Here is a 138043-nt window from a genome sequence, read left to right on the forward strand (position 1 = left end):
CCCGCAAGCCAGGCGAGGGGGACGCGGCGGAAGGGCCTGGAGCGGGGGCGACGCTCGTCCCGAAGCGCAGGAAAGAGGCACGGCCGCCGGCGGTGGTAATTAGTTGAACGTCGTTTATTGTCAGTGAATCTATGGTAGCATAAATGAAGGATGCCGTGAACAGCCCGATTACAACGCGCCATCTAGTGCTCAGTACAGCAGTGCTCGAACAAAAGAGTAAAAATCGCCAACCCAATATCTCTTAATTTAAAAAAAAAAAAAAAAAAAAAAGTCTTTTGTGAATAAACGGTTGCAGAATTAATTCAGGTCACCTCTTGTGCGATCGGTGAAGACCGGAGCATCCCACCCCCCCTCCCCGGAGGGGCTGGGGACACCGGGGACGTTACGAAGCTTGTTTGGGGAGCCCGGGCAAGACAGCCGAGACGGGGCCAAAACCCAGGCTGCGGGATGGGACCCGGGGCTAAGACAAACTGAAAACGTTCCAGACGGGTCGCGGACCTTTCCTGCAGGAGGGCCAGGCTGCGCAGAAACCCCCAGGTCCCGATGGCTGCAAAGTTTCTTCCCGTTACACCGCTAAGTGCACTTGTTTCGAGACCTCGGGATCAAGCCGCGGCCTCCCCTTCCCCGTCTCCTTCGCATGGCGGCGGGGCAGACGCGGGAGAAAAACCCTGGGGTGGTTCGGTGCCTCCATGCGAGGTGCTGCGGAGCACGAGCTGCTCTCGCTCTCCCCCCCCCCACTTAAAAAAAAAAAAGGTACCAAAAATATATCGAGCCCCTAAAATATATCAAAACCCTAAAATACGGCGTGGGCAGGGGCTTTAGCGTGGTTATGGAAAGGAACCGGTGGTTGGTAAATGTCTTCCAATAAATATAAGTTGTATTTAATAGTCCCGTAGAAAAAAAATTAGTTTCACCATAAAGGAAACAAAAATGACCTGAAAAAATCCTTAGCAGTACTGAAGAAACGCGGCCGATTCCCTCGATTCGGTGTGTAAGGCAGGAAGGTTTGGGCTCAGGGATGCTCAGGGAACAGCTGAGACTCTGCACTTCGTAGAAAAAATACTCTTCGCTATTTTACTCTTTTCATTGGAAACCTAATTTTGCCTGAAGTTGTGTTTTTTTTCCCCCCATTTTGAGTTTAAAAAAAAGCTACGAATTCCAGTAACGGCGGTAAAAACGGCAGACCAAGCACGGGCCACGGGGCTGGGCTTCAAAACCGACCCCGAAACGGGGAATTGGGGAATTAATTTTTGGGGGGTACTTCGCCCCTCACCTCCACCGCCCCGCTCTCCTCCAGGCTCCCGGGGCTGCGGCCGTCGGGGATCGCGCGGTGCCCGGGGAGGACGGCGCCGCGGCCAAACCTCACCGGCAGGGCCACGGCACCAGCAGCGGGCACAAAGCACTCGGCCAAACTCCCTTTTCTCCCCCAAAAACCCTCGGGAGGAGGAACGGCGGCAGCGGCGCCGACGCCAGCTGCGCCGCACGGCCCCCTCGGGCGGGTTGGCGCAGCGGCTGGATGGGGTTGGCCGAAGCGGGGATGAATCCCCCCGAAAAAAAGCAGGAAAGGGGCATTGAGCTGGTGGAGCATCAATTTGTGCCTTCTGTCCTCCCCTGCCTGCGGTCTTCGGCGGGGGGCAAGGAGCGTCCCCGCTCCCCGTGCTTTGGCGGGGGGGCGCGGAGCATCCCCGCTCCTCGCGCCCTCAGCAGCAGCCGAAGGATTCTACAATAAAGCCGCTGCTCCGGGGCACAGGAAAAAGAAGAGGCAGAAGCCCCTGCACAAACTGATCCCCGCACAGCGAGCTGGGTTTTGTTTTAAATAAACCCACTCGGGTTTGATATTTGGGTTCCGCCAAGGAGTTGCTGCGGGGTGACCGGGGGGGAGAGCCGCCGGCACGGACCCGACCGCGTGCGCTCTCACCCCTGCACTAAATCCAACGCACTTTAACCCAGCCCCAGGGAGAAATTCGCTGCCTTGCATCACTCCAGGATCACAGCACACCCACAGCAGTCACCCCGCACGCCTCCCTGACCGCGTGCCAGCCCCGGGGCTCCCCACTGCCGGGCAAAGGGACCCTAAGGAAAACCCCGCTTGCAGCAGCGACCTTATTTCCGTGCCCCTTTCGCAGCCGGGCAAGGCTTATCTACGCTCCGAGCAGCAGCGATTTAACAAAACCCCAAAAGAACAGCTTTAGTTAGAGGGGTGGAGGAGCTCGGATATTTACAGGCCGTCGGCTTCGAGCGCGACAGCCCAAACGCAGCCCGAGCGGGGCCGAGCCACCCAGGTGGGAGCACCTGCAGCAAGGCCCTTCCTGCACAGGGACGGCCCCGGCCTTTACCAAAGCCAAAAGCAGCCACCTGCGACAGAAAAGGCCTTAATTTGGGGCTGGGTTGGTTTTTCAGACGTACATTAAACCGGCAAAAGTTGTACGTTAGAAGAAAGCCTTAGTGTATTTGTGAGAATAAGGCTTCAGGTGAGTCCCCAGTGTTAAGTACACTTTCACCCTCTCTGCCCCGTTCTCTCTTCCCTTCTCCCCGTGGCGGGCGGGGGGATCAGCGTGGGAAGGGATTGCATAGTTTGATGCCTTTTGAAAAAAAAAAACCAAAAAAAAAACAAAAAAAAAAAAAAAAAAAAAAACGAGGGAATGTTGTAAAGCTTTGACTCATCAGCGTAATTCACGTTTTATTTCCACGCGGTAAAATGCTGAACCTTTGCTCTATACAGGACTGGAACGAGGATCGAGTCCAGTTTGGGATCTACAGTTACAAAAAAAGATCTGTGCAAACATTGCAGTGCTAAAGTTACACCCGCCCTGAAAAACGGGGAGCTCAGGGCAGCGCTCGTGCCGCGCCGCGGGGCTCGGCCGGGGAGAAGGGGACGTAGTGGATGGACCACAGCGAGTGTGGGAGTAACACAGGTACGGGTTCGTTTTTCTTACATTTCACTCTTTAGCCCTATTATCAAAAAATATCTTTAATATTACTCAGCCTAAGGTCAGTTACGTGGCTCAGCAAAATGGAGCCGAGTTAATTCTATTCAGCAGAACAGAGGTAGTACGGAAGTAGCTTGCTCAAGTAGAAAGAGTTATCGTGTGTGTGTCCACGCACAGCTGTAAGCTAAGGGCAGCCCGGTGCAGATTTACCTCCCGGTGCCGCGGGGCGCTCTTTGTCCTCCCTGCTTCTCCACGCCGTTGGTTATTGCTGGGTGGAGACACTGACCTCGTTTCTCCGTCGATTCTAAGTCGGTTCGACTGTACCGGTAACGGTTCCGCACGGAACTTCTGCGGGAAAACTCAAAGCCACTCAGCACTGTGACCACCCCGTCCCCCTCCCACCCCAAGAAGAATTTTAAAGGAACGTTTAAAAACAAGAGCCGAGCCCCTCGGAAGGGCAGCGCCCCGAGCCCGCTGCTGCGAGGCGCTGGGAGACGTCCGCTGGGCTCAGACGAGTTCAAACCGAAAACAGAAAAATAAAAATAAAATAACGTCCGCTTCCGACTAAGCTCCTCTCAGTACCAGAAAACATCAAATAAAATAAAAACAGTGTTAAAAAAAAAAAGAAAAGAAAAAAACCTCTCAATTAAAAGGTCTGTGACTTTCTAACTGAAATTGCTGGGGCATTTTCGCTCGATTCGGGAGAAGCGCTACGAGAAGTGAGGGTCGAGCCCGGCCGGAGGACCCGCGGGGCGCTCGCTGCTCCCGAAGCTTTGGTCTGGTTCGGCGGTGGCGGCGAGGAGCCCCCGCGCCTCGCGCTCCGACCTGAGCTCGCCCTCCACGGCGGCTGCCTACCGAGCCCCCCCCTGGCTAACCCGAGCCCCCCCCGGCTAACCAGAGCCCGTCCGAGGCGCCCGTGCTCGTGGCGATGCCGCGGGGAGGAGGGCTGGCCGCGGGTCACCTCCGCGGCGCGGCGGCCGCGTCGCGCTCCTCAGCCCGTCCGGCCAAGCGCCCGCCGCCTCCCTCCTTCCACGGACAGGGAGAGGAGCGTGGGGGGGGGGGGGGTGGAAATACGGGCATTATTGCATCCCCCAGGTGCCACGGGTCCGAAGAGCAGCGCGGGCGGAGCGCTCAGAACCTGTGCACCAGAGCCTCCCGCTCCTTGCGCTTCAGCTCCTCCCTGTAGCAGCAGGAGCAGAAGTTCCCGGTTTCCGGGTGCCCGTAGAAGCTGCAGTTGGGCTGCTTGCATTTGGTCTGCTGGACGTTATAAAGAGCCCGGCCCCTCGCTTTGTCCGCCCCTTTCTGCGAGCCGTCCTGCTCCGCGTGCTCCCGGCAGCCGTTGCTGTGCGGGGCCGAACCGCCCAGGCCGTCGCGCTCCGCCGGGAAGCCGGGGTGAGAATCCGTGTCCGTGGGGGAAAATCGCCCGGCGTGGGAAGGGCCGGAGGCGTGGGGGCTCGGCCGGGCCTGGCCGCAGTGCCTGGGGAGGGTGGCGTAAGGGGGGAGGCTGCTGCAGGGCCCCCCCGCGACCTGGCGCCGGCCGTCGGGGAAGCCGGGGGGATGAGATCCTTCCGCGCTGCTGGCCACGGAGGGCCGGGGGAAGGTGAAGACGCCCGAGTAGCTGGAGGGAAAAGCTGCCATCTTCGCGCCGAGGGCCAGATCCGGGGTCTGGATGGCATAAGCAGGAGGAGGCTGGGGGTAAGCGGGGCTGAGCATCGCCTCCTCGCCCTTGTGGGCATTGAGCTCCGGCTCCAGCCTCTTGGCGGGGGCAGCGCTCGCCAGCGCCTTCTTCTCTGCCTCCTTTTGCTTCTGCTCGGCCAAGAAGCGCTCCTCGGCGTCCAGCAGGTACTGCTGGATCATCTCCTCCTGGTACTGGAGCCTGTTGCTGGTCTTGAGGTGGCCGGCGAAGATGAACTTGCGCTCTCCCTGCATGGCAGCCCGGAGGATGCTGAGGCTCAGCCTCACGTCGTTGCTGTACTTGTAGGGGTCCGACGGCTTCTCGGGGGCTGCTTTCCCCGGGCAGGTTTTCTCCACAGGAGCCGACAAGTCTCCTTGGGAAGATTCCTCTTTGCTTCCTTTCCTTGACTTCAAGGATCCCTTCTTTTTCTTCTCCAAGGTATCTCCCTGCCCGTTGCTCACACCTCCCTTCATAGTTTTGCTGTGCATCAACCCTCCCATGTTCTTTTTTAGCTTACTTCCCAAAGTCTTGCCAAAGCTGCCCAGCTTGTTAGCGACCGAGTCTGCCCGTTTTTTATCCTTTTCCTTGTCCTTTTCTCGGTCTTTCTTTGGTTTCTCTTTGTCCTTGCAACCCCTGCTGCCACCGTTGCTTGCCGAACTGCTGCAGACCGACTCCTTGTCAGACTCCCCTGACTCCGCAGCTGAACGAGCGTCGTCTCCTGCAGAGGCTGTAGGGGATTCCGGCTGGGCCAGAGGCGCCTGGGGAGAAAGAAAACACATATCAAAGTCAAATAAGTTCCTCAGATAAGACTTTTCAGGCTGAAGGTGAAATAAACGGAGAAGCAAGCACTCGCTAGGAGAACAGAGGGGACAAGTGGCGGCTCTCAGATCCGGAGTTATTTCACGTCAACGCTGCAGCCAAAGGGCGACCCGCAGAACTCAGCACACGCCCTGGCCATGTGCTGGTTTCAGACAGATCAGAATAGCTCACGTGCAAGTTTGGGGAGTTTTCTCCAAAAGAGAGGAGAAAAAAAAAAGCAACACAAACAATAAAAAGCTAACAAAGAAATCCTTCACGCCTGGCAGCCTGGTGACACCCGCACTGCTAAGGCAGCTGCCACAGGGATGTTGGAAGCAGGCAGAAGTTCCCAGAGCTCCACGAGTCAGTCCCGACAACGAAAGGTCCCAGGAAAATTACAGTCAAGCCGCAAGTCAGCTTCTGGAGGCCACAAACCAACAGTTTGTGTTTGTCTTGGAATAGGCAGCAGTCGTCCTCGCTGCCAGACACCTACACAGCAGGCTGCGCCGCTCAGCAGGACGTGCGAGGGCTGCGCTTCAGCTTTGCAGGAAGGATAAAAACAGGCAGGAAAAGCTCGAGAGAAACGCGCACGCACAACAACACGAGTTGTTCATCCGCTCGGAGCCGCGCCAGCTGCCTTTTCCAATGGAAGCACAGACAGCCTCACGTGAAGGAGGGCTGGGCAGACGACGACTTCGCTTCCGCCGCCCTGCAGAAGGGAGGCTGAAATAACTAGAGAAAACACCCCTCGTCTCTTTACCTGCGTGTCACAAGGCAGCGTGATCCACTTAACATTCATGTAGCTGTGCAGCAAGTGCAGCTTGGCTTCCAACGATAGCGTCACGCTAAAATTTGAAACAAGCACAAGAAGTCAGAGTCAAGTCCCGCTTTAAGAGCCAAGGTTTTTTTCTCCATCGTTACCAAGGCATTTGCCTGTTGTCTTTACATTAAAACGCATGTTTTAACGGGTAAAAACCATCAAGGCAGCAGCAATACAAAAGATAATGTTTTTGTAGCCTCCCAAGCCTTTTAATTAAAAAGGAAATGAATAAGCAAGAAGATTCCTGTATGTCAGAATCGAGTTTGCTACAAATTAATACCAACCTGGCAAATAATCTTACTGGTACACGAGGCAAGTAACAAAAAAGCAGATGTCACAGATCTAAACAGAGCTAGTTTCAAAATGATTTTCCTCTCCACAAAAACAACTTCAGAAAAAAAAGCGAAGATGTTTTCTCAACAATTTCCATTTGTCATTTTTTTTTTCCATTAAAAACACACAGTATTTCCTATCGGTTAAAAAAAAAAAAACCAACTCAGAATGAAATATCTGTACCGCGCAATACTGCGTCGCTAAAACCTGCCCTGAGCTTTAATAAACGCGCTGATCTTGGAGGTTTCTACGTTTCCTAACCCGAAGTCATGTGATGGACAAGTCACGCTTCCAGCTCTCCGACCACGACGCCCACTATTGGTGACTCCTGGCTCAATAACAGGAAACTCGCTGCTACCAAACCGTGCCGCGGCTTGCCCGTGGTCTGAGCCCAAACCAGGACGGGTGTCTGCCTGCGAGCATCCCTCCGGCTCCTGGGGCTCCTGGGCAAAGGTGTTTGTTATCTCTGGGGACGCAGGAAGGGAAAAACGCACCTTTTTGTGCCTGAGAACCCAGGCTACAATACCTGATCCTCCTTATCGAAGCCGGTAAGATGTCACTACCCTTCCCAAAATATACCAAAATACTCAGGACATCAGAAAAAAAAAAGGAAAAAAAAAAAAAAGAAAAAGCTGCTCTGTCTGCACTGACTAGGTTCGTACCCCAGCACAAATTCCACCCAGACCCAAGAAAACCCCCAGTGCTCGTGAGCGGCTGGGGATAAAGACCAAACCGCACGGCTGCGACCGCTCCGGCATCCAGACAACCGACCTGGCCAGCTTGACGTTGTCACTGTCGTCTTTTCCCCACTGCCAATCCTTCCCGGGATCCACGGCGAAGTGCACAGGGAGCAGCTTATGCTCGGAGTCTGTCAGGGGGATCACAGCTGCACGAGGAGGAGAACGGAAAGCCCACTTACTGCCCGAAAGGACGAGATTTGGCAAGCTGCGCCGAGGCGACGGCGCCTGCCGCTTCTGCGCCGCATCCCTCATCAGTCGCCCCAACTGCAGTCGACGCAGAAGCCCGACGTCTATCTCCTGCGTGCTCCCCACATGAATTAAGCTTTCCTCACGTCACCCGGCTCCTCCAGCCTGTCTAACCCCCGTGACAAGGCAACCTTTCACGGTGTCAGCAGCGGCAGCCAAGCTCGGGGCGCTCACCAAGAACGGCGTCGGTTCTGCCGGCCACTGGTGGTGTGCCAAACGGCGCACACTGCGACTGCCAGGGCTCGGGCCGTAAATCACCGGGCTCGTTCATCACCTACCTTGATCTTTTGTGGGTTCCTTCTGCTCCATGGATACCAGGGCAGAGAAATGGGCTTGGTCGTACGCCAGAACCAAAGGGGAACGATGACATTTGTTGGCTGGAACTTCCAGGGGAAGATAGATGCCTCCAAAGGGAATAGGGGCAAAGGCTGGAAAGAAATGGGGCTGATTAGTTTTCATAATAGGATGAAGAGTTAAGACTTGTTTATCCTGAAACTGCTCCAGAACAAGCTGTTTCACTTCACGGTTTTACCTGCAATTAGCTATCAACTTGGGGGGCAAAAGAAGAAAAACAAAACAAAAACAAACCCCAGACAGACAGCCATTTTATACCAGGAGGAACGCAGTTGCAGAATGAATCTGTCGTTTCTACAAAAGCCCTCCTCCACACACACACACACAAAAAAAACAAATTTGCACACAGAGTGATGGTAATTGATGAATCTTTTCTGACAGGAAATTAAGTCTGCTAGTGGAAAATACTACACGCAGAGAACGGAATTTCCCATCTGTACACACACGTAGGGGCAAAAGAAGTAGAAAAGTCATCGTGAAAAGGCAGCAGATCAGCCGCTGATGCCCAGCTGTATGGCTCATAGCCTCCAGCGGAGTCACGCCCAGCAGCCTGCCCCACGCTCATCGACAGGGCTGAAAATCAGGCTCCACGGAGCAGAAAGAGCCCGTGACAGCAGTGCACAGGCAATACGCAGCCTGAGCACGCACAATTAATAAAGACAAGCGAGCGCGACTCTTACCTTCTCCCCCCGAGTCCCGCAGCATCGTGTCTGCCACCACTACTATGGGTCTCTTCAGCACGTGGGCCAGGACAAAGACATGAAACTCCTCCAGGCTCTCGTACACGGGTTCCTCAGAGCTTTCAACGCTGGGAAACAAGAACTAAATCAATTTTCGTCCTCTGTGCACTTAATCATCGCTTTTAAAGGCAGGAAGAGTTCTTTACAGGCAACAGCAAGGACATAGATCATATTAATGGCATTAAGTTTCATCTTTTCTCTAATTTCGTATGTTAGACACAGAGACAGATCCAAAAAAAAATCCTATTCTAAGGCAAGGGTTTGTTTCCAGGAAATACCACATTGCTGCTTGGCACTTCTTGGAGTCTCTTATCTAAAGAGCCTCAGAAGTTGTGTTTGTTTGGGACGGCTGCAGCGATAGAGTGCCCTTGAAACGCAGAGGGAGAGAGAACACTGCAGAAATTCTCAGCTTTTGTTTATCACTCTCATTTCGGAGCCAACAACATGATGAAACGTGAGAAAAGATTAGGTTTTTGTTCAATTCTGGAAAAGAGCCGTTACGCCACAAAAGGGGTCAGGCAGCATTTAGAGAGACGGTTTTCCATAACATTTTAATGGATGTTTTCATTGTTTTTCACAATCCTTCAACCCTCCCCTTAAAACCCTCCCACACGAGCGGTACCAAAGCAGCAAACCCCTCCGCTGTTCCCAGCCGGGTCCCTGGACCTGCCCTCGGGCAAGTTATTCCAAGCTGTACATTTAAGGAAGATATTCTCTTTTATTTTTCCCCCCTATCCCACGTTAATCATGGCCACTTAAGCCCTGGACATCCCAGCCAGAAGGCTGGAAAGCCTCCCAGCCACTTCGCACGCCCCGTCCGTGCGCTCGCGTGCTCCACGTACCCGCCGCAGTTGCCTCCGTTGGTGCCGTAGTGCACGCGAGGCTCGCTGGAGGCCAGCTTGATCAGCTCGTTCCACTCCTTCTGCCACTCCTCTTCGGTGTAAACGAGACCAGACTGGGAAAGGGACGACAGAACAGAGTCCTCAATGTGAATTATTTTTTCCAATTTCTGTAGCACGGTTTTGTACACGCAGCCACATCATCTCTCTACGGATTTATGCAAAAATAATCAATATTTTATGCAAAAAAAAAATGCTAAACTGAGGGAGCGTGGTCTGGACAATTGGGGGGGAGGTGGGCTGTGAACTGGCTGAAGGGAAGAAGCCAGAGGGTTGTGGTCAATGGGATGGACTCGAGCCGGAGGCCTCTATCTAGTGGAGCCCCTCAGGGGTTGGTACCGGGACGAGCGTTGTTCAATATATTCATCGATGCCTTGGATGAGGGAATGGGGTGGGGGATTGGGCTGGGGGATCTTCCAGGGTCCCTCCCAATCCCTAATATTCTGTGAAAAAAAGCACACACTTCCAAGCCAGCGCTCTCAAGCCAGCAGGGGGATAATCTGCCTAAAGCGAAGAGTTTTCATCCTTGCGGGGTGGAAGTAAACGTTTCAACCCACAGAAGGAGAGGAAAGCTTGACTCTAACTCTAACCCCTCCCGTATTACAGCTGACATAACCTACAGGCAAGGGACCGGGGGACGGGTGAGGACTGGACCAGCTAAAGTTTGCCTTTAGAACTTATTCTCCTCCCTTACTGAACTACGAAAACAAAAGAAAGACACCCACAAAGCCCACAGAGATCCAGGACAAGGCTTGCTGAGGTATTTTAACACACTTGATACTTTTTTAGCTCTCCAAAGAGGCACAAGGCGCATAGCACAGGCAGGCCCCGATGGCTAATTATAAGAGTGGGATGGATTTTTTCCGTCGCTGCAGATTCTTTTACGAACCGCAGTCAGGCTGAACTGTTTATCCTTTCAGTCCTTTCTCGTTTGTCCGTGCACTCAGACCGGCTTTTTACTCACATTCCCTGAGCACGCACGTTACGACTACCAAGCATCGACTCCGCACTCGCACCACGTGAGCCACGAGGCACCCAGCCCAAAAACAAGCGCAAGGAAAGCCCCCGCGAAGCACGGCCCTTTCCTCGAAAAGCTGCGGTGCTCTGAGGACGTCGTTGTACCCAGCCCACAAACACAGCACCCTGCCTCCGGTACAACCGCTCCGCTCCAAAAAGTCCGCAGCAAGCATTCGCTTCAGGAATTACCCCACGTCTCCTCGATGGAGAAGCCTTCCAACACGGTCCCAAGGAGTTAAAAGGCTCGTTAAGCCTTATTAATCCCAAGTGAGGGGAGAAATACCTTAAAACACAAAGCCACGCTCGAGCCTGCCGTGTTAAGGCCACGAGGAAGAGCAGGCAGCCCTGCCCTCCTCCTCTGTTCCTGGGCCCAGCGATCGGAGCTCCAGCATCCAAACACAACATCCTCAGCCCTCGAAGCTGCCAAGAAAGCCTTCAAGCCACGAACCAGAAGCAGCTGACGGCCCGGCCGGCTCCCCGCTCGCTCAGTAAGGCATTAATTAAGTTTCCCCGCTCCTGGTTAAGCCTCCAACGGGACTTCTTTCATCATTGATCCGAGCGTAAAGCAGAGCGAGGGAGGAGAGCGCTGTACCCAGAGTGGGTTAGGCAAGTCGGAGCAACTTCCATCACCCTGGGCTGCCTCTTTCCGAGCTTACTTGGAAAGGAAGAGCTCCTAATCCCCGACTTCCAGCCAACCCCTTACACAGCACCTGCCGCACCGGCTGAGGCTGGGCTGTTGCACCTGACCGCAGGCACCACCTACACCCGCCTGCCTCCGAGAAGCTTCTGCTGAGGGTTATTACAAGGGAACGACACAACTGAGTCCGCACGCCGAGTATTTTCGAGCCCTTTAAGGCCTACAAGTCACAGTGCTTTGCCGATGGCTAGTTCCGGAGACAGCCCTGAGCACGCAGTTTAAAGAGATGCACAAAAGCATGCTTTTAGTAGCGGTCAAACCTCCAATTATTTATCAACTACTTTGTTACAAACAGGGAAATAGATCTTTTTTTTCAGCCCGACAAGATGCTAATCTCCGTGCCCTTCCAAAAATAAAAAGGAAGCTGGGAAGTAAACAACATCCTTCAGTGTCAGGTGGAAACAAAAGTTTACTCTGCTCACAACACCGCGGCGCGATTCGAGGACATCTGGTAACTTTCCGCCTTGACAAAGCCACGTCCCTGCTTTCGGGGGGGGCGAGCACGTCGCAGCTTTAGGAGCCTTTCATGTGGCGAGCTCGCCGTTTCCTTTTTTAGTGGGGGAGGCTGCTCCACGCCTCGACCGAGGCACATCTTCCTGATCTTATCGCGGGAGAGACCTACACGACAGCTCGTTTCCATCAGCAGCGGACGTAACACGGCGCCAATAAAGGAATTTTCCTCCCTTGTAATAAAGGGCATTTCACCAAAGCTTCACGGCCATAATTTAGAGGGGAGGACAGTTCTCATCATGGCATAGCCGAGTACTGCAAGCCACGGACTTGGGCAAAATTCAAGACCTTGTTTTTGTTTTTCCTCCCAGACCTACGGGATGTTTTTTTTCCTCCCAGACCTACGGGATGTTTTAACAGGATTTTCCCCTCTGCTCGGAGGACCGCGTTCAGTCTGGTTCCTACCTCCTTGTTCTGCTGCGTTTGCTGCCAGCGCCACCTCCGCTTCAGGGCTTCCCTTTCCACACCTTTATCCATTAAGGTATAAAGGGATTTGCGAAGCATGAGATCTCTATCGTGGAAACCCCACATACCTGCACAGAGGGGGGGGGGAAAAAAAAGCACCAGAGGATTAGCGAGAGCTGGCGTTTCTCCATCTTCTGCTGTCTAATGGCTGAACTCCTACAACCCGCCACAAAACCGGGGGAAGCGGGTAAATTGGGAAAAAAAGGGCTGAGAAACGCAAGGCGAGCAGGGCCAAACTGAGCAAAAAATCCAGCAGCCCCCAACCCCCCTGTCCGAAGCCTGCCTTTCCCACCCGCGGCGAGCTTCTGCACAGCTAAAAGCAGCCGCTGCTGCCTTCGGCTGTAAGGAATCTCCCAGACGAAGCAAAATATTTGCTCGCGAAAATCACACGGTGCTTTCCGCCGGGCTGATCTGTCGAGGGAAAATTTAGACCAGGTGAAACAAGGCTGTGGTTTTGCTGTGTCTGAACAGAGCCCGCCACGCGAAGGAAATGCCCGACCCAGCTGATTTAGAAGTCTAGAAACCTCCAAAACCGTTGTCACGTTTGACGAGGTGAAGTCACAGGAGACAAACCCGGGCCCTGGAAGCTGCCCCGCTCTGCGAACGGGCCCTCTGGTATCTCACATTTCCTTCAGAACCACGGGGAAACTTGCCAAAGGGAAGGCTGAACCCCAGAAGAATAATTTGGGGAGTACAGAGGCAGTTGGCAGCCCGGCGCCTTCAGCTCAGCCTCTCCCGCCGAGCCCCAGCAGTTGGGCACCTCCCGAGGCTCACCCGGGACGAGCAGCGGGCCCACGGCTCCCCACGGGGCAGACGAGAAATGCTCGGTCCCACCACGGGCAGAGCCCGTCCCCGAGGCACGTTGGGGTCCTGGGCTCTCCCCACGCCTCCTCCAGCAGCGTCAGCTTCCCCGGTGCGATGGCACAAAGCGGCCGGTGAGGGGAAGGGAGGCTGCGGCCACCCATCTCCCCGCACGGCGCTCTTTACCGGGGGCCAAAGGGAACCACTCGGCTATTTCTCCATCCTGCGCTCAGCGAGGCTCTTACCCAGGGAGGCGGCGTGCAGCAGGCAGTTCCCGTCCCCCGTGGTGGCCAGGGGGAGCAGCCGCTGGCAGCTGGGGTCCACGTTCGCCCACCAGTTCAGGCGACCTGGGGAAATAACGGAGAGCATGAAAACGGGGCCCGTTGCGCGCCGCGGGACCGTTGGGTTCGTCCGCTCAAAAAAAAAAGAAAGAGAAAAAAAAAAAAAAAAGAAAGACGAGGAGTGCAGCCTGCTTGGTTTGCGATGGGAACAGCCCCGGACGCGAGCTGCGTGCCCGGTCTGCGGCTGGAAGAAAGGAGCCAAGGCGATGCAACGAAAAGGGCAGAGTGTGGGGACCTGGGGAGCTGGCCAGGCTGCAAGGACAGGCAGGGAACGTGAAATCCTTACTTAAGGTCAACACAAATTGGAGATAAAGCTGAAAACAGGAGCAAATTCTGACCCAGAGCAGCATTCTCTTTCTATCCAGTTCCCCCCCACAAAAAAAAACCCCCATCCTGCTGAGAACACACCCAGGGCGCCGGTCCCAAATGGTGCCCAACACCTTTTCCAGTTTCTCCAGCTAATAACGAGACTGCTTGGAGTTGCTTTTAGCAACCGGATCCCTCCCGTTTAAAGCATCTCGCATCGGTGATTTTTTCCCTGCTCACTGGTTTCGGTACGATCGTCAGGAACTTTTGCTGAGCCAAGCAGCTCAGCGGCTTTACCAACGAAAATGCAAACTGACGGCGCTTCACCGGGTTTAAAAATAGCAGCTTTGGGGTAATATCAGGCACTGGAATTACTACGAGTCAAGAGAGAAGGTTTTCCGACCGTCTAAAAATAGAAGCTGGGAAAAATTAACAAACCCGCTGCAGTTAAACTCGACGCTAGAAGTTAAACATTTATCCAGGAAACAAAACTGTACGGAATTACCACCTCAGGCTTACAGCTCCAGCTAGGCTGCGCCTCGCCCGGCCGTGTATTTCTAACAAATATCCCCGTTCCCGAGCACGGCTCCTGGCAGCCACCCCGGTCTCACGGGAGCAGAGGATTTCTTGAAATTGTGCAGCAGAAGCAGGGGTGCTGCCTTCAGAAAGCTGCTTCCCAACACCGCCGGGAGATAAAACGCGGGAAAACACAGCACGCGGGGCTAACTGCGGCGTGACGCTGCTGCTTTCTCGTCTCAGCGTCAGGAAAGGAACCCGCTGGAGCTGAAACGGGTTCGGCGCGCAGCCTCGAGACAAGAGCCCCGCTGGGAGAAGCGGGCCGGTCTCGCTCGGCACAGCTCCCGGCCCGGCGAAGGCGCAAACCTGCGCCAAGTGGCACGGCGCCAGGAGAGCAGAGCGAGAAGCAAAACCAGCATCTCCCAACAGCTAAACAAAACGCGGGGCGCTACCGCACTCAGCGCTGAGCTTTTTTTTTTTTTTATCCCCTGCACGTTTTTTCCTGGAGGATTTTTGCTGCTCTTTTTCCGGCCGCGACCGCGGAGCTCGGGGGCGTTCGCCGCTCCTCCGCTCGGCACCTCGCAGCCCCACGCGCGGCCAGGTCCGGGCCCGAGGCCGCTCCTTCGGGAGGCATTTCTATCTGCAGCACGCGGTCACGACGCGCTGCGCGCGCAGAGTCACTCGTTCAGCCTTCCGCATGCTCCGGGTTACGCGAGAGAGGCCGTCGCAGCTTCGCTCCCTCAAAAGCAGCCACATTCCCCAACCCCTTCGCGGCGTTTCACTCGCGTCGAGGCCGTAAAAGGGCCGAGAGGCCCCCCGCGAGCATTTAAAACATCGCATCTCTCTGCACGCAGCTATTAGCAGCGGCTCTGGGAAGCTCTGCGTGCAGGCAGAAGGGAAAACAATTGCGTTCAGGAGCACAATGGATCTTCCTGCCATCAGCGCTTCCGCGGCAGCACAAGAAATGCTGCTGCAAGGGGCAGGACAAACCGACACGAGCGCCAAGTTTGCTGTTGCTGGCTTACAGCTCGCTCGCAGCAGCGTCCCGAGCTCCCGGCTGCCTCTCGCTTGCCCTTTTGCTTTTCAGCTCCAGGCTGTCAGCCCGCTGTCCCCGCTGGCTGGCAGAAAAGCCCTGCCGAGAGCTGACACAGCTCCAGAATTCAAGCCCGGGAGGTCAGCGACAGCTCTTCTGCGCATCTGAAGCCAGCACCAGGGGCTCCCTTTTGCAGGGGACACCAGCACCACCGCTGCCACGGGATCCAGCCCCACCACGCAGCTGGTTTTGGGATATTTTGGGGTGTTTCGTGGCACGGTGAGAACATTTCTTTGTTCCAGCAGGGAGCGGGAACGCTGTTTTGTGGAACGCCGCACGTGCTTCTAACAGGAACCGTGGAAATGGGTCACGCCGAGAGGAAGGAGCAGACACGACGCTCCTCCTAGCCCAGCGCCGAGCCCTGACTCACAGAGAAACCAAATGGCTCCCCTGGGGCTACCAAGGGACTCCGGAGCCGTGCGGACGAGGCCGCGCTCCCTGCGTGACGGAGGCAGCGTTCCCAGGGATGAGCTGTCCTCGGGCTCCCCAGGCTGACGCGACGGGTCCAGCGCCACCGCCCGCCACCGCGCTTGGGTGGCTGCTGCAGAACATTTTTCTTCCCGTGCCGAAGCTGGAGATGAAGGAGCAGGGGCCACGACCTGGGACTAGGTTATTGATAAAATAAAAAAAAAAAAAAGGAGAAGAGCAGCTGGAAGTGGCAAGCTGGTTTACCGCATCTGACGTTCGATAATACACCCGTAGCCTCCCTCTTCCAATTGATCCAAATTTTCCTTTAAACGATACCTGCAGGAAAAAAACCCTTTGTTTCGGGATCTGGCAGCAACAAGAGCTGGTTCTAATGCATTGACACATCCGTAGCTGCTTTCTCCCCCAACGCCGAGCCTCTTCCACGGGTTGGGAGGGACGAGAAGCGAAGGCTCGCCGCGGGTTACAGCCGGCTGTGCTGCTGCTCCGCCAAAGGAAGAGAACTTCAGCTGCCTCTCGGAGCGAGGCGGCCCCAGCCGTGAGCTCGCCTCTCCTGTCGGGAAGGCCAGGGCTGGCCAGTGACCGACGGGCTAAAATATTTGCAGGAGCTTTGCAAGTCGGACGCTAGCGCGTCAGACGGAGGGGGGGACGTGCGCACACGTGCCTCTGACCACGCACGGGCTAAACCCGGCTGAAAAGCTGCTCGGGAGCCGGGTGATGCATTCCCGAGGGACGGACGTGCGCCGGTGGCTTTGATGGCCCGCTCCGAGACGCAGGAGATTTGCATTCCAGGAACGAGGAACCTGCTCTCGCCGGTCCTCTGCCACCGCTCCGGCAGTGAAGCAAGCAGGCGGGGAGGAGAGGTGCCGAACCCTTCACTCAGCAGTTTTTAACAGTCCACCTACAGATGTTTCCTGCAGCGCCGGCCTGGAGAGCGAAGCAGAAGTCTTCTTGCCAATGCGCTGGGGGATTTTTGGAGAAGCGCTTGGCGTTGCTTCCCTGACCCCAGGGAGAAAGCCCGACCTTGGAGCGAAGGCACAGCGACCAAGCCCGGGGCTTCTTCCAACTCTTCCCGACTGTTAGAGCAGCCCGGGGCAAGGCGCTGCCTGCTGCTTCCCCGGGCGCGCGGCGAGAAAAACACCAAGGGCCAAATTTTCAGCTCCACCAAGGCCTTTTCGTAGAATGCTGAGCACGTTAACAGCTTCCCCAGAGGACGTCGTTACGATTTACAGCCACTTGAAAGCGTGCTTGCTCTGCCACACTGGCGTAAGGGGAGCTCTGGATAGAACCCGAAGAGCTATCTTCACGTTTATTGGTCTATAAAATATTTGCTTAATCCCCTAAGGACAGCACGTACTAAATTAATAACGGGTATCGGTGTAGATCACAGCACCGTGCTCAAAACCCTACTTCAACTTGAGCTTGGAAGATTTCACGTACGGCCCTTTATTAAAGATAAACATTCATTTATAACGAACCCACATACATAATGCAGGCACACTTTGCTTTCAGATGGTGCTTTCTAAAAAATCAATTACTAAACACTAACACTGGGAAGTGTCACCAGCACTCGTAGGAAAAAGCACAGCCAAGAGGCCCGATCCAGCTCCCTCTGAGGCCACAGGAATCTCCTGCCTGCCCTGCTGACAGCTCGTGCCTCCTCCTGCAGGGTCACTGACATGCCTCCGACGTGTTTTGTGTTCACGAAAAGGATTCGTGTGAATTACAGCTTGAGAGATCTATGCTGAAAACTAGATCCTAACCACCTGAAAGCACCGGAGTGCTCTGAGCCAGAGTTTGTGCTGAAACGCGGCAATCCAACGCCCAGCCTGGCCTCTGCTTCGATGCAGAGAAGTGCATTTTAATTTGCATTAGACACGACAGCTTGACAGTCGACGAAGAGCAACGCCGCTGTAACGAGATCGCTTGGATCAAGTGCTCATTTCCAAAACATGAGAATATTTATTACAGGAACACTTGAGCGGGATGGGTCTAAAATTTGACGTGAAGAACACACGTTCTCTCCGAAGGAACAGTTTTCTAGGTACGCGGACTGCTGACAGAAATAAAGGAGAGGTGCAAGGGCTCCCCACATCTCGCCTGGTTCGCCTCTTTCCCCACCCTGTGCCGACTGCACGCTGTCCTGGTAACACGGATTAGGTTGTTCCCCGCCAGCGCGGAGGTCCCATTCATCCCCCAGCTCAATCTTATTTACAGATCACCTAGCAACTATTCAGGAGGAAACCAGCGTGTTGGAAAACAAACCCGTCTGCGCTCCCGAGGTGGTTCCTCTCCGGGCACGCACAAAGCCAGCCGACGAGTTTCCCTGCATTGAAGCAGCAAGCGTATGAAATGCATCATCGATCTAAAACGCCTGTAATCACCGCCGATATTTGTCCGTGATGATTAGCTGCTGGTGGCGTTACGCAATGATTTCTCCCCCCCCCCCCTTTCTCACAGCAAGGCTGCTGGGATAGCGCGGGGCACGGGGAAGCTTAGGTGGTGAGATAATGCAGCTTGGTTTTTTTTTCCCGGGCATTACCATTCAGCTGCATGAGCGATGACGACACGCGCGCACAATTTACATTTGGTGTCTGCGGGCGAAGCGAAGCAGACTCTTGCTCAACTCTTGCACCACGCTATAAAAAGGGATGAAATAATATCTATCACAGATACGCGCCCTTGCTCGGTTCTCCACTGCCTAAGGCTTGTGTGCCAGCACGCTCCAGTTGGTACTGCTGCAAACTGCCGCCACTGGCTGCGTTAGCATAAAAAAAAATAATAATAATTTGGGGTGTAAACGCTCACCGGCCTGCTCCAGCGCCACCAGCATCGACTGCTCGATGAGGTCGCGCTCGATGAAGCTGCGGAACTCCTCGGTGTACACCGTGAGGTCAGGCAACTGGAAGGTGGAAATGGGCATCTCCAGCAGGTGCTCGCTGCTGCCGTTGCTGGAGACGTGGGAACGGGCCAGAGAGACGATGGTAGAGCTGGCGTGGGAAATGCCTCGCGACAGACGTTTCTCTGAGAGGAGAAGGAAGATGAAAAACCCACCTGAACAGCGCAGAAGCAGCAAACTTCACAGAAGCTAGGATTAAAATCGCTGCCTTCAGTTACTAGTTTTCAGCCTCCAGAAGCTGAACTGCTCTGACAAATATTTCAGCCACCAGGAGAAGATCGAACCCGCTCCCTACCAGCTTTGGGACTCGGCTACGGGGCAGCGAGACACGCTTACCTTGCACGATGTCATCCTGCCGCTGCAGCGGCGGTCGCCCCGCGCGGGCTGCCTCCTTCTCTGGGGGTTTGTAGCTGCGTCCTTCGTTGAAGGAGGGCGGCAAGTTCCCCGCGTGCACCTGCCGAAGCTGCTCGAAGTCGCTCAGGGCTGCGCTCAGGTCCCAGTTTTTACCTGGATTGGGAGGCATCGACAGCGGTCACCATCACGACAGAGAAATCAAGTCAGCTCCTAACCACCCACACCAAAAGCCAATAATAGTTCTTTATCTACCCGTTGGATTTGAAGCTATATTCCTGCCCAGGACCTGGGTTTCTGAAAGAAATATAACTCAACGTCAAGTGCCCAGCAGACGTTGGGTGTGCTGCCCCCACGGGGGGTGGCTTATGCATACCTCGAGCGCGCTGAGCTCGGAGGGAGCTGCTGCTCCCGGGGCTGGATGTCCACAAAACCTCCAGAAACCTCCCAAGGCCCCTGGGTTTTGCCAGAATTAGCCTTCTGGCTGGGAAACGAAGGGCAGGGCCACCATAACACGGAAGGTCGGGCTGCGCTATGTCCACCGGTGCCAGCCGAGCAGCCCCCTGCCCCGGGTCACGCCGAGCGCTGTTTCATAAGCTGCAGTGAAGATAATCCGCCGTGATGCCGACACCGCTCCTTTGCTGACGAAGTAGAGCAGCCGACAGCTCTCTGCTCCCCCACGTTACTGCAGGATAACGCTCGAGCGAGCTCGACCTCAGCAGCTGAGGGCTCCCAACTTCTCCAGCGCCTGTCTGGGGTGTTTAGGAGGCAGCCACCCACCTCTCTTCCAGCTGACACCCAAAATATAAGAGCAAGCAAGGTGCCAGCCAGGCTGGGCAGTAGCTGCAGCACTTTTCAGCAGGCTCAAGCCATCACTAGCCAGATGAATTATTCAGTAAAACTTACTCAGCTTGAACTTAGTGGAGTCGGGTGAGTCCCGAAAGCAGTTCCACTTCCTGCTAACACTACCCAGCGGGCTGAAAGAATATATGTTACTACACTCGAGCCTCTCAGTACGTAATAAATTGACCTTTTAGAAGCCACTGTCTTCCGAAAGCAAGAATATATAGCAAAAAAGAGTCTACCATATGGCTTACGTTTGCAAAAATTGTGATTTTTATGAACGCTGTTAATCTAAGCTCTTAAATTTGCAAGTTAGCAGACAGCGGAGAAAGCAAGCCAGCTTTATATATAGTACCTCCACTACAGAAGAGAGATATAAACTGTCAGTTGGTTTATATGATAGCTCACAGACAATAAAAGAAATCGTTATGCCTAATTCCCAAAAGGAAATACATTTTTCAAGTATTTAAATCCTTTTGAGAGATGTAATTCGCGACATTTAGCGACTGCCTCCAAACAGAAAGTTATTTTAAGGTTCACCTTTTGAGCCTTTTTATTTTTCAAATGAACCAAAGAACCAGCACCAAGGAACGAGAACGAGCCATCGGATTAAAACTGAAGGCGCCGTCACATCGCCACCTGCTTCAGGACACAGGCAGCGGGAGGAGGCAGGCCCAGGAGCAGCTCTTGCACCAAGCAAAAGCAGGCAGGGGGAAATCCTCCGGGGACACGTGGGGCCAGGGCTCAACCAGAGAGAGACCCAGAGCCCGTTTTCCTCGCGACGTGGCAGGGCGTGTGACAAATTTCGGAGCGGAATCCAAACAGCGCTGTCCGATAACGTGCCCCTTTTCCCCCAGCTCTTCAGCTCTGTCTGCACATGGACGCCGGAGCGCATCGCCGTCGAGGCGTCGGGATCCAGCAGCGCCCGAGATCCGAACGACGGAGCAGACGCCGAGACCTGGCGCTGAGCAAGGAGCACGGCACGAGCCCCACGGTGGCTTTGCTTGAAACGTGCACGAAACCCCGAGCACGGGCAGAAAACCACAGCTCACCAATTCCTCAATTCGCCCTCAAACTTCATGTCTGACTTGCTCACCTCGTGCAGCTCTTTTGCTGCACTGCACACTGCAACCTTACGAAGACACACCAAAGAAAAAGAAAAGACAAATCTGTCTCGCCTCATCTCCACACGTGGAGTTGTCAATCCCACAGAGAATACAGCAAAAAGAGCAGCGCTCAGCAGCGCGTCGTGAAAACGAGGTAAAACAACTGCTGTCAAAATAAATCAGCCGGTGTGCCAGGGCGGGAGAGAGAGAAAATTTGGAGGAATATCTGCTTTTAGCTTTTTCTCTCGCAAGCGTAAATGTTAATTCTGAAAGATACCATTAGAAATCCTGACGTGAAACAAAGAAACCTAAAAACCAGAAACCAGAGCATCAACACGCCACAAAAGCCACAACTTGCCAGACTTCCGCTGCGACGACGCGGCCGCACGGCTGAGCGGGTGAAATCCTGCAGCCGGCACACGGCTGACGGGAGCCGGGCGAGGAGCGGCACCCTCCGCCTGCTGGCCCGTGCCAGGAGCAGCGCTACGGCCAGGGAGCTGGAGCAAACTGCCCGAAGACAAGGATTAGGGCAACCATTTCAGGGCTTTGCGTGCCTCGCCGTCACGGCACCGAGCGGCAGCAAGCGGAGGAGATGGTGCGGGTGCTTCAGGAGCGAGCCCCGGGCTCGAGCTACGCAGGAGAAGGGACGGGAGGCAGAAACGTCCCCAAAACGAGGTCAAAAAACGGGCGGGGGTTTGTTCCCCATCAGCAACCTGCAGCAGCTCAGACTCGCACACTCACCTTTGTTCCGAAGACGAGAGGGTGATTCTGCAGCTGAGGTATCACAGCAAGCATGGTCTTGTGTTGTGTAATTGCGTGTTGGTTAACTGACTGCCAGGCAGGGCCCTCTCTGCTTCCCATGCAACGTTTCTGTCCTCCAGCATTACGGCACAGGCCGATATTTACTCACCGGCCTTTTGTCAACACCAACCCAAAGGCAACGCTTGCAAGAAAGCTTCCAGTCCCAAAATTCGGACCTGGCAGCCTCCCTCCTCTCCCCCTTCCCGCAGCTGCCGGCGACCAAACAGATCACCCCCGGCCTCCACGCTCAACGCGACCGCTAACGAGCAAGTTCTCGATCTCGTGCAGGCTGGGGGGAAGAGAGTCAACATCACGCTGTGTTTTAGGGCAAGCACACGCTTTTTTTTTTTTAAGGTAGGCAGAGCGGTGGAAGGCAGCCAGCGCCGGGTGCTGAGCCTCCCGAGGGCTGCCTTGGCTGCTTAAAAGCGAACGGACCGAGCGCAGGTGATGATGATGACGATGGTGGTGGTGGATTTTGGAGACTTGTCTGCGATTCCTCGGCATCTTCGTGCCTATCAAACAGGACCGGCCCTGTCTGATGGGAGCGTCCCGTGACGAGCACTGGAGGCGGCTCCCCGTCCGTCGGGCGATGCAGGGACGCTGCCAGGGGAGGTCAGCGCCTCGGCAGCACGCCGCTCGCAGCGCGGACGGAGAGATACCAACAAAACAGCAATTTATACGGGCATAATCAAACCACCTTCGCAGGCAGAACAAGATCTACCAGTAAAAGCACGGTTTTGCCTACATAATTACTCCTCTACTGCTCGGAAAGTACAGGCAGCCTTCGCCTAGCGCCGTGCCTTCACTCCTGCGGAAGGCACAGGAGAAACCCCCAGGTTCTGCCACCGTTCTGGGCCGCTGCTGGCAGCGAACAGAGAGGACGAGCGAAGGGATGAAATCGCGGCTCTCTCTTTGACACGTTCCCCTTCCAAACATGTGAAATTCATTAGCCGCTGGACGCGTAACGAGAAACCGGGGCAGAATTTCACCAGCCGCGCTGCTGACGGCGCCGCTTCGACACCTCCAGCCCTGCGGGTCCCTCCAGGAGCTTCCCTGCCCCTCTTCCGAGCCCCGTCACCCCCAGCAGCCTCCTCCCTGCTTCTGTCCCCGGCTTTATTTACCTTCCAGCAGGTCTCTGGCCAGTCCCGGCTCTGCCCCCGTTGAGCGAACAAAATCCGACAGGACGATGTCCATATCCAAGGCCGTGCGCTCATGGATTCCTCCCGGCAGCTGGGGTCAGCGGCGCCCGGCTCAGCACCTCGGCCTCAATCTAGGAACGAGAGAGCAACGCCGCGCGCGGCTCGCGTTACAGGGCATAAAATCATTAACCCGGGGAAGCAGCCTCGGAGCTGGCTGTGAACTAGCCGGTGGCAGGTGCCCCCGTCCCCCCAGAGCAGGGGGGAACGCCTCCCACCCCCCAAATAACCCCAAATAAGCGTGCTGCAGGACCGCTGCTGGCCTCCCCGGGCTTCGCCCTCCGTAAGGCAGAGCCAGAGCGATGCCGCGGACGCAGGCGTGACGAAGGCTCGGCAGCTTTGGGGAGGAATAATTCTCATTTCAAAGCGGCTCGGGGGAGCCCCTCTTCATAAGAACACCCAGAAGAAATGAGGTTTCCTGGGAGCAGTGAGGTTCTCGCCTCTGCCCACACCCCCCGACCCCTCCGGGGGCAGGCAGCCCTGCGCCGCGCGACGGCGCCAACAAAGCGCCGCAATTAGCAGAAGTCGCCTACGGAAAATAAAACCAAGAAGCTTTTCAGGCACAAAAGGCAACCTCCCCTTCTTTCGGAGGAACGGGAACGCTCCAGCCCAGCTCTCCAGGAAGGAGAAACGTCTTGGCCCGCGCTTGCTTTTAACCAGCCCCGGTGCCGCGGAGCTGTTTCCTAAAGCTTCCTTCACCTTTCGCAACTTCGAGAGCCCTTCAGAGCCACCTGGCAAAGGCAGCAAGGACGCGACGGGGGAAACGCGAGGCAGCCCCGGCTGCAAGACCCTGCTGCCCCCAAAGTCTCCACCGAAAGGTTTCCAAAGGCAGCCCCCCCAGAAATCCTTCCGAGAGCCGACCTCCTTCCCAGAAGGGAACAAAACCAGCCAGCGCGGAGGTGCATGCTGTAAACCTTCAGTTTTAGCAGGTCCTAAGATCCAGAAAGCCACACGTAGGTGTGTGCCGTGCCGCGCGTTCAGATCCTGATTTACTGCATTCCTCGCGGCACGGATGGAGAGCAGCGCGCTCGGCCGAGGCCCGGACCGGGCTAACGCTCGGCGGGATTGTGCAGCTAAAGGGTTACCGTGGAAAAAAAAAGAAAAAAGTCGACTGTCAAGGAACGTAACCTGCTGGAAAAAAACTCCTCCTAAGCTGAAATTTGGCACGTGAATAAGAGGGGAAAAACCGCGTAAGGCTGGTTGACAGCGGCGCTGCCATCCTGAGAGCAGGCGAGGAAATTTCAGCCTTGCACAGACGAGCAAACCCGTTTTCTCTGCTGGCGCCTCAAAACCATCGCTTGTCAGGATTATTCCTAAAGATGGGCCAAAGTCCCTAACGGCACCAACTCCCAAACCCAAGCACAGCAAGCGAAACACGCGAGCTTTCATCTGGAATTTCCTGGCTTTGTTGGTTAAATGCCGCCCTTATTATCTTCCACACTCTCTAATCATACCCTCGTTAGGCAGAAAAGCTCCTTGATGTCATTTATCACCGGAGCAATCTTGGGGCTGTTGTCATCCCAAGGCAAGCCTCAAACCTCGCGTGTTCCTCGCCGAATGGGATCCTCGCTGAGTGCCGGGCACGGTGCACGGCCCTCAGCCACCAACTCGTGGCGCCGCGGCCGCTTCGCCACCTCCTCGCGCACACGAACAGCAGCAAACGGTGCTGCGAGGCCAAACGCAGCTGCAAAGCTCCGCCGGCACAGCAAGGAGCTGCCGGGGACCTACCGTGAGGGTCCAAACGAAGGAACAGCCTCTCCCGCCGCGCTCACCTTTTATACGTAAATGCTTCTTTTTACACACCAGGCAGCTCTGCGCGCTGCCGGCATCGCTCGGGGTACGGCTGGAGCAGGCAGGGCTGCAGCTTGCGCCCATGCCGGGCAGGATCAGTCCCGCGGAGCCTCCGCCCATAGGGAGGGAAGGATCCGACCTCCTCTGCAGGGAGACCCAAGCTCCGCGACCACAACGATGCTGTCCAGCCAAGGCTAAAGCGTTCCGGGTGTCAAGCAGGCCAAAATCCCCCCCGTACATACGTGCGTGTGCGCATACGTGGGCGTTTACGATGCGATTAGGGCAGCTTCCAGCGCTGGCTGTAATCCGCCGGCAGCTTCCTCGCCACGTTACGGACACCGGGGCGCTACGGCGGGCGCCCGCGGGACCGAGACGCGGGCGGTACCACTGTCGCTGCAATACCAACCGTTACTCGCAGGACGCAGGCATTAAGCAAATTAACTCATGAATATTCACGCTTTAATCTTCCTCAGGAAGCCAGGCAGGTCCAGGACAGCGTCCCCACTGCGTGGATGTCACTCCCGACCCCACAGGTGCCAGATTGCCTCTGGCACGCGATCCCAAAAGCACCTCGGAAATCATCTGTTTCTCCACAAGGGCCACACGTGGACACGTGCAAATCCCTCGAGCCAGCCACCCCGCTCGCTCTCGAAGCCGGAGGCGGCGACACGGCTAACTAAAGAAGAAAGCCATCAAATTCCATGCTATAGGTGTGTTTTTTTCATTATTATACAGTCCATTTCTTTAAGCCATCCCAGAAACACCTCATAATCAGTACTCAGCGAGGAAATGCTACTTTCCAAATATTTACATTTTAAGCTATTCCAGGAAAAAAAAAATGCCACCAGAAGCACTACTCTGCACACCCAAAGCTTTTGCTGTTTAAGGCATTGTGCAAAGCACCAGCTGAATTTCCCAAGCCCCGTCTCCCGCTGCTATCCACAGCGCTCCCGTCAGAAGGAGGGCGTCCAAATCTCCCCGTTTCCACTGGTGAAGAGCCAAAACCAAATTGCCTTAATTCGCACAAACTTCAATTAGAACGATTCCCCGCACACTGCCTGGCCACGGGAGGGAAGGGAGGAATTTGGGAGACGCTTCCCAGCCGAAGGCGAAGACGGGGTCAGGCAGACGGCGGCGGGGAAGGGGCCGGACCCGTCCCCCGGAGGTCCCCTCCTCGCCCACGCCGAGGCTGCCAGGAGTGGAAGGGGAGCTCCCAACACCCAGAGACACTCACAAAGGGTGCTTTGGGAGAAGCCACTGTCCCTAAATTCCTTCTGTTTCCCTCCTAGCAGACGGTCCCCAGCCTCTACATGACTCCGAGGCATTTCCAAGCTTCCAAAGCTTCTCTCGTTTAATTTCACCACGGGGCTGCAGAGCAGCAAGGCGCTAATTTAAGACTGTGGAAAGCCAACGTGTTCTCCTTAATTGCGTTCTCAGGCATGAGAAGGAGTTGAGAGTACATATCTCCGAGCCCTTCAAACCAATAAAAATCTTGGTTTGAGGGGGAAAACGACGGCGTGGAGCACAACCAGCTCCTGGCGTTCGGGGAGCTTGCGCAGCCCGGGACCAGCGAGGCTTTGTTACCGACTCCAAATCCAACCACGCTCTTCGGAGTTTCAAAACAGTCATCACGTTTAAACGCCAGGCAGGAGCGCTTCCCAGCAATCCTCCTGTGGTGATAAGGCCCTATCACCTCCTTCAAATCGCTTTTTGGCGAGAAGCGAGAGGCTTTCTCGCTGCTTTTGGCACCGGCACGGCGCTGCAGCCCGAACGGCACAGGATCGGTGCTCGGATAAAGCAAGCACAAGTGCCAGGCAGGCAGGCACCTTGGGGTAAATGCTTTGTAAACAGCTTTCCGGGCCCAAAGCCATCGCCTATTACACGCAGCCCCATGGGCTATGTACCTGCGGTATCTTGGCAGCGCGCTGGGAAGCAGCAGACACATTTACGTTCGACGATTTATCTAAGGAAGAACGGCAACGGGGTGGCTGTCACGCTCACCTCGCTGAGGCTTTCAAAACTTCACGAAACTCCACTTCTTTGCAGATGGGGTATCGGTGAGGCCACCTCTACCACGCCTGGGGAGCTGGGATGCGGAGGCAGCTCTGCCCGGGAAGGATTTACATCTATAGGGCTGGCCTCGCATCAACGAGGTTTCACATCCTTCCCGAAAAACTTGCGTCGAGGACCAGAATAGATCGCCGGGGAAGAAGAGCGCCTCACTCACACTGAAATCTGCAGACGGATTTCTGTTTGAATAAACACACTGCTGTAAAGCTCACAATCGCACATTGTTGTTGGCACCGTGTTGGTAAAACCGCCCGGAACGGGGCACCGGGAGCCACCGTATTCACCCAGCAGCCAGCGTATTCGCGGGGAACGCCGCAAAGCCTACACCCAGCTGGATTTCCAGCCTCCCAGGGGAGAGGAGTTACCCGTTCCTGCAATCTGCTGGCCTCTGGGCCATCTCCCTGCACGCAAACAGAAGCAGCGAGACGGAGGGATGGTGGAGGGGTGGGTGCAGTGCCTTTATCCCCTTTCCCTCACATTCAGCTCTGCCTCGAAGTGTGGAAATTCACGTCCACGGGAATAATTTGGCCGTAACACGGTTTGGTCACCACAGAACGTGGGTTTTCGGGGCTTTTCTCTGGGTCGTTGGCTTCTATCCTAATTTCCTTTGCATAGTAGCTTCCTTGCTCCTTTCCAGCTTGTTTCCCCTCAAAGGTGTTCTGCAATTTTACTGTCTCCTTCCCCTTTACGCTGATAAGGTTATTAAAGCATCAGAGATAAGAGGTCGCAGTCGTATCGCTGCTCTCGCGCCTGCCCCGCCGCCTCTGCCCAGCGAGCCGCGGCCCGCGCAAGAAGTCAAGTTGTGTATTAGTTATTGAGAGGGTTTTTTGTTATTTTATAAGAAAGCATTCTTTATTTTGCACTAACGCCCTTCTCAAAGCCACACGAGCAGGCTCCTATCTGGCAGGCAGCAAAGCTGCTTGTGTTTCCTTCACATTTTCCCCTTCCATGGTTCGCATCTCCTCAAACCGCTTTGATGAAACACCAGAGCTGGGGATTATTCACCTCACGACAGCCCGCTACAAGAAGCTGCCCCCCACCAGAAGCTTTAAAAGCACTGACTTCACACAAGGCTTTCATCCCAATTACTCTTATCAAACGTTTTGAGGCCGCACCGGTGACCGGCCTGGCTGCTGCCCTCCTTCACTGCAGCGCGCGGCCTTCACCCCCCCTCCTCCGGCACGTCAGCGAAGCAACGCGACAGACCCCAGGGGAACACGGGCAGACCCAAAGCAAGAAGCAAGGCGACAAAGCTAAGTAGAAAACCAACCGAAAGGAACAGGCCCACCAAGGCAGAAGGGTCCGAAAAGCCCAAGAGACAGCCAACCTCCTCCTCGCCTCGGCGGCGGCACGCAGCTCAGACCGGGGCTCCCACGACGGACGCGACAACCGAGCCCCAGCCCACTGACAATGGTGTCAATATTTTCTTTAAAGCCTGCCCGACTCATTGTAGAAACCACAATGTCCTGGACTGTTAGGAATTCCTGGAGTTCACCGCCTCTGCTGCCGTGACGCCAGCTCGCAACTATGCGCGCGAGCGGAGCGGGCGTCGCGCTGCTCGCCCCTCGCGCCTCCCGACGAGGAAAAGCCTACATCTGAGGCGAACACTGGCATCTTTCAGGTCTCAGGGTTACAGTTTTCCTCACAATTTGCCGTGTCACCAGCCAGATGAAACCGGACTGGGTGTTTCAGAGAGCTGACCTTTCCTCTCCCTCAGCCCAAACACCAGCGCACGTAACCTCCGTGCTCCTCTCATACCCCACAATCTCTCTCCGAGGGCCATAAAGATAAGAAATCAGCTAAAAGCTCAGCGCCGCTCACACGGAGCCCACGTGGCACACGTTCACCTAACTTTCCATTCTCCTTTTTCTTCAGAAAAGCGCAGCTTTTCAACGCGAAGTCCAGCCACCCCCCCCAGCAGGCAACCAGCAGCACCTTCGGCAGGTCTGCAGGCTGCGGCTCCTCATCTTCAGCACGGCATCCCCCGAGGCAGAGCCGAAATATTCAGATTCTGCCCCAAACAGGTGACAGGCCAGGCCCGGACGGACGGGTGACGCCGGAGGCTGCCATAACCCTTCACCTGGAGGGAAGGAAGCGCTGTCCCAAAACCGGCTCCTTTTTGAGGATAATATCTCCAAGCGCCTCTTCCCAACATCGCCTGCCACGGGATGCTGCACGTGGGCATGTGATAACGTTAGGAAACCCAAACCCCTGGGAATTCACACATTTTTAGAGCGGCCTGGCATGACGCTGGACTTACCGAAGGGCCATCGCCAGCCCCCTCGCTTCAGCAGCGTCTCCTTTCCAGCAATTCTCCAAGTGCCCCCACAGACAGAAACAGCTCTATTAGGACGAGCGAAAAACACCTACCCCACAGGGATGTCACAATATTGCGTTAGCTAATGCCTGTAAAATGCTATAAAAAGCTTAATTAAGCCTCGCCCTTATGAGACACTGGAAGGACTCTCAGGCTTGTTGCGCAGGCAGCAGCCAGCACCGCGCAGCACGGGCATGAGCCTGGGAAGCGTCCACGTTTCAGAAATTATTTTGGGGAAAACCCAAAAAAAGCAGCAAGCGCATTCACCTTGTAGTCAGAGGCAAGGATCCCGGTCAGCATTTTAAATGTTCACCTCCCAAGGAGCACAATGCTGAGATCTAACAAATAACAACCTAACCACGTGCAGGGCCGGATCCTGACACGACCGAGCACCAGCTACACGACTGAAGAGCCGCCGCCACCACGAGCCTCGCCGGCTTCTGCTAGCAAAGCTTATAAAAAGCAGTTTACGACCCGCTCACAACGGGGTGAAGCGTGTGCGTTCAGTGCTGCCGCAATAACTGCTCGCGGGGAGCAGATAAGGCAGGAGCTGGCGAGGCGCTAAGCGCCCCGTGCTGCCACCCCGCGCGGACGCGCTCGCTGCGCCCGTAACGTCACCACCCTCTGCTCGGGGACCGCCGCTGACCAAAGCAGGGGAAGGGAGGGCTCACAGCAGGATCCTCCAGGAGGATCTGCAGAAATTGCAGCCTCTGGCACCGGGGCCAAGCGGCCTTCACCTGCACGGCCGGGTGCGGGCTGAGCTTCTCCCCCGAGCCTGCCACGAACGCCGCGGTGCGAAGTTCCTCCACACAGGCGAGCTCCCAAAGAGGCCCAGGCTTAGGTACGGCAGAATTAGTTGCTTGCATCTCTGAAGACCGTATTCGGAAGTGTGTTAATTCAGTTTCAATGGGTTTTTGCTTGTTTTAAAAGGCTGGCATTATACCTTGCGTTCCCTTGTTTGCTCATGCCATTCTTATTGCGCTGGGCTTCAGCAACACAGACTCAAAACAAAGCTAAAAGGCTATTACCAAATTATCCCCCAAAACATGAGCTGCTTCTAAAATGCCAAAGCCGCAGGGTGTTGCTTAAATCAACAAAAGGAAGGAAAAGAGAAGAGGAAAGGTTAGCAAACCACCCAGCACCCCTCCTGGTACGCGTGGGTACTTCAGGCCGCCGCACCGAGATCCCCCATCGGGCTCGGAGGCGTTTCACAGAACTGCCAGCGAATGGTTTCAGCCTGATTCACTGTTTTTCATTGTCCTGTCCAGAAAGGATGACTGAGTTCATTGCTACTGGAAATATTTCACCCTGTTTTGCTGTCGTGTCTGAACACGCCGTCATACTTCAGAAGCATGGTCCTCTACCAGCCTCGGAAGGGAACGAGCCGCCAGCGTTAGCTCATGCCAGAGATGATTCCTGCATGAGAAAACCTTCTCCCCCCAGCCAAGACCAGAGGTTTCATCCCCACAACCTCCAGAGAGGATTCATTCTCCTCGGCACCTCACAGTGACGCACCGAGCGCTTCCAGAAACTGTTCCCAGGGCTCTGCTTGGCACCGAACCACCCCAGCCAGTACCTGCCAGCTGCTTTATCAGCTCTGTGCAAACACGGGAGGGAAGGAAGCACGGGGACACAAACTTACACCTGGACACAGCTCCGCTGCTAAAAACCTTCCGAATTGCAGACATTTAGGAGCCGTCGTAACTCGACGTGCCTGGGCAGTAGGACTGCCCTGTTTTCTGAAGGCCAACCTTATCAAGCCCAGCAGCATGAAACCGTCAGTCCCAGCACAGAAGCAGGGTGAATAGAAGAAGAAATGGAACGGTGTTTATTTTTTAGGCAGTCTCACCACGCTGTCAATCAGGCCGATGCTGAGGAAGGGGTCGGACGGTGGCAAACCCACGAGCCCCAGCTCCCGAGGTCCAAACCCGACCACCAGGACGGGACCGGGCTCCCGGAGGTGCCTTACGTATGTCTGGGTCCTAAAATAAAACGAAAGTAAGAAAGAGGTGTCCGCCTTCAGGGCTTGGGCGTCCGTTTCCCGTTCACTCGAGGCAGCACAACACAGCAACCAAAACCACGTAAGGAAACTTCACGGCTTCAGCCCAAGGAAAACGCTTCCTTCTGTGTCAAAAGACACTTCACTTTGCCTTTCACTTTTAAATTCCAGCTTTTAAGTCAACATCTTAAAAGGTATTAGCCACCAAAGATGGCTTTCATCTTCGAGTGCATTTAAATACCTCCCCTGCACTGCCTGCATTTTGATTTTAAGCCGAATTCGGGTTGGACGGGCGCGTTTCCCGGGCTGGTCGCTGAAATCTGTTTCCTTAAGATTGGGGCACGCCAACGTCACGCCGCGCTCGAGCACGCGGGGTCGCAGGGAGCCTTTGGGTCAACGAGCATTAGCTAACGAGGAGCAGAATGAAGAACAGTGAGGCCGTGGGCTACGTGGGGGTGGCACAGACCACGCCAGGGGCTTTGGGAAACAGAATCTGCCCGATCCATTGCTAGGCTCACATCATTTATTGTCTTCGTGCACGGGACGCCGGTAGAAGCCTCGCACCGGGACCCTCCACGCTCTGCTAGCTCCCCACCTACAGACGGCACCGAGATTTTCTCACGTTACCTCTGGGCTCCTCCGCAACTCCTGCACGGGCTTTTTTCAGCGAGGTCTCGACGTGCTCCTGCCCCCCGCCGCGCACCGGGACCCAGCGGAGCGAGGCAGAGATTACGCCGAGCGGCCGTGAGTCACACGCGGCTCGGCGCTGTAATGAGCTTGATCCTCAAACAGTATTTCTTGCTCGGTCACCACACCCATAAAAACAGAGAGTGAAAGCCGTGCAGCCACAGCCGGGATGCCTCCACCTAACACCGGGACGAGGAGGCAGCAAACCTCGGAGCGGGGCCCTCCGCTGAGAACCAACGCGGGGCTCTTTTGGTTTCAAACAACCGCACGGGCACAAAAAAAAGCCCGCACCGCGCACCCGAGGTGTTTTCAAAGCTGCCTCAAGTCCCGGGAAAGCTAAAAAAAACACAAGAAAACCGAAGTTTTGTGGATCCCTCCGCTGCAGAAGGCGCCGCAGAGCTATCGCTGCCAGCTCAGGACCCGAAGCCCAGCAGCAGCTCGCCGCTCCCCCACCGCCCCCGGGAGGAATCCCCCCGCTGCTGCTCTCCTGCCCTGCAGGGCTCCACCACGAGGTCCCAGCAGCCGAAGCAAGCAGCAAACCTCGGTGCGAAGCTTACGGAGCTCCCAAACCAAAAAGCCAGCCCCGAAAGCGGCGTTGAACGGCGCTCGCCTCCAAAGCAGAGGGTGCCTGTGCGGCCCTGCCTCGCGCCCCCCGCGGACCCGCGTGCCGGCCTTGCCCCGACACAAGCTTCGTGATGCAACCCAGAGGCAAGAAGTTCGGCGCCTTGAGCAGCCCCACGGCCGTGCTGCCCAAGCCCTGCTCTTTACTTAATAAGCCTTATCAGCAGAGCTCCTACAAAATAAGCCGCTCGCGTGGCTCCGCTCCAAACGAGCCGGACGGGAAGCGCGCGGGCCTCCAGGGAGGCTCCTCGCTGCTGCCTCCTGCCCGCAGTCCCCGGGGAGCCCCCGCTCTGACTCGGGTCACCCCAAGCACACCGGGGTGCCCAAACACGGTGCAAGGAGCCCAACCCTGCACCTTTATCGCGGTCGCTCAGCTCCGAGCAGGGGCTGGGCGAGAGAACCCGCAGCCCGCACGGCGCCGCCAAGGCGAAACTCCGAGGGGCAGCTCGTCACCGAAGCTCCGACAGCAGCAAAAGAATTATTCCCAGTGCCGAGGAGGGTGCGGGAGCACGGGCACGAGAGGGATCCAGCCCACGAGGCAAAGTTAAGACAGAAACGTCTGCTCCTAAATGGAAGCGATGGGCGGGCTGAGGCCAGGGCGGATGGGGCGCTGAGCTCGTGGGGCTACGGCATTTCGTGCTGGGTGCAGCGGCTTGCAAAAGGGGATTTTTGAAACGAGAAGCCTCCACGGGACCGCACGTTTTCGGCACGACCTGGGCCGCTTCAGGACAGCACACCGCGCAACGGGGCAAAGCTTTCTTAAAACACGCTGCTCCTCCAGAAGGCCAGGGCGCAGGAGAGGCAGCAGCGAGGCACGGGTCGCGTTTTGTAAACTTTCGCTGCTATCACTGCAACCGTTTCCATGCGCGCAGCTTCCCTTAAAAGCAAGCCCTGTCCTATTTCCACGGGCTGCAGCCACCTGCTCTCCTTTGCTCTAAATACAGCTGCACTAATTTCTACTTCCAGATGATTCCCAAACTCGGGCTGAGAGGCGTGCCTGCAGCAGCACGGGAACAGAGCCGCAGAGCCACGCAAAAGCCGGCATCAAACGCAGACGGAGCAGACCCGCTGCCTCGTGCCCCGTCGGCGCTGTTATTTATCAGCTCCTCTTTCCAGAGAGTTTTTCAGGAGAAATCCTAAAGCCAAACTTTCCGTTCCCTGACAGACGTCCTCGCTTCCACTGAAGCCTCGGTGGAAATTTCACCCGGAGAGGCAGCGGGCAGCGCGGCGGAGGCATCGGCGGGGCTCGCGGGAGCGGGGCGAGAGCCAGAAGGATGGTAAACCCTCGGCACCAGGAGGCAAAATTCAGGCGCTAGAAGGATTTCGGCCCCGGGCCGCGCAAGGATTTGGGCGCGCAGCTCCCCTCGCTCTGAGGGCGGCAGGATTTGTGCCCCGTGCGCGCCCCGCGGGAGGCGAGGGGCGCTTGGAGGAAGCCTCCTCCGGGTTGCGTGCTCGGGACAAGCTTCTCAACGGACGGCCCCCCCGTCACAAGCAACGGCCACGAGCTTCTCACCACCTCCCCCCGTGATCCCTCGGCTTCTGCAGCAGGCAAAAAAAAAAAAAACCCACAACGCGCGGTCGTGTATTTTAAACACCACGTTCCCCCAAAGATCAACACAGCGCAGACACACGCGGCTTAAACCACTGCACGGTGGCTTCGCCAGTACCTTTTCCATCGTGAACATCCCTCCCATCTCCCGAGCACGGAGCGTTTCTCTCGCTGTGCCGAGGGGACGACTCGCGAGGGGCAGAGAGGAGCTCGCTGCCCGCGCTCGAGTCCAAACTGCGCCGCTGCATGTCACCCTGCCAACCGTTCTCTTCACACCCACTTGAAATGTCAGCTTTTGTTAAGCTGAAACTCTTGCTCCCGGTCTGGCCTTACAATTAGCACCACAAGGCGTTGGTTTCTTTTTTTTTTCTGTCATTGCCTTTTTTTTATTTTCCCTCCAAAGAAAGCGTGAACGCCCAGCGCAGCGGCCTGCTCCTCGGCAGCGACAGAAAGTTTTCACGCCCCGAGCGTCGCCGCTGCTCCGGGGGCAGCGAGAACGGCGAGGCAGAAAGCAAAGCCCGGCTCGTAGAAAAGAGAAATTTGGCATCATCAGCGACCCGACGCGAATAATCCGAGCCGCCAAGTTTTACCCCTCCTGCTCCGTGACCGAAGGTGACGGTAACATCCCGGGTCGTACTCAGCCCCGCGACTCGGAGCTGGAAACCAAACCCCCCCGCGCACGGCGAGCGTGTCGGGGAACCGGTAATCGCCGGGGCAGCCCTCGGCATCGCCCTGCCGAGCGCTGGGACCGGTGAACAGCCGGACAAACCGAGGGCAGCCGGCTCTCCTCGGCCTCCCGGGAGGCTCCCGGCCCGTTACCGCGTTCCTCCCACGAGCGACTCGCAGCGCGGAGACGTTTCCCTCGAGCCTGCGAGCTGCTGACTCCCGCGCCAGCCTCCTGGCCCACAGAGGAAGCAGACGGAGCCCGCCGCTCGGCAAGCCGTAATTAGCCAGACGAGAAACTCCTTCTCCTCCCAAGACGGAGCCCAGCAAACTCCGGAGCTGGTTTGAAGCTTGCGGCCGCCGTGCTCCGAGGGGGACGCGCGCCACCCGAGTGCAGCCACAGCTCCCGACGGCGCCCAGAGAACTCAGCGCCCAAAAACAGGCCCAGAAAGAAGCCGCCGGCTTTGCCACAACACGAAGCCCTCGGCGGGAGCGGGCGGGCCGGCAGAGTTCGCTCCGGCGTGAGCGCCGACGCGGCGTTTCGAAGCCACGTGGGCTTCCAGGTTGCGAGCGATAATCCCCTGTGGGCAACGCCAGAGGAAAGCCCGCAGATTGCCAGCGTTCGATACGAAATCGCTGCAGGTGAGAGCGTCTCGAACACCCCAGCACCACGATGCACCCACCTACACCTTCGTCCCGTCTCCTCCGGGCCCACAACCGCCCGCAGGCCGTGCCCGGTTATTTCGCAGCCGCTTATTTGGGCTCTTTGTGCCCGGCTCCGTCACGGCAACCAGCGCGGCCAGGCCAGGCTTCGTCCTCCCCAGGGCGGTGCTCGAGCCTGAATTATTCAGATCAGCTCCACAACGCCAGGAGACACGGATACCTGCACGGCGGGGGCAACTCGGGGGGAAAGGCACCGCGGCCGGCGGGGACCCGAGCAGGGGAGCAGCTGCTCGAGGGCTCCTGGCGGGGAAGAACGGGGCCGGGGGCTCCTCGAGGTGCTCCTCACGGGGACCAACAGGGACAGGGGGGTCCTCGGGGGGGATGAACGGGGACAGGGGCGTCCTGGGGGGCTCCTCACGGGGACCAACAGGGACAGGGGCGTCCTCAGGGGGAAGAACAGGGACAGGGGCATCCTGGGGGGCTCCTCACGGGGACAAACAGGGACAGGGGGGTCCTCGGGGGGGATGAACGGGGACAGGGGGGTCCTCGGGGGGCTCCTCATGGGGATGAATGAGGAAAGGGGTGTTCTCAGGGGGATGAAGGTATCCTCAGCGGGTTCCTCCTGGGGATGGGGGTTTCTTATGGGGACAAACAGGAATGGGGGCTCCTCAGGGGGACAAACGGGGACAGGGGTATACTAGGGGGCTCCTCGGGGGTGGGGGGGGATCCTCAGGGGCAAGAATGGGGACAGGGGGATCCTCAGGGGGACAAACAGGGACGGGGGGTGTCCTCGGGGGGCTCCTCAGGGGAACGGGGGCTCCTCGGGGCGCTCCCCATGGGGACAAACAGGGCCAGGGGCACCCTCGGGGGGATGAACGGGGACGGGGGGTGTCCTCAGGCGCTCCTCAGGGGATAAACGGGGACAGGAGCTCTTCGGGGGGGGCTCCTCACGGGGGCGAACGGGGACAGGGGGATCCTCGGGGGGACAAACGGGGACAGGGGGGAGATCCTCGGGGGCTCCTCAGGGCGCTCCCCGTGGGGACAAACAGGGACAGGGGCACCCTCGGGGGGACGAACGGGGCCGGGGGGGTGTCCGGGGGGGCTCCTCAGGGGGATGGGGGCTCCTCGGGGGGCTCCTCACGGGGCCCCACGGCCCCGAGGCGCGGCCTCGCTCCGGGCCCCGGCGACGGCAGCGAGGCCCCCACGGGGCCGTGTGCGGGACCCTCCCGGAGCCGGGGCTGCCCGGGGGAAGCCCGGAGCAGGGCGGCCGGACCTCGCCGGTGGTCGCGGGGCCCCCCCAAGGCTCCGTGCCAGGCCCCCGGTACCGGGCACCGGGCACGGCCCCGGCCCCACCGGGACTCCCCGGGCCTGGCAGCGGGGGCCCAAAGGGCAGCGCGGACCCCGCCGTGCCCGGCCCCGACCCCGGCTCCGGCCCCACCGGGACCGCGGCCACCGGGAGCCGGCGGCGGGGCCCCAACCGGGCACCCCCCCCCCCCCCCCACCGCCGCTACCGGGGCCCGGCGGGACCCAGCCGTGCCCGGAGAGCGCTCCGAGCCGCCGGGAACGTTACCTGCGAGCGGCTCCATGCCGCGCCCGGGCCGCTGCAGCCGCCGAGGCCGAGGCCGCGCTCCCGGAGGAACCGGAGGGGACCGGGACCGGGAGAAGGGGGGGGGGGGGGGGGGGGCGGCGGAGGGGGGCGGAACGCCTTGCACCGCCCCCGTGCCCGCCCGGAACGTTGACACCGCCCCCGCGGCCGCCCGGAGCGCTTTCGCGGGAGCACGCGGCCTCCTCCGCCCCGCCCTCCCCCCCCCCGGGGGCTGGGCAGAGCCAATGGCGGCGCGGGTGAGGCCCCGCCCCGGCGGCGGCGCGTGGCGCATGCGCGGGGTGGGAGGGGGAGGGAGGGGGAGGGAGGGGGAGGGAGGGGCGGGGCTTTAGCGGTGGGGGGCGGGGCTTGGGGCCCTGGGTGGGGCCTGCGCCCCTCTGTAGGGCCTGGGTGGGGTCTGGGCACCTGTATGGGGCTGTTATGGGGTCATTATGGGGTCTGGACCCCTGTATGGGGCCTTTATGGGGTCTGTGCCCCTGTATGGGGCCTGTATGGGGTGTTTATGGGGTCTGTGCCCCTGTATGGGGCCTGTATGGGGTGTTTATGGGGTCTGTGCCCCTGTATGGGGCCTGTATGGGGTGTTTATGGGGTCTGTGCCCCTGTATGGGGCCCGTATGGGGTCTGATGCCCCTATATGGGGCCTTTACAGGGCCTTAATGGGGTCTGCACTGCTGTGCGGGGTCTTTATGGGGCCTTTACGGGGTCTGCACCCCTGTATGGGGCCTTTATGGGGCCTTTATGGGGTCTGCATCCCCATATGGGGCCTGTATAGGGTCTGATGCCCCTATATGGGGCCTTTACAGGGCCTTAATGGGGTCTGCACCGCTGTGCGGGGTCTTTATGGGGCCTTTACGGGGTCTGCACCCCTGTATGGGGCCTTTATGGGGCCTTTATGGGGTCTGCATCCCCATATGGGGCCTGTATAGGGTCTGATGCCCCTATATGGGGCCTTTACAGGGCCTTAATGGTGTCTGCACCCCTGTATGGGGCCTTAATGGGGTGTTTGTGGTGTCTGTGTGCCTGTATGGGGCCTGTATGGGGTCTGATATCCCTATATGGGGCCTTTACAGGGCCTTAATGGGGTCTGCACCACTGTATGGGGTCTTTATGGGGCCTTTATGGGGTCTGCACCCCTGTATGGGGCCTTTATGGGCTCTGGGCCCCTCTGTGGGGTTTGTGGGGGGTCTGTACCCTCTATGGGGCCTTTATGGGGTCTGTGCCCCTGTATGGGGCATTTATGGGGTCTGCTCCCCTTTATGGGGCCTTTATGGGGTTTTAATGGGATCTGGGCCCCTCAGATGGGGCCTTTATGGGGCCTGGGCCCCTCTATGGGGTTTATGTGGGGTCTGCAGCCCTCTATGGGGCTGTACCCCTGTGTGGGGCCTTAATAGAGTCTGGGCCCTGTTCTGGGGTTTGTGTGGGGTCTGTACCCTCTGTGGGGCCTTAATGGGACCAGCACCCCTCTATGGGGTCTGAGCCCCTGAGTGGGGTTTGTGTGGGGTCTGCGTGGGGCCTGTGCCCCTCGTCAGGGTTCTGTGGAGCCCGCAAACCATACACAGCATCTCCAGCCCACAAGAACCCCGGACACCAAGCAGGTCCCGACTGACCCCGATACCGCTTCACCCAGGGGGGGGGAAAAAACCCCTCGGGCCGTTCCCCCGGGGAATGGGGCCGGCGGTGCCGGGTCCACGGCGATCCCCCCACGGCCCCGAGCGGCGCGGGGCCGTCACGCGCTGATCCGGGCGCTCAATGGCCGCCTTTGTTCCCCGCGCGCCCTCGCCCCGTTTGTGCCTCGCACAAAAGGGTTGTTTACGGGGCCGGGGCGCAGAGAAGCCCGGCGAAGAAAGAACCGTCTGTGCCGCGGGGTCCCGGCCTCCGGAGAGGCTTTTTTGGGGTTTTTCACCCCCCTTTTTTGGGGTTTTTCACCCCCCCCCCCGCGGTGCCGCGTTTGGTTGGAGGAGGGATGGTGCTGAGCGCCCCCGAGGTCTGGGCCGTCCGCAGGCCGGGCTTGGTGTCCCCCCTCCTCCCTCGCAGGGATAAATAAATAAAATAAAATTAAAAAATAAAAAAATAAAGCAGGGATAAATAAATAAAATAAAGCTGAAATCTCGCCTCTTTGCCGCCAGCCCTGATTTAAATCTTTGCCCGTCGCCGCAGCCGGGGTTTGTGAGGGGTTTGTGAGGGGTTTGTGAGGGGTTTGTGAGGGACGGGGCGCACGAGGAGGTCCCTGCGCGTCCCGCTGGCGGTGCTGGGCCGAACCCCGGCGCCCGGCCCTCGCTGCCCTACGAGCTCAGCACCAATTCCACCTCCTCAGCCCCGTTTGGGGCTGAGCATCTCGCTCCAGTGCTTTCCCCCGATGGGTAGGGCGCGTTGGGGCCGTGCTGGTGGCCGTGGAGGACCGACGGGGCATGGGGGCAGCTTCCCACCGTCGTGCCGGGGCTGAGCAGAGCCCAGGAGGCCAGGCCCGGCTCTCCCCTGCGACCGGAGCTGAAGCTGGGGCGAAGGAAAACCCGCTCGTGGCGACCCAAACCGCCTGCCGTGCCCTCAGCGCCGCCGTTCGGACCCCTGCTCGCGCAGCCGAGCCCACCGGGTGCCAGCGAACACCTTGGGGGCGTCTCCCGAGCGGCTCCTCTCTGTTCTGCACGATGATCCCCGCCGACAGCGCGCAAACGGCTCCTTCGGGGTTTTCCAGCCCCGTGCCGGGGTCCTGCTGTTCCTCCCGCGATCGCCCCGTCAGCGGACGCTCTGCCAGGCTGACCGCGGAGGCGCAGGCTGGTTCTGAAAATACAGCTCGGCCCCTCGGTGGGAAACGGGGCCTAACCCGCAGGACGCAGGAGCACGGGGAAGGGCTTTTTGGAGGGGGGGGACAACGAGCGGCGGGCACGAGCCCACCGGGGTGACTCGGTCCCAGCAGGATCTGGTTTTCTCCGCGCGGTGCCGAGGGGTGCCCGGCCGAGTGACAAACGCCTTTGGGGCTCGCTTCCAGCGACCTTAGCGCGGCGTCACCTGCACAGCGGTGCTGTTTGGGGGGCGCTGACCCTGAGAAAAATGGGGGTGGGCTTGCAGCGGGGCAGTTTCGTCTCCCAGCCCCAGTCCCCCGGCAGAGCGCAGGCCTGGCGCCGCGGGGTGCTAACGCGACCCGCGTGGTGCCAGCAGGGCAGACGGAGCCTGCTTTGCCCCGATTCTGCCCGTCCAGGGAGGCAGGGAGCACCCCCAGGAGGAGGGACGAGGCGGGTTAGGTGTGGGATCAGCTGAACCTGCTGCCGTGGGACCGCGGGGACGTTGCGAGCGGGGGGAACGCAGCTCGAAAGCCCCGGCAGCACCGGGCCCCACGCGCAGCATGGGGACAGCCCCGTGGGGACAGCCCCGCGGGGACCCGGGCCCCTGATCCCGGCCGACCTGGAGCCAAGGCGGCAGGAAAAGAGCAGCGGCCGGCCCCAGGCCCCGCACAACACCCACGTGAAAGATCGCAGAATCACAGCGCCAGGGCCGATGGCAGACGCTGCAGTCCCGCGGGCGAGCGAACGGTTCGATTCCTGCTGCTCGCCGCGGTGCCGTCAGTCTTTCGGGGACAAATCCTGGTGCGACACAAGCAGGGACGGCTCCACGGAGCCGCGCGGGATCTCCCCCCACCTACCTCAGCCCCGACCCGGTCTCTCTAACCCTCCGGAGTCTGTTTATGGATCGGATTTTTTTTTTTTTTAATTCCCCTTGGATGAAAGCTGTCTCAGAACTTCCTAGCTGGAAACCTCGCAGCAGCTCCTGCGCAAGTTGCTCCGCAGATGCCAGACAAATAATAGCGCTTTGCACTTCTAAAGAGCCTTTCATCTGAGGATTTCTGAGGACTTCACATATGGTAATGCATTAACCCTTCCGACAGTCCCCGGTTTTATTCCATTCACTTCACAGACGCGGGAGGCAGCCCTCAATTCTGGGAGGTTAATGGACTCGTCTGCGTTCCCAGCGTGTCAGCTGCGAGGCTGGTAAAGGAGAGCAGGATTCCCCGCGTCCAGCCCTAATTGGCAATGGTGGAAAGTGAAAACTCGTGTTTTTCCGAGCCTGGGCAGCCCAGTGCCAGCTGCTGCTACTGAACCGCAAAGCCCGAGCATCGCCTCGTGTTTATCCTCCCGGGAGCAGGAGCAAGGAGCGGGCGCAGGGGGAGAAGGAGAGAGTGCCAGCGTCAGGGGGGGAATCAAGGAGGAAAGCGTCAAACGCCTCAGCTGAAAAACCCTGTTTTCACTCAATTTCTTTGTGAGGAAAAGGGTCTGGTTATTTCGGCTGGATCGTTGTCAGAAATCGTGCGAGAGAGAGAAGAGGACACAGGAAAAACGTTAGGGTGAGGCAGCGCTGGCAAGAGCCAGAGGTGGAGCTCTGGGGGAAACCCACATCTGGCTCTGCCGCCGTAGGCGTGCCCTGGGGTCGGACCTTTCCTTTGGAAATCCCCAAAGCACAAGGAAAAAAAATCTGAGACAGCTCTGGGCCTGGTGCGACACCCTTGGCACACCCCCGTGACAGCTGGGGAGGACCGTCTGGGTTTGAACGGCTCGGAAATTAAAATAACATCGTAAAACTAACTAAAAGCTCCTCAAACCAGAGGCAAACTCAAGCCCCGAGCCACGTTTGCCTCACTGTATCACTAGTGCCCTTTCCATGGAGAGCAGGGAAGATAAAATGCCCGCCTGCCCGAGGCGCGGTGGCACGGACTTGGTTTCAGTTTCCAAACGGTGCTGGCTCCGCGACAGCGCTCCTCATCTCCTCCGACAAGGAGCAAACCCAGAGAGCTGCGCAGCGGGCAGAGCCTGGAGCTCCTCCACCTCTTCTGGAGCTTCGGGCGTTGCTCGTCGGCACAAGGAACGGCCAAACCCCACGGGGGCGATGCTCCGGACCGCCAGACAACAGCACGGACCCCCCTTGTTCCTACAGCACCCGCAGCGCAAGGCGGCAGCGCGGCACACCAGCACCTTCCCACCAAGGATGCGAGAAAGATTAAAGCGCGGTCGTGACTGAGCGCGGCGCCTCGCTGGGATTTGCCAGGGGACATCAGGATAAAGCAGAAGAGCGCCGTAAAGAGGATAAGGGATTGGAGGCGGCGAGGATAAAGACGGGAACAGATGGCGGGCGCTGCCAAGACACCGGCGACGGGAGGCAAGGCACCTGCGAGAGCAGGGCTGCCGCTGTCGGGGTTCGTGCCGGCGCCGCTCCACCTCCTCCTGGACTCGACCACTGAGCTCTGGGCCCGATTGTGAAGAAGAGTCTTAAAGGCCTGAGCTCGCAGGGTTATTGAAGAGCTTTCCTTACCTTAAAACTCTCTGACTTTTCTCCAAAAAGCTTCTGGAGTGGCCAATTAACTCAGCGTCGCTGATGCATGGTTGCAGATTCCAAAAGACAACTGGGGAGGTTCCGGACCCAAAATGACCTTTGCTTGTTTACTTGCTTCCCCCCGTTCCCCCCCCCCCGCCGCTGTTAAAAGGAGAAGTACAATAAGATTATGAAAAAATAATGAGGTGCAGTAAACCATTGCCCATAATGAAGTGTGCTCAGTTTCCAAGGCCAACAGGAAACCACAAGACTTACTGTAGGCCAGCTCAATAGATGCAGAAATTGTTCCCAAGGCAGTTAAATGGAGTTGCTTGTACTTACTAATGAGAGATAATTGAGGAGGAAGAAAGCCATGCCTACTCGTGGTGCGATGACTTTTTTCTTTTTGCTCAGAAGAGCAGAGGGTTAAACGGCAGCTGACACGTAAAGCTAGCAGGAAAACAAACTCAGTTTTGGCTTCGGAGGCCTGAAGCTCTCCAAAAACAGAGCCTCATCCAAACCCCGTTTTATTTGCCGAGAGCCTCTTCTTGCGGCACGTTTCCTCGGGAGACCCGAGCGCTACAGCAGGAGATGTCTCAGACCTGAGCATCGCTCCCCGGGTAAGGGACTGACACAGGGAAGGGCTCCGAGGCTCTCCCAAGCCACCAGAAACCAGACACGGAGCCAGGACTGGGGCTGCCGTGCCGCGAGCTACGCAGCCTCTCTTGCACATAGGAGAGAGATAAATAAAATTATTTCATACTGATGAAAACCAGGGGAAGAAAAGTACAGTGAGACACGCGGGCACGCTTGTTTCTGAGCACCTACGCCATTTTTCAAAGTCTGCAAGAATTTCAGCTCCGCTCCGCTGGCAGCGGTTAGCTTTGCCAGCGATCTGCTTTTCCTCTCCTGCGCCTGAAGTTATTTTTTACCCTTGTATTGACGTGATAGGAAAATAACATTGCTGAAGATGTTAATTTACGGGCACAAAGCCTGAGTTCTTGAGCCGTGCTCGCCACGGGCTGAGCCGGTCCCGGCGTCGGCACTGACGAAGCCTCCAGGCTGGGAGCAAAGGGACTCGAAAGAAACGCTGGCGGCGCTTCTCCGGCTAAAAGGCTGCTGCCTTGAGGTGTTCGGGGCCTTCAGGGAGACGAGCACCGAAGCTCCGTGCGGCGTAAGGCCCTGACAGAGAGGTTACCTTGGCAGGCACACGCGGCACGGGCGGAGAGCAGACCCTGCCGGGCACCTCGGTGCGTCAGCTTGCTGCTGGCACCAAGAACACAAAAGGCAGGAGCTATTCCACGGCGCTGTTTGACCCAGGATGGTTTCAGCTCTCCTCGAGGCAGCCTGCTTTTCAGCCCGAGCCTCCAGGATTTCACCTGGGCGCTCGCGTCCAGCCAGACGTCTGATCTGAGCGGTTACGTGCACGAAACCGTGCCTCTGGTTTGGAGTGGGAAGAAATAAGGAAGGCGCAGCCCAAGCCAGTAACGTCACAGCTTTGACACGTGGCTCAGACAGAAAATGGTGGGATAAAATGCGGAGTACGGGCTACGCAAAGCGCGCGTCTGCAGTTTCTCCGAACACAAGGAATTCTGCCCGAATCAGCCCCCAGTTTTTGCTGTTTCGCGTCCCTACGGATCAATTCCTCCGATTAGCTACCCTGAAATCTTTTAGGTAGCCGGGCCAGCTACTCGGATTTGGCAAAAGAGCCGGTCTTATCTGCTACAGCACAGGTTGCGATTCCTTTTTTCCTACATTAAGAACAAAGCAGCACGATTTTAACGATGCGCGACACCGGCGCGTGGATCAGAGGCTGCAGAGAGGAGGACGACTGTGACACGGCAGCGCGCGACGTCCCAGCAAACGCAGCAGGCCCTGGCCTACTTTCCCTTGGAAACGAGAAAAGGAAAATCTTCTCCTTTTTAAATGATCGAGATAAAAATTGTTCTCTTAAAATAGGCATCCCCCTAATCCTGGGACAATCCTATTGACTAAACTTAGGTACCCAAACCTGCCCCAGGTCTGTTACGCTGTTGAAGTAGTAATTGGACTAGAATAATTATTAATGAGATAAGCAGAACTTTATTTATATAGATTGAATAAATTCTTAAGTAAGAGTTAAGTTAAAACCAATGTCAAACATTTTGCTGTCCTGCAACAACTCATGTTGACATTAAACCACGCTTCCACCATCCAAAGTCATCCTGCGGGAGAGGAAAATAAAAAAAAACATAAACACATGTTCGCTTTAAACATCTTCTGTGCAAATAAAGCTTAAACACCTTAAAAGTGAGATGGACATTTTTACTCTCAGTAGCTGATAACGTAATCACGGTAACCATTTTTACCCGGGAATATTTCTTTTGTTAGCGGCAGGAAGTTTTTATCACCCCCAGTATTTGCTCTTCTACTGCTCAAAGCTCAGGCGTGGCAGGGGGAAAACAAAAACAGATCAAAAATGAGCAGCGCCTGACCACAATTTGCTGCATTCACACGAAGCCAAGATATCTGCGTTACTTGGGCCGGTGACTCTCCAACCAGCCGGCTAAGTTTAGAAGGCAAATAAAAAGAGGTAAAAAAGGTAAAATCTGCATCAAGAGACCCACTCTGTCTTTTGAAATAAATTAGCTGGATAAATTAACCAAAGCTCCGTGTTGCTAGCTTAGCGTGCCCCTAATTTTGCTCGCTACCACTGCCTGGCTGTCCTTTTCGAGGAGGCGCTGGGATCTTCTCATTATTTTCTACGTCTGATTCAGGGGAACCTGGGGGAGCTCGGTGCCAGCCCAGCTGCTCGGCTCTGCACTACAGCAGAACAAACGGTCCCTGACTCAGAGGGATTTTGAGAAGACGTTTCAAACGCAATCCCTCCGTTGGCAATTTAAAGCCAGGCTCCAGCAGCGTCAGGCAGTTCGCAGCCGATTGGGTATTTTTCTACGGCTGGATGTCTCGCCAGCATCAGGCTTCCTTTTCAGATGGGCCTGATGCTACCTGAATTTGACCCAAAATCGGTACCTGACGTCTCGACGTCAACACTCAGCACTGGAGCGGAGATGCTGTTACCGCTTTTGACGTAACGATAGGTTTCAACAACAAAAATAGAGCTTGGTGTATTTCCGTACCTACTTTACATGTTTAATGTGAACATAATTTCACAGAGCAAATTTCTAAAACAAACCTGCTGCATTCGTTCTGTTACACGTGACCTTGAGCTTTCTTCACCTGTCTGAGTTGCAACAGTCCTGCAATGAAAGAACATTCCACCCCCAGTAATTACATTAATTTTGAATTCTTAGAGTAAAATATTAATGTTAAAATAATTCTCGCATTATACTTTTGATTCCTTAATTCATTAAGTCAAATCTATCACTGAAGAAAATGGCAAAAGCATAAAAAAAAGACATTTGTATTCCTTTAAAGGCCAATTAAGGGACATTCTTAAGGAGGAGACAACACTCTCGGCTTATTTAGTTGAAAAAAAAATCATCACTGACATTGTCACAAAAGCATTTCCAAGGAAACCGGACAAATAATTAAATGATACGTACTTCCCAGACACCGAATCATTTAAAAACTAAACAAGGCCAGAAAACAATAGGATGCAATTAAATACCGCCGCTTTCAGTTTGCAGCTAAAACACCAAAATCTCTTTTTTTTTTTTGTACAAAACATCCGTAGGGACATTGACTACCTGCTCTAAGCACTCTGCAGGATGCGACCCTGAGTGTTTCCAAGAGTAAAATTAAATTTAAAACGGGACCTCGGGGGGTAATCCAAGCGCATGCTTAGCAGGCAACACGCGTGGAGCTCACCTGACGAAGGAAAGGGGAGTTGCTTAATTGGAAGCGAAAGGCAGGGTTTAGTCCTTTATCCATTCTGCTATAAATAGGGACGTGACGGTTCGGGCTCTGTTTTGTTTAGCCTCCGTCACTCTGGAAATAGCACCTAATCCCAACTGCTGTTCTTGTGAGATTAACAGGACCAGAGGCTGTTCCGGGTGCTCGAACACTACCGAGCCAGAACTGAGGTTCTTGCGAAGGAGCATTACCTAATTCTCAGCAGAACTAGGTAACTTCCTTGTCCTTTGAGCCTGGAAGCACACTTTTTGGACTTACCAAGCTCTCCCCTCCTGCGTAGCCATCAGCACCAGAGCACAGACAGCTCTGAAAGCCCGTGGCAGAGGGCTTGCAGCGCTGAAATGTTTCTGTCTTACAGAGCAAGCTGCTCGCCCGGGTTTGAAGTCAGCCTCGCAGCAAATGCATGAAGCTACTTTGACAGAAATTGAAAAAACCTGCACGATTTTGGGCACAAGGAGGAGAAGGACTAGTGGTGGGAGAGATGGGAACCAGGGGAAAAGAAGAGAGGGGGGTGACAAAACCTCTCAAAATACGTGATTTGCAGAAGTGTGACACGAAGGAAAAAAGGCTCCGATGCCATCTGTAGGTGTCCCAAACGGAAACCTACGGGGTCAGAACTTTCCCACCACCTGGCTTTCAGGAGCAGGTTCCTTTTTTCCAGACCTCTCCCTTTGGCAAGACAGAGATTTCACTACAGGACCTAGCGGTTTTAAGGGCAGGTGAGACGTTACATCCTCCGCTTTCCCCGTTGCTGCACCTCAGCAACGTCCCAAGAGATGTAGGGGTTACGACCAAGAAGATTCTGAGTTTTGTAGGGCCAGGACAACGCCACGGCAGCCCCGCACCAGCACCTCTTTCGCAGCCCTTACCTTTCCTCCGCTCCGCAGGCGCCCTCTGTCTGAGTGCTGCAGGAATTCAAGCACAATCAAAATCATTTCAAAACGCCGCTGATCTTTCGTACTTTTCTCCAGCAGTTGCATTTTGGGGCTATTTATGCTTAATTAGTTATTTAATCTAAGCCGCTGCCAGCTTCCAGTTAAGCTCCAGGGCTTTAATTAAAGCTGATAGCGAAATAATACTGAAATAGGGTGTCAGTGCTTCTCAATTTTTTTTTTTACAGAACAAAACAAATGAAAGACAAACGTTGCACAACTCAAATCTAAGTGTTCCAAATAAATAAATAAATATTAAATATATGTAGCCGCTAGGTTTGTGAAAACACCTTGGAAGGCACCCAAAATTTCTGTGAATTAGCTGGTAGACGGATCACCTGAGAACTCTGAAAAGCAGAGTTCTTCCTCTTACTAATTTACCTCATCAATTCAGCTAGGAAAAAAAAAGCCATTTTTAAAGGGAGGACACAACACATAATCTCCTCTTGTTATTCCAAGAGGCATTGGTTAAGCAAACCTTTCCCCTCGCTCACCTCGCGTGTTTGGTCTGGCCCCGTGGCGTTCTCTTATCTGCTAGGTTAAAAACAGAGGCACAATCCTTGTAACGTTTCGAGTTCCCTGCAGGCTGCATGCTTCACATCCTAGATATGACTAGGAATGCAAAATATTTTTCTTATAACTTCATTTCAGCTGTAACAACACCAGTCAGGCTCCTAATGCTGCACGAATGTTTTCTCCCTCACTTAAGCTCGTGGTGGCTACGAGCAGGTGGGACGTGCACCAGCGCAGCACGGAGCTGAGCCTCCGAGCACAGCTCTAACAGGGTGACACCGGAAAGGAAAACACTCTCAGCTGTTCTCTCACTGCTTATAGATAACATACCTGGGCCGTTAAGATGCTCGGACTCTTCATCCTAAACAGGAGAGAGAATTCAGTTTAGAAGCAGTCAGAAAAAGCAAGGTTTTTTTTATTTTTTTACAAGTCTTAAGGAGTCCACTTTTGGAATTTCACTTGTGCTTCCCGTATGCCCCACAGGCAAGCGTTTCTCTACCGCAGGTGGAGGAGATAAGGGCCAGTTTATAGCTGCTTTCCCTTTGCTCCATTTGGGGATACAGGGGTTTTGCTGTTGTTTTCTTTAAAACTGTTCCCGACACTTGCCTCATCTCTACAAAAAAGGGCACAAGCTCCCATCATTTTTACAATTAATGTCTCCAGGGCTTCCTTCCCTTCCTCTGGCTATTTTTCATGTCACAGCAGCACAGCTGTACGTTTTAGAGGACACGTAATCTCATCAGAGCCCTCCAAGAATTTGTCAAGGCACTGACATATTTACCCAGAAGTTGGTGACATTTAAGTAGTTGGAGATCTCGCCAGAAAGTCTCTCGATCTCACTTGGAAAAGAAAGCAAAATGCAAATAGATGTGTTACTCGTCAGAACCATTCTCAGGTACAAAGCTGATAAAGACATCGATTTGTCACTGAACTTTAGGCACCAGGAATTGGGAAGATTTATTAATCGCGGGTGAAATTCGCTCTGCCCTTCTCAACCACAAAGCCACATCAGTTTAGCCCAGCTGTAGATCATTTAAACCCAATGTAAGATAACCCTCATCCTTACTTTTTATATTCTTCTCTCCTTATTGCCCAATCTAGGAAGAAAAAGGAACGACACGTTACTTTTGCTGCCCAACCTAAAAGGTGAAGCTCCCTTTCCCAAACGCAGCAGGAGTCGCCACCATTTCCTACCCACAAGGGAACCGGACGGCTCAGCAGGATGGGGACAGATTATCCCACCCGTATCTTCGTGGACTTTTCTTTCATTTCAGTGCGTTTGGCTACGAATGACTTGTGTGTTTGGCTGCAAGGTGTCACGTACAGCGAGGGCTACTGCAAAAGCAGGGTGTGAGGCAGTCAGCCCTCCCGTGCAAATCCCAGTGACTTCATTTTTTCCCCCCTTATTTTCCTCTCATGTTTGTGTATTGAAAGATTTTTAATAACAAATGTTTTCTCTTCAGTTCAGCGCCTAATTTATGAAATCTTAACGATAAGGATTTTCCTTTTGGGAGATGCTGAGGTATACCGTGGATAATTTACCTTTTGTTTTATATCGCAGCCTTGAGTTCTGAGGAAGAGAAAACAGAATGAAAGCAGCACTGAGCACAAACATAGAAACACTAACAGTGAAATCTATATATAATAAAAAACCAAAGGTGTTAAACTGATGCGTGTGATTATTCCCAACGCAGTTGCAAAAAGCTGTCCTACAACAAGGTGCCTTCCAACACCAAGAAGTAAAACACGTACCGCATTTTTAAGCTTCCTATTTTCTGTCCTCAAAGCATCGATTTCCTGGAGCTGGGATAGGAAACAAACATTGTGTTTTGAGCACTGAGATCAGTATCAGCGTCGTACATCCTTAACGTCAGCTTTCTCTAGGGCTGAACAAGCGTCTTTGATTTTAGAACATCTCTAAAGCCTTTTAGTCTTTATGTTGCAGGCTGTTCTGGAAAACAATATGAAATCGATGCCAAACCAATATAATTTCTTTAAATTAACAAACATTCTGCTTGCATCGGTTGTGTTTCTGCTGTTGCAATGCTTACAATGTTCCAGATGCAGGCAAGAATGCAAAAACGCCCGATTCTTCCAGAATTAAGGATGGCTTTTCTCTAAATGCAACAAACCCTGCGATGTGCCAGCTCCCTCTTTGCAGAAACGACAGCAGCCACGAGGTGTTTGCTATTGCACAACGTGCACACTGCAGAGGGACGGTATTACGCTCGCTAAATCACACTCGCACACTTTTGTGTATTTTATAAGCCAAACTTCCTCAACTCACTAGACTGCGGAGGTTGTCTCGGCACTTGCAAAAGGCTCTATGACTGCTTTTTGCCTGCAGGAATTGGGATTTTTAAATCGCACCCCGTTTAGTCACTAGAAAGGTAAAAGAGCCCAGCTTGCAAGGAGAGAAAATATTCGTTTGTAATGTAGCCAGGAGAAATGCGACGCTTTTGAACAGCTCGGTTACACCGCTGTATGAGCAAACTTCCCGTCTCGTCTCCGTCCCCAAGCCTCAACAGCCAGCCTGTCACTAATGCATTGTGACCGGCCCCAAGAGTGCTCTCAGAACTATTACTCACGGACTGACTGCTGTCTAAAAAGGAGCAGATTTCATGGACAAGCCTCTTCCTCTGATCTTTATTTTTCCTATAAAATACAAAAATTTTCAGCTATAGGCGCATTTCCGTAATGTATTTGGATGTATATTAAATGTAAATCAAGCAGAACAAAAGATGAGCTGGGAGCGTGAAGGAGTTCCTGCGTGTCAGCTTTTAGGAGAAGGTACTTACACGATCGGCAAATAGCTTTCATTTTTCATCAGCACCTGCTCACCGCCTCCTGTATAAAACACGCACGTTATACGATTACGTTTTTATGAACATCAGAGCCCTTTTCCAAAATTGTCACGCTCAGGAATAATAACAGCAGAATAAACAGCACAGAGCTTTAAAGGTTAGCGGAACAGGCATCAGCGGCAGTCACACCGGGCTGCTTGGTGGACGCCATGCTGCTTGGTGGACGGTGTTAGCGATAAATTATGGGTCAAAAAGAACCAAGGTGATTAGTTAATTGCACACGATACCCAGAAGATGTCTCAGCACATCCCTTTTACCTTCCACGTGCTGGAAAACACAACTTGCAGCAGCACCGCTGCGCGGCAGGGTACCTACCTCGGCCTTCACACAGCGGCATTTTTAGGAGGAGCCCTGGGAGCAGGAGGAGAGCTCGGTTTAGTGCCCAGTCCCTTCCCAGGGCCTCCCCTTATTAAGGCTGAGTCCCCTTCAGCCTTGATGAGGGGGAGCAGGGAGGAGTTGGGGGCAGTTCGGTGAGGAGGGAAGGGACGGGACCCCAGGCGGGTGCGGGACTTTATTCAGGAGCATGGTGGGGACGGGACAGCCCCAGGGCAGGACCCCAGCAACGGCAGGGCTGCAGCGGGACCAGGACAGGGGGGACCCAGCCCCACAGCAGGACTGACGGGCCCCCAACCCCACAGCGGGACCAGGACTGATGGACCCCAACCCCACAGCAGGGACCCAGCCCCACAGCAGGGACCCAGCCCCACAGGGGGCTCAGGACTGACGGGACCCAGCCCCACAGTGGGACTGACGGGACCCCAGCCCCACAACGGGGACCCCAGCCCCACAGCAGGGACTCAGCCCCACAGCAGGACCCCAGCCCCACAGGGGGCTCAGGACTGACGGGACCCAGCCCCACTGTGAGACTGACGGGACCCCAGCCCCACAGCGGGGACCCCAGCCCCACAGAGGGCTCGGGACTGACAGGACCCAGCCCCACAGGGGACCCAGCCCCACAGGGGGACCCAGCCCCACAGCAGGGACCCCAGCCCCACAGCGGGCTCAGGACCGACGGGCCCGGCCCCAGCCCCGCACCCTCCGCACCCAACGCCCGGCCCCCCGGCAGGAAGCCGCCGTTACCGGGCCTGCGGGGCGGGGCCGTGCCGCGGGGCATGCCGGGAGTTGTAGTCCAGCGCCGCCCTGCGCCCCGCGGCACCTGCGGCTGGAGGACTACAAGTCCCAGGGGGCCGGCGGGAGGCGGCGTAGCGGGGCCGGGCCGGGCCTGGCAGAGCCGAGCCGAGCCGGGCCGGGCAGGACGGAGCCGGGCCGAGATGAACGCGGTGCTGGCGGTGAAGCAGTACGTGGCGAAAATGATCGAGGACAGCGGGCCCGGCATGAAGGTGCTGCTGATGGACCGCGAGACGGTGAGCGGGGGGCTGGGGGGGGGCGATCTGTGGGGTTTGGGGGGGGCGTGTGGGGCTGGGGGCGATGTGTGGGGCCCGGGGAAGGTGTGTGGGGCCGGGGTGGTGGATATGTGGGGCCCGGGGAGACGTGTGGGGCCTGGGGGGACGTTTGGGGCCGGGGCGTGGATGTGTGGGGCTGGGGGTGATGTATGGGGTCGACCAGGGGCAATGTGTGGGGCCCGAGGGGACGTGTGGGGCTGGGGAGATGTGTGGGGTCCAGGGATGGTGTGTGGGGCCTGGGGGGGACGTGTAGGGCTGGCCTGGAGAGATGTGTGGGGCCCAGGGCAATGTGTGGGGCTGGGGGTGATGTGAGGGGCCCGGGGTGACGTGTGGGGCCGGCCTCTCCCGCAGACCGGCGTGGTGAGCATGGTGTACACGCAGTCGGAGATCCTGCAGAAGGAGGTGTACCTCTTCGAGCGCATCGACTCCTTCAACAGGGAGCCGATGAAGCACCTGAAAGCCATTTGCTTCCTGCGCCCCACCAAGGTAAAGAGCTCCCCGAGCGCAGCTTTGGGCCCGAGGTGTGGCACGGGGGCCAGGCTGGGGGGGCGCTTTGGGCAGCCTGGGCTGGGGGCAGGGGTGGTGCCCACGGCGGGAACAGGAACGAGGTGGGCTTTGAGCTCCCCAAAAACCCAACCCTGCTCCTGACCCTCCACCCAGCGCCCATCGTGGGCCCGCATCCTGCTTGTGCTTAACCTCACCCTTGTCACGTACCGCAGGGGGACGGGGACGTTGCTCCACGGGTTGGGATGAGGGACCCCGATGGGATGAGCAGGAGGCGTGGATGAGTCTCGTCCCCTCTGACACCGCAGCAGCGGTTTTAAATCTCTCCCCGGTTCTGTTTTTGTTCAGGAGAACGTGGAATATCTCATTCAGGAGCTGCGGAGGCCAAAGTACAGCATCTACTTCATTTGTAAGTGCATTCTGTTTTAACAAATAAGCCAGGCTTTGCGGCCAGAGCCCGACCTGATGCTCAGCAGAAAACCCTGATGCAAGATAGTACGACCACCGTCAGACACTTCCAAAATGCCAAAAGCGTCTGAGTTCTAGTTTTTGTTATTTAAATCACCAAATCATTTTAGCAAAGGTTATATGCGTGTGAAATAAAACAGTTAAACTGAATCAACTCCTAAAAGATCTTTGCAAAGCAGCACCTTAAACTTGTATTGCTCTGTTATGGCTTATTTCTGAAAATTTCTGGGGTTTTTATAACTTTGTGTTGCTTCATAAACACAAAAAAGGGGGAGGGAAGGCTAATGCTGGCAGCAAAGTGCCCTTATTAGAAGGGAAACAAGTGCACAGGGTGAGAGGCTGACCCAAGTCTTGAAGGTAAATCATTTAGAGGCAGCGTTAGACCTCACAGCCCAGCTTAGGGCTGAACTTGTAGCAGGCATCTTGTAATGCCTGCTGCATCAGGCAGGTGTTTCTCGCTCATGCTGTACAATATTGGGGGGGTTTGGAAGTTAACCAGAACAGCTGCAGCTGCTGAAGTCCAAGCCTCAGCTTTCCTGAGGTTCTGGGGAAGGAGCCGAGGCGGCCTCTAGATGTCAGCGTCGCTCCGCAGGACAAAGCTCCTGGCTGACAGCGATGCGAGATGCTTGTACCAGTACCAAGCTGTTTCACCTTGTTTGTCTCTTACTCGTGGAAATCTGCCGGCTGTGGGGCTGCCTGGTGGAGCAGGGAGGGGAGAAGGGAGCCAGCCCTGCCTTCCCAGAGCCGCCGTGTCCTGCTGCGCGTTCCTCGCACCACCTCATCTGGATTCGGTGCAGCAGTCACACATGGGGTGCTGGCACCAGCGGCAGAAAGCTGGCGTGGGGCTCAGAGTGTGAGCTCCCTTCCCTTCTGTGTGAGCTCCCTCCCAGCCTGAAACCTCTGCGTGATAATTGCAGGGGTAAAGTCAAACGAGCTCTGTGGCAATCCGCTCCGGTGGGAAATCAGGTCAGGCTGTGTTCCTGCGCTGCGTGCCGCTGGCGGCGCCCGACCGGGCTCGTGCTGTTGTTCTCTTTCAGATTTCAGCAACGTGATCAGCAAGAGTGACATCAAGTCCTTAGCCGAGGCTGATGAGCAGGAAGTCGTGGCAGAAGTCCAGGTGAATTTTGAATATTTTAAAGTAGATTTCTGGATCCAAAAGCCCTGGGGAGGTGAAAGGTGCAAGCTTGAGGACTCTTGAACAGCGCGCAGGAGCACTGCACAAAAAACACCCCAGGCCTGCCCTTTTTCTCCCTGCCCTCCACTGTCAGAGCCCCTGCTGTCATCTGCCTGTCCCCAGGCTGCCAAATGTTGTCTGCGACATCGACAAACACACCAGAAAGTGGCTTTTCAGGGAGGAGAAACGATCGGTGTCGATGAGTTTGGGCAGTGCTTAGGTTTTAGCGTCGCTGATGCTAGAACACGAACCTTTGTGGGCTGAATAAGGGCTGGCAAGACACCTGACTGCGTTTGCTCTCACTTTTTGGCAGGAATTCTACGGAGATTACATTGCTGTGAATCCCCACGTTTTTTCTCTCAACCTCCTGGGCTGCTGCCAGGTACGGAGAAAGGCACCGCTCCTCTCCAGGGCCTCGTTCTGTGGTTAGACAGACCAGGAGCCGCGGCGAACTGGGCGCAGTGGCGGGCTGGCTGCGGGGTGCGGTCCGTGAGGGGGCAGCTGGTCCTTCAAAGGGACTGGCAAGGAGAGGAATAGCGGGGGATCGGGGTCGGGGCCTTTGCTGTTTCCCCCTCCTTCAGCCAAAATATCCATCCAGTTACAAAGACGCACGTGGGGGTGGCGTGTCCGTGTTAGCTGCAACCTCTCCTTCCAGGGCCGCAACTGGGATCCAGCCCAGCTGGCCAGGACGACTCAGGGGCTGACTGCTCTGCTGCTGTCTCTGAAGAAATGCCCCATGATTCGCTACCAGCTCTCTTCCGAGCCGGCAAAGAGGCTTGCTGAGTGCGTGAAGGTGTGGTGAGAGCTTGGCCATGATGCCGAATGAGTTTGGCAACTTGGTTTGATTTAAACTTGTTGAGAAGTCGATGTGTTTGAAGGAAATACCCTTCTTCAGCTGATTCTCGGAGACGTTGCCGTTTCCTTGTTGTGGCTTTGGGCAGGGCACGTCCCTTGTCTCTGAAAAAGCCTGTGAGGTGAAGACCCTCATTTCTCACACGTCTCACAATTTGCACCCTCATTTCTTACAATTTGCGGTGGGTTACCTGGCGCCTTTTGGGAGCAGGTAGCGCTTTATCAGTGGCTCTACAGCCTTAGACAGCAGCACAACTTTTTGTTCACCCGTGCCCAAAGCAAGAGGGAACTTCTTCCAGGTAAACCTGTGCTCAGATGGCTTTTTTTTTTTTCCCTCCTTTTCTCACCAGCAAGTGATCACTAAGGAATACGAGCTGTTCGACTTTCGGCGCACGGAGGTTCCTCCGCTGCTCCTCATTCTGGACCGCTCCGACGACGCCATCACCCCGCTGCTCAACCAGGTGAATCAATCATCGCGGTCGGCCGAGGGGCTGAGGGAGGACCACGGGTCCTGGCGGTGCACAGAGCCCTGTGCAGCAGCAGCGAGGTGGAGTTCGCAGCCTGACAGGGCGGGGTTTATATTCAGAAGGTAAAAAAAGAGACAAGTGTTGCCCCTGCTCTTTTTGAAATCCCTCTTCTGTCTCCTAGCTTGATTTTTTCAAGCTGCTGAGCACGGATCGTGCGTGCCGGCTTCGGTGGCAGGTGGCACCAGTGTCCTGGAGGACCAGACCACGACCACTTCCCCAAAACACACCTTGCCCTGCAAGCCCTGTGCCCTGGCAGCGTCCTTCCCCAAGGGTTTAGCTCTCAAGCTGCTCGGTAGCACGCATTCACTGAGCGACCTTGCAGCGGTGCATTTCCCCCTCCGTGCTGTTGATAGCTGCTGTGATTTTGGGTTGTTGCTGCAGATCTTTCCCCTCAGCCCCTTTCCCTCCGTTCATTTCTGCGCCGTTTGCTCGGCCCCAGCTCAGCCTGGCGAGCAGGCGACGGCCTCAGAAGGGTTCACCAGAAGCGTTGGCTGCTCCGGGGGAGGTTTTGCATCCAGAAGAGGGATTCAGGTGGATGTAAATGGAGCGTCAGGCACATCAGCACTCCCCTCAGCTTTCAGTTCTCTCTCCATTAGCATTCATCTTCCCCGGGTAAATACAGTGATTCGCTGGTGTGCAGAAACACACACTCTTCCCGCTGCCTCAGGAGCGCAGAAGCACGTAGGAAATTAAACAGTTTGTAACCGTGGAACCCCTGCAGCCAAAAATACGTGGCCCTTCGCAGGCAGAGGAGAAAATAGAGCTAGCTGAGCAGAACGATCAGTCCCAAGCACCGTTCTTTTTGGGGTGGTGTTCCCACGTGTCTGCGCCAGTGAGAAGCCGCTCTGAGCGCCACAGAATTTATTCTGATGGCAAAAGTTTGGGGAACGCACGCTTCGAGCCGCAGTGTGCTGCTGCAGGGAAGCAGAGCGGCTTGGACTTTAGCCTGAGCTCTGCCCTATGGTGCTGTTTGTCCTGCTGAAGCCACCGCTTGCCTCTCTCTCTGTCCCCATCCTTGGCAGTGGACGTACCAGGCCATGGTTCACGAGCTGCTGGGGATCAACAACAACCGCATCGACCTCTCTCGCGTGCCGGGCATAAGCAAGGACCTCCGGGAGGTGGTCCTGTCCGCCGAGAACGACGAGTTCTACGCCAACGTAGGTGCCATCGTCTGGTGGGTGGGATCCTGGTGAGGGGCCAAGTTTGGGAATCGGGTCCCGTGCTTGGTTTTGCCGCGCAAAAGGATCTTCCCAATTGCTTTGGGCGTCAGGGTGGTGACGTATAGCTTACGTGGGGTGGAATCGATGTGTGATGCAAAGATGTCTGATGAGAAATAACGTGGCTGGTTCAGGGATTTAAACAAAACCTGGGCCTGCCTCAGAGCTGCCTGCTCGGTTGGGTCTCGGGCAGACGATGCGCGGTGGCACGTCGGTGCACCAAGGCTCCTGCCCGAGCGGCTTTCTCTCACGTCCCCTTCTTGTTCCCTGCAGAACATGTACCTGAACTTCGCCGAGATCGGCAGCAACATCAAGAACCTCATGGAGGATTTCCAGAAGAGGAAACCCAAGGAGCAGCAGAAGCTGGAATCCATAGCGGATATGAAGGTAACAACAACGTGGTGTCTCACTGGAGGCCAGACACTTCTCTAGGCCGCTCTGCAGCACAATCTACGAGCTTGCTCGTTCTGCCTGCTCTCTAAGCTGCTGCTCAGAGCTTGCAGAACCCAGCAGCCCCCCAGCTGAACCTGTAAGCCCTCATTTAAGTGCTTGGCTTAACCCAGCATGGCTGCGCGGGCTTTAGAGCTGAGCTGGCTCACCTGGCAGCTGCTCTGAGCACGGGCTGTTAATTTAGTCACTGCTGAAGATTTAAAGAATCCTGGCAACGTCTCTGGAGATACTTTCCGTATCCTCATGTTTAAAGAGGAAACCAAAAGTGCAGCCAAACATCTTGTAATTGGAGAAACCTTCGGGGCTTCTGGATTTGGGGGGCGTGAGCATCCGTATACCGGCACCGGGCTCGCTTACGGTGAGGCAAATTAGTGCCTGTGTGCAACCCAGGGGCGGGCTGGGTGGTTTTTGCTGTTATTTAAAGGATGGCTTGCTTTGCTTTCCCCTCTGCAGGCGTTTGTGGAGAACTACCCGCAGTTCAAGAAGATGTCCGGCACGGTGTCGAAGCACGTGACGGTGGTGGGCGAGCTCTCCCGCCTGGTGGCCGAGCGCAACCTGCTGGAGGTGTCGGAGGTGGAGCAGGAGCTGGCCTGCCAGAACGACCACTCCAGCGCCCTGCAGGTACCTGGGGCTCAGCACCTCGCCGTGAATCCTTTAAATCTTCCTGCTTTGATCCCATCGCCCCCCCCCCCCCAGTTGATGGAGGTTTGGTACCGAAAACCAGGGGGAGCGGTGCGTGCAGATATCCCGCAGGGCTGGGGCACTGGGGGTTGGGATTGCTCCTCTCCTACCCGTTCGGTTCAGATGAGGATGAATCATAGTTAATAACTGGCTGGAGAAGCATCTCTGCAGATTGTCTTTACATTTCACATGCCGCGTTCCTGCGTTAGATGCAGTCAGTTGGCTCCTGGCAGGCTGCCCGCAGGCACCAGTAAATCAGAGCTTGGCCCCCTGAGCAGCGCTGGTTAAAAAATGGAAACCATGAAGTCGCCTAAACCAGACTGCTCCTTGAGGTCTTGGGTTTTACTTTTTTTTTTTTTAAATAAAAAACAGCAAAAAGCCTCCTAGAGAAAAGATTTCATTGGCAAAGAGGACTGCAAAAGCCTAAAAGAGGCTTCTATTATAGCTGAGTATAGACTGGAGGTTTGACCTCGTGCTGGCTTGCTGGATTCCGTGACCTGACCTCACATCTGACAGCACGTCGATAACGACGGGTTGGGGCTGCTGCCTAGTCAGGGAAAATAGCAGCATTGTCGAGAGGGGCTGTGTTAGAGCAGAGTTCAGCCACTGATTCAGTATTAAAAAGCAATTCCTTAATTTTTTTGTGGCTAGGATAGATGTTACGCTGCGTAACGGGCTCCTTTACACAACGCTACAACACCTGGACAGGAAAATAAAGCTGAGCATCTCCAACGGGTTTGAAACACCTGTCTTCTCTGGCTGTTACTGAGTGCTCCAGGTGGGTGGCTGAGCGATAAGATCAGTTCTTCAGGCACCGCCACCTGCTGCCAGGTCCTGAGCTGATGTGAAGCCGGACAGGCCCCTTGAAGTCACTGCAGCTACGTAGATTTGGGAGCACAGAGATGCGATCTGATGGCTTGTATTGGGTAGGATTTAGAGGACCAGGTGCTGAAGTGAGGTTGTAGCCATAAAATGTGTTTGCTGGAAACCTCTTCAGAGGTTCTCTTGCTATATCGCAGCTCCTGGGTCAAGCTTGTGCAGGTTAAAAGTCAAAGATTTGGCTTGTGATCCTTCAGCACACCGTGCCTGCTCTGGGAGCTGCTGCTCCTGCTGTTCCAAGCAGGTTTGCTGCTGAGGAACTAACACAGCGCCCAGTGCTGATGCTGAGAGTTGGGTGCTTGGCATTGGAGATGTTTTTGGTCTCCTTTTCTGTCTTTTTCAAAGTTGTGTCAGATTCGTAGGGACGAGACGACCTCGTGGTGCTGAGGCAGCTGCAGCAGCAGCGCTGTGGTTAGCGTGGCCGTGCTGGGAGGTGAGCAGAGGGGCAGGCAGGGAGCTGAGCCCCACCGCGAGCCGCAGGGTGGTCGCTGGAGCTCACCCTGGTGCTCGTTTGGGTCCTGTTCTGCCCTAAATGGGTGTTTCTGCCCTTCTCACAGTGCTAAAGTTTGGTCACAGCCCCACGCCGAAGGAGCTCTGGTGAGCTTCTGACAACTGAGAGTGACTGAAAGCCGCGTAGTAGCTAGAAAATAAATGCAAAATTGCAAAAAATGATCCGGGATCTTTCTGCACGAGGCAGATTGGCATCTCTGGAGCTGCCCTGTTCCCTGTCGCAGTCTCCTAACGGCAGCGCAGGGGCAAGGCCACGGACACAATGAACAAGGCAGCGCACGAAATAAAGGCAGGATTGTTCTCCCCCCGATGTAACTTCAGCAATTGTTAATTTCTCTGGCGGCCCAGGGCCCCCGAGCACAGTACGTTTTGGTTACTCTTTCCCTGCTCTCATTAATCCCGACGTTGCACGGGAGCCTTAAGGGGAGGTTTGGGATCCCACCTCCCGAGCTGGACAAGAGCTTTTCTGTTCCACGAGCTCCCCGCGTGCATGGGCAGTGCTGCCGGGCTGCCAAAAAGCTCGCAAGCAAACCTCTCCGTGGGACGACTCCGTCCTTCCCCGTGCAGGTGAAGTCCTGACCTTAACGAGGCTTTTACCCTTCGCCTCGGGGGTCCTCCTCCAAGCCAGGATTTCACCCCATATTTCTGGGCAGATAATGGCAAGCGGAGCTGAATCAGCTGGGGAGATACCACCGCTTTCCCAACATTGTTTCACAGCTGTTGGCCGAATGTTTCCGCTCTGCCTATCTGTCCTGGGAGGGTGGGAGAGCCCTGCGGAGATACTCTGGGGTTTTTGGAGCGTTTCAAGGTCGCGTTTGCTTAGGGTGGAAAAAATCCTAGCTGGTTCTGTCCCTCGCTTGGAAGTGCCACTTTGCAGCTGTACAACTGGCAGCTCCTCTAATTCCCTGCGTCGGAGCTAAAGTAGGCTGAATGTTTTGCTTTTAACATTCAGCACGGGGAGAATTTCAGACTCTGGGGTGTACTCGAGCATCTGCCCAGCCCCGACCAGATGCCTGCGAGCACCTCCAGCAGTCGGTGCCTCTTCTGCCAGAGCCACCTCCAAGCTCAGAGCTGAGAAGCTTCTCACTCCCACTGCTCCCCCCAGCTCCCAGCCTGGCTCTCGGGTGTGTTCCCTTAGCTCCAAGGCTCTACCCAGCGACTGAGGGGGTGCAGAGAGGAAATAAGTCCTTTTTCTTGGAATGAGGAGGCCCCAGTGCTTCCAAGCGCTTCATGCTTGTCCCTCCACTTCCCACACCCTAAGATTGCCCTAGAATTTGATGCTGCTCCTCCACACCTTCCGAAAAGAAAACAAAATCCGCGCGATCGTGCTCGCTCCTTGCTCTTGACAGCCTCCTGAAGCGACCTGCGGGCCAGCCTTTGCTTCACTCCGGTTGGGAAGGAGAGGAGAGGAAACGTTCCTACGCGGGCCTGCTGATGGCCCCGTGCAGGGGAGGCTCACACCAAGCCGAGTTCTCCCTGCAGCACATTTTTTGGGAGCGGACACCAGGACCAGGTTATGAATCCCCAGGCCCGCAAAAGCAGCTCGTGCTCCGCTCGCTCTGACCGCACCAGAAGCTCGGATCCGTTCCTTACTTCCTCCCAGTTTAATTCCCTCGCGTTCCTCCTCCGTGCAGTTTTGTTGCTAGGCAGTGGGCTCGCTCTCAGTCCGATTCAACGTGCTCCGAAGGCCTCTCCGTTACCGCCGCTCCCCCTCTCTTGCAGAACGTGCGGCGCCTGCTGCAGAACCCCAAGGTGACGGAGCTCGACGCCGCGCGGCTGGTGATGCTCTACGCCCTGCACTACGAGCGCCACAGCAGCAACAGCCTGCCGGGGCTGCTGGCGGACCTCAGGAACAGAGGGGTGCCAGACAAATACCGAAAGGTAACTGCCGCATTTCCCCTTCTGCTGGGGCAGGAGGGAGACGTGGGATGTGTTCCTCAGGGGTAAGGTGCCTGCTGGTGGTGCCTCGGCGTAGCACAAGGCTCCTTTTGGTGGCTTGCCACCGCAAAGAGGGCCCAGAGGTCAGGAGGTGCTGCTTCACAGCTAATTCCCTAACTCCCATCCCCCAAATCAGTGATGTTATGAAGGATTTCAGTGAAGCAGAGGTGGCGTGCGTGCCAGGAGGCTGCTAGAACCGGCGTGGGGCATGGACACAGGGCCCGGTGCGCGCTCCTTTCGCCTGCCCCCAGCTCCTGCTGGCGAGGCAGTGGCTGCAGCAAGGGACACACCGAGCCCGCGGCAGGAGCCAGGCTGGGAGGGAGAGGGTGGCAGCGCCTGGCAAATGCAGCGAGCAGCTGGAGAGGGGGTGGAGAAGCAGAATGATGTCACCTCGTGTGGAGGATCTGCTCGCCCTGCAAAAGGCTGTGGGAACGACAGCCCCTCTCCTCGTGCAGGCAGTGTCGCGGCGCAGGGGCTCTTGTTGGAGAGGGGGAAGGTGTCTCTTCTGAGTCCTGAGTGGACAGTATCTGCCTGGAAGCTGATTTCCCATGTTAAACAGATTCTGTTTTTGCCTCTCTCTGTACAGCTGGTGTCTGCTGTTGTGGAGTACGGAGGGAAACGGGTCCGGGGCAGCGACCTGTTCAGTCCCAAGGACGCTGTGGCCATCACCAAACAGTTCCTCAAAGGTCTGAAGGTACGGCTCTGCCATGGGTGAAGTAATGACAGCTGTAGCCAGAATCACAGCCACAGGGCAGGACTCTCATGAGCTGCAGTGCCACGTGTCGTGGCTTTCGGAGTTTAATAGTAAGTGCATGGAGCAGTTAGGGCGTAATTCTCACGTAGACGGTGGGAGTTGGTTGCTGAAAAGTCCCTCTAAACCTCGACTCAACGGCTAACGCTCGCTGTATCCATCAGATAGATGCTGGTGCTTTTTGAACGTGGCTTTGCTGATAATCTCAGCCTGCTGCCTCGCTGTGTTAATTCGTAACAGGAGCTTCTTCTGCACTGCAGGGTGTTGAGAATGTGTATACCCAGCACCAGCCTCTCCTGCAAGAAACGCTAGACCAGCTCATCAAAGGGAAACTCAAGGACAGCCAGTACCCCTACCTGGGGCCCAACACTCTCCGGGACAGGTATGTGGGGCCTTGCAGGACAGAGCTGGGAACTGGAGCACTCCTGCTCCTCCTGCTGCTGCCACCTGCTTTGTTGTTTGTCCCTGGGTGAAAAAAACACCTTGGGCTCATCAAAGAAATGTCCTGATCACGTAGGTGGTGGCTGTGCTCTCAGGTAGGTGCTGGGGAGGGCTGTTAAGACAGAAATAAGGGCTTCCTTTCTTCGCGTTCAGCGCTGGCCAAGACATCAAGACCTGACATTCCTGTTGTAAGAGCTTAGGTAAAGGAGAATGCCACTGCACCAAGCTGCCGGGATGTTCACATGATGGATTTCAGCATGCCCCCTAACTTCACTCCATACCATCTGGCGTTTATTTGCAGAGTCCCAAAAATAGTCCAACTGCTAGCTCTCCCTTCTGAGCCAGTTACTATTTCTGAGCGGAACGGGATCTTGCTGAATGTGGCTAATAACTGTAATTGAAAAGGGCCCTGGCTGTCTGCTTCTAGCTGACTTTGCTGGAGCTCAGCTAATCTGTTGTCGGTGAAGTCATTATAGATAAATACGGGACTCAGATGAGGGCACTGAGTGGGCAGAGGGAAGATCCCAAGTTCTCTAGCAGCTTTCCGGACAAACCGCTGCTTTGTTTGGTTCTTCACTTTCCTTTCTGTGAATTCTGTGCAGCTTCTGTGGCACACACATGCTGCTCTTCCTCCCTACCCCTGCCTTGGGACGTTCGCGTCCATCTGATGAAAGGGAAAATGTGTTTTGTAACAGGTGAGCGTCCAAATCCCATGCCAGGCCGACAGCAGGGGATATAAATCACCTCATTTATGAATTAAAAAACGAATTATCATCATAAAAGAGACAAATTGTTTGGGTATGTCCTTGGGAGGCCGGAAGGTATCTGCCTCGCTCCACATTTTCCCTTTAAAACTAAAATGGTGGATTTTGGACGGGGTGGCTGGGCGGTTTCAATAAATGTGAGATATCGAGGGCCCTCCCCGGCAGCAGGAATGCTGTCGTCTCTCCTTGAAACCAGCTCTTGACTGAGATGGATTTCAGCCCGACAAAAAGGATCTGGGGTCTGAAATGAATCAGGCAGAACAGCAGAAGCTGCATCCAGGCATCCCTGACCTGGGCTGGTCCTGAGCTAGCTGGAAGTGGCCTTCTGACCTTTATCTTCTCGCTTTCAGTGCTGTTACACTGCTGAGTTGTGTCTCACTCGGATTTCCCCTTTAAATGTTTTTGGAAGAAGGCACAGGAACCTACCCCTGAGAATCCCGCCACAAAGAGCACCCAAATAATTCTTCTGGGGGGCATGGGAAGGGCTTGCTTCCTACCTAGAACTAAAGCAAAGCAGAAGTCGGAAGAAGGGAAATGAAGTTTCCACCTCGCTCCCTTCCCGCAGCAGCTGCAGCCTTGTCCCGTAGCTAACCAGCGTGAGTCCTGTAGCTTTGGTAAAATAATAATCCAAAAGAGAAGGAGCTGCCAAACTGTAACATCCTAAAAACGGGGGCTCATCTTAAAAAGGGTTTGAGCTGTAAGGGTTGGGAGAGAAGGGGGCCAGTTTACGGCTTTGCCTTTGTGCCAAACGAGCTGAGCAAGGAATTTGCATTTAATAATTTCCCAAAACTCTGTACACGGAATCAGAGCCCAAGGCGAGCTGGGCTGTCCTCCTCCTGGCTTTCTGCTGGCGGAGGATGGCGTTACAGCGACTGGCAGGGGTTCAGCAGAAGGTCAGGGCGAAAAGCTTTGTGTTTTTTGATCAAAGGGAGGCAGTGGCTTGAGCAGCAAAGAATGCGAAAGGAGTCTTTTTAACTATTTCTTTCTGTATTACACATGACGCTCCTGCGAGGGAGGAGAAGCTTGTGGTCCAGATTCATCTGTGGAAATTGGCAGCAGCGAAGGAAAGGGAATCTGCAAAGCGCTGAGCTCCTAGGAGAGAGCAAGAAGCAATTCTGCTTTCTTCTGCTTCTCCTTTCCTTCCCGCTGCGTTAAATATCATCCTTCCTGGTGTGCCGCAAGCCTGCAGTCCCCTCCACCTTGCTGCTGGAGATTGCTGGCTAGAAAAATACCTAAAGCTTCTTTCCCTCGCAGCGAGCGGTGGGAGCCGGAGGAGATGCCTCCAAACGCCCCTTGAGCTTTGTGAGACCTTCCGGGCGCTGCCGGGCTCTGCCCAGGCCTCCCCTTTGGGTGGAGCTTTTGCTCTGTTTACGCCTCGGCCTGGGAATTGCTCTTAATAGGGCATTTGGGATCGGAGCAGCTGGCCCCGATCCTGCTTACCTAAGATGGCCGGAGCCCAGCTCGTACCCAAGCAGCCCGCAATCAGACCGCGGGACAGCTCTGTCACTGGTGCGTCTATAAAACCAAACAAGGATCCGCAGCAGCCTCTGGGGCACGCTGCTCCCCGGGGAGCCCTGAAGGTCCTGCCGTTAAGGTCCCGCCGTCAGCCACCTGCTTCTTGCAAGCCCTGCTCCGAAAACCCGTCGAAGTTCAGACGTGGGACGCGAGGGCTCGCCGCTGCCGTCCGGTTCAGGGCGTTCCGCGCCCTCAAGCCAGGGCAGGGTCTTTCCCCTCCCCGAGTCTCTTTGAAGGGAAAGTTCCTCTTCGCCCTCTCGAGGAGGGGAAGAATTCGGAACCGGCCGACCCTCCCGAAGTGCCTGCAGCTGACACGCGCCCAGGGGGGCGGCTGAGGCGGCTCCTCAGGCAGCGACCACAAAAGCTCCTTTTTTGGTGCCTTTTTTGGCGTGTCTGAGCTCACAGACAGTCCTCGCTGCCCTGAGGACGAGGAGAAGTAGCGCTCCTGCTAAATCCTACACGTTGCCTTGTGTTCGGGGTGGTTTTGCCTTGTGTTCGGGGCCCAGCCGTGCCACTTCTGCCCCTAAATTCCTCGGGCTTCTAACAGCTCTGACCCGAAACATGTAAGTGATGGTGCTGGGGACTGCACGAGCTGACAAAATCGGGCTCGTGAGGATTTTCAGTCTACTACTTCTGACAACCGACGGCGGCTTGTCGGATCACTTCCTCGCCGTGCCTCCCCTTCCCTTGGAGTCCCATTCCCAAAAGACTCGGGCACGTTTGCATCTGGTTTCCCAAAGCTCTAAGGAGGAGGCACGGCCCTGCTCCGTCCCCTGGGGACGGCTCGGTGACGGGCGCTGGCGCTGCGGTGCGAAACCCTCCGTCTGGCTTCGCGAGCTGCTCGAACCTGCGCAGGGGCTGCTAAATATAACCCCGCTTGTCTGCAGGCTGCAGGAGATTTCGCAGCCTCTCCCTGCGCAGGGGACGCCGACGGCAGCTCTGCTCTTTGTAGCCCTGCTTGCTGAGACCCAAATCCCCGACGTTCCTTCTCCAAGCTGCTCCCCTGCGCCTAATGGGTGCCGGGAGCTCTGTGCGCTGGCTCCTCAGCAGGGAGCAACGGAAGCCACGGAGCCCGGGTGTGCTCCGGGGTCATCCCTGCCTTGTGCTCCTTTTTACTTTGTCACCGATGCAGAGCTTGCCCAGGGCAGAGGGATGCCTGATGCCTTGGTCGCTGCAGCAAGCGGCTCTCCTCTAATAAAAGCACCTGCTTGGAGAGCAGGGATCGCTTCGGAGGCTGCAGCAGGCAGTTAATTGTGTCGAGGCTTGACTCTCCTCCGCAGCGAGGCGCTCCGGCTCGAGCGGTGGACGGTAGCTCACTGCCAGGATGCCACCCAGGCCTTTTCACCATAGATTCGGCAGAAATGATCCCCTCTGAGGTTGCGGAGAGCAGAAAACCGGAGCGGTTAGGGAGGGCGGCGCAGGGAAGGAGCAGCCTTCGTGTGAGAGCAGAACGTGCAGGGCACGTGTCTCGTTCTGTGCTTCGCTCGGGGATGATGCTTCCCTTCTCCCCCCGTTTTCCCTCATGCTACTTCTCTGTAAAATCCTAACCTCAGAGGTAAACATGGGGATAAATCCTGACAGTTCTGTAATCAGCCAGCAAAACTGCATCCGATCCATGCCCTTCAAAGCCAGCCCGAGAGGTGTGCGCACCGCGGCTGTCCTCATTCGGCTCCAGAACCGATCGGATCTACCAGCCGCAGCGGGGTCTCGATCACACGTTAAATGTTTTGCACAGTTGTCCTTAAAATCCTTTTAAGGGCCTTGAGCACGTTGTGTAAACGTTTAGGAGAGGCGATGTTTGGCCAGTGATTTTAACGGGCCACGCGGTGGTGTCGGTCCTGAGCCCGGCGCATAGCAGAGACGAGCTATGGCCTGGGGAGAGCGGTCTGCAGGATCGTTGCCTCGGTGCCCGTGGCTGGTGCAGGATTTCTCCTGACCGCTTGTGCCTTTATTGCAGGCCCCAGGACATCATCGTCTTCGTCATCGGAGGGGCGACCTACGAAGAGGCGCTGACCGTCTACAACCTGAACCGCACCAACCCGGGGGTGCGCATCGTCCTGGGGGGCACCACGATCCACAACACCAAAAGGTAACGGCCTCGCTCCGCGCTGGGTACCCAGAGCCGCCGACGTGGGCGTGGGTTTGCGAGGCCCGAGGGATCTTTATCACACAGAAACGGGTGTAAATGGTGCGAGCCCCGCTCCGCTCGTTATGGCTGAGGGCCGTGTTACCAAGCTGAAGGTTTAACACATGCTTTACTGGATCCGAGGGCAGGGAAGTAGACGTGTGTAGTTTTTCCTGCTTAGAACTCACCAGGCACTCCTCTATGAATGAGAAACCAGTGCAGCACATGGGGATTCAGCACTGCCTGTGGTCTCGTTGCCTCTGTTGAAACCTGGAGCGACTGCGTGCGATAGCAGCGAAGCCGATGCGCCTATGATTAGAACTGGGCTCCGTGATTACACTGCCTCTCTGCCGCCCACGAGCCTGCAGAGTATTGGCTGCGCCTTTTGCATTTCTCCCCAGAGAAAGGAGCTTTCCTTCTTGGTTCGCTTTACTCTCCAGGTTGCCTTCTTGGGAGGCCAGACGTTGTGAGGGCTTAATCCCTGCCGGAGCCGAGCGGCGCTGGGGAGCGCTGCCCGCGCTGAGCTTCGCTGATTTCCTGGGTCACCGTCCCTGAAACGTTCGGGCAGCTGACTGGCGGAGCCGGGAGGGCTCGTGTCAGGCAGCATCGATGCTATTTCACCGAGCGAGCCACTCCCAAGGGTCTCAGTCGGGATTTACGGAGTCAGCCAGCTCCTACAGAGACCTGCGACTGTTTGCTGAGACTGGCCCAAATTCCTGGCGTTACAGAAAGCCTGGTTCATTCACTATGAAGTAACTTCTTTATAAACACAAATAACATTTCCCAAACCCAAATTATTCATCTGCGTATCAGACCACGGGTGAAAATTGAGCCCGCTTGGGTTTTTTTTCAGCACAGCTTGTTGCTAGCCAAGTAAAGAGCCGCGCGTTCTTTCAGTACGTGCCCTGCTCCTTCCTACTGCACCACTCCGTCCCTCTCGTGATGACGTTGCGGGGCCGCTACCAGCAGGAGGGGAACGTCGGGAATGTGACAGGTGACCCGCGGCTCTCCCATGTGTTGCAGCAGGAAGCGTGGTGGAATCCGAGCCCGGGGCGAGCCCCTCGAATTGTCCAGCAGCTGCTCTGAGCCCGAAGGGAGCTCCGGGCTGGGAGGGAAGGACGGCTTCGCCGCCCCCTGAGTGGAAACACAGACAAAAAGAGTCCTAAACAGGAGGGACAAGTTACTCTTCTCGGCATTCAGGGTGAAGTCCCCGAGCTGACAGCTTCGGGTGCCTCCGCAGTGTCCCGGAGGCGCACGCCGCCACCGCCACGGCTCTGGGTGGCAGGCAGACATTTGTCAGGCACCTCTTTGATCTCAGTTACTGACAGGTGGACCCAAGCGCAGCGCGTAGGCTAAAAAACGGCTTGGGTTGAGGCCATGTGTGTGCGCTGTTGCTGTATTAGAGTCCCGGGTCGTATTTATAACACCCTCTGCACTTTTGCCCTTCCCTTTCATGCCTGTAAGGGATCTGCAGGCCTCAAAGCTGCCCGCACAGATGCAGCAACAATTCTTCCGCAAGGCGATTCAGTGACTGATCATCATTTGCTAAGAAAAAAATGCCCAAACCCTGCAAATTCCCAGCACCTGCTCCAAAATTTGGCCATTCTTTGGTTTAACAGCGGATGATTGGAAAGCTCCTGAACTGGTGCTGGCACAGAAGCAAATTGCTTTCATGAACTGGGTTACGAAGGCAAGTCTGTATAAGCCCACATATCAACCGATTCCTGCCCAAATTACCCAGCTTCCTCAACCTTCTGCTTTACAAAGTAGCCTCTGAACTAAATCCTGTTTTAGCCAGGCCTAGAAATACTCAGAAAAAGAGACCAGCAGACGTACTAGCTGCTCTCTGACTTAGGAAAAGAAAGGAATTAAGTAAGCTTAAACCTTGCAAGGATGCAAAATAAAACCTGGTTGGTATTCAGCCTCCCATCCGCTGTAACCTCGCTGTCTACTGATGCATTTTGAGGCTGATTTTGACATCTACCAACGGGCCCGCATCCGACTTCTACCAGCATCTGTGCTGAGGACCTGGATGGCGCTGTCATCGCGCCACGCTGAGCGCAACGACAAACAGAACCGACAGAGTAAGCGCTACGAAGCTGCCTGGGATGGCATAGCTTTTCACGCCAGATTGGAGGTTAAGACCTGCCCCGAAAGTGTATCGGTACAGCGGAGTCAGCAAAAACTGTCGCTGGGATGGGGAAAATCTCCCGGCAGCGTTCCGTCTAGGAGGAGGAGGAGGCAGGAGGGTGGCGAGCAGGCGGGTGAGGAAGGAGGGGATCGGCTCTAGGTTCCCGTCGCAGCTCTGCTGCTGACCTCGGAGGTGACGTTGGGCGGCTCTCCTCGTGGTCTGTTCGCAGCAGCAGGTCTCTGAGCGGGTCCTGGCTGGATGAAATTCCAGATTTGCAGCTGCCTGCTGGGCTGCCCTTCGTCGGTTGGTGCTGTAAGGGGTAACGTTAGCTAAGCGAGGGCTTCTCCCGTGACGGCGTTTTGGCGCAGTCGCTGAATTATTTACAGAAGAACGAGGGTACTGTATCAGAATTTGCATTTCAAAGAATGAAGTGGGAGAAAAAAAAAAAAAAGGGGGGAAAAAACGGGCTGTTGGTGGGTAAGGGCTGACTACTACGAGGTCCTGCCCGGGAGCTGCGGGATGAGGACCGCCGGGGGTCCCGTTCTGACAACAGCCCTGCCCCAGGTGAGTTGCTTTACCCTGGTGGCTTGAATCACATTTCCTTAACGATGAAAGGCCACGGTGGGGGTAATGAACAGCTAGCACTTTGCTGGCAGTAACCTCGAGCGCTTTTCGAGGGACGACTGGCCTCCTGTACGCAGGGCGAGCTGAGAAATGAAGTTCCCCGTCGCCGAACGCCGACAGCGACTTGAACAAAGTGCGTGAGGCTCGCGGGTGTTTCAGCAACGCACCGAGGTGTCTGATGCGGGGAAACCTAGATTTTATCACGTCCTAACCCCTGCGGTAATCCTCTGGCCTCCCTTTAATGAGCCGTTGCTTATTGCTGCGGGATTAGGGCTGATATGTCACAATAAACAAGGAGATTTCTATATTAATGCGCCGAGCAGCCCGTGTAAGCACACTAAGCCCCTGCTTTCATTGTTCTGACCAGTCCAACTCAAACTGTGACCAACATCTGCGTCTGTGGGGTGGGGGGTGGCTCGAGGGCTAGCCAGCCTGCTTTCGGACGAAGCGGGAGACGGGCGAGCCTCGGGAGCTGGTTGCGTTGTTGGAGCTGTGAGGTTGCGAGAGGCTTACTTGTGTGAGAGACCCTGCCTCGTCCGGTGGCTGCGCTGCACCCAGAGGCTTAAAAACGGGACGAAAAAGCTCTTACACAACCCTCTGTGCTCGCAGAGAAGGTCTCAAAGTACCCATTTAAAGTTCCCTTCCACTGCAGCATGTCAAGGAGGATCTGTCGCTGTTGGTCATCCCGGATCCGTGTCCGTAGGAGCACAAAATATGGGCAGGAATCTTTTAACAGCGCTCATGCTTTGAAAAGAGGCACGTTGGCAAAGGGATTCCTTGGAAAGAAATCAGGCTACGGAAGCGAACGGGCTCTGTTGGTGGAGTTTATTCCTCTGTTGGAAAAAATCCCCGTGGTTTTAAAGGGGATGAGAGAATTTGTGTTTCTTGTCTTCCCCCCTCTGCCTCCAGCAGGGAAATCCGCGTAGCGCTCCCGCTCCACGGGCTCTTTCCTGGCATCACCCAGGGCAGCCCGGTCAGCGACGAGGCTCGGAGCGCGCCCTGGGTCTTCTCGTCCTGTCCAGGGGGCTGCAACCAGGAGCTGGGAGCAAAAAATGCATTAAAGCATCCGGAGTGCTGAAAAATCAAGTGAAATTCAGAGCAATGCAGAAATGCAAAGACGAGAAAATCTCTGAGTCTTGTCTGGCACTGCGCACGCTCACGTTTGCTGCAAGTCAGTCTGTCCCCTCTCAGTTCACTTAATTTTTCATTTTTTTTTACCTCCGTTCCCACTACTGGGCAGCCCTCTCGCTGCAATTACCAGAGGATCCACCGAGACGCGTTTGGAAGCGCTCGGAGATCCTTTGAGAAATGCCAACGGGGTGGAAAAAATCTGTTGTTGTCAAGGAATTTTCAGGGTTTTTCTGATCAGGCCAGACTGGCTGCCTCTGTTACTCGTGAAACTTTGGCAGCCCTCCTGAAAATACTTCTGTTAGGGCTTCTCAGAAAGGTAAGGGAACCTTCCTGGTCGGGTTTTCCTGCGTGAGGAGCCGAGGGAAGGCTCGCTGCAGAGCTGTGCCCCGTGCCGGAGAGCTTTGGTTTTGGGTAGGACCGCTTGATAAATGACAACCTGAGTGTAGAGCTCTCTGGTTTTATCCCAGTAATGTAAGGAGCTGTAACGGAAGGGCTGGAAGACTGGGGGGTTGTTGATCACGTTTAAAAAAAGCCAACATGTTTTTGAGTTTTATTTATGGTGAGTGTAAGAGTTCGTTCTCGGGATGGTGCCTGACCATAGCAGCCTCTTATTACCTGCAGGAACCGGCTAAATTCGGGCAGAACCGCGCTGGAGTGAAACCCACGGGTTCTCGGTAGCTTTCCAAGAGGATTTCAAGACCCCACGTTGCATTTCGGGGGGGCTTTGAGCGCTCGCAGCAAAGCGCAGGACGCGAAGAGCTCCGAAAACGAGGAGTGTGGTGACGGAGGGACATCTGGCGCGTGGGGCCGCCTCATCCGGAGCGCAGGTTGAGCACAAACCTGCAGGGATTAATCCGAGGGGATATTCACCCTGACCCACTTACCCACTTACCCGGAGCTCGGGTGCCAAACGCCGCTGGGCTGCGCCTGCGGCTGCCCCGGGACGGGGTCCCTGTGCCCACGGAGGGAGCGAGGTGTGGGGGCGCAGCAGGGCACGGCTCTGATTCCCTCCGGGGTTTTGCATTCTCGCCCGGCCCGGAGTGGCCGTGACCGCCCTGCTGGGATCCCCAGGGGTCCTGGGAAGCGATGGAGCACAGTGCTGTGTGCTCCAGATCCACCCCGCGGGGGCTTGTTTCTGGCATCGGCTGCGCTCCGCAGACCTTGGCCGCTGGACCTGGTTTGGGGGAGTCACGTTTTCTGTAGGGTTTGTGGTATGGCCTGATTCTTCTTTCTTTTTTTTGTAAAAAAGCATTAACGTTCAGATAACTTGCTCAGCGTATTGAAGGCATGAGTCAGCCTAGAAACTGGTAGCATTGCCGGAGTAACCACCGTCCTGGTAACGCGTCCTCGGCAGAGCCTCCGTGGGAGCTGCGGTGCTGTGCTTCGGCGAGGGGCTTTCCCCCTGAAAGGACGGAGTTAGCCTCAGACCCTAACCCAATTCCAGACCTCTTTAGCCAGCTTGTTTCTGAGGCTTAGCGATCTTGGAGGTCTCTTCCAACCTAGACGATTCTGGGATCTGTGAGCCCGTCCCCAGCCATGCCCAGGGCTCGGAGGCGCGCTGCCGAGTGGGACTTCGCAGGCTCCCAGGTGTTCGTGAGCTCAGCTCCGCTCCCAAAGGCAGGACAGGGAATTCTGCTGGGGCTTAAGTAGAAAGGGATTCGGGCAAGGATTGAGCGGGCTCGCAAATTCCCATTTCGGTATCTCGGTATCGAAGCGGGGCAGGATGCAGAGCCCACCGCCCGGACCCGCAGACGTCTTCGCCAGCTGCCACCCGCTCCCTGCCTGCCCCAGCCTTTTTTTCCCCTCTGCAGCTGCCCCCAGCAGCTGATCTCCGCGGGCCGAGGGGTTGCTGAGAAGCCCAAACGTGTTGGGTTTGGCTTTCCGACGGGACCGTTGCTCAGGGACATGGTTGAGGGAGTCCCTTGGGAAATCACGGGGAGCCTGGCATGAAGCTGAGTGTGCGTTTAAGCGTTTCACTGAGCTGAAACTTCCTTGAGACCTGCCCCGACGAATGGCTGGTGCCCAGAGGTTTCCACGTGGCTCGTTAGTTAGGTTCAGATGTCGGTCCTTAAAACCCTGCAGTGCGTAGGGCAGAAATTGGAGGCAGGGGGCTGCTTTCCGGAGAGCCCTGGTTGTAAAATGCCAAGGATGCCTCAGCGGGAGGCTTCCACCCTGCCCCTTCCTGCCTGATCACCCCGCAGGAAGGCTGAGAGCCAGCAGAAAGCCGAGCCCGGCCGCCGGCCTTCCTGGCTTTGTTACCGGAGGCGAGCCGGGCCGGGCTGAGCCCACGCGGATCTGTCCTGGAAGCCCTCCTGGGATCCCTCCTGGGAGCCTCGTCAGCCCTGGCCTTGGGGAGAGACTTCCGTGAGCCTTTCGGGGTGACCCGTGGTGGGTGCCCCACCTTTGGGTGCCCAGGGCAGGGCGCTGCCGTCCCGTACCTTTGCGCTTTGCTCTCCGTGGTCTCCGTGAGCGAAACGTTGCCTCCGCTAACCTGAACTTCTCTCGGCAGCTTCCTCGAGGAGGTTACGGCTGCGGGGTTCCGTGGCCGAAGCACCGAGAGCTCTCAAGTGCCGCCGAGGCCAAGCAGCAGACGATGAATCTTGGAGGAATTCCCGTCTCGCCCCTCCGTAGCTTCCACAAACCGACCGAACCCTCCGGCTCCGGAGCAGCGCTGGACGTTCCCGCACCGTGCTGCTGCCTGCCAGGACCCTCCGCGTGCACTAAAAGCACCCGAACGCTGCCGCTGGCATCCGAGGTGACGCACCGGGGCGTGCCCCAAGCTGCAGCCCCCTCGCTGCCCTCTCACTACCGCAGCTCTCGGGAGCTCTCCAAGTTGTGGCCCGCAGGAGAAGTCCCTGCAGCGGCCCGGAGGCCCTGCACGGCGCTGGCCGGTGGCCGTGCGCTGCCTCGCTCTGTCGGTGCTGGGTGAGCCCCCCCAGTGTGCGTCTGACGGCCCCGATTCCCACGTGCATCTCTGGAAGGTGATGGGCACTGCAGGACCTTTGCTCTGCTCGGTTGTCTGTATATTTTGAGCCCTATTAAACGATCCGTTTGACCGAACCTCTCGCCTGGTGGATGGTTCCCGATGTTTCTCCTAGTGCCACGGGGGCAGAACGCCGTCCTTAGTGTTCTCTGTTCACTTCTGGTTACCTTAAACCAGCGCAGCTCTCTGCCCCTTTTCTTGTTCCCGTGTTGTGAGCTGAAAAAGTGTCATGATTTCCTCATAGAAGTTACTCTAGTGGTAACAAAACAAGCTGGATTTGAAAAGAACAGAGCGTTGCAATTCTGGAGCAGAGCTGGGAGCAGAGGTGCTGCTCTCGGGAGTGCGGAGCTGGACCAGAAGGGGCTCCTGGGGTGCAGCCAGGAGAGGCAAGGAGGATTTTTTTTTTTTTGTTTCTTTTTCCAAATTTCCTTTTATTTTAGGTCCAGGAACTGCGAGAGCAGCACAGGTTAAGAGGCAGAACAGACGTCAGCAGCCTGGATGCCTGGCTCCTGCGAGCGTCTGCTGCCAAGGAGCAGGGCTCTCCCTTATCTCCTGCCTTCCCGTAAATAGACGGGACTGAACCTCCCGTTCCCTGAGAGCTCTGCAGAGCCGCCGTGGACGGAAAGTGCTTGAACTCGGCCTCATTTCTCTGGCTTCATTCCCTGAAGCAAGGTCATTCCAAGCTTGGGCGCCCGTCCACCCGAAAACCTCCCTGCAGTGCTGAAGGATTGATGCTCCGTGCGCCGCGGAGCCGCGCCGGGGCTCCGGTGTGACACCAGCGGGGTCAGGGCACGGGGCAGGGTTCCCACGCACGCTGTTAGGGACCGCTTCCTTCCTCGCTCGGGGCCGTCGGGCATTGTTTGCGAAGGGCCGGGTGCTGGCGGGGCTTCCAGCCCATCGCCTGCATCCGCGCCTCTCGGAAGCTGACACGTTTTGCTGCTCTCCCTGCAGGATTCACGCCCCGTAGCGCTGCAGGCCTCGAAGGTGGGGCTGCTGGAGGCAGGGGACAGGAGCCGAGCCCGGCGAGGTGTCCAGGCCTGGCTGTTATTTAGCCAGCGGGCTCCGATGTTCCCATCGATGCTCCCGATGTTGCTCCTGGTACCGCGGTGGCTGGGACTCCACTGGCCTCTCCCAGGTCAGTCCAGCTCCTGAGCCTTTCCCTTCGCCGTCTCCCCGGTTTTGGCTTCCTGGCGAGCGCAGGTTTGGCCCGAGCCCGACACAAAACCCTGGGGGGCTTTCCAAACCAGGGGCGCACATCGGGGAGAGGCGCTGGCGTTTGGGTGCTCACCTTGGGAACCCGCAGGCTCCTGCCCTGGGCTGCGCACTACGAGCCGGGGACCTCACGCCGGCGTTCCTACATCCTTATACCACCTGCTGGAGCCACGCACCCCACCTGTCCCAAAGCACCCGTCCCCGGGCTGCCCGTCCTCCCTGGGTCTCTTTGGAGGTCAGCACTGGAGTGACAACGGCCCCGCCTCGGTTCTTAGCCCCTGGGCTTCGCCCCTGTCTCTTTCAGGGCTTTCTGCCGCGCCGATGGATGCACGAGATCGTTTTGTGGGGTTATTCATTTGCCTCCTGGTGGCCACATAACGCCGGCTGGGGGAGAAGCAGCTCCCAGGGGCCTTCCTCTGACGTCTTAGGAAGGAAAAGCTGCGGCTCGGGTCTAGGGCATCACGAACAAAAGCCCCCCCGCCCCGAAGACTCGCTTTCCCAGGGCATTTTCTCACAGAGAAACCGCCGAGCTGAAAAGGAACCAGCAGGGCCCTGGGTAGGAGGTGGGAGGCTCTCGGCTTTTTGTGGCTCGGCTCGCATTGTTCCGCGCTCGCGGGGGCGACGTGGGGGAGCCTCGGCCATTCAAAGCCCTGCTCCTCTCCTCGGCACGGCCGGCCACGGCTTCTGCAGGCTCCATGCAAAAGGGAAGAGCCCTGGAATCGCAGCCGGCGTCTGCTCAAGGAGCGGGGACAAGAAGGAGCAGCCGCTGGGAGGACACCCCTCGCTCTTCTCCGTCCCCAGGTGCTGGAAGGCGAAGGGCAAAGTCGTGGTTTGGAGAGAAAGGGAGGCGACGCCGCCGCAGGATGCTGAGCCCGGGTGAAATTTTTGCGCCAAAGCTGCCTTTTTTTTTTTTCAGAGCAAAATGCAAATGTGGCATTGAAACACTTTGCTAATGCGTTCGGCTGAATTGTTGGGAGGGTGGTGTTTTTTGGTTTTTTTTTTTTTCAGAATCAAAACTGTGGAGAAAGTTCATTTAGCAAACATCAAACTAGTTTGGGCCCCCTGAAATAAAAATAAGTCCCTTTTCTTCCCAACTCAGCCTTTCTTTGTAACAGAAGGACTTCATAAACACCTCGGGAGTGAAGCATTTTGCTCCACGCACGGTTTTTTATCTGCCCGGTGCTGGGCGAAGCGGGGCTCTGCTGGGTTCTGCCCCCGCCAGCGATGCTGCCCCGCACCCGGCGCCTCTGCCCCTGAGCGGTGGCACCCATGGGTGCCGGGACCCGGCTGCGCCAGGGGAATTGAAGCCGGCTCCGAAATCCCTGGCCATCATCCAAGCACTGCAAGTGGTTTCCAGCCCCGCCAGGTCCCCGTTTCCCATCCCACTGCTCCCTCCAGCCCCCGACCGCCCTGGGATCGTCGGGCTGCAGTTTCCCACCTCTCCTGCCCCTCGAATTTTTGCTCTTGAGCTGCCCCCTCCATTGGCACGCCGCGAGTTTCGCCGGCAGGCTTGATCTCCTCCCCCCTCGCACATCGTTAAATAAGAGATGCGAAATAAATCTGGGCCTCCGGGAGGAAAGTCGTGGTTAAAAGGGAAAACATTGCAGGAGGAGCACGGGGCTGACACCTGCGCTGGCTCGATCCGGAGGTGAGGTGAGGTTGGGAAGAAAGGTGCTGGAAACGCCGCTGGGCATCGCTCTGGGCTGCGTCTCCGGAGGTCTTTGGGATGCTCCTGGCCCTTCCACGGGCTGGAGGGGTTGGCTGCGGACCTGCCTCGCCCCCAGGTCCCCAAATGTCTCGCCCTCATCCAGCCCCATCCAGCCCAAGCCCTCCTGCTGTCCATGCCGGGGGGGCTCCAGCTTTGCCAGGGTTTGAGACCTCCTCCGGCAGCTCGGGGGCTGTGGGATCTCGCTCCGAAGAGGTCACGGCCCCAGCCCGACCCGCTCACCGTTACAGGTAAACCCTTCCCCGTCCCTCTGCTGCCCTTCCCAGCCCCTTCCAGCCCCACGTCGCCAACCCCGAGCTGCTGGGGGTGGGCAGAGCCGGGAGCCCCCTGCGGGAGCCACCTCGCTGCCACCCTGAGCCCCAAACCCTGCGAAGTCCGACACCCCCCCGAGCCGACCCTTTCCAAACAGCACTGCTGTAATTGTCCTCAGAGACGAGGAAAAACGCGTGCCCTAATTAAGCTCGCTTCGTCTTCTTGAGCAGCAGTTTCACACTTGATATCCAGAGGCAAAATGATGCAGGGGGGCGTGAGGGGGGGGGGGTGTTAAATGCATAAATAAACCGAGGGTGTTTGTTGTTCGGCTTTTGCAGCAAGAGGATATTTTGGTAGCTGTTTGTTATGAATCAACACATCGTCGGGGAGGAAAACTGCAACATCAGGGCTGAGCGGAGCGAACAGGGTGTCTGAGGACAGCAAGAAGGACGTAGCCACGAGGGCAGAAAGGCCCTGTTTCTCGGGCCACGGCCTTATCTTACGCAAAAGAAAGCAACAAGTGGGGATTTGGGGTCGGTTTTTGGAGCAGTGAGGAGTCGTGGTGCGGGACCGCAGCACCCTGGCAGCACCCAGCACCTGCAGCAGGACCCCGATCCCTGCACAGAGCCTTCAGAGGACCCAGGTGCTAAATAAGTGACCGTCGTCGTTTTTTAACACGAGATCTGAACACTTCTGCTCCTGCCTGGCCTGCTCGCACCCAGGGGGCCGCTCCAGCTCGGGGCCACACGCTGCTTTTTCCTGCGGCGATGTTTATCGGGTGCTTTTGATGTATCCTGCGTCCACCGCAAAAAAATACGCCGCTACTGGAAATCCAAGCTGGGAAAACAAATCGTCCCAGCATCCAGTCTACACAAAGGCCGTTAAACTATGGGTCGAGTTCATTAGCAGCTAATAAAGGACTAAATTCTTCCATTAGCTGTTCCGGTATGCGAGATGCAGGGATTTCACTGGGGGCTGGTTGCCTGCGTCTCTGGGCACGAGGCCATCCTTGCTGTGAGCGCGCATTGCAGGACGGCCAGGGCTCGCTGCAGGCAGGACGGGGACGGGGACGGGGACATGGGGACGAGCAGAATCTCTCCACGTGCTACCCTGCCCTGCCTGGCTCAGCGGTGGCTCAGGGAGGCCACAACCGCCCCGTCCCCAGCCCACCGAACCCGGCATCAGCACCGGCCGGGTCGCTGCCAGCAGTGGGGCCGCCCATTTCAGGCACGGAAACGTGAGCTGGGCTCCCTCCTATCTCCCTTCCTTCCGTGCAAGTCGTTGATGTTTCCAGCCCTGAATCAGCGGTCACATCCTCTCCCACCGTGAGTCACTGCCACAGGGTTGCCGCAGCCAGCTACGCCCCTCGGCTTTGCCGAAGCAGCCCGAGGATTTCAGCTCGAGCTCAATTCCTCCTCCTCGGGTCGAGCGTGGCGCTGCTTGGCCATGGGCGGACGCTCGGTGACTTCCCAGCACAAGGCACGGGGACGGCCATCGGCACCGCGTCAGAGCCCGGTTGTGCCGGGTGGGCGATGCGGCGTGGCCGTTTGCGCTGCCCGACGCCTTCCACGTTTTGTCAAAGCCCCTTTTACACTGCATTGATTGATGGGGGAGTGGGAAGGGACCCTCTAATTAACAAGGGGTAGTTAGGCTCAGGGGGGTTGGAAGGACCCGCTGCCCTTCCCCTTGGTGCCCAGCAAAGGCGCCGGGGCCAGAACCGTGCTGCAAGCAGCGGGGAGCAGCAGCCTGGGCGCACCCAGCGCCGCGAGCGTTAGGGCGCTGTGTATTGGTTCAAAAAGTCAAAATCCACTCGTATATCCATAAATCCATACATCTGTATATCCACAGCCACCAACGCCGGGCTGTGCTGAGCATCCTGAGGGAGGGCGTTGGAGGGGAGCAGCCTCCCGGCACGGCGCTCAACTCCAAGGGCATGACGAAGCTCTCCCGCTGGAGAGAGCCTCCCCCCCCAGGCACCGGGGGCCGTAGGTGGTCACCTTTTGGGTGGGGAGCAGGACTCGGCTCCATCTCTCCAGCCCCTCGCTCGCAAGCCCCCAAAACGCTCCGCTATTTGCGCTTCCACCGCCCGACGCCTTAAAAGACGCGAGCGGCCCTGCTCAAGTGCACCATCAGTATTCTCCACGCATTAATTCCAACGTACTCGGGTTAAAATCCAGTCTGCGATCGGCAAAGTGTGGGCGTGTGCCAGACTAACGACTCGGATGGAAAATTCTCACCGTGAAGCAACCGACGGATCGATCGATCGGTGATTGATCGACGGATCAGCGATTGATCGACGGATCAGCGATTGATCGACGGATCAGCGATTGATCGATCTGTTTCTTTCTTCTTATCTGCCTCGTTCCGAACAGAACCGTTTCTCCCTTTCTTTTTTTTGTTCTTTTCTATGCGCCTCTCTCTAACCCCGTCTGTGATCCCACACCGGGAGTTCTCAACTCGCAGCACCTGCAGAAATAAAACGGGGAAGAACAAATAAGCAGAAAAAGGGGCGTTTTTTAAAAAAAAAAGCCAAGCGTTTCCTTAGTTCTGGGAAGCCGTGCCCCACATCTCACTGCGTAGGTCCCTGCCTGCAGGCATCGGTGCTGGGCAGTGGGCCCTTCTCCGAGCCCCCCCAGGGGCTGCCTCCTTTCCAAAACCGTGGTTACACGTCCAAAAATCTCAGCTGCTGTCGGGGCAGAGCCCCCTGCCCGTGCCTCCCGGCCGCTTTGCCGCATCCCGGGAAGTTTTGCCACGACCTCGGCCAGGAGCGGGGTTGGGACGCGGGCACCCGTCCGCCGGGGTGCCCCCCGCCCATCAGCAGTGAGTCAGAAACAAAGAAGAAAAAAACCCTCGTGGGCTGCGATTCGCCCTTTATTGTGAACCCCAGACGTCACACGCGCACGGCTATAGATGGAGCTCGGGAGCCCAGGCCAGCCCAGTGCAAGCCCACGAGAGCTCAGTGATGGTGGTGGTGGTGCTGGCTGCCGGGGGGGGATGCGGTGTCTGTGCGGCTAAGGATGTGTTACAGAGGCGGGCTGGTCTTCGTGTAACTGGAGAGCGCCTGTAATCTACAGAGGGCGAGGACGGAGCGGGAGGGAGCGGAGGTGCCCTGTGTATTTCCCAGCCGCGCTCACCCCGAGAGGAGGCCGCCGGGAGCCCCTCTCCGACCCCCCCCCCCCCCCTCCCCATCTCCCTCCGGCTCGGCGCACCAAGGAATGATGAAAAAAACCAATTCTGCCAAAAGGGTGAGTCGAATCGGTTCTGCTCCGGGGCACGGTGGGGTGGGGGAGGCTCCCGGATGTTTTGGGGAGGGGGGGGGCTCGCCTCGCCGTCCCCTGCTCCCTCTCCCCACCGCAATCCCTTTGCTTTGCGAGAAAAAAAAAATGCCCAACCGGATCAAAACAAAACCAAGCCCAGCGCCGTCTCCCTCTCCCCTGCTGCCCAGCGCCTCTCCTTCCTCTCGGATTTGCCCAGAGATGCAATTCGTCGCTCAGGGCAGAGCGATGTAGGCAGGCAGTTTTCATTTCTGCTCGCAAGGAAAACGATAAAATCCAGACACCATCTATCTGTCGCCCTGTGTCTGCTCGGTGCCGCCTGCGTGCGCCTGCCGTGCCCACAGATCTTATCTGCCCCTAGGAGGAAATCTCAAACAGAAACCCGAGCACAGGTTTCGCCTCTGGGACTAATTGTTGATAAAAGGCTCAAAAACGCAATTTTCACCGCGGTAAAAAAATAAAAATGATTAAAAAAAAAAAAAAAATTAGTTGCAAATCTCCCCGTTCCTGTTTCCGGCAGCAAATGCACGCTGGGGGAGGCGAACGCAACCCAGGCGCCTTTCTTATATAATGCAGGGGTGAAACCCTGCCCGCGGGGCTCGCGTCGCCCCCCGGCGCTGCTGTCGTTGCTCCGGAAAATCCGCGCGGAGGGGACGGGGCAAAGCGGTGGTGGGGGGCCAGGGGAGGGGAAGCGAAGTTGGGCAAGGAAGGAGGGGGAGAAGGGGAGCGGGAAAGCACGAATTAACACCGTTTCCCCCCCCCATCCCCGTTTCCTTCCCTCTCCCTTTGTGTTAGGGGCACCAGGATGGAAACCAGCAGCCTGCGCAGCCTGAGAAGGTCGGCTGGGTGCGGAAATTTTGCGGGAAAGGCATCTTTAGGGAAATCTGGAAGAACCGTTATGTGGTTTTGAAGGGAGATCAGCTTTACATCTCGGAGAAGGAGGTAGGCTCGGTTTCGTTTTCCTCTCCCTTCCCCCCCTTCTTCCCTTTGCACATGAAAAGCGCCGCGAGCCCCGAGCCCCCCGCGGCCGCCAGGGGCCGGGACCGGACCCCCCCCTTACAAAACCTCCCCATGCCCTCGTGCTTTCTGTCCCCAAGAACAGGGAAATTCAAGGGGTTCACGGGCAGCTGGAAACGTGCCCCTGCTCCAGGCCGGGGCCTGGGGCTCGCTGTGGGGTTTACGTGAGATTTAATGGGACGCGACTCGCAGCTGGGCCCCGGCTGTCCCCGCACAGCTGCCCCCCCCTTAGTTTTGTCTCAATCGATTCATCAGGAAGGGACCCCCCAGGCAAGAGCCCTCCTCCCTCCGAGTCTTCCTTAAAAACTCACCGTGAGGGGTGAGAGAGGGTGGGGAAATTGGGGTAAAAACACCCCATTTGGGTCAGGGCTCGGTGGGTCCCTGCCTGTGGTGTCTGGGTGTTGTTCAGGGCTCGGGGGCTGCTCAGAGCCATGCCGCCCGGCCCAGCTCGATCAATTTAGGACCAATTTAGGATCTGGAGAGGTAATAGGGTCCTGAGCGCGAGGCATAATTTGATTTAGGGGCGAATTGAGTCACGGGGCATGGCAAAGCGCAGGTGGGAATAAATGCTGCCGGGTAAACGGACCAAACAAGAGAACGATCAGCGCCTGCAGGCAGCCAAACCCACGGCGAGCGTGTAGGTTTGGGAAAAGTTGGGCGGAGAGACGGGTGCGGGAGGCAGGCGTTGTGGCTGGCAGTCCTTCGGTGTGCGGTCCTGCACATCTCCAGAGGTAACGCGGGCTGTGGGACGTGCTCTCAGCAGCAGGCCTGCTCGCCTCGCGTGGCTTCCCCCAAGCAGCTCTCGCACCTCCAGGGCCAGGGATCCGAGCTCGGGACCCGCTGGGCACGGCGATGAGCTGGGGGGGAAGGATTCCCCCGTGGCGTGCTGCTGCCTGGGCGATCGCTTTGCTGCGCCACGGCCCTGCTCCGAGGCGGCACGGAGGCAGACGTTTGGGCAGAAGGAAGCCTGGTTATGGGCTGGCCACATGGAGCTCGTGCCTAAAGGGGAGAGGAGTCCCCGCCAGCGAGTCCAAAGGGCCCTCCCTGGGATGGGGAGCGCACAGGGTCGTGCCTGGGAAGATGAGAGCGTTTCCCAGAGCCCCGGCCACCCCGAAGGCCCAGCTGCGCTGCCGCGGGCTGCGGTGCCGCCGGGCTGTGCCGGGGTGGGTGGCGTTGTCGCTCGCCAGTGCCCCGAGTCTTTGAACGGCGCAGAATAAAGCGCGAGCAAAAGGCTCTGCTTGGCTGAGCAGCGGGGAAGCCTGGGCAAGCGAGGCTGCACTCATACGGGAACCAACACCAGGGAACATGTGCAGGAAGAAGCTGTCTGTCTGTCTGCCCGTCCCTCCCATCCGCGTCTCATTAACAGCCGTGAGCTCCACGTCCCGGCGGGCACGGGGTGCCTGAGCGGCCACGGGGTGCCGGCTCCCAGCAAGGAGCACCTGAGGTTGCTTCAGGGAGCGTGCATTTATTTCTTTACGGGGAAAAAAAAGACCTACTGTGTGCGCAGCTGAAGCAGTGCTGTAGCTGTGTGCATGCGGGTATGTGTGTGAAAGGCCATAAATAACGCGCGGCAGTGACTGCCTATGTCTTTATATGGAAGAATCTGCGGTGGTGTAGCGATGTGGTTGCAGAGGTAACATCTGGCTGCGTGCACGTGCACCGAAGTGTGTGCCTGTGGGAACAAAAAATCCACCCGTGTCCCTGCACCGGCTGCTCCGGGGATCTCAGGGTCGGAGGTGGCTCCGGCCGCTGGCACGTGGCGCTGGTCTGGTGTGTGTGTGTGCAACGTGTCAGGTCTCTTTGTGTGCGTGGACATGTCAGGTTTGCACATGGACACGTGTGTGTCTGTGCGTGGACACTGTGTGTGTGCATGGATACGTCAGGTTTGTGCGTGGACACATCAATGTGCACATGGACACGTCTGCGTGGGTGTGCGCAGGGACCTGTCTGGGGTGTGTGTGCATGGATGTGTCCAGTGTGTGTGTGTGTGCAGGGACCTGTCTGGTGTATGGATGGACACGTCTGGTGTGTGCATGGGCACGTCTACGTGTACATGGACGTGTCTGGTGTGCGCATGGACGTGTGTGTGCATGGATATGTCAGGTTTGTGCATGGATGTGTCTGGTGTGCGCATGGACATCCCTGTTTGTACGTGGACGTGTCCGGTGTGCGTGCGCATGGACACTCCTGCTGTGGCTGCCCACTGCTCTGCATTTCCAAGACTTCCCGCTAAAGGCAGCCGGGACTTTGAACACCAAAACCCTCGGCAGAGCCAGGCCTCCACACACCAACCCCCTTCCACGGGGCCACGCGTCCCTCGGCGCTCAGGCTCCCTCCGCGCTCCCTTCCCCAGCAGCAGGTGCCCGCGGCTCCCACCAGCGGCTTAACGAATTGGGACTTGTCAAGTGGAACAGGACGGAGCCTCTTTTGGGTTTTCACACGCCAGATTATGCCCGGTGGAGAAAATGGAGCCACTGCTGGGTTGCGCTGAGGAGCGGTGCGGGAGGCTGCGCTCCGGAGGCGGCCTCTCCGCTTGGGAATCGCTGCCGGTGGGGCTCCGGCCGCAGCCACGGAGGGAATTACCCGGTGGGACCCCCGAGGAGACACGGGCAGAAAGCTCTGGTGGGAATGGCCCCTAGGCAGGTGGAAACTCAGCCTGATTTCTGCACTGATGGGCGAGGAAGCTCGGTTGCCTGCTTCAGCAAAAGATCAAAGTCCTCTGCTATAAATTATTTTTGCTCCATCAAAGCCACCGGAGCAAGGTGGATCTGGTGGATGGAGCTCACGAGCTAACTCCCGCATTAACCTCGGTGTTTCTTGCCAGCTCCTCTTAAGCTCAGCGGCTGCTGTGGACCAGCGGGCGCGTTGTTCGCGGTACAGGCAGAAGGGGTCAAACGCTCGCGCTCCCAAATGCTGCCCTCAGCTCTGCCGAGGGCTCTCCGGATGAATTCAAAGCAGACATTTAGGGACTTTTGCCTGAATTTTTGCCAGACGGCAGGGCGGTGGCACGGGGGACGGGGACGTCGTGCCCCCCGCCACAGGTGTCAGCGCAGGACGCGGAGCTGAGCCCCCCGCTGCTTCCCGCAGGCTCCGAGGGGCAGGGGCAGGTTCCCAAGGGGCTCGCTCCCCCCAGCAGGGTCACGCTGCCAGAAGCCCACCAGCATCCCACGGGAACCTGCTGGGAATCCCTGTGCCTTTCCAGGGGCCTGCCTGGGACCCGCGCTTGGAGGCTGGCCGTGGTTTATTAATTTTGGTTAGGAGGCGGTGGGAAGAGCTGATAAAAGCCTGGGCTTTCTCCCTGGCAGAAACCAGGTCTGGAAGGAGGGGAACCGCGCTTTAGTAGACCAGCTGATACACCTGGAGAACGCAGGCAGGGCTCTGAGCTGTGCTCTTGCATTCGGGCATCAGCTGAAGGCTGCGAACCTGCCCTCCCAGCCCCAGCCTTTCGCCCTTCCAAGCACGCACCGAAATGGGAGCTGGGGCTTGCAGCCCGTGGTCAGGGCCGGGAGCCTGCGCTCAGCTCCACCAGCTGAACTCCGCGAACTTAGGCAAAAAAAATCCCTTCGTTATTTAGCGTTTGGTCATCAGCCAAAAAAAAAAAAAAACAAAAAACATTCAGGGCAGCAACACGCACGGCAAGATGGGCTGCAGCGAGCGGCTCTCTGCTAAGCAAAACCTCCTTAAAACCATTTCTGCATTCTTTCCCCTCCGCACCGGCTCTCTCTGCCCCCCCCCCCCCCCAAATTTCTGGTAATTGTTCTCCTGTTTGTAGTGCGGCTTTGTTACTGCTCCACGCTTGGGAATTGCAGCCAGACCGCCACAGACACAGCTGGGCTCCTGCCACTTCCTGCCAGGAAGCCCAGGGCTGTCCAGACAGCATGAACGGCCCCGCGATGACGAGATGTTAATGAGGAAATGCTTCTCGGGGCTTCCTTAAGCCTTTTCTTGTTTGCTACCAACAGCGGCGACTCAATTAGCACGAGAGCACTTGAAAAGTCGGCTGCTCTCGCTCCCCGCTCGCTACGGCACCACCAAACGCTGCGCAGCGTGCCCGGAGCATGGCAGGGATGTTTGCGCACACACGTGGGTGTGCAAGGTGTGCGTGTGTGTGCAGAGCAGCTCCTGGGGCTCCCGTGCATGGTTCCCGTGCACGCCACGGCTGCGAAGCGCCGGTGCTGCTCCGGTGCAGGCGCTGCTCCTGTGCTGGTGCTGCTCGTGCCCGCGGTACCGCAGGGAGGCTTCGTGGGGAGCACACAGCGCCGTGCACCACGGGGACATGGCCGGGCTGTGTGCTGGGGACATGCTCAGCAGAGAGGTTGGTGTCCATGGCATGCTCCACATCCGTGCCTAGGGACAACGGCAGTGCTCGGGGGCAGCCTGGTGCGTAAAGCAGCAGCTTTTGGCCAGCTGGAACCTGCTGCCCCTTCCCTCCTCACCTCTTGCACCTTGAAAGCTTCCTCCCTCCCCACCTTCCTCCCTCCCCACCTTCCTCCCACTCCTGCTCGGCCAAGCTCAGTGCCACACTTTGCAGGGTGAGGTGGGCACTTTTGGCACCAGGCCTCGGTGGCACCGTGCCGCACGATGGCACAGGCGGCACCGACGCCCCCACTCCCGTGCCGGGGTGGCTGCGGGTTGGGGGTGGCACGGCGCGGGGACCGGGGCCGCGGGTGCAGGGTGCTCCGAGAGCCGAATTTCTCGCAGGCTGATGATGGGGTGCAAGGGATGGAGCAGGCGGCAGCTCAGCGATAGCCTGATTTCAGCTAAACTGGGCAGAAATTTCTGTCCCTCTGCTGGGTGGCAGAGCTGAAGTGAAACTTTCGTCTCCGCTCGGGGAGAGCAGGCTGGCCGATGCCAGCCCCCGGGCTGCCGGCGTTGGGCTGCTGGGTTTGGCAGGTTTCTTGTTACGCCCCGAGCCCCTCTTGAACGTCTGGTGGATGTGTTACGCTCGGCATCTCGTGATTTTCTGCAGCCTTCCGCATTTGCGCCGAGCCTGCCGCGTCGCAGCGGGGAGCTGCTCAGGCGAATCCCACCAAAGGAACGCGAGGGGAACGGCAGCGCTGGCCCTGGGGGCTCGGTGGCCGCCCTTTATCCTCGCCCCCAGAACGCAGCCCTGGTCTGTAGAGGGGCGTTCAGAACCGGTGAAACTTTATCTGCCCGTCCAGCCGTCCGGGGGGGTCACACCGATTAATTTAAGCCGCATTCAGGAGCCTCCTTTTGCTGCAGAGCAGAGGGCAGGAGCTGCCCGTCCGGGAGGTTTGAGACCCGTCCGCTCGCCCCACGTCGCACCCATGGGGGAGGAAGGACCCAGACCCACCCAGACCCACCCAGCACACCGAGCCAAGCGCTCCCTGGTTGCTCTCAACCTCAAAACTACGGTGGGAGAGACCTTAAGGCAGCCCTGTGGAAGCTGCAGGAGCCCCAGAGGTTTTCCTGCAGGGTGAAAAGCTGGGTGGTGGGCACGATAGGGCCCGTCACCCCGCAGCGAGGCTCACAGGGGCTGGGGAGCCACCACCCCTGCAGCCAGGAGAGCCAGGCACAAACAGGGATGGGATCTGTGGTCAGGAGACGCTCAGCCCTTCCCAGAGCTCAAACCTTTCCTCTAAGAGTTTCGAATTTGGCATCCGAGACTGGAAATCGCCCCTCCTTCAAAAAACCTGTGCTCGTCCTGCACTCAGCAGAGGAGAGGAAAACAAAGGAGCCCACGGGACAGCCACAGCAACGCTCCGGCTGCGGGACCAACTCAGAGGGAGCCGCACGGCGCTGGGTCACCCCGACAGGAGCGGAGCCCAGCGCTGCTCTGCCGCCCCCTCCAACCCCTACAGACCCCGCAGGGTGAAGGAGAAATCGTGCCGTGTCCCTGCTGCCGCGGATGGGCACCGGCGGCTCCTTCCAGCCCACGGCTCCTTCCTCCAAAATGTCCCCCAAAGCCCCGCGCGCTGCCCGGCTGCGCCAAGCCCAAAGCCCTGCTGGTGGAAATGAGGAGAGCCCCCTCGCAGCTCAGAGCCTGCCTGGTTTGCCGTGGGATTGCTGCGATATTTGCAGCAGCAGCAGCAGGGGAACGTCGCGCACAGCACGCGGAGAAGCACCTTAGCTAGGTCTGCGCAGAGCCAGCACGGACCTGAAGGATTTTTTTATTTGCACGGAGCCAAAAACCCCCGCAGGGGGCTGAACGTGCCCACCCGGCCCAAAACTAAAGTTTGGGACCCTGATGCCATCCCTTTAGCGCCCACGGATGGGGCTCAGCCCTTTAGGGTTTGTTACAGGTCTGTGCGCAAGCAAGGGGACGAGCACGGTGCCACAGCCCCGGCACACATCAGCCCCGGTCTGGTGGCACCTGAAGGGTGTTTGCCCCCACCACTTACTCCTGTCTGTTCTGCAGACCCCTGTAGGTGGTCCTAGGGTTGAGGTAGGCTAGAGGAAAGGGTTTGGGCTCCTGGAGGCAAGGTTTGGGCTCCTGGAGGCAAGGTTTGGGCTCCTGGAGGCAAGGTGTCTGGCTCCCCTGCCTCCACCGCGCAGGCTCTGGGTGTCTGAGACACGAGGGGAGGGCTGGGGAAGTCCCAGTGACCTACATGAGCAAACATCTGGAGCAAGGACTTCTGCCGCAGCCGGGGCTCGGGGGGATCGGCTCCTCCTGCTGCAGACAGCTTGGGCTGAATTCAGCCAAGATTCTTGGAAAGAGGTGGATTGCAGGATGGCACTGCGACGAGGGGAAAGCCGATTAGAAATGCACGGGGAGGGAATACGGGTGGGCACGACGTGCCAGAGACTTCCCTGTCTGGTCACGACAGCCCGTAGGCAGTGGAGGATGCTTTGAGCAGAAACCAGTCGCTTTTGGGGCTGCGCCCTGGAGCCTGGGGCCAAGCTCGGGGGTCCGACGTTCGCTAAGGACAGCAGCGGAAAGGAGGGCTGCGCCCCACGGCTGCTAGGGGAATGGATGTGGAGGCAGAGACATCTTGCAGCAGCTGCAAAGCGGCCGGCTGGTGGCTTCACAACGAGAACCGAGAAGTGCTTGCGGCAGCGAGCCCCAGCCCCAGCTCTCGCTTCCCCCTCAGACCTCCTACAGGTCCCCGGGCCGAGCCCCCGGCGGTGCCTCGATGAGCCCTGAGCCCCTCGTTGGGGAGCTGCACGCCCGTGGTGGCCGTGGGCCGGGGCTGGCCGTGCTTCACCCGCCCCCCCCCCCAAATCAGCCGTCAGGCTGCACTAATGCCACCGGGTTAAAAATAGGAAGCGCTAAGCTTCATCCCTCCGGCTTGTGCTGTGCTGTCTCCGGAAAAGCAGCGAGCACTAACGTGATCGCCCCTCGTAACCACCTCCTCCCGCAGGCAGGGTCCTCTCTGCACCCATCCTGCTCGGCCGGGGGGTCCGCAAGCACAGGGCAGAGCCCGCCCACCCCGTGGGGACTTTGGGGGTGGTGCAGTGACCGCAACGTGCTTGGGGTTCCCGAAGGAATCCTGGAGGAAAGCAGGAACTAACCCAGGAGACCGATCCTTCTAAATACGTCTCCCGACTCGAGTTAATGATATCATGCTGAAAAGCTCTGTTTCTCCCCCAAAACCGAGCGTAGCACCAGCTAGCAGTGCTGCACTCGTGCCCTGCGTGGGCGACGCTCACCCCAGGTCGGGCACCCCCCGAAAGTCGGCACCTGCTCCGGCTGACACCCACCCGGCGGCCGTTTCTTTTTTGTTTTGCAGGTAAAAGATGAAAAAAACATGCAGGAAATGTTTGACCTGAGCGATTATGAGAAATGTGAAGAGCTCAGGAAGTCCAAAAGCAGAAGCAAAAAGAACCACAGCAAATTTACCCTCGCCCACTCCAGGCAGCCTGGAAACACGGTACGCAAGCACGCGGTCAGCCCCGGAAAGCCGTGAGCTCTGGGGGGCTTGATGCAGTTTTGGGGGTGATGCCAGGCAGCCTGAGCTCTGCAGGAGAAGAAAGTGAGATTAAAACCCCCAGACCCCCACCTCGGGGCTGGTGGCAGCGGGAGAGCTGCGGGGAGGAGCAGGGGCTCTGCTGCGGGGGCGCGCAGTGAGGGCGGCCAAGGGGCAGCATCAAAGAGCCGCAGGGGGATTTGTCCCATGAACGCTGCCTAAAAAGCTGAAAAGTGCCGGAATGGGGGCACGGCTGCCTGGGAGCGGGACCCCGGAGGTCTCAGCCCCTCTGCAGACGGAGGCAGCCTCCACCCCGAGCCGTCCCTGGCACCGATGCACGCACGGGAGCTGGGTTTGCGCTCCTCGCTGCAGCAGGGCAGGCTTGCCCACCTTGCACTTTGGGAGCGATTGTGTAACGCCGTGCCAGGCAGACGGGGAGGAGAAGGGGAAAAATGGAAAGCGGCCGCGCTGTCCCCAAGCGACACGAGCAACGGAGATGATTGAACACAACGCTGCGGAGGCCAGAAGTGATTTTTACTGAGTATCTAGCTTAAAAAGCTAAGGATCCTGGAGCCCCTGTAGAGGCCGTATTTTCAAAATCGCTCTGCCCCCAGCATGCGTCTGACACTATGAAAGGCCGGGAAACCCGGCTGCTCCCGCGGGGACGGGCCGTGGCTGCGTGGCTCTGTCCCGTTGGAGGTGGCAGCGGAGAGATGGCAGCGAGCAGCACGGCCGGGGCCGGAGGGGCTGGGTGCGGCGAGGATTTGTGCTCCGCGTTGCACAGCCGGCGCGCGGCGTGCCGTGGGATCCCGTGGGCAGGGACGGGGCGAGAGCGTCTCTGGAGGGGTTTAGGCGCTGACCTGAGTCCCCTCTTTTGTAGGCACCAAATCTCATCTTCCTGGCTGTGAGTCCTGAAGAGAAAGAGTCCTGGATTAACGCCCTCAACTCCGCAATCACTCGTGCTAAGAACCGCATCTTAGATGAGGTGAGCGGGATGCCGAGGTCTCAGCTTTAACGTTCGGGTGATGCTTTTAGGCTGCTGCAGCTGCCTGTAGGGTGGACTCTGCTGGAGCTGCAGGTGTTTTGACCCCACATAGCCTCAGAATTCCCATGCGAGCCCTCATGCCTTGCACAGGGATTGGGATCGTGGAGGGGAGGGCTTCCTAGGGCTTCCTAGGGCTTCCCTGGGCTTTCCAGGGCTTTTCAGGGCTTCCCAGGGCTTCCTTCCCGTCCTCACTGCGCGTTTGGGTTTGCAAAGGAGCTTTAAGCAGTGGAACTGAATTAAGGAATTAGCTGAAAACCAACACGGTCCCCTGCTGAGAGCAGCCCACGGGCACCATCTGCCACCCCAGCTCGGCCCCTCTCCGTCCCGAGCCCTCCCGTGCCGGGGCCGTGCCCCTCGCTGCGTTTCAGCCCCATCTCACATTTTAATGCTCCGCGCCAACGATTTTAGCCCCCAAGACCTCTCCCATCCATGCTCAGCATGGGCAGCCTGGCACTGCAATGCTGCTGGTCCTTGTGGACAGCAACACAAGCCCCCGTAGAGAAGGAGAACTGGGGTCGTGGCACAGGAAAGGCTTTAGAGCAGGGAGCGGGACGGCAAAGTGGTGGGATGGATTGCTGCGAGGAGAGGCGATCGATCACCACCACGGAAATCTCTACAAGTAAATGCAGCAGGGAATTGCCAGGAATGACTCCAGGCACAGAGGGGACGGACGTGGGGACCCCAACAACCCCGACCCTTCGTCAGAAGCGAGGACTGGCTCGGGTTTCCTGAGCCCCCGGGCGCTCACTGGCCTTTGCCACCACTTCAGGTCACTGTCGAAGAGGACAGCTACCTCGCCCACCCGACCCGCGACAGAGCAAAAATACAGCACTCCCGACGCCCCCCAACACGGGGACATTTGATGGCTGTGGTACGTACGGCAACCTCCAGGCCGGTTAGGTAAAATTCCGTCTAACTGTTTCATTTATAAGCGGGTGCTTGAGCCCTGGCCTGAGCTGCGACTTGCCGCGAGCCTCGGGGCTCCCCTGGGCTGCCGGGAGCAGCCCTCCAGTCCTGCAGCGCTCTCCGTCGCGTTGCGCAGGTCCTGCAGAGTCACCGACACCACTGTCCCTGGGGCTGGAACCGAAATGCTCCTTTGGGGTCCTGCTCGGGGGCGTCCCAGGGGCTGGGGGCCGTGTCCCCACGTTGGCACAGGTGGCTCGTCCCACCGTTCGCCCACCCCGTGCCCTGGCTAGGAGCAGGGACTTGGCACACGCGGGGTTTCTGCCGCTCGCCCACGCTCGCTGTTGTCCCTGCTCCATCGTCGCACATCCAGGGGATGCGCGCCTGAGGTTTCGGCGCCTCTCCGGGTAGCGCAAGCCTAACCCAGACCTCTGCTCCCCCAGGCATCTACCTCAACCTCTGACGGCATGCTGACCCTCGACCTGATCCAGGAGGAGGACGCCTCCCCGGAGGACCACGGCACCTGCGAAGAGAGTTTCCGGGTGGACCTGGACAAGTCGGTGGCACATCTCGCCGCCGGCCGGCGCCGCTCGGATTCGGAGAACGTCAAAGCGCCGGAGAAGGGCCGGACCGGGAGCCTCCCGAGACGGGAGGTGACCTCGTGGGACAGATCCGCGCAGCGCAATGACTCCTTTGACAAAGGGACCATGTACACCCCGCAGGTCCCCAAAAAGCTCTCGCACTCAGAAAAGAATAAATGTGCCTCCATGGAAGAAATCCTGTCCCGGCGGGACTCCTCCGCGCACCGGGCGGTGCTGAGGAGGGGGCTGGAGGCGCAGTTTGCCTCCGCGGAGCCGGAGCAGCTGTCCCGGATACAAGAACTGGTTGCACTGAAACTGGAAAAAACTCAGGAACTGCTGACGGAGGTGAAGGGCTACGGGGAGGGCAAGAGGAAGGCCAAGGACTCCAACACCAGCACCAGCACCACCACCTCTTCCTCCTCCTCGTCTTCCAAGTCGGACTCTGAGAGGATCCTGCAGGAATCCGAGAGGCTGCTGGGGGAGGCTTCCTCCACCTGGAGCCAAGCCAAGAGGGTGCTGCAGGAGATCTGGGAGCTGAGGGACCTGTACAAACAGTTCGAACTGCAGCAGTCGGACTCAAAGCCCAAACAGAGCTCACAGTCCCACTACAGGAAGAGCATGATGTGAAGGCAAGCCTCGGGATGGGGAGGGAGGGACACGGGAGGGCGGCCGTTTGGTCTTTTTTCTTTTTTTTTTTTTTAATTATTATTATTATTTTCAGTGTTCAAAAGAGTGAAAAGGTGCCTGTTCTCACCCGAGTTTGCTTCTCAAAGCTTGAACCCTTCCTTTCCTCCATCACCTCCCCCCCCCCCCCCCCAACCCCGTGAAGCGACCCTGTGCTCCAATAAATTCAGTTGCAGTTTATACCTCCTATTTTAAAAAGCACCCTTTGCACCGCAGGCCCCCAGCTTCTGTCATGCTTGGAGGACGGCAGAAAGCACCAGCTCCTACAAAATGCCCCTGCATGCCTGGAGCAGCACGTGCGTAACGATGGGGACGGATGCTCTTGCGCTGTACGAGCCCTGGCTTTGCTGCTCTCAAATCCGAGCTGTATCCTGCACCGCAGCTCCCTGACCAGGAGTCTTGTCTTGCTCCCTCACTGTCCTCTCGGAAATAAATGACAAACAAAAGGTGTCCGTCCCAGCCAATGCTTGCAGGTCCCCCATCACCCAGGAACTGTCTCGGAGATGCTCGGAAGCTCCGGCTGACCTCAGGTTTCCCGCGAGCCGGCGGCGGCGCGGGCTGGACTGCGGCCGCGCGGCTCCGTCCGGGCACGGTCCCGCTGTGAACTCCGGGGTCGGTGGCTGCTCATCTCGTGGTACATTTTCAGCCCTCCAAAGGGAGGGCAGCAGGTATGCAATCCGTGCCCAAACCAGCCCTGTCTCTGGCGATGCTTTACAGACCCCCTCCCCAGCCCCACGCGATGGGAGTGAGCAGCTCCACGTCTTCCTTTCTGTGCAAATAGAGGATGAAAGCCTTGAATCTATCCGACAGCCCGTGCGGGTTGTTTGGCGGGGTTGTTTGCTGGCTTTTTCATTTTCAGTTCTTCTTTTTTTTTTTCCTCTTTTCTTCGAGCTGAGGGGAAATGGAAAAATCAGGGTTGCGTGCAGGCGGCGGCTGTAAACCGAGAGCCAAAGGGAGTTTTGGTGGGCTTGAATCTCGCTCAGTGGGGCAGCAGCAATTTGGCCCTGCTGCTCCCTGGGGTCAGGATCAGGCCCACCGAGGCGAGAGCTTTGCTCCGCGGGGCTCGGCTCGCACGCCGTTACGCAGAAGGGCACGAGGTGGATGTTAGGATGTCTCGCAGGGCTCGAAGTACACCAGTGTGATGACATCCAATCGTTACTTTTTTTTTTAATTTTATTTAAAGAAACCTAATTCCCTTGCCTACCTTGCAAATAACCCCTGAAAATATTAAAACCAACAGAGTTATTTCCTGGCTGCAGTCGGTGTTGTCTATTTTCTTTTAACCCCGGGCTCCCTGGGACAGGAGGCCGGCTGCCGTCACTTGTGCCGGCTCAGCTCCGCTACCCAGGGCCGTGCTGCTGAAGCGTAGACGCCAGCGCTGCGAGGAAAGCATTTTCTGTTTGGTTTCCATTACTCCTCCTCCCACCTTCCCGTCAGAATCGTTACTGCTGGCACCGGGTTCCTGAAGGTCTCGTTACGGACAGGCTTCAAACCCGGCCTCTTGCTTGCTCCCGGCTCTGGCACAGCTCTTGGCCCGCCGCCGAAGGACGGTTTCGGGAACGGCGTCACCGGCGCGGTCACGCTCTGCCGCTGAGCTCACGCCGCTGCAGGCCGGGGGAAGACGTCTCACCCGTCCAGCACTTCTGCTCTAACATCTTTCCTCGCCTTTTCTATCACTCGAAGGATCCGTCTGGGTGCATCAGAGGAAAAAATCATAACCCCTAAAAGAGACTCAAAGGGAACGCACGTGAGCCACTCTGATAAAACCCTTCCCATTCAGCTCTTTGATCAAGAGAACAAGAAAAAATATGCAAATAATTTCCCGGTGTGACATTCAGCGTTAACGTTAGCCTTGTCTTCAAAGTAGGAGAGCTATTCCAAAACCCCGGCGGTGTGAATTGCGCTGCGTGGGGACGCGCGGGTGCCGCGCGCGAGGATGGGAACACCCCTGGTCTTTCTTCAGCACCACGTTAATACAGAAATCGGCCGATTAACAGGGCCGGAGCAGTTCCAGAGGCACTGAGGTCACCCAAAACACGTGCCTGTTTCGTGAAGTCACCAAGGGCGCCCCTGTTTCGGCGCTGCCTCGATGAGGTTTTGGGGCTGGATCCCCCCCCCCGGCCGTCCCCTGCTCCCCGCTGCCCACGGGATGCATCGCACGGGGGCAGAGCCATGGGGCGATAGCAGCTCTTTGGCCCAGCCCGCGCCAGCCTTTTTCCTTGTAACTAGAACGAGGTCTGGAGGAGATGATGGGGCTGATTTAGGGAAGGTTCGTTGTTGCCAAAGCTGAACTTTCTTTCAGGGTTTGCTCCTGTTAGGAAGCACCATTTCTGGAAGGGCCCAGAGAAAGGGAGCGTCTTATGAAGGAAAAAAAAAAAAAAAAGACTTTTCAGAGTAGAAAACCTCTATTTTTCACTAGGGAATATTTTTGTATTACAAAAAAAAAAATAGTTTTCCCTTAAAAATCGCTCCAAGTCAAAATAAAACATTTTGTTTTACCAAGCGCCCCCCCACCGCAAAGAGAAAGGGTAGAAAGATCCCCCACCCCTTCTCCCAAACGGGCTGTAATTCTGCCCTCTTTTTATTCTTTTTTTCTTTTTTCTATAATTTTAAATTTGCAAAGTTCTCCCCTGTCGATCCGACTTGTGGGATTAGAGACAAAAAGCCAATTACGAGCAAAAACGGCACGTGCACGGAAAATGTGCCAGGCACTCCCTGCTGCCACACCTTGAGCGCAGCCCCCGGCGACCAGACCCAGAAGGGGTAGAAATTTTGCTTTTTTTCCAATAATAATACTAATAACAAAGAACCTTCAAGCTGCAATAAACTTCTGCAAAGGATTCCAGCGGGTTTTTTGGAGTCAGGAGGGTTCGGGAGCCCACCCGAAGCACGGGACACTGGGGTCGCACCCCCGTCGTCCCCAGCTCCCCGCAGCATCGCTGCTCCTTCCAAAAAGCCCCTCGGAGCTCCTCTGGGCGTTGGGCAGTGATTTTTTTTCAGGGAGACCAGATGTTCCCAAGCGAATGAAATCACGAACGAAGAGTTTCTCTGAGCCCGGTCCCCAGCCAGCAGGACGAACGGCAGAGCCCGCCGGGGAGCCGAGAGTTTTGGCAATTCGCTTTGGTGCCCACCAAAGGGGGACGTGTCCCCCGGGATGCTGCACAGGCAGGGAAAACTTGCAAGGGGAACAAGCGGCGTTGGAGGCAAGCAGAACATTTTTAAGGCAGCAGTTCAAGAATGCCAACAGCAAGATCCCTTCGCGTGCCCGAGCCGGGAGAACCTCAGCATTTGGAGCCCGTCCTCCAGGCTCGGCCCCGCGTCCGCCTGCAGCACCGTGCCCGGTGTCGCCGAAGGAGGAAGGGGAGAGCCCCAGGTCCCTGCCCGCTGGAGGGCCGGTGAATGGCCCAGAGCACGCCGAATGCCTGGAGGAGATGGTGCAGGAGCGGCTGCAGGTGCAAACGGGAGCTGGTGCCGTGGAAGTGCTGACCGCAGTTTGACTCCGGCGTGTGCCCAAGTCGGGGATTGAGGTGTCGAGCTGTGAAACGCCCTTTCAAAAAGGAAATTTCCAGGCTGGCTTAATTCCAGAAAATCACTCCCAACTTCTCCTTCAGGGACATTTCCAAAGGCCTTTCGTTTTGGTTTCTGACTTTCTTCCCTTTCAGCTGTCATCCACAGCATTATGCAAACGTTTACAAGGGAAAGCACTGCCAACGACGTGGCGGATCTGCCGGAGCACCGAGGGTTCGGCGCTCTCAGTGCCGCTGCCTTCCTCCTGCTCAGCCCAGCGGGGGCTCTCAGAGGGACCCGGGACTCTTGGGGAAAGCAAGAAAACCACCCGCCTGCTCCCCCATCGCCTCTGCCTCCCTTCCCTTCTGCAGCCCGGCCTCCAGAGCTCCTCCAGCCTCGCTCCCCACCCAGAGGGCGATGCAGGGCAGGAGCTGTGGTGCCCACCAGGGTGCGAGGTGCCCACTGAGGTCCGATTTCGTTGAAATCCCCCCCTGGGACCACACCCCGGGGTCCTGCTTGCATGGCGCACACAGTGGCCAGGCTCCCAGACACACGCTTGTTTCTCAGGTGTTAAAACTTTGAGCGTTATTTAAGACTTTTGCCAAATCCCCTTCCCCAGATTTGTGTTCCCTTCTTCCTGCACAGCTGCAATGTGCTGAGGAACCTGCCCCAAGCCTGCTGCGGGCTCCTGCTTGCACCTACTTACGGGCTTTTTCAATAGGAAACAGCTTTCCTTGGCTCCGTTGCAGGGAAACTCTCCCCAGCTCCCCTCTTAAGTGTGCTCCTGTCCCTCCGAACACACCAAAAAAAAAGGCAGGAAGAGAAAACTTAGAGAAAAACTGCCCCCTGCTCCGTCTCCCCCAGCTCTCCCTGCTCCAAGCACAGGCTCACCGAAGGAGCGGGGACCCCGGCCCCTTCCCAGTTTGGTTGGGCTCGGGGGGCTCCAATGTGCAGCACCAGCCCCCCTCAACCCTCCTTGCACACCCGTGGGGACCAACCTGGGGGCTCTGTCTCATTGCTCCGGTTGCAGCCCCCCAGAAAACTTGAAGGCTACGTATTTCTGGGATTTTCTCCCTCGTCCGCCGGTCCTGAGAGCAGAAGGGGCTGGCCAGAAGCCCTCAGCCTCCTGTCCTCCCCCAGGAACAACCCCTGAATGGTTTCCAGAGGGCTGGGAGCTGCTTGCACCTGAGCTCCAAGAGCCCACGGGCGACAAAAGGTGCCGGGAAGAAGGGAGCAGGGAATTTGCAGAGCTGGGGGCGAGAAAAGGGAGGCTTTAGGGACCGGTAAGGAGGCTGTAAAGCACGAGGAGGCTGAGGCCTGGAGAAGCGTGCTCTGGGAGGCCACGCTGTGCTGGCTGAAGGAAGCGGCGAGAGGAAGGCTGCCCCTGCCCCAGCTGCAGCTGCTCCGGGAGGCCCCCGGCCTCTGGGCTTCTCCATGGCCTCGACAGAGCTGGGTGGGCACCCGGCCGTCGGCCTGAGCCCGGCCTCCCCCCGGCAGGGCCTGCCTTTGGTCCCGGTGCTGCGGCCGGGGGCGCGCGCGCTGCTGGCGCGTGCAGCCCAGAGCCGACTCCCGGCCTTCTGGCAAAGGATCTCAGGGACTCATGAGTTTTAGTTATTTGCTGGAAGGTTGGTTTGGTCTTAAAGGACGGCAGCGCAGGCAGAGCAGGGAGGTGGTGGCGGCCAGCCCCTTCCTCTTCCGGACATCACGAGCTCCAGCCCGCCAGGAGCCGCCTGGCGGGGCCGGGTGCTCGGCACCCACCAACAGCTCCGGGTTGCGCGGACGTCCTCCGAGCGGCGTCTCCTCACAGCGGCCACGCAGCTTGCAGGGATGCTGCTGCCGGGATCAGGCCGTGGGCCGCAGGAGGTGTCTGAAGGCCGCCACAATGCGGGCAGCTCTTGCCAAGGAACTCGCCTGGCTGTGGTGCGAGGCCCCTTTTCTGTCTCCTGCTTTGCTCGGACACCCGAAGTTCCTCTGCACTTAGCTTCCATCCATCACCCAGCTCCGGCAGCGGCTGAGCACAGGGGAACGTAGATATCGGGAGCACTTTTCAACACCCATCCGGTCAGACCTCCCCAAGGTTGGCTTCGCTGCGTGATAGCGGGGCGTGCTCCTCTTCCACCGCTCCTCTTCCAACACTCAAAGGGGTCAAATCGTCTGCAAACCAAGCGAGCAAAGGGAAATCCCGGAATAACGAATCCTCATCCCTAACGAACCATCTGGCTTCGTCCCCTGACTAGTCACAGCCCAGAGCAAAACAAGTTTCCAGAAAGAGCTAAAAGGGAATTTAAGGGCTTGGGTCCCCCACCGCCTCCGAGAGCGTCTCGGTGGTTTGGGAACAGAAATGCCACTGAGAGGCGGGTCGATCGGGACGGGATTTGTTTTCCCTGCCATCGGTCAGTTCACATCCTTACGCAGAAACGGTACCTCCAGTAAATCTAAACTATTGCAGATGCTCATCTTGGGATGGATAAATCACCTTCCAGGGGTATTGATTTCCTTCCACTAACTGTACGCAGGCCCAAACAGCTGAAGTTGGCGGAGCTGATTCCTGCCCATAAGCAAAACGCCATGTCATGCCTCTAACTCATCAAACTCCTTGGAAAGCCTTGGTTTCCACATCTATTGTACAAAGGGGCTTTGAAGGTGCTATTTTTTTGCTGCGACTGCTCAATAGAATATTTACAGACCTGATTTTATTGTTGCTTGATCTATCAATTCTTTTCCTCTCTGACTTGTATTTCAGTTTCTCCTTTCCTCTTCTTACAAAGGGGATTTGGGAGGGGGGAATGGAATGGGTTGTTGCTTTTGGAACCAATCTGCACTGATTTTTATGTCAATTAAACCTTCCATATGTACAGACTCTGGGACATTGTTCCAGTCTGCTGCAGCTCTGTTTACTTTGATTGATTTTAAGGCTGTGATGAAAAGATTTTTTTTTAAATTAAAGGAAAACTATAAAAAAAAAAAAAAAGAACTCTTTCTTAATGGATTTTGCATAACCAGAACCACCACGCGATGTTTCCAGGACTAATACTGAGCACATTTTCATGCTGATGAACCGGATTGCCCCACGAAGAACTCGATGGAGGTGCTGTGCCGGTGACCTGCTGAGTTGGGTGGCGCTGGCGCCAAGCAGCGGGTGCTGCTCACACGGGACGAGGGCAGAGCTCAGACCCTGTCCGCACCGCAGCAGCCCTTGGCCACGACCCGCTGCCACTGCTGGCAGCCCCAGCCAGGTACCCCTGGAGGCAGGTTTGGGTCATATATCGGGAAGAAATCCTTCCCCAGGAGGGCGGCGAGGCCCCGGTGCAGGCTGCCTGGAGGAGCTGGGGGTGCCCCATCCCTGGGGGGGGCCCGAGACCAGGTTGTATGGGGCTGGGGGCAGGAACCAGGTGGGCTTTGAGCTCCCTGCCAACCTCACCCATCCCACGACACTGTGACTATGACAAGGGCGGCTATCAGCGGGCAGACAGCTACCAGCTCGGCTGGGACTCCCCGCATTTCCTCCCCAAACCATCAATGGAGAGCTGGGCAGGGCTGGAAGAGGGCAGCGAGCTCCTTTCCCTCCCAGGCTCCCACCAAAGCCTCCTCCCCGGAGGCCGGCAGGCAGGGAATGCTCGGGACTCGCTGCGCGGACGAAGCAGCGCCCTTTGCCACGGCAAGGTCCGCAGCAGCAGAGCCCCCCGGGGCTTGTTGCCACCCCAGCAGCTTATTGCACACGCGCTGCCCGAGCTCACAGCGTGGATGCTCTGCAGCTCCTGGAATCGCACAGCTCCCTCCTACGCGTCCTCTAAATATACAGTAACACCCCGCAGGATGCAACGGCCAAGTTTTGGGTTCTTTCACTGCTTACAGGTCCCTCCTGGATACCCGGTGGCTGTCTCACGTCCCAGAGGCACCCAATGCTACCCAGATCTCCCCCAGCGTACAGATAATTCCTGCAGCAGGCTTAAGGCACCTGGACTTGGTGGTCTTTGTAGGGCCCTTCCAAATGAACTGCTCCATCCCATCCTGTCCTGTCCTATCCTATCCATCCTTATCCTATTCTATCCTATCCTATCCATCCCATCCCAGGGGACTGAATCTGAACGTCATGCCTTTGCATAACCCTGTGAAAGGACAGGCTCTTTACTGGTGCCAACAAAATCACTCTAGCGCTAGCTGTTGGCAACAAAAAACCAACGTTGGCTCCCTGCGACCTCCTCAGCGGTAACTGGTGGTCTGCAGGAAGCAAGCGTTCGGGCTAGTGCTGCAGCGATCCATGCTAAGATAGGAAAAACAGGTTGGAAAACTAGATTTAAGACACACAAAAATGCATTTAAACTCTTCCAGTTTCCGTCCTTTCTAGGCTTGCTCTTAAACCCCAAGAAATGTCCTATTTCTTGGTTCACATTTCAACAACCTCACCTACACATGGCAGCTCTTGCAGACTGGCTTCAGAAAAATAACTCTTAAAAATCAGATGGAGACTAAAAACCTTCAGCAGCTGTAGGAGTTGGCCTGTAGGATTTCCACCCCCACTGATGGATTTGCAAACCCCACTCTCAGTTTATAAATCTCAGCCTCGTTTTATTAACCCTGCTGTGGCTCCGCAAATCCTGTTAGAGATTCGCAAATCGCACCAATCTGCACCAAACGAAAAGCCCCAATTTATAAACCCACACGTTCTGCTTGGGCAGCAAGGCCGTGCCGTGACGAACCCGCTCCCGTGGTTTTCATCTCAGACTGCTGCTGCCTCCGCCTCCGGGGGAATCGCGGTGGCGTGGCTCTGGGAGCTTGAAGAAGAACGCCAAAAATTCAGGTTGGGGCGAACCGGAGGGTTGTTGCAATGGCTCTTCTCCAGTTTTCAGCCTTCACCTCCGCCTGCCCCAGCCTCCACCTGCTCTGGCCTTTACCTCCACCTGCTCCAGCCTTCACCTCCACCTGCTCCTTCACCTCCACCTGCTCCGACCTTCACCTCCACCTACTCCAGCCTCCACCTGCTCTGGCCTTCACCTCCACCTACCACAGCCTTCACCTGCCCCAGCCTTCACCTGCCCCAGCCTTCATTTCCACCTGCTCCAAACTTCACCTCCACCTGCTCCAGCCTCCACCTGCCCTGGCCTTCACCTCCACCTGCTCCGACCTCCACCTGCTCCAACCTTCACCTCCTCCTGCCCCAGCCTCCACCTGCTCCACCCTCCACATGCTCCGACCTTGACCTTCACCTCCACCTACCACAGCCTTCACCTGCCCCAGCCTTCACCTGCTCTGACCTTCACCTCCATCTGCCCCAGCCTTCACCTGCCCCAGCCTTCACCTGCCCCAGCCTTCATTTCCACCTGCTCCGACCTTCACCTCCACCTGCCCCAGCCTTCACCTGCTCTGACCTTCACCTCCACCTGCTCTGGCCTTCACCTCCACCTGCTCTGGCCTTCACCTCCACCTGCTCCTTCACCTCCACCTGCTCCGACCTCCACCTGCTCCAACCTTCACCTCCTCCTGCTCCAGCCTCCACCTGCTCCACCCTCCACATGCTCCGACCTTGACCTTCACCTCCACCTACCACAGCCTTCACCTGCCCCAGCCTTCACCTGCTCTGACCTTCACCTCCACCTGCCATAGCCTTCACCTGCCCCAGCCTTCATTTCCACCTGCTCCGACCTCCACCTCCACCTCCACCTGCCCCAGCCTCCAACTGCTCTGGCCTTCACCTCCACCTGCTCCTTCACCTCCACCTGCTCCGACCTTCACCTCCTCCTGCCCCAGCCTCCACCTGCTCCACCCTCCACAAGCTCCGACCTTCACCTCCACCTACCACAGCCTTCACCTGCCCCAGCCTTCACCTGCTCTGACCTTCACCTCTGCCTGCCCCAGCCTCCACCTGCTCTGGCCTTTACCTCCACCTGCTCCGACCTCCACCTGCTCCAACCTTCACCTCCTCCTGCCCCAGCCTCCACCTGCTCCACCCTCCACATGCTCCGACCTTGACCTTCACCTCCACCTGCCCCAGCCTTCACCTGCCCCAGCCTTCACCTGCTCTGACCTTCACCTCTGCCTGCCCCAGCCTCCACCTGCTCTGGCCTTTACCTCCACCTGCTCCGACCTCCACCTGCTCCAACCTTCACCTCCTCCTGCCCCAGCCTCCACCTGCTCCACCCTCCACATGCTCCGACCTTGACCTTCACCTCCACCTGCCCCAGCCTTCACCTGCCCCAGCCTTCATTTCCACCTGCTCCAACCTTCACCTCCACCTGACCCAGCCTCCACCTGCTCTGACCTCCACCTGCCCCAGCCTCCCCCCCCACCTTCCCCCACCCCCACCTTCCCCAGCCTCCCCCTCCCCCAGCCTTCACCCCCCCCCCCCAACACCTCCCCCGGCCTCCCCCCCCCCCCCAGCCTCCCCCCGGCCTCCCCGGCCTCCCCCCTGGCCCCGCCCCTCCCCGGCCTCCGCCTCTCCCGCAGCCAATCAGCGGCGCGCTCCGGCTCCCGGCCATATAAGGAGCGGCGCCGAGCCGAGCCGAGCCGAGCCGAGCCCACCCGAGCCCCCCCCCCCCGCATCCTCCACCCGGCTCCTGAACCCGACGGGAAAATCCCCGTTCCCAGCTTTTCCCAACACAAAATTAATTTAAAGCAACCCAAACTCGGGACTTTTGTCCGCCAACGCAAAAGCAGTTCCCGTTCATTCAGTGCCGGGGGATAAACGCATCTTCCTCGGCGGTTTCTTGCAAGATACATTAAAAAAAAATAAAAAATAATAAAAAAAAGAATATTTAGAATAGAAAAAAATTAAATAGAATATTTGGAATGGAAAAAATTAAACAGAAAAACCCCGAAGCCCCCGGTGCCTCGTGCCGGGGGATGCTCAGGTGGGTGGATGAACGCCGGGCGGAGCGTGCCTCCTGCCCAGAGCGATTCCCGGAGTCCCTGGTGAAGGGAACTGCGGAAGTTTATTTGTGTGTTCCCCCAGAAGGCAAACGCCTTGCAAAGATAAGGCCCGAAGAGCTATTTCGGGAGGTCTGCAGGAGGTGGAAAGCTGCACGCCCCCTGTTATCCCAGCTGCGGCGGTAAAATATGGTCGAATAACATGTTCAGAATGTGCTTGGAATAAAATCGATGGGATCCGAGCACTGCATGCACCCCGTTTTGTTACGGGAGCTGAGCAAATTCTCTTCTTGTCCCAGCACCCCAAGGAAGTGCTGAGCGTCTTCTTCAGTTCTGGTTTCTGCAGATCTCCTTGGAGGGGCGTTGCTCTGTAGGAAATCCGACCCACACACAGCGTCGTGCATCCTTCAAGTCCTTCTGCTTGCTGTTGATAGTTTCGCACAAAACGAAAGCACGGCGTTTCTTTCCGTAGACAATTCCTCCTTGGAGTACCGGAGTATTGAAATCCTTTGCCGAGTCCCAAGAGAGAGGGGGAAAAAATAGAAAATAGTTTGACCTACATTCACAGGAAGAGTTCTTGAGTTAGCAAGTTCCAACCAGTTTTCCAAATTAAAGCTCAGCAAGAGCTGGCTCACTTCCCCCAAACAAACAAACAACAACAAATTACAAAAAAAAAATAATCATTTCTTTGGAACCTACGTGAGCAGTGCCAAGAACACGACCGTGAGGCATGGAAATGGACAGCGAAGGGCTCATTTAGGACCCCTCCCACGACCCCATGGACCAGCAGGAGGCAGAAGCCCAGCAGCTGTTTTGGGATTATGCCCCAAACCAACCAGCTTCGGAACCACTTCTTGTCCCCGCGATAAAGGACTGCGAAAGGACAGGCCCTCGAATAGCGATACTTGAGACTGGAGATAAAAGAAAGTAGCAAGGAAAAAACTGAAAAAATACTGATTAACATTTGTGCTCTGGGAACCTTTTCCTCTATTCTGTACCCTCCATCCTACTGGAAGATCTCGGCGACATCGACGTCTCCATTAGTGTCCCGAGTCTGCCGAAGTCACTGCGCTGAAGACATCGCCTCGTTAAGGCTCCTGCTGACCGCCAAGGCTCTACCCGATCCCAGACCAAGACATGGGACTATGCCACGAACGACTGCTGGTGCTGGGTCGGATCCTGCCGTGGGACGGGCAGGTGGATCGGATGGTTTCTTATGGCCCATTCCTAATTTTATTTGATCTCTAACCAACTAATTGTAACTGACTCTAATAATAATCCCAATTAATCAATATATAGGGTACTTTTAGTCCTGAAGACTAGCTTTGGACAGAGGTTTGCATCCCTAATCTTTCACCTCAAGAAAAAGATACCATGCTTACAGATGCTGATTCAGTGAAACTTCCCTGCTCAGCACAACACCAGCAGATGTTCATTTTTCATCCATTTTCATCGCGGGCTTACGTGCTTTCCCAAATTAGGGATACCAAGAAGGGAACTGTAGACACCCAAAGCAGAACTATATCATCTCCTGAGCATTTTGCCATTATTAAGCTCAGGTTTTGGCATCGAGTTTGTTTCATTGAGGTGTTTCATTGCACCGCGGGCAATTGGGAGTGGTGGTGGCTGGGCTAGGAGCCGCGTGTTTATCAACATTTTCACGTGCAGATGGAGGCGGGTTCATTTCTCCAGCTAGGAAAGACGCTGCTCAGCCCTATTTCTTTTTACGTAGTGTTTGCCCAGAGCGTCCTCTCCTGCCACTTCTGCCCAGGTCCTCAGCATGGGAGCCGCTCGCCGCATGGCACCGCTCCGTCGCGCCTCCTTTCTGAGACAGGACCAGAATTTTTCCTTCTAACGCCTACACGCCTATCCACATACATAACGGTGAGTATCGGCTGGCCGAGGGTCTCCTCAGTTAGCTCTTCGAGGACACTTTGTGTAAGTTTTATGGAATGGCTGTTTTAAGCAATTTTTCCTGCTCGCCGCTATGGGTTACTAATGAACTGGAAAACAGTGCATCATCATCGGGTGATTCTGGCACATCTTCCTCGATTCTTTCCAAACTCTGATGAGAAATATTTATTAAACATTTCTGGCTTTTTCTGTGTAATTATGAGTAGCATTAGTGTTTCCAGCTAGTAAAAGTCCCGGACTATTATTAGGATTGCTTTTCTCTAAATATGATTTTAAAAATACCTTATTTTGTCCCTAAAACTGACAGCCAGGAATTTCTGTCTTAAGTTGCCTTTGTCCCTTCTGTATTACACACACTTCATGAAACTAATCTGTATTAATTACCCTCAATCCCTCCATCTCCTCGTTTCCATTTGTCACGTATTGCTTTTTTGTTCTAACTGCTGCCTTTGCCACTGCGTCTGTGCCAGATGGACTCTCCTGAGCGAGGAATTACAGCTCCTTGGTGGCTTAACGCAGTCTTTTTAAAAGCTCAGCCACCTTAATTTGTGTCTTCCCACGTGAGAGCCACGCAGCCTCCCAGCTCCCTTCACCTTCGGGAGGGCAGAATTTGGGGTGGCCAGGAGGCAGGACAGCCCTCGCTAACGTCGCCTTTGGCCATCTCCAGGCGACACGTGTCCCGTGAGCCCGGCTGAACGCAGAGGGCCACGGGGAGCTGAAGGCATCCGCGAGCGGCTCCTGGGATGTGTTTTTGGCTTGGATAAAAAGCTGGGATAAAAGACACTGTTAAGGAAAGCAAAGCGATGACCAAGCAGGTGAGCACGGCAGCTGGCGTGGGAGAGACTGGGAGCTGTTGCCGCGAGTTGGATTTCTGTGGAAATGTTTGTGTCACCCACTGTGTTTTCAGGCATACATGTTTTGTTTGACTTCATAAAATGGCCCTGAGAATACTATCCTGAGCCTTCCACTGTGATAATTTATACATTTTTGAAACAACCCTTTTCAAAATCTCCCTCCTCAGAGGAAAGAGAGTATTTTTTCTCTTTCTTTTTTTTTTTTTTTCCCCTCTTTATAAATTCCCTCAATGTCTGGGAGGGGTCAGACAAGCCGGAGTTCAAAGTGCCGGAGATCAGAGCACCATGACACAGTGGCTGGGGAGTTCTGCATATAGATGATTACTGCTTCTTCCCAAAAGAGTCGTATAGTTCTGGAAATCCTTCCCTTCAGGCTGATAGAAAGGGGACATTTCAGAGCTGTGCGGTTAGAATAAAGAGTTCATACATGCCTGATAGGCAGACAGAGGGTATTATTCAGAGCTGTAAGAATTGGTGGCTTTACAGTATGATACTGAGCAGTATGCAAAGGACTGGCATTAATTGGAACTACCCAGCGGAGATGTGGACATAATTATCTAAAGGACCAACTCTCAACAGATGGACTTAGTCATGGCAAACACACAGCACAGCTATCTAAAGAGCAAAAATGCAAATGCCCTAGAAGGGAGCCAGCTGAAGTCCTGCGGCTAATGACAAAAAGGAAGGACCGTTCCGTAACCCAGAAAAAAACCTTCCTTTCCTCTCCAAGCTGTTGCTCCTTGAGCACGTGCGCAGTCGTGGCTGCATCCAGTTCCCTGTCCTCGTCGCTGCGGTGCGGGCTGCAGACGGGTGCTGCCGCCAGACATCACCCTGCGCCCAGAGGGAGGGCAGGCAGGGGGGGAGAGGGCTTGGCACCAGCCCCAGCCCCCGGGGATGCCGTGGGTCCCTGCCCAGGGGATGGCTGGGGAAGGGGAGAGGGCAGAGAGCGAGGAAATGAAGCCCCGAGCAAGCAGGGAGGACAGTCCCGGCCATGCCGAATGCACGCGATGGAGAAGCAGCAGTGCCGAGAGGTCAGAGCCAGCAGCCAGGAGAGGAGCCTGGTTTCGTTCTCTTCGTGCTGTAGCAGAAGCAAGTCACTTGATTTCTTCAAAACAGCCTCCCGCTTCCTCCGAGCCTGTGCTCTTCCTTCCAGCCCACGTGCTGCTATATATAATCTCAGCGCTGTCTACCTTTTCTGCAGCCCAATCTGGGAGTCATGCTTCCCAGAAATCATGAGATGGCACTCAAAATCACGACAGTGCTTGAAAAGAACCTTGTATTCTTGGTTGCTTGCTTTCTGATCCTTCAGATAGGTCACAGGGTCACTTTTTTTAAAGTTTGTAGCTGTTGGCAGGAAAGCAAAATTGTGAAGTTCTGTAAACAAGATGCCTGTCTTTATTTTATGGGCTCATAAAAATAACGTTTGGCCTTTGCATGTCAAATGTATTGTTACCAAAATCAGTTTCTCTCTCTCCCTTTTCAGGAAAGCTAAGCAAATTTGCCCTCCGCCATCTGCTTCCTCCCTGCTTCCAGTGAAGATCCTAACCCTAACTCACCGTCTAGTCATCAAGAGGCAAAGTCACAGAGCAATCTGACTGTGTGATTGGGGAAATAATGGTTTGGAGCAGCAGCCGCCTCATCTGTTGTGTGATAGTAAGGCTAATTTCTCTGGAAGTTTAGCCTTGAGCAGATATCTGTCACCCGGGAGAGCTTATTGATCCCTGAACGGATTGCAGCCCCTCCTGCTGTGGACAAATGTGGACAACCCAGTCTCATTGCTAGCATGATTTCAGCATAATAAGAGGCTGTGTTTACCTCGAATTTTCATATGAGTTATTTGGTTAAACACTGACTCTTTAATCAGTAAAAGAGTGGAAAAGATCGCTTTTTATTACGGGGGAGACTGGTCTGTAGCCCTGGGGGATGTGTGTCAGCGTTACGTAGCAAAGCTGGGGCAGCGCGAGCACCACGAGCACCATTCACGGACACAGTCGCAAGCTCCTGCTCCAAGGGTTGGACTCAGGTGCTTTAAAACAGCCGAGCAAACTCCTGCACGCAAAAGGTGGGAGCAAGAGATCGGGGTGCAAGGGCCAGAGTCTGCCACACTTCAGCAAATGAGAGCATCTGCTGCATGTAACAGAGCTGATAATGCCTTGTTACACAACATGTGGGTGATGCTCAACTGGATGCATTCAAAAACCTTTAAAAATCTGTATCATCTCTCAGTGGTTTTCCTCTGACAATCCATTCACCCTTGTAGTGACCCAAAATTTTTGCTGGCATAGCTTTCCTCACTTCCAGACAGCTTGTGACCTGCTTATTCCTCTTCCTTTAGTTTTGAAATGTCGCTGTCTATATTTTAAGATGTCTTAAAAACGACTTCCCCTTTTTAGTGCCTTCTATACAGTTTTCCATCCTTTTCTTACCGCTTAGCAGTTTAGAAATGTTTCCATTACAAAGCAAAATTGCCTCAAAATCACAATCTGTTTGTTTATAGGAGCAATGTTCATGGATTCAGAGGAAAAAAAAAAAAAAAAAGAGGATATTTGGTCATACAAAACTCTCAGCACACAGAAATTTTGTTTCAGCTGCACCTTAGCAAATATTTGCCTGCCAAAGTTTCTGCTCATGGGAGCGTGTGGAGTAGCGCGGCTCCCTCCAACGCGGGGCTGCAACGTGGTGCCCGCGAGGAGGAGGAGGAGGAGGAGGAAGGGGACCCGGAGCCGCTGCTCGGGTGCTGACTCTGCCCGTTCCCCGGGGCACGAGGGGATGAATCGCCTCGTCCTCCGCTCTCCGATGAGGAAGAAGCCGCCGTGCCCTCGTGGGTCGCTGCGGGACGGGAGGGGGCACGCCGTTAATTAGCACGCGGTGAACGTGATTGCGAAGGAGCGCTGGACAGGCCTGAAGGACGTCCCGTTTCGTTTCAAAGGAAAATAAAAACGAGAGGTGCCAATTTAGAGCAAGAGGAGATTCTTCAGATCGAAACAGGCCAGGTGCCTGCTAGGGGTAGAGCAAGAAGGGTGCCAGAGAGAAGGGAACTGGGTACGAAGGATTGTGAACATATTTACAGCCATCTGGCACCCTCTAATTATCCAAATGACGAAGCTGCCTGAGTGCTCACCAAAATGTGGAGAGTGAGGGAAGGAAGGAGTTTGTTTGGGCAGAGGATCTTGAGCGCTTCATGCTTTCAACGTATGTTTTTTGGAAATGTTTTATATCACTTACAAGATTATTTATATTACTGGAGATGTAGGAAAATGATAGCAGAAGGACATGGAAGGGCTACTCCTTCTGGAGTTTTCCTTCCAGGTTTCTAAAAATCAAGTCATAGGAAAGAAAAGATGCAGTTTCTTGGGAGGCAGCATCAGGAATCGGGAAAGCTTGATTCCTTCTCAGCTCTTCCACTGACACGTTGTTAGCATCATCTGAAGTCTTGCAGTTCCTAGTTTCTTGCTGCAACACCTGGAATCGTGTTGTTTAGGAAAGAAATCCCAAGTTTTAGAACCACAGAGGAAACATTTGGAAATGACGTCATGCTGCTTACTCACAAAGTAACAAGGAAAATTAAAGTTTATGTTTTTTAAACACCACTATTATGCTTTTATTGGACTTACTGATGATTATTGAACGTCTGGATTCGCCAGTTGTGTTATCTTTAAATTGCTTTGCTTTGTTGTGCTTTCTTTCTGTGAATCGACGGTTTTGACTTCTTTTGTTGGTTTTATCACTGTCCAGCTGGGAGGACATGGGTAAGAGCTTGCAGCTCAGCTCCTTCTTTAGAATGAAACTAACCTCTCCCACCTGTGAGAGTTTTAGTTTTATACCGCTCTACAGAAATGCAAGCAGCAGTGCAATTCTTGGGTTGCAATTACAGTACATCCCTTTGCCCGACAGGAGTGAATAGGAAAAAGCAGTCACTTAATGTGAAATCTTGAGTATGTTTTTCTCTTCTTTTTGATCTGGGAGATATCATAAAGTCAAACACCGTGGTGTGATATTTTTAAAGGCTGAATAATTTTATGACCACTAATAACATCTGCTGTTCCGCCTTTTAAGAGAAGGGTAATCAAATTTCATGCTTCAGGGTATTAACTGATCACAGCAAGTACCCAAATCAGCTCTTTATTTTATTCTATCAGGAGCTAAGCAGTATGGGCTGCGTGGTCTCAGCCTCGTTCAGCTGGGGACTGGACTCTAATGACAAATTATTTATTCTGGCATGGCAAGAAGTAAGGTACTGGACTTAAAATTTGATATTTACGGTTGTTCACATACCACAAAAGATACCAAAGTATCCGTCACGTCCCCTGTAAAATCTGTATTTTTCTTTCTCCGTAGTGGTTCGAGCACACCGCACCTGTAGTCCTGTGTGCATTACATTAAACCAGCACGGGTACTGCCGCAAGAGCTCACCTCGGAAGGCTTCTGCCCCCTGAAATACAGCTCCCTGGGCTGAGCAGGATGGTGGCTGTAGCCATTTGTACACGAGCACTGCAGAAACAAGAATTAAATCAGGATTCAATACCCAGCACAGCAATAAAAGATGAGCATTAGCTAAATAGTGCTCAGCGGCTCGGATAGGGAAGAACAGGTCTGAGGACGGCACGGTGCGGTTAGGGAAGAAAGCCATCTCCTCTGGCAGGGAAACAATGGAGCTTCGTGTTCAAATGTTTTGAAAGAGATGTCAAACCAAGGCTTCGGCGTGCTTGTCATCGGGAAACTTTCTGTGGTACCTCGCGTGAGAGCAGACACAATGAACACCGTGTTCTGTCAGCTTCCGACCACGGATTTCTTGCATTTTCTGTCTTTGATTCCTTACTACACTTAATAAAATTGCTTTTCACTTTCCTGCCCACGTGCTCTTCATGTTCTTAGTGAGCCATAACTTCTGTACAGCATTTTCTGCCTCCCAGTCATTATATCCTTGTCATTAGAGGCATTTATGCCAGATTTCTTTTTTAAATACATTTTTCAAAATGCATTTCTTTCCTTTTTATGCATTTCTTTTTTTTTTTTGGATAGTTTGCATAAGTTTTTGGGTGCTGCAGCATGGATGTATTTTTTTGCCCCCCCCCCCCCCCCCCCCCCCCTTTCTGTTACAGTTGCTTTCTTGTCTTCTGGCAAGTTTGACTTCTCTCTTTTTTTTGGTCTTTTAAGGGATGTTGCCAGAAACGCTGAGCCAAAGCAGTTTCATTTCCTCATTTTTGACCTGATCTTTTTGACTCATCTACAACAAATAAAAATAATTTTCATTCTACATCTCATTTGATCCATTCGTTGTTCGCCCAATCTTTGAGTCCAGCTGGCGGGTTTTGGTACCATCTTTCAGACGAGAAATACCAGGAGGAATTAGGTGATATTACACTAAAACTACCCTCTTTTGCTACGATGCCTCCCAAGAAGTTGCTCGTGGCTAAGCTCATAATGTACCGACAGTCCCGGTTAGCAAGCCGATCTCGGTATTTCTTTGCAATTTCCTGCCGATGGCACGTCTGCCTCTGGGCATCGCCTCCTCGCACCAGAAGATGTTTGGTTCTGCCTCTGCCCGCTCTGGTTTGGTCGCGGTTCCCAAACGACCTGAGGTCGCTGCAGCCGCTGACCACGGGCCGGTCAGCGCGGGAGGCAGCCGAGGCAAAAAGGGGGAGAGATTTTTGTGGGGACACCTTACTTCAGAGCTTCGAAGGAAGAGGCTGAGGACGAAAGCAACATCTCCAGGGCCCAATTGCTCAGGCGAGTGCTTTAGGCAAAATTACGCCGTGCTCAGCCTGGCGCCCGTCCTTCGCCCTCCCAGCGAGTGAGATGTTCGCGTGAGGAACGGGCGGGCGCTAATTCGGCCTCACACCGGCCTTCCTGCGTGAAGTTTATCGGAAGGGGAAACGAAAAGTTGTCTTGCTCTGCCCTCTTATGATGGTATCGCATCTCCAGCTGTTTTTTATGAGGCACGTCCTGGCTGCAGCTAAGAGGCTGTCACGTTAAAACGTAAGTTATGTGTGTGGATGCTAAGGTCTAAGTGACAGGATTGACTTCAGATGTTAAACAGGATTGACTTTAGGTACTGATGTACACGTTCCTGTACTGCCCGCTTTTTTCTTCTCCTCGTTTAATCTTCCCCTTAACAAATTATTTGAACGGTTTATGGCAATGTTTCTACACTGAAAAAAAAATGTCGTGTTCCAAGTGAGGCTGAGCCAGGGGAGCCCACCCAGCAGAGCAGAGGCTGCGTTAGCTCGGGCCAGGAGCTGGGCGCACGCGGCCGGACCCCAGCTGGGACCCCCCAGGGGTTTTCACTCAGTTCTGGTGTTAGGCTGGTGCAGAGCAAGGCAGCCCCCTCTCCCTGCAGGGCACGCACAAAGTTTGATTGCAAAGAGTTGCAGACAAGCCGGAATTAGATAAATTAACTCATACGTGTTGTTCTTACAAACAAAATGCTCTAGCGTCGGCCTCGGGAGAACAAAAGGAGGCTAAAAATCTTAGCAAATGATGAAATAATGAAGAGAAACTCTGCAACTTCTGGCACGCCCCTTATTCATCATTTACGTTACACTGCATTAAACAGCATGTGCAGAACTCGTGGCCAGCGCTTACACTCCTCTGTTTCGAACTAAATAAAAAGGGTGGTCCGTGCTGCTAGCTGGTGTTCGTGTACTCACCAGAGAGCTCGCAGAAGACAGTGACGAGGTTGCAGCACTGAGCTCGCAGCCCAAGGTGGTCCATTTTTCACTGTCCTTTCACACAAGCCCAGGAATACATGCAGGCAGCCCATTGTGTAAAGACACCGGGGGCCAAAGGAAATGGTTGCAGCATGACTTCAGCCCTGGAATCTTATTATGAAAATGCCTAACTGCATTAAGCGAAATGGCGAGCCTATTCACGGGAGACACAAAGGAGTGGACATGGATGCGTGCGGCAACACTTGTGTTGCAATTGTCATTCCCACTCACCGCTTTTAACCTATCGTTTCCCCGATTAACTTAGCAGCCAGGAAGTATCTTAAGTTTTGAAGCACGCTCCAGCACTTCCAGGTGTTTTCTAGGGCTCTCTCCTCAGATACGTGGAAATACTCCAGGGATGCTGGGGTGCTCGTGTCCATCTGAAATGCATGCACTCTACCTGTTGGTCTGTGCTCAACCATTACCCACCGTTCCCAAAAGGAAAAAATCCCCGTGCCACCACCGAAAACATCGCGCCGTGCTTAGGGAGCCAAAAGCTTTCTTCACCTGTTTCCGTTTCCCTCCCTCCTTTCTATTTCTCACTTTGTTTAAAATGTTTGCCCGCGATGTACGTTACCCATCCACCGGAGTGAGCACACTCTGGGGCTTGTGGGGCCCAGGCGCTCCTCCTGAGGCTCAACGTGACCCCCGTGCGCAGGAGCTGCCTCCAGCTGCATTTCCTGATTTCCAGAAGCAGGAAGAACAGGAAAATGCATTTGCAAAAGAGATTATATTCTTAATATCGGGAGCTCCTGCTGACAGGAACAAGCTTTCCTCGCCGGCTGGAAAGCATTCAGCAGATTTCACATTCTTAAATAACGGAGCGAAGGCAGTGCCTCGAAATCCAGAACCCCTTTTGTTGAGTGATGGATGTTAAAACGTGCCAAACTGCTTCTGCTGCTGCACCCAGAAGAAACACCCGCAGACGCAACGAAGACATGCATCCAATGCAATAAAAGAGGGGGTGAGTGGAAAGCGGAGATGCCGTTGCTGGAATGGCAGTCCTCAGTTATGCCTGCGTGATCTTTGACACCGCTCAGGGCCATGCAAGTTTTCAGTGCTGCCCAGAAGCCTCCCCCCTGGCCCTGCTCCAGCGTGGGGCCCTCCCATGGGACACAGCTCTGCCCCACAGTCCCCAGCCACCAAACCCTTGCACATGAACCCCATACACACGTCTGTGTCACAATGTGAAGTGTCACAACCACGTCACGGAAAGGAAACTCAAGCGTACCGAAACGTCGGGATTCCGAGAAGGTCGTCACATCTGCCAAACCAAACCCCTTTTTGCCCAGTGGTTGGGATTCTGTTTGCATGCTCCATTATTAAAAATAAATAAATAAATAAATAAATAAATAAATAAATAAATAAAAGTTGTTATTCTTGTGCAAATGCCACTGTCCTTGACTCAGGACTTTGTGCGAGGGTAAGGCAATTCAGTAACAGAAGAAAAGAGAAGACAGTAGCGACAGCCTGCAGCCATACAACCCTAAACCGGGCTCTCGTTACAGTTTATGAAATCAGTTTCACGGGTTCTGACCGGAAGGGGAACGAGGAGCTGCCAAGGAACTCCCAGGTATGAGAGGAAATGGCACTGACGCTCAAAACCCCAGCTACCGAGAAAGACAGATTGATAGCTCAGCGTGTGGCACTGCTCAGCAGAGGCCAATAATTAACCTGATCGCTTTAGTTGTGTTAGAGGTCAGTACATGCTGTCCTGCTTAATAAAAAGAAAAATTCTCATTGCGGCGTTCGGTTATCGTTCAGCATCTAGTCTAGCATCCTTCTTGCAGCAACCGCTGTTGCTCACTGCTCCAAATTAACACGCAGCTCGCTAGATGCATTATTTTTTTGTAATGCTGTCCACAGACACTGGAGAGCAGAAATACCTCCTAGAAACCAGCAGTTCCTAAGCACAAGATTTGATTATCTTATTTTAGCATGCGCATTATGGCCCAGATTTTGAGCTGCAGCTGTGTTGTGCCGCGGGGACTGGCTCCGGTCTAATTTGGAGCAATGGCAGATCAGGAATCGGTACAATTACTGTGCCACAATGCTGCTCCAGCCACAGCTCCATTTCCCAATTAGCCTCTGCACCAGAAAGCTCAGCGAGAAGACGATAGGAAAGTGGCTATACGTGGCTTGGGGAGACTCCACGGCAGGTAGAAATACCCCGCTGACCGAATCTGTTGAGACTACAGCTGCTTCATGCAATTAGAGAGGCATAAAGCAGTTAGCTATAGGACCAGATCGTCCACCGCAACTTACTGAGGTTATTCTGGCCCAAAGGATGCAATTAATTACTATTATTACTTGTATATTTAGGAAATCATCCTCTAAATTTAGTAAATGTAATAGGATACGAAGTGTGTTGGTCAGAAAACATGGTGAGGACCGTTGTCCTGCGTGGACGACAGAACCTCGCTGTAAACAAACTATAAACAGTTATAAGGCCACCTTTGGCCTTAGAAAAGAATGCAACAAACCCCAAAACCCAAGAATCCTGGGTACGAGACCAATTCCCACATGACCAGACCTATTTTTCTACCAGGGGGCAGTAGGAAATGAAAACAACCGCATGCCTTTCAAAAAAAAGCCTCCTCCTGTGGAGCTTTTGGACTGGTAAAAGGCGATTCTATCTATAGAAGGTTTACAAGGAACTTGAACGATACCTATGAAAGCGGTATCGGATTTTGCTGTGTTTATGGTCGTTTCAGTGGGCAGCCTGTGCTTTGCAGGCAGGGTACAGAAGCATTTGTGGAAGGACAACCCCACAGGGTCGGCCTTGTTCTAACCTGAGAGGGGATTTTTATCATGAAGTACACCTGGGAATTTGAAGGGGTCCCCTTTAACTCAGAACAGGACTGTGCTACACATAAAGCATCTCCAAACCATTAGCACATGAGTAATGACACGCACGATGCCAAAAAGAGCTTCTGTCCTTTCAAGGGCAAGTTAAATTAAACAGCAGTGCAACGATTACAGGATCCTGTGGTCTTTTTTTTTCTGCTCAGGCAACATTCAATGATATCTAATATGGTCATCTTCAAAATTTTAGACACACATGGGAGAACAGAAAGAACGATGTTTTTGACCGGAGATTCTTCCTTCTCCCTTTTGTGTAGGCTGAATTTTCCTCGCCTCAGAGGTAAATTCTGATGCACTGCCACATTTTTACAGGGCTATCCACAGCACGCTCCCCCCAGTTATTTTGCCAGTGGACCCCTAAGCACGAGACCGACAAATAAATCTTTTGGACGGTTCATTTGGAAGAGCAAATGCGGAAGAGAAGGCAAACTTTCTTTCTCTCCTTTTGTGAAAAATTTGGAGGACTAATTTCACAAAGCTAATGCATACCAGACAATGCAGTACGAGCCCCTCCGGGCTGTTACATGAATAAGGCCTTTCATGCGCTGCACACTGCCGCGCTTGTTCCCTGAAGTAGCGCTTTCTGGTCGCTGACCTCTCAGCTGGCACGGGCAGAGGACACTGGACCCGGTGCCATTTGTCTGGGAGCCGAAAAAAAAAAGTGGCAGCCTCCTCCCAGCTGCTCCTTTCCGCACCTCCCGCCACACGCTTGGGCTGCGTCTGACACTGGGGATGGAGCCGCAGGATATTCTGCAAACTTAAAAGCCTCGGAGCTTGACGGGCTCAGCTGGCGGGATCCCCCGAAAGGCAGCTCTAAGCGCCCCAGTTTTCTGGAACGTCTCACGCCCAGCCTGCGTGCTCCGAAACCCCCAACACGCGGAGAACTCTGTAACTTCTCACCCTGAATGAACGCTCCCGACGTGAGTCGGGCAGCAATACACATTTTCAGAAGGCAGCCTTCTGCCCTAGCTCCTTAATGAAGGGGAAAACGATTCCTGCTGCAAGTAACTCCTGGATGTTGTAAAGGCAGGGTTAGAGATGAAGAACCGGAGCAAGGCGGAATATTTTACCGCGTTAAACCAAATCATTTCTTAGACCCCCCCCCCGACTTCAGGCGTGCACGCTGCTTCTTCTGCTGCACGTTCATCCCTGGAGGATCAAGTTTAATGAGACGAATGCAGCTAAAAGGCCCGGAGCCCTGCAAACGGTGGCACCCCAAGGAGCGACGTGGGCTCCCCCCCGCTCTGCCCGCAGCCGCAGCGCCGTGCGCGGGGTGCCCTCTGCTGCTCGGGGGCCGGATCCTGACCGCGGGGCCCGGGCACCTCCAGGTGGCCGAGCAGGGTGGCTGAAAGAAGTGCTGAAAGATATCCGCATCCCCACCGGGAGGTATGCGTGGAACTGGTTCTGTTTGTTTGATTGATTGATTGATTGATTGATTGATTTTGTTTTTAATGATGCCCTTTTCCTCTTTCCTCCACTGCCTTCCCTTAGCGGTAAAGGAGGGAAGAATCCTGCACAGACCATCAGGTGCCCCCAGGAGTGGGCTCCTTTTCCCCTGCCCTGTACGGAGGTGTGCAGGCACATACCAACGGAGGAAGACAAGCTCCCAAGAGCAGCAAAAGCACAAAATGATGGGAGGGTCGCAGTCGGCGGCCCCCCAGTCCTGCCTGGTGCCCGCTGCAACCTGTGGGTGCAGCCCAGCTGAGGCTCCTCAGCACCGCCAGCACCAGCATCACCACCACCACCACCATAACCAGCACCCTCACCTCCACCACCACCACCACCACCTTAACCAGCACCCTCACCTCCACCACCACCACCACCGTTACAGGCAGCTGCCAGACGAGGTCACTCCAGAACAAGATACAGGAGATTCTCCCCTTGTGCCTTCCCTCGCCTTTCCACTAAACGAGAGACAAATTTCTCCAGGGAGCTTCAAGTGTCTCGGCACGATCAATAAATAAATAAAGTTTCGTTCTGCCCCTCCAGAGCACAGCAGCTGGCGTTTTTTGATGGCCATTATTTCCCCAAGAGCATGACGCGTAAGTGGCACTTACTACTGAGCGTGTGATCAGCACAGCACGTAACAGCATCTGACTCGGGAACTTGTAACATACAGCTCTTAGTGTTGGTTTGAGTGCTCCCAGCTTTGTCGGTTTTATTGCTGCTTTCCATCACCGCAACGATGCAAGACAACTGGACGTGCTCTGTGTTCTCGCACATCTCTACGAGCTTTGCTTCTGTACTCTGCTCTGAAGAAAGCTGCCCGGATCTGGGCACTGCTGCTGTCACATTTACCCAAATAACTTGTCCCCAGGATTTGTGGAGCTGCTAGCAGTTGTCATGAAGAGCTGGGGAAAATAAGCCAAAAATTCTGCAGCTGAGCGATTGACCCTTGCGTGTTCTTTTAACTTCCTTCTTTTGAAGTTATGCCATATTGGAAACAGATAGAACTGGTGTTTGATTCCTAGTGAAAGAACGTTTTCCATACCATTAGAAATTAGGGTGTACTAGAGAAAGGAAAAAGAAACCTATCGGGGAATTTGCAAAAGTTGCAAATAGAGCACCTTAGAAGACCTGCAGTGAAAGACACGCAGCAGGAATTTCCAAATTTAAATGGTTGTCTCAGTGGGTGGTTCATATTACTATCTTCTTCATGGTTCCTCCCTTTGTTCTAAGAAATATTTTTGCTTTTCAGTAGTATGATGTTCCTGGAATTTTCTTTGTAGTGAAAATGCTTAACCTTAATGCAGAAATTATGCAGAAATTTAAGCCTACAGCTATTCAGAAATTCAGAGCAGATATAGATTAATATTCTTCCTCCTTCTATCCCTCCTCATTCTTAACAAAGGTACAACTAGTCTGTTCAGACCTGTGATTTGAATGAGGAGTAACTCTAGATGTCTTGGTAAAAAAAAAAAAAGAGAGAGAGAGAGAGAGAGAGTCTCTCTCAGGAAAAGCCTCTCTTATTAATTTGTGTAACATGCTAATGTAGGAGATCTCAGTAACAACCAACCTTCCTACCCCTGGCAATATGCATCAATTGAGATGGAAATACCCCTCATTATATCGTAAGATAAAATACTTTAATCTCAACAAGTCCGTGCTTCAAAGAAAGCCCCAAACACATGCATTTATCTTTAACACCAAAAGCTTCAAGCATTTTGAGAGGTACGATAGCCCACAGAGCTGCATTAACTTCAGCAGGAGCACGGGGCGGGAGTGCACAGGAGGTGTGATTACACACCAGCGTAAAAAAAATATGACCTGTGTGTGTATATTTTAAGGAGCTACACTTATTCACCAAGTCAAGAATCAGCCAGGACTTCATAAGACACTGCTGAGTTTTAAACGCAAAGAGAAAGGTAGTAGACATGCAAACTGCTTTCTTGTAATTGGAGAAAAAGACTTTGCAACATGCAATTAAAAATAATTAAAAGTACTAAACTGTAAATCACTGTCTTGAAACAAGAATGCTGATATTGAAGTTGATTTCATGTAATTTGAACTCTGCTTTTGAGGAATGAAAGCATCTTGTCGATGTTTAATTCTTCTTTAATAGTGTGTTCTATAAAGCAAACTATTTTGCGGCGGGGTAAAACTCAATTTATCTTTTCATAAGATTTTTCCTCAAGTGAAAAAAGTCATGATTGAGACTAATAAAAGCAAGGTAGTTGACAATGCATCGTGGTTTAACAGCTTCCTGATTACCAGTTCCTTCCTGACAATTATTTCTTCTGTGGTCTCATCCGATTAGGCAAGTCCACTTGACATTCCTCTTCCTGAAGACATGCTTTAAAACATTTAGTAACCTACACATTGCATAGATTAAGAATTTTAAATTGTGGACATTGGAAGCGTTTCCAATTCACACGTTACGCTGCAGAGCACTTGACTTGCCTGCAGGACTCCGGCTTTGCATAAACGCAAACCCGCTGGCTGCTTCTTGGACACAAGGTCTCGTTTAGGTACTTGACACTTGGCTTTATGGCCAAAACGTTGATAAGGTGACTGATGAAAATCCAGTTCCAATCAATACCATCCCTGGAAGAAAATATGATAGAAGATGTAGCACGTCATCCACAAGTTTTGTAATCGGTGAGTCCGCCGAGGAACAACGCGTGCTCTCGATTTCAAGAACGATTGTGTGTGTGTGTGATTCTATGTTCTGACCTAAGCTTTAGAGTCTTTGCTCGTGTTAATGTTTGTATTGTTTCATTTTTTTCCCTTTAATGTTCAGTACTGAGATACCCCTTCATTCTGGCTGCCCCTAACCACCGCTCTTTGCTGTTAAATGCTGCTCTTTGCACAGTGTGTAGGACAATACGCTAGGCAGACACCATTACACCAGCGAACAAGGACTGTACATACACAGCTATACCACCCCGACTAACCGATCGTACTGAATGCAACTTCCGTCACAACAAGGAGTTCAGAACCAAAAAGGAAGTTTCACCCTTTTGTTCTCATCGCCAGTGTTTATTTTCCAGTGAAAAAGTCTGAGTCAGAAAGCCATATAAAAATTACAGAGCTGTAAAGGAGACCAAAGGTATGTCCGTCTGTTAAAGACTGAAACCGAGCCTGAAGAGCGAGGGCCCTTCTGAGAACGTGGCCTTACAGCGTTTTAAAACGGATTTGGGGTCAGTTTATGCAAGCAACAATTGTAAAATGTGTTGTTAGTAAGTTCATAAGAATGAATTCAGGGAAGGTGGAAACTATATATATATATACAGGAAAATTAACTGTAAAAATCAGTAAACAAAACTGTATTTCAGTAATACTTAAAGTACATTAAACGGTAAGAAAGTTCTCAAATATTTGATTTTGATGGTGTGTAACTTGATTTCACTTGGATGAACAACCTTAGCCGGCAGAATAGTGATTCTTATTAAACAAACTAATGATTCAGTTTCCTGGAAATCAGACAGTAAGATCCCTTTTCTTCTCTGCTAGCAGCTGAAATGGAGATGAAGGTTATCTTTGTAAAGCGTAACATTTTTCCTGCAAGTTTGAAGAATGAGAATTTCTTTCAACTTCATGTTTTTAGATTATCATAATTTATGTGTAATTAAATATATATATATATATTTGCTTTTAAAATACACACAGGATGGTTTTTCACTGGCTCAATCCTCCTGTTTCTGTCTGCATAAATACTTGGTAATTAACTGATAGCTCATCATGCTACCTATGAGATTGTGTGTATATACATACATTTATGCTAACAAGGTTTTCTTTCTTTTTAAAAGCAAAATAATTAGCTGTTTTTGTGGCATTTTTAAATACCACATTGTTTTTATAACTTGTAGTACAAAACAGGGCAGCACAAAGACATGAATTACTTTAATTTTCAAGGCCGATCCTATTTTTTGGGGAGATCATCTGACAGTGATGAAAGAACAGAGAGAAGAAAATATTATTAGTTTTCAGAACCACAGATTATCAAAGGCATGCATTCAGTACTTCATGCGTTCAGAATTTATGTGTTTCAGTATTAATAAGTTTTTACTGTAATATGGGAGCTCATTAGTAACAAACAGCAGTAGAGGAGAAATACCACAGTGTACTTTTCGGCAGAAGAACAGTTATGAGTCATCGCTGTGATGAAGCTAAGGGAAAAAAAATGTGGTTCTAGAATGTATTGAGAAAGGCACTTGCTACAAAGACATGCTAGCATCGGCATCGTTCTCGTCAGGAGCTCTCTCCCAGCCCTAGGCTCTTAATTAAACATGATTTCTGCACGTCCCCAATACTACCATGAAAGATGGATTCCTAAGGGAGGGGGATGTGGCAAAATCATCCCGTTTTCATTGTATCCCCTATGTTTTCAACTACGTTTTCCTTCAAGCTTTGCTCTGAGGCCCTTGCATGAGTGCATCAGGGGAAACATACCGCCACCCAAGTTTATCATAAAGTAACCACACTGCTTTAAACAAATAAACAAATGAAATCAAACTTTGTCAACTGATACTGATATAACTAACAGACTCCTTCATCCTGGGGGAAACAAAATAATTTTTTTTTTTTTTTAAAAAAAAAGAGATTTTCGGTTTTCCTTAAGTTCCCAATGTCCATGAGCTAGAACACCTGATGGATGCTCCTCCGCCAGATGAGACCAAGAGGTCTCTGGGGTTGGGAATGTGGGAACGGCTCCAGGTACCAGGCACCTTCCTAAAGCCCACTGCACACCACAGAGGTTTCACTTCCTGGCGGTTCTGAAGGGTACATGATGCCAACAAGTCTTCTGCCAAAGTCAGTATTAAAAAAAAAAACAAACAACTGTCAAGAGACTATATTTAAAATGTAAAACAAAACAAAACCCCTCCACCCTCAAATAGTATCTTGAGATAGATTATTTGGAGATTTATATTTCTATTTTTTAATGGAGATTTCTATATTTTTTATATAAATTTACTTACTTAGAAAGTACAGTCATATTTTGTTTTCCTGTAGTCTATGTTCCTTATGTTCTAACTAACAAAAAATACCAAGCAAACTGAGAAAGAACAGCAAAACAGAATTGTATTCTTCAGTACGACACTGAAAATCATCGAAACAACAAAATCATCAAATCAACATAAAGCAGCCCCTTCGAAGCAGTACTTCTTGAGGTCGTCCCTGCAGACCTGCAGCTCTTCCAGGACGTAGCTGAGAGCCCCCGCATCCAGCGCTGGCTCTGCCTGGAGGAGCACCTCGTGCAGAGCTTCGTTTTCATTTAGCCCAGGCCCGTTTTCTTTTTTTTCCTTTCATTTTCCCTTTTCTCGCAACCCCCGGGACGCATAATGTCTGTTACACTCCTGTCGGAGCGCGTGTTTCCTCCCACCCTGCGGGTCCCCGGGGATGGCAAAGGGATGCGGTGAGCGCCGGTGGGGCAGGCCCGGCGCTGGGCCCTGCTGAGCACATCGGGGCAAAGCCACCCCGCGCGGTTCTCGAAGACACTTCCAGGAACCTCAAATAAGATTATTTGCGCAACTGTTTTAACGGACAGAAACTATTAATCTTCAACTAGGAGGCGATGAGGAACTCTCATTTGCTACTCTGCACTCATCAATGCAATTATTTTATTTGAATTAGCTTTACCGTAGGACGTGCACATCAAACGCACCATTTTAACATATTAATATAGGAAAAATGCCTCTTCTTTTCCAACACAAAACCAAACACGAAGTCTGTGGTCATTTTTTTTCTAGAACAGAATGCTTTTCCTCAGTGCAATGAGTTCCCAGCTTTTATGTATAATGTGGTTCTCTTTTGGTTTGTTTTGCGGCCATACATTTATTTTTGGATTCTCCCTCATTTTTGGCAGTTAAATTTGAAGCATGAGGGAAGGGTTTCCTCAATTGTTTTGGGGGGCTTTTTGTTTGTTTTTAGATGAGACACTCAAAGCAGAAAACGAAGCATACTATAAACTATAATTTTAAAGTTTTAAAAAAAGAATTCTCCAAAAGAATAAACTATAACTCAAGCAAAAAATCTGCCAAGAGGAGTAGCACCAGAATTTTCGCTGCCGCAGGCTATGCTCTGCAGAAACAAATTTGCTGCCATCCTGCTCCAAGCAGCTGCTCTCGCTGACTTTTTTTGCTGCCATCCCGTGCATTTTGCAACCCATGGGCAGCTGCTTGCCAGTCCTGCTGATGGGTGAACAGCAAATGGCGAGCGTGAGCACGTACTTACAATACTGTCTTTACTCAGGCAGCAACCCCAAGCACAACTGAGAGACTCAGAAAGCAGAAAAGAAGGAAAAAAGGAATATTCTTTTAACTTCCAAACTGATCTCATTCTTTTGGTTCGGACATCTGCAATGTTTATGATTGGTGAAACTGGTATGCACATTTTTAGTATACAGCAACTCTATTGCTGCCAAAATCAGCACACACAGTACTCCATTTACAGTTGAATGGGGCAAAATGTTCTTTTGGATAATTCACACTGCTCCGTCATACAACTCAGGGTATTTTTCACTGTTTTCCAAGCCTGCATTCCTGAATTTATGTCCATCCATTTCCCCTTCATCACACAATACACACGAAGAAGCTCAAAAGCACACTCCCTGAAGGCTAGGCGGCGAAGGACCCTTGTGGTGGCGTGTTCTCAGCAATATGGCTTTCTGAGCTAAGTTTCACTTGGGGGAGAAGAAGACTAAGTAGCAGTCCAGGCGCACACGGAGATGGTTTTAGACAAGCTCCTGGTTCTACCACACACCACCAAGCAGCCTCTCTGCCCTGGACCAGGGCTCAAACAGCCAGTGAAGGGAAGGTGCATGGTTTAAGTCGCCACAGACCCCGCAACAGTGGGGTCTACGTGAAATCAGGCAGAGGCACAGGAGGAAGGCGGCGAGGACTGGGGAAGCTGTCAGGTAACCCCACATCCACCACACTTCTAGCTCAAATGCGGGCAACAGGCACGTAAGCTGCACCTGGAGCATAAGTTACCTGAAAACATGCTCTTTAAAAAAAAAATATCTTTAAAAAAAAAATAATAATAATCTATAGTTAGCTAGTTTTAATTGGTTATTTTTTTCCTTCGAGGTAACGTAGCCCAGCTACTCTCATCCTCCCTCACGCAAGATGTTCGGAAAAACTTTGGGGCTCGTGTTTAATCTTTTTTATTATTGGGGGGTTAGGGGTCGGACTCGGAACTAAATTCTGCTTTTCACCCCAAAACACCACGTGCTTTGTGGCCAGACAAACGGACAGGACAAGCCTCTGTGAGGGGACCGGGTCGCACCCTCCCTCTGCGGGTACAACCCACGAGCGCGGGCAGCCGCCATTATGGAGCGACAGTTGGGGGGGGGGGGGGGGGGGGGAAGGGGGCGGGGCATCGCTTCAAAGCCGCCCCAGCCGCGCGCGGGACTGGGCGGGCTCGCACGGAGGGGCGGAACTGCGGCAAATCTCAGCCAATCAGCGGCAGGGACGCGCGGCTCGGCCCCTGCTGCCCGGAGCCGGGGAACCCCGTGGCTGGCGGTTTCCCGCTCTCGGGGGGCCCCGCGCGGCCTCAGGCGGGGCTGAGGGAGAGTCCTAGGGGGGGAGGGGGGAGCGCGCAAGGGGGAAGCCGCTTTCGGTGTCCCTGCCCCGGAGGGAAGCGGTGATAGTGGAAATAAGGAGATAAGGGCCCACAGGGGGTGGTATAAGGGGGTGGGAAGGCGATAAAAGGGGCAACAAAAGATGAGGCAGCCGCCCAGGCGGCCTCCAGCAGGGCTCGCCTTCACTGCGACAAAATGGAGGACAGCGGAGCCCCCTGGGATTCTGCTGGAGCTGGGTGAGGGCTGGTGCGCTGCCAGCCCTCAAGAAAAGCCCGTTTGCCAGCCCCAGCCGTGGGGAAGACCTCGCCTCAAGGAGATGGCTGCAGGGGCTGTCCCGCATTTCAGAGCGGAGGCTGAGGCAGGGAGGAAGGTGGTTTGGTGCAGGTCATGGCAAGCTGCTCGCCTCCACCAAAATGAGCCCACACCCACCCCTCGCATCGAGTTTTTCCCTATTTTGAAGGCATGCCTACACAGCACTAAGTTTCCTCTCAAGCTCCTTTGTCTTGAGTGTGCCAGAATGATGTAACTCGGGTTTAGTTTGCATAAAACCACCCCTATCCCCCCAAAGTAGGCTAAACTTCCACTGTTAAAAACAATCCTAAAGCTTCGGTTTACCCGTTTGCCCTTGCTCCAGTGGGCAAATTGCTCCGTATGGAGCAAGCGCTGACGGAAAGGCAACTGCTTACCCTTCCCCACCCCCTTTAAAAAAAAAAAAAAACACACAAAATCACCCATTTCTTGGCTAATCACTCATCTGGTAGAAGAAAAGCCTGTTTAGTTACTAGCTTTCTCAAGTGTGTCCAGAGGATTTTTGCCAAGAATGCTGGACTAATCCCAAAATAAAAACAATGCTATGTCTAGCTGTATAGGAGAAGCAGCTCTCCCCCCCCCTTTTAACATTGTTCTTGAATGAGAAGTAATTTATACACACCAAGGCAGCTACTTTGAAGGAACAGCGTTAGGCTTGCGGCTCGGGCTGCCAGACACATCAAGTCAACATTTATGAAGAGCAAAATGCAGTCTCTTGATTTTCAGTTTTGTTTCTTAAGACTCGCCAGACTTGTATAACTAAACTACACTCAAATAGTACGGATTTATAGAGTATGCAAAAGCCCTGTCAGCTCCAACGCTCATTTCTGTACTAAACTCATCTGGAAACACTAAGTGAGCCATACAAACATCACCATGGGTTGTACATTGCGTCCTTCCTCAACCACGACAATGTTACCAAGACCTCCGATATCATTAAGCACCAGCTCTAACCCCACAACGACACACAGTTCTTGAGGCTTTTCAGTAACTGAAAAGACAACAGGAATGAAGGATTACCTCTTACTCCGTTCCTGAAGACGGACGGTATTCTCCTCTTCACAGCTGTACATACTAAAAGAAGTAATCCAATACAATAGTCTCAATTTATTTGAAATAATTCAGTTTGAAAACTTTTTTAATTTAAAATTTACAGCACACGTGGGGAGGAAACATGTTTTGTTACAACTAAAAGTTATCAGAAGAGTGCTGCAGGGTTGTTTTCTTTAATTTAACACTGTCATGGCTTTATTCAAAACACAGTTGCACAAAATCTGTTACTCCAAAGTTTAAGGAAAGAGTTTGATAAGGAACCAAAACACACTATATACATACTGCCATACAAAGAGCATTAAAATAGGACAAAACCTCTACAAAATATAAAACCCACCCTTACATATTTGCATGAAAAGACCACCCACCAAGCAAAAAAGTTTCAAAAGTTATCTGGAGGCTCTGTATTATTTATTTTTAAAAAATGCTATGCTGTTTAATTGCATGCCAAGCTGACAAATATGAAACTATACTTAGATGGTAACGCTGAGGAAAAGACAAAATTACTTAGGAAGTAAGTTTTGTGTGAGGCTCAGTTTCTGAGATGTAGCAGCCGACGCACTACACTGCAAGTTGGCTTTAGGAAGCGGTAAGTTTGCATATCTTAGGGAAAGTCTGCTAACCCCTTCTAAGTTCATTTTGTTTTGTCACATTAGCTCATTCAACGTTAAAATTGGACTTGTTTACTGAAACAAGACCGGTTCTGAAATAATTTTAATTCATCAAAATAGTAAATGTTTCCATTTAAAACTAATTTTATATGCATCAGTAAGAGATAGTTAAGGAAAACCCTGATAACGAAGTTCTTTAAAAGTACACTCTTATAAATAAGTTTTCAATCATTCGCTGAGACTAAAAAAATATAGCAAAAGGATGGGAAAACACTTCTCTATCTCAAAGCTGAACACAAAGCAACTGCCTTGAACACAGAGCCTCCATGACAAGATAGGATGTGCACTTACCTAAGGTTTCTATTCATTCAGTATTCATACACAAACACAGGAACTTAGATTGTGGTTGCAAATGTAGTTTTACCACTACTTTTCTAGTGTCTTTACAGATATTCATTAAAAAAAATGCAAAACTCATTTAGTCAGTTTATTTCCAAGCATATTGCCATCTGCCTGACTCATTTCATTCAGATGCCTTTAATGGCTGGCTATGCTTTACAGCTACATGAGAAACTATGATTTAAGGCTCTATTTGGGGGGAAAAAAACACACACAAGAAATTGGGCTTCGCAGAACTTCAACCCTGCAGTATCTAAACTTGATTTAAGAGCTGGAAGTCACATTTAAAGTCTGCTAGTGTGTGAAATACCTTATTAAATATTCACAAGTAACCGATCTATGGGTGACTGACTCTTACTTAGGTCCAGGAAATCTCCCTCTTCCCCACCCTTGGTGTCTTCCCCAGTTTAATGACAGCTATTGTCAGCCAAGACAGATACAAAAATAAGTCTCTTGAATAAAGCTGTGTGTGATATTTGGTTCAGTACCTACGTGAAACAATGTAAATTAGTTTTATATCAAGACTACTGCTTTAAATCCAAATCATGACTGAAAGAGGAATGCTGTGTGTTTGAAATTGTTTTGCAGTGGCTCAAATGGAAAACATGAATCCCTTGGGGCAGAATTATTACGACCTGTTGGTCACAACCAGGCTGCTAGAAAAGAGCTTGTCTGCATGTCTCCTGCACTTGCCACCAACTTGCAATGGAACAAGTTTCTGCAGCCGTTCAATATATATAAAAAAAAACCCTAAGCTATTAATTAGTATTATACATGGACTTGAATGTTTTGGCTACAACCAGATTAAAAAATTTAAAAGGTGACCTGCAAAGAAAGACTAACTTATGTGCAGCTTTCCCCCTTCAATGATTCTAGAAAAGTGGGGGGGGGGGGTGTTGGAAAAGTGTGCTTGAAGGAGTTACCCGTTAACTTCTGCATTAGAAATGCATATATTTTATAGCCAAGCACAATGATTGTTGCAGAATTCCTGAAGTGACAATGCAAGAGCTAAGTGAGTGAAAGTTTAACCACCGCTTTCTGCAAAATGGTTTCAAACTACGGATTATTTGCTTCTGTTAATATCTGCAGCGACCATGTATTTTGGAGAAAAGTTTAAGGATTACAACCCTCTCAGTTTGCCAAGATACATTCTTGAAGGTATCCCTAGCAAACACTGAACTTCTGAACAAGCAGGAAAAAAAAGATCTTCTGAAACCCACTTAAGCTTTGCAATGCTAACATGCAAAACAGAGTAGAAGACTTTAAAAGTTACAGGAGTCACCTTTTAAAAAGCTGAAATAAACTGTAATCTAGTTGTTGGTTTCCAATAGAATCCCTGGTGAACTCAGACTCTAGTCAATTCCTCATTAGAAACAGACCTGAACTTGCCACATAGCATTTCTGAGTTCAGCTTTTTAAGTATAAAAACTTTAAAATCTTGAAGGAAATCCATGATATTAAATCCATGTAAGACGGGCGTTTTAACTCTGGGGAAATGATAACCAACACAGCAAGCTTGTATAAAATTAAAGAGCTCCAAACAAAACTCTAGGGGGAAAACCTGACAATGGCTTCAGTGACTATAGGGCTGAAAATTGTTTTCTACATATAGGTTCACTACCAGGCTATTTATTGTATCTTATTTGGAATGATAAAAAGGGCAAGAATAGTAAAACCACACTTCTCCTATAAAAAGTTAACATATCTTCTGTAGGGACATCTATGGTACATGGAGACATACAGATCTGCATAATCACTATTGCGTATTCTGTAACTTAAGAGTCTGGTCCTACTCGTGTCTATGACAAATTAATCATCCTCTTCCTCGCCTTCATCTTCAGGGTCTCGTTTCCTCTTCTCCCCTCGAATACCCTCTGCTAAGGAAAAGAGGTACGGCATAGATCTCATTATGTTCTGTTCAGACATCACAAACAACGTTAAAGCATTTAGAAAAAGGTAATGGAAACAGATTGCTGTTTGTAGTTAATGCATTCACCACTGCAACGTCCCCGAGTTGCTTATGGCTCTCAAAAAAGATCAGTTTACATTCCCCTGAATAATTCATGCAGGCCATATTCAACTAAATACAAGCTAAGCACGTGATGTTCCATAAGGAATTATAAATACACTTCATATTGGTAAATGGTTGTTAACATATATTTAAGAACTAAAATGGAAATAGTATTTTTTGCATTTCGCTGACTTTAAGGTTTCAAAGGTGTGTAAACTCCACCCAAAACCCATCAGTTCCTGTCGATACCAAATGCAACACGCTCTTTCCTCTCTCCAGTCGATCAACTGCTCCGAGCATCTTGCATAAAAATCTTTCAGCTTATTCTTAGAAATATGCCTAATTCAGTCAGTGGACTATGCGCTCTTGTGGTGAAATCATGAAATGCAATTTCGTCAAATCTAATAGATTTATTTTCCAGCAGTCATTTCCTGGCTAATTAGCCATCCTGAGCGCCTACTTTGTTGTCTTAATAGATCTGAACGCTGCATTTGTAAGAAGTGAGGAACTTAGCATCACTGCTGCAGAATTTCAGTTTTTCGAGCGCAAGATACATCTCCCCAGACTGCTCCATTAAGCCGAGCATACAAATCAGGTGGGGACTAGCCTAGCGAGAAATTTGAAAAATCCCAGGATTCATCTGCATTTTACACAGCCACGGAAGAGGGCTTCAGGACTACAAGGGAACACAGAACTCTGCAGCTATGGATCGCTTGAAGATTAGAACATAGATGCTAACCGTTAAAAAAAGTGAAGTTCTGGAACAGTCTTCTAAGAAAAAAAAAAAAGACCAGAGGGAAAAGCCAGCTGATTTTAAGATGAAGCTTGATACTTGTAGTTTTGAAAGGACTTCAGCAACCCGTAATAGCAGGGCAGTCCTACCCAGTGCAACCTCACCACTTGTAACACAGACGCACACAAGAGAGTAACGCCTCCTGCCACCCACTCCGCAGAATACCCTGGTATCTGCGCAAGGTTCGAGGATAAACCTTCTGCAATACAGCAATTCCCGCTCCAGTCCGCCGGAGCAGACGAGGAGCTTCAAACATAAGGCTGGGCCTGACCCTGAAAGGCTTCCAAACCTCAAACCACGTGGAAACAAAGAGCGAGTAACATGTTTGTCCTGTTTATTTTCTCACAACTCCTTTTTCAGTATTAAAAGACAAAATTAGTTATTGTATGAAAAAAAGGCTCAAGTAACCCACTTCTTGCAAACAGAACATTTGAAAGCTAGCAAAGGAACTGCATCAGCCCACAAGAACGCCGCTTTTTCGACATCAGCTTTCTATACGATATCTTCTTAAAGCAGGATGCCACACACTGGCTTTTTTTTTTTTTTTTTTTTGCAAGCTTTCAACTATTTTGTGTCTGACACAGGGGCTGAAAGCAATGAAATTAAGAAGTTACAACCACTGATAAAAAGACTCGATAGAAAAAAAAACAGGCTGGATGTATATAAGCCATTAGACGGTATACTGGATTGAGCTTGCATCCTAGGAGCTACCTCTAAATAGAGGGTTTCACTGAGGAAGCCACTCTTAGTTTGATAAGGGGAAAAGATACAGCTACTGCTGCTGCTAGGGCTTCGCCAGGGAAGCCTCTGTTGCATTAAACAAGGTATTTTAAGGTATTTTAATTGGATGTGAAACTTGCAAATTATTAGAGGACTTACCTTCTTCCTCTTCATCACCTCCTTCTTCAACATAGTCGTCATCATCGTCTTCATCCTTTAAAAAAATGGCGAAATACTTTTAAAATTGCACTATACATAAACTTTGCTTAAATGCTGATCTTAGCAGAAATTAAAAAAAAAGCAGAACAACGAATATCTTCACAAAATCACGGTTTCTATGCCAAATGAAGTAAGTAGGTGGGGTGGGTTGTGGTTTTTTTTCCTTATTATTTTTTAAGCTCATAGCTGAAAAAAACATAAAACAATTGACCAGCAGAAGCCCCCCAAATTAAACAATGGTGCAAGATCTTTGTTCTACTGGCACAATGTCAAGCCTCGAAGACAAATTTACGTCTCATTTTCATATGCATCTGGCTCCATCAAATTTTATACATAGGGTAATGGAACAAGTCAAAATGTAAAAACATTAAAGGGCCCATCCGACACTTGCCCTGAGAACACAGGAATTAAAAACCACTCTGGAGTAATTCACTGCAATTAGAATGGGACACAATTTTGTTCTCCAAAATGGCAGACTAGAACTCTTTCTAGTTCTAGTCTAGAGACAACAACTCTTTTCTTTCGGCTCTTCATACAGCCCCTTGACCACCACCTGTTTCTTTTCTAAAGAAATACAAAATTCGAACTCAGCATCTGGTTTTGTTGCATCGTCATCAGAAGTGCCACAGCTCTCAACTCCTCCAACATCTTCATAGCTACCTTGGTTATTCCTAGCCACCTACCACCCAGAGCACATACCCTATAGGCGTGCAAGTAATCCCTAATATCCTTCCATCACACGTTGTTCACGTTCACAAGAACATCCTAAGATCTCAGCTTCAAAATAGACTTAGTTTTTTAGCTCCATGAATTGTGTTACAGCCTCCCAACACTACAGGAAACAGCAAATCGTTAAAAGAACGAAACAAGAAACACCGAAGTAGAGTTTGCGTTGAGATTTTCTGCACATCCACTGCAAACGCAGCTGCTATGATGTAAACTGTTATCAAAAGTAAGAGAAATGGATGTGATGCCCAGTTTTTGATCTGAAATTGGAGACTTGCATGCAAAACCCAAGCCAGATGCGTTCTCCAACTGAAACCCTTGGAGCTGTCAAGAAAGAGGACTGAATCGGGGCTCCTGGGTTTTGCTTCTGTGAAACAACCATTTAGACATGACCAGCTTATTTCTACAAGAACCCATCCATAACCTAGGGTGTTTATTTTCTTATTAAGTGTGTTTTCTTATCCTAGCTTAATATTCCTCCATTTACTCTGAAGCACAGTATCACTTAAAAGATCCTAGGGGATATTTTTGACAGCTTTTCAACGCGACCGCTAGGAAAATTTTCAAGTGAGTACACAGGAAAAAAACAACAGTATTTATAACAGAAAAAAATAACGACTTTTCCTTCATTTCATCTTACTTGAAGTGTCGGTGATGTGATCCAACCTCAACCATCCTGCGTGATTCCGTGTTGTTGCTGCATTCTCTTCTTTTACAAGACTAACATAGCTTCAGTTTTCCAAAATAAGTTAATTTATTCTAATTTATATTTCTATTTTGACGGTTTAATTGGTAGTAGTGCATAGTTCCAAAACATCAGGGAAAACTGATGCTTTAGTTTACAGAGAATAAAGAGGCTCTGGCATCCTGCAGCCCTAAGGGGCGGGATAAAAGTGAGGCACGTTTGGGAAGTCAGCCAGAAGCACCTTCGTACCTGACAGCCACCACTCACGTCCACGTCAACGCCTCCTATTTCAGCGACAGCAACGTTCTCCCTAAAATATCTCCCTGCATCTACACCGCACTCACTGCCTGCATGTTTAAATTAACGCAAACGTCCGTATGCAGTTTCTCTTCCTTTCTTGCGTTTGGAAGAGTCGGCTAACTTTACCTGAATCTCCTCTTTCATCAGGTAGGAAAGACCAACCTCCTCCTCCTCCTCTTCACCTTCCCCCAAATCTGAACCTCCATCATCTTCATCATCTTCCTCTTCATACTCTCCTGGAGGACCAGCTTCATCCTCATCTTCATCATTGTCGTCTTCATCTCCTTCTGAAATGAAATACACGCTCATATATATATGCTAAAAATTAAATTTCATTAACTCCTCTTTATGCAAGTTAATATATGCCAGGCTAAGCTAGTTGTAACTTTTTTTTTTTCCACAAGGTTATTTTTTTTTTAAATGCAGGTAATGTGGGAAACAAGTATGATTTAAATAAAGTTAATCTTTGTAATTTTTTTTTCCCTTGAAGAAAGGCTACCAACTTTTTTACATCACAAGCTTCAGGCAAAATTCTCGATGCCTGAAGCAGCTGTGTATGCAAACTCCTGCAAGGGAGCTGAAATTTAGTCAGTGGAAGAGAAGCTTGTCTGTAGAATCAAACCCTACCAATATTTAAAGGCAAAACCAGCGCAACGTATTACATTTATCTGGTTTTTAATCACTTACTAGCAACTATGAAGCACCTACGGTTGCAAAGTGCTGATCTCTCATTTCTTTTCTGTCTGAAGCACAATCACGTTCACAGTTGCAGCGACGTGAATTAGAAGAAGTGACAAGGTGACTGAACGATTCATTTTCAAGTTAAGAGCCTATTAATCGATTTTCCACTACTGGGTTTATTTTCATATTCCAGGTAGAGACATTTGGCTTTCACCAGGCCGTTTTATGCGCAGACTTCCAAACTTTGATGTGCGACTACTACTTGGCAGCAGCAGCTACTGGCTAACGACTTAAGGGCAGGAGAAAACACCAAGAAACCCGTCGTAAACAGGTACGACCCAAATCTAGCTAGTTTTTTCTCTGGATATCTGGATGTGTGTGTGACTCTGCACCGTAACAGCAGCCCTGTCCTATTTGCTAGCAGCATTTAGGCACGTTTTAGGTATTTTCTCCTTACAGCTTCAACTGTGTCAGTCATCTGCTGAGCCAAGGACGTTTACAGAGGAGCACACGTGCCCCCATCCCTGCAATCGCATCAACGCGGGATTCGCAGCCAGGCGCTGACAGGCCTGTACCTAAGGGTTTCACTTGGAATCTAACAACGGGGGAAAAAACAGGAATAACCTCATTACTGAGTAAGACTGAGGTCAGATCAAAAGGAACCGTAGGCTTTTTATACAGAAATCCCTACTGTGCAATGGGACTGGAACCATCGCCTTCATCTTACACTTCTTCCATGCACAGAAACAGTAAAACTAAGTTTTTCAGACAAAATAACATGTTTGCCCCTTGGCTTCCTATCGGTAGTGCTAAAGTGAGTTACTACTGGCAATAATGTATTTTGAGAATGTTTCTATCTTTGCAACAATATCTTTACTCATGTTTCCTTACACTTAACAGGCTTCTGTAACAGCACTCAAAACCTTTGACAGGAGTTTCCCTTCCCTACAAGTTTGTTAACACCAAACGCGCTGGAGAAGCATGCCTCAGGAACAAGAGCACAGGACGATGCTCAAGCATTCCCGAAGTCCCGATACCCCGTGCCACATTTACGTCTTTATTACAGTAAACTATTTCTATCCACAGTTGAATTCATGAAGTTACCCTCATCATCCTCATCTTCTGAGTCCGGCGCCTCATTATCTTCCTGATCAAATCCGTCTAGGTACGTGATTTGCTGAAGCAGATCAAAAATGCTGTCTCTGTAATCCTCAAGGTTTGTAATCTCACAGCTGAACAGGTCAAGGCTCTTCAAGTTTTTAAGATTTTGCTGAAAATAAATGAAAAGGTTTTTTGCCCCTTGTCTTCTTGATACAGCCACACGGTTCCTCAAGTTACTAGTGCTGCCGTAGCCCAAATGCAGTTAACCACGGCCAGGTACAGGATTTATTTTATCCCCATCCCCTCCTATTCAGTATTTTGCTCCCCATTTGGTACAAACTTCAGTTCAACATATTGGTTGCAGTAGCTAGATCTGCAAAAGCGTTCTCATGAGGAGTTCAACTCCACAGCATGCCCAACGCATCCATGGAGCGCCAGACCACCACGTACACACTGCACAGCACATATTTGGGGTTGGTTTTTTGTTTTGTTTCCATAGCCTGCTTTTGTTCACGCAGCCATGGGCAAAAACTTAGCTCCAGCAGCCTTCCAGTAAACAGTTTGCCTAATTTAATTACAGGCATCTTGCGAGGAGCAAGCGAGAGGCACTTGGTAGGATTTATAATGACACTACCAAATTTGCTTCCCAAGCAGGAACAATGAGACAACTGATCGTGATTCTTCTCACCTTCCAGACTTCACACACACACAGAACGAGCCACCTGCACGGCTTGGCAAGCAGCTAAGATCTAAATAAAAGCGTTTCTTCTGTAAAGCACTGGAACCACGCTACTTGCTCTCCTAACTGCTAGGTTAGAGCACCGTGAAAGCAGACAGAGAACCTCGGAGAAGTTTTACAAGTATGCAGGCTGTACCGAAGTCCTAATAAAAACCAGAACGCTGGCAAAATGGGCGCACAGATCGGGGAGTGACAGCCATCGGCAGCTCCCTCCCACGTTTCAGTAACCTACTACTTGCGCTGCTCAGGTATGCTCCCAGCCAGCCGCCTCAGACACACATCCTAATCACTTCACAGTTTAATGAAAGCTTATATTTTGTCTAATAAGCAACTGCCATATCTTCGCAAACGAACACAAGAGGATTAGCAACGCGTAACTTGGCTACTCTTCTATCAAAGACAAAACAGAAGCTCAAGAATCTCTTCCTCAGTACATCCCATTACTGACAGAGAAGGAATTTTACAGTGCTACGTTTACAAGGACTGTCTCTAAAAGGCATGACATTGAGTTAATCAAGTCGGGACCAGCTGGAATACTGACAAACCTAAAATACCACAGTGTCCTCTCACCTGAGACAGCAAGGGAAAAATACAGAGAGAACATAGGACAGGTAAGAAAGGAAACTTCATTTTGGACACCTTTCAGCAGGGCTGAACAGGGATACGAGCAGCCAAAATACGTCACATTGCATCTCCAGACTTGATGATTTCTTACATTGTGCTACTTTAACCCCCCCGTTTTCCGTTTCATTTCTCCTGCTTAATAAGGTGCCTCACATGCAGCCCTTGCAGCCGTTTCTACCACTCTACTGCAAACATTTATCGATTAAAAAATAGCATTCATTACTTTTAAATTCTCAGTTTGCCCCTCTCGCTTCATACTTACAAGAGCTTCCACAGTGCCGAGATCTTTGATTTTGTTGCCACTTAGATTTAGATATGTGAGATTCGGACACCTTTCTGCAAGGACCTCCAGGCCTCCTGAAATGATGTTGTCGCTCAGCTCCAACTAGCACACAGAGAAAGCGAAGCGATTAAACGGCTGGCTTCTGCCCGTTCCTTTGAGTTTACAGCTGATAATTACAGAAGTACTCCTTAGACACCCAAACCCACGAAATCTCAAGTTTTCGGCTGGCAGAACGCAAAGCACTGGGACTCACAGCACTCCCTCAGCACCCAGGGACACAGCCACCCTCCACACCTTTCCCAGATGAGCATTTACCTCTCTAGGAGCCATTGACCAAGCCCAATTTGGCCATAATTAGCTAGAAAAACTTTCACTGAACCCTCATAAAGCAGCCTGGGTGATACACGAGCCCCACGAGGCGCAGCCCAGGGCTTTTACTTCCCCGCTCACGCCGCCTCGGCAGGCGAGGGACAACACGTACCTTTCGGAGCTTGCTCAACGTGGGGAGCTTGGCCAGCGACGTCAGCTGGACGTTGGCCATGCTAAGAAACTCAAGTTCTTTGAACGAGTCATTCAGGCCTTCGATTTCCCCGTTGCTGGACCGGCAGTTATCGAGCACCAACTCTGTCACCTTCGAACAGGATATCGAGTCACTCGGCAGCTGGAGGAACGCCGCTAAGCCGCGCGTCGCGCCCAAACCGCGACCCGAGAGCCCCAGCTCGGCCCCCGAAAACGAGCAGGGGAGGCACAGCCTCGGCGTTTGAGCACCTGGGGTTCAGCTGCTGGCGTGGAAGGTGGCAAAAATGCCACCACCACCCGGTTCCTGCCCTCGGTCGGGGCAGGAGCTGTTGCTGGTTTCACACCCGAGCAGTCCACCAGCTCGCTCCTGACTTCCACGCGTTTACTCGCGCGATTTGAATCGTTAAAGCCGTTCGGTTTCGTTGGGGATCCAAAACCTCCTGGCTCCGGATTATTTTAGCAGTGAGCTCCGCAGGTTAATTAAGCCCAATTAAGTAACTTCCTCGTGCCAATGCCGCTAAAACAACCAGATAATCAATGCAGGTCGCATGCTTCGAGAAGAGGTAACAAGGAGCAGCTAATTAATTTAAAAATCATCTCATCCTTTGTGGAGCACACCCCTCGTTAGGAAGGACATTAATAAGGCCACCGTTCCCTCCTCCTGCACACTTTCAACTAAAGCAATCTGAAGGCTGCCTCCTCGTGCTGCAGGAGCATCCGGGGCGCACCATTTGTCAACTTCACGTGGAGCCCCCAGCACCGACGTGGCTTTCGCCCAGGACCAGCACCCCGGAGCCGTGCACCCTTTCCAAAACCACCACCGGGGCAGAGGGGGCCCCGACGATGCCTCCGGCGGCGCAAACCCAGGCCTTTAGCGATACCTGCCCCCGATAAGCTCACCGAGGCACGTGCTGGTGAGCCCGACCGCCACTTGCAGGCACTTTTGCAGATTCCCCCCCCCGGGTTTGGTCGGGCTCTCCCTGCAGCTCTGGACTTTACTCTTGGGGCGAGCGCGTCGCGCCGCTCCGCAGCGTCCTCGCTGCCCTCCACGCAGGGGCATCCGCGGGACCCCAGGCCCACGGCCCCAAAAAGCAGCTGGGGAAGCCGAGCAGCAGCCCAGGGCTTCGGCTCAAATGTTGAGGATTTAAGGTTTTGGTTTTTTTTATTATTATTATTATTTTTAAAGAAGCTTCCTCAGAAATGGGAAGTTGGAGGGAGGGCGCAAAGCACGGCGACGCCGCTCGGGACTTTCAGCAACTCGCTGCGGAGCCAGGGGGGCTCAAAGCCCCGATGGGGGCTCACAGCTGGGACCCCCCACCCCAAAAAAAAGTGCCCCCCAAAAAATCCCCCCACCCAAAAGCCCCCCTAAAAAATACACCCCCAGAAAACATTCCCCTCCAAAAACAAGCCCAGGGGTCGCAGGAGGTGGCCGGGAGCTACCAGGGAGGGCAGAAAACCCACGGAACATCGTGGGGAGCATAAATTTTTAAAAATATATACGTTAATAGGAATAGTAAGAGCGGGGAGGATGTCATTTAAGATGGACTCGGTGCGGCTGTGCCCTGTTTACGACAGCCGCGCACACGCAAGTTCAGCCCGACGAGGCGAATTGGGGGAGGAATATTCTTAAAAAAATAAACAGCAGTAATAAAGAAATAACCCCCCCCAGGGCACGGACTGGGGGAAAGTTGGGGAGGCGGCCGCGAGCCCCGACCCCCCCACACACCCCCCCCCAAACCCCCTCAGCAAACTTCGGGGGGCGCAGGGCGGGCGAGAAGCGGGGTCCGGGGGGGGGCCCCGCCGCCTTCCCCCCCCTCGGGGCCGGCTCCTGCGCCACGGCTGACCCAGATTCGGCGGCGCCGAGGGGGGAGCGAGGCCGGGCCCTGGCGGCCCGGGGCCTCCGGGGAAGGCAGCGCGGCCGCCCCCCGCCCCCCCTCCCCGCCGCCCGCTCACCTCCTCCGGCGCCTGGTTCCTCAACTCCAGGTTGATGCGCTTCTTCATCTCCATCGCCCTCCTCCTCGTCCTCCTCCTAGCGGCCCCGCGGCGGTGAGGGAGGGTGGCCCGGCGCTGCTGCGGCCGCCGCCTAAGAGGGAGCCGCGTGTGGGCAGGGGAAGGCCGCGGGCAGCCGCCGCCGCCGGCCCGCTCCGCGCGCAGCTCCGAGCCCTTCAATGGCCGCTCGCACACTGAGCCTCCATGACATGGCGCACGGCGCCCCCGCCCAGGGGCGGGGCTTCCTCCGCGCTACCGCCGCTCTCATTGGCCCCGCGCCGCCGCCGCGGGGGAGCGACGCGCGATTGGCTGGGGGAGCTGTCCGTCTGGCGGCGCGGTGCTTTAAAGGAGGGGGGGGGCGAGCGCGCGCGCGGGAAGGGCGCGCGCCGCGGGGTTTGCGTGCGCGGGGCGGTTGCACGCGGGGCTTTGCACGCGCTTTGCACGCGCGTTCGTGGGGTTTTGGGGGTTTTGCACGCGTGTTCCGTGCAGGGGAGCGGGCTGCCGAGGGGACGCGCTGCAAGCCGCCTCGTGCACGTGGCCGTTTGCTCGCCCGCTTGCACGCGGCGGGCGCTGCGCGGAGGGGGGG

At 54.3% G+C, this 138043-nt stretch overlaps 4 protein-coding genes and 2 long non-coding RNA genes across 15 annotated transcripts; 3 read left to right on the forward strand and 3 right to left on the reverse strand.

Annotated features, from left to right (window-relative positions):
- Nucleotides 1–2591: 2591 nt before the first annotated feature.
- Nucleotides 2592–36978, reverse strand: OTUD7B (OTU deubiquitinase 7B). Of its 6 annotated transcripts, none has more exons than XM_066986242.1 (13): nucleotides 31708–33947; nucleotides 30931–31063; nucleotides 22829–22977; nucleotides 18943–19113; nucleotides 18516–18731; nucleotides 13271–13372; nucleotides 12165–12292; nucleotides 9479–9591; nucleotides 8577–8704; nucleotides 7821–7970; nucleotides 7328–7442; nucleotides 6164–6248; nucleotides 2592–5363 (listed from the first exon to the last, which is right to left on the reverse strand). In XM_066986242.1, the coding sequence occupies exons 3-13, from the start codon at nucleotides 22899–22901 to the stop codon at nucleotides 4062–4064; spliced, it is 2583 nt and encodes an 860-aa protein (XP_066842343.1). In that variant the 5' UTR covers nucleotides 22902–22977; nucleotides 30931–31063; nucleotides 31708–33947; the 3' UTR covers nucleotides 2592–4061. The 6 variants fall into 6 exon arrangements, with proteins under 6 accessions (XP_066842343.1, XP_066842342.1, XP_066842341.1 ...); XM_066986241.1 differs by lacking the exons at nucleotides 30931–31063; nucleotides 31708–33947 and adding exons at nucleotides 26696–26943; nucleotides 28035–30884; XM_066986240.1 differs by lacking the exons at nucleotides 30931–31063; nucleotides 31708–33947 and adding an exon at nucleotides 36834–36978.
- Nucleotides 36979–51527: 14549 nt separating this feature from the next.
- Nucleotides 51528–73473, forward strand: VPS45 (vacuolar protein sorting 45 homolog). Of its 2 annotated transcripts, none has more exons than XM_066986249.1 (15): nucleotides 51528–51692; nucleotides 52083–52217; nucleotides 52584–52644; nucleotides 53741–53820; nucleotides 54191–54259; nucleotides 54533–54670; nucleotides 55080–55190; nucleotides 56279–56413; nucleotides 56747–56860; nucleotides 57377–57544; nucleotides 60716–60874; nucleotides 61518–61625; nucleotides 61943–62064; nucleotides 66360–66491; nucleotides 72923–73473. In XM_066986249.1, the coding sequence occupies exons 1-15, from the start codon at nucleotides 51600–51602 to the stop codon at nucleotides 73008–73010; spliced, it is 1713 nt and encodes a 570-aa protein (XP_066842350.1). In that variant the 5' UTR covers nucleotides 51528–51599; the 3' UTR covers nucleotides 73011–73473. The 2 variants fall into 2 exon arrangements, with proteins under 2 accessions (XP_066842350.1, XP_066842349.1); XM_066986248.1 differs by lacking the exon at nucleotides 72923–73473 and adding an exon at nucleotides 66968–72916.
- A 2012-nt stretch (nucleotides 73474–75485) lies between these two features.
- LOC136788169 (uncharacterized) lies at nucleotides 75486–79327 on the reverse strand. The gene is made up of 2 exons (XR_010827122.1): nucleotides 79160–79327; nucleotides 75486–79052 (listed from the first exon to the last, which is right to left on the reverse strand). It is a non-coding gene; the product is annotated as an uncharacterized lncRNA (long non-coding RNA).
- Nucleotides 79328–79530: 203 nt separating this feature from the next.
- On the forward strand, nucleotides 79531–93213 carry PLEKHO1 (pleckstrin homology domain containing O1). 2 transcript variants are annotated; one of them, XM_048079071.2, is made up of 7 exons: nucleotides 79531–79831; nucleotides 80657–80803; nucleotides 88570–88710; nucleotides 89627–89731; nucleotides 90561–90662; nucleotides 91138–91904; nucleotides 92176–93213. In XM_048079071.2, the coding sequence occupies exons 1-6, from the start codon at nucleotides 79802–79804 to the stop codon at nucleotides 91900–91902; spliced, it is 1290 nt and encodes a 429-aa protein (XP_047935028.2). In that variant the 5' UTR covers nucleotides 79531–79801; the 3' UTR covers nucleotides 91903–91904; nucleotides 92176–93213. The 2 variants fall into 2 exon arrangements, with proteins under 2 accessions (XP_047935028.2, XP_047935029.2); XM_048079072.2 differs by having other exon boundaries at nucleotides 80666–80803.
- Nucleotides 93214–104076: 10863 nt separating this feature from the next.
- LOC136788069 (uncharacterized) lies at nucleotides 104077–109574 on the forward strand. Its single transcript, XR_010827075.1, has 3 exons — nucleotides 104077–104214; nucleotides 106582–109332; nucleotides 109437–109574. It is a non-coding gene; the product is annotated as an uncharacterized lncRNA (long non-coding RNA).
- Nucleotides 109575–125091: 15517 nt separating this feature from the next.
- Nucleotides 125092–137678, reverse strand: ANP32E (acidic nuclear phosphoprotein 32 family member E). Of its 3 annotated transcripts, none has more exons than XM_048079076.2 (7): nucleotides 137422–137678; nucleotides 135431–135580; nucleotides 134929–135051; nucleotides 133307–133472; nucleotides 131648–131805; nucleotides 129751–129805; nucleotides 125092–127944 (listed from the first exon to the last, which is right to left on the reverse strand). In XM_048079076.2, exons 1-7 carry the CDS (start codon nucleotides 137473–137475, stop codon nucleotides 127877–127879), a joined length of 774 nt encoding a protein of 257 aa, XP_047935033.1. In that variant the 5' UTR covers nucleotides 137476–137678; the 3' UTR covers nucleotides 125092–127876. The 3 variants fall into 3 exon arrangements, with proteins under 3 accessions (XP_047935033.1, XP_047935034.1, XP_047935032.1); XM_048079077.2 differs by having other exon boundaries at nucleotides 125092–127941; nucleotides 131648–131808; nucleotides 137422–137675; XM_048079075.2 differs by having other exon boundaries at nucleotides 131648–131808; nucleotides 137422–137673.
- Between the last annotated feature and the right edge of the window lie 365 nt (nucleotides 137679–138043).

The sequence above is a fragment of the Anser cygnoides genome, chromosome 33, assembly GCF_040182565.1.
Source record: "Anser cygnoides isolate HZ-2024a breed goose chromosome 33, Taihu_goose_T2T_genome, whole genome shotgun sequence".
Lineage (NCBI taxonomy): Eukaryota > Metazoa > Chordata > Aves > Anseriformes > Anatidae > Anser > Anser cygnoides.

Excerpts from the sequence above, each read along its gene's own strand:
- OTUD7B (XM_066986240.1), bottom strand. The coding sequence starts at position 22,901 with ATGGACATCGTCCTGTCGGATTTTGTTCGCTCAACGGGGGCAGAGCCG. Across the intron at positions 9,592-12,164 it reads AAACGCAGCAGAACAAGGAG|TCTGGTCTCGTTTACACCGA; the intron begins GTAGGAACCAGA and ends TCCCTTTCCCAG. Across the intron at positions 6,249-7,327 it reads GACAACGTCAAGCTGGCCAG|CGTGACGCTATCGTTGGAAG; the intron begins GTCGGTTGTCTG and ends TTCAAATTTTAG.
- VPS45 (XM_066986248.1), top strand. The coding sequence starts at position 51,600 with ATGAACGCGGTGCTGGCGGTGAAGCAGTACGTGGCGAAAATGATCGAG. Across the intron at positions 52,645-53,740 it reads GTACAGCATCTACTTCATTT|ATTTCAGCAACGTGATCAGC; the intron begins GTAAGTGCATTC and ends GTTCTCTTTCAG. Across the intron at positions 57,545-60,715 it reads ACCACTCCAGCGCCCTGCAG|AACGTGCGGCGCCTGCTGCA; the intron begins GTACCTGGGGCT and ends CCTCTCTTGCAG.
- PLEKHO1 (XM_048079071.2), top strand. The coding sequence starts at position 79,802 with ATGATGAAAAAAACCAATTCTGCCAAAAGG. Across the intron at positions 80,804-88,569 it reads TTTACATCTCGGAGAAGGAG|GTAAAAGATGAAAAAAACAT; the intron begins GTAGGCTCGGTT and ends TTTGTTTTGCAG. Across the intron at positions 88,711-89,626 it reads CCAGGCAGCCTGGAAACACG|GCACCAAATCTCATCTTCCT; the intron begins GTACGCAAGCAC and ends CCTCTTTTGTAG.
- ANP32E (XM_048079075.2), bottom strand. The coding sequence starts at position 137,475 with ATGGAGATGAAGAAGCGCATCAACCTGGAGTTGAGGAACCAGGCGCCG. Across the intron at positions 135,581-137,421 it reads GGAACCAGGCGCCGGAGGAG|GTGACAGAGTTGGTGCTCGA; the intron begins GTGAGCGGGCGG and ends TCCTGTTCGAAG. Across the intron at positions 135,052-135,430 it reads CGTTGAGCAAGCTCCGAAAG|TTGGAGCTGAGCGACAACAT; the intron begins GTACGTGTTGTC and ends TCTGTGTGCTAG.